At 34.4% G+C, this 127,790-nt stretch overlaps 6 protein-coding genes across 9 annotated transcripts in view; all 6 read left to right on the forward strand.

Annotated features, from left to right (window-relative positions):
- Positions 1–3,419, forward strand: part of LOC137399672 (cubilin-like) — an 8,487-nt gene extending 5,068 nt beyond the window's left edge. Inside the window, exons 11-17 of the mRNA XM_068085858.1 lie at positions 206–259; positions 804–994; positions 1,801–1,945; positions 2,223–2,410; positions 2,542–2,731; positions 2,841–3,028; positions 3,231–3,419. Of these exons, the coding sequence (XP_067941959.1) occupies positions 206–259; positions 804–994; positions 1,801–1,945; positions 2,223–2,410; positions 2,542–2,731; positions 2,841–3,028; positions 3,231–3,419 (1,145 nt within the window). The remainder of the gene's footprint in view (positions 1–205; positions 260–803; positions 995–1,800; positions 1,946–2,222; positions 2,411–2,541; positions 2,732–2,840; positions 3,029–3,230) is intronic.
- A 22,946-nt stretch (positions 3,420–26,365) lies between these two features.
- Positions 26,366–59,140, forward strand: LOC137401225 (MFS-type transporter SLC18B1-like). 3 transcript variants are annotated; one of them, XM_068087627.1, is made up of 12 exons: positions 26,366–26,448; positions 45,604–45,877; positions 46,774–46,847; positions 47,405–47,552; positions 48,004–48,072; positions 48,848–48,935; positions 49,797–49,939; positions 51,679–51,774; positions 55,237–55,346; positions 55,565–55,660; positions 56,407–56,578; positions 57,638–59,140. In XM_068087627.1, exons 2-12 carry the CDS (start codon positions 45,605–45,607, stop codon positions 57,863–57,865), a joined length of 1,497 nt encoding a protein of 498 aa, XP_067943728.1. In that variant the 5' UTR covers positions 26,366–26,448; position 45,604; the 3' UTR covers positions 57,866–59,140. The 3 variants fall into 3 exon arrangements, with proteins under 3 accessions (XP_067943728.1, XP_067943727.1, XP_067943729.1); XM_068087626.1 differs by lacking the exon at positions 26,366–26,448 and adding an exon at positions 44,353–44,412 and having other exon boundaries at positions 45,592–45,877; XM_068087628.1 differs by lacking the exon at positions 26,366–26,448 and having other exon boundaries at positions 45,857–45,877; positions 47,473–47,552.
- LOC137401227 (MFS-type transporter SLC18B1-like) lies at positions 29,032–38,609 on the forward strand. Its single transcript, XM_068087631.1, has 9 exons — positions 29,032–29,159; positions 29,622–29,690; positions 30,327–30,414; positions 31,287–31,429; positions 33,257–33,352; positions 34,241–34,350; positions 34,564–34,659; positions 36,367–36,538; positions 37,842–38,609. The coding sequence occupies exons 1-9, from the start codon at positions 29,094–29,096 to the stop codon at positions 38,037–38,039; spliced, it is 1,038 nt and encodes a 345-aa protein (XP_067943732.1). The 5' UTR covers positions 29,032–29,093; the 3' UTR covers positions 38,040–38,609.
- Positions 59,141–64,175: 5,035 nt separating the features above from the next.
- Positions 64,176–100,975, forward strand: LOC137401223 (MFS-type transporter SLC18B1-like). Of its 2 annotated transcripts, XM_068087624.1 has the most exons (12): positions 83,136–83,256; positions 83,855–84,141; positions 85,040–85,113; positions 86,167–86,314; positions 86,792–86,860; positions 87,344–87,431; positions 88,280–88,422; positions 89,075–89,170; positions 95,677–95,786; positions 97,633–97,728; positions 98,473–98,644; positions 100,560–100,975. In XM_068087624.1, the coding sequence occupies exons 2-12, from the start codon at positions 83,866–83,868 to the stop codon at positions 100,785–100,787; spliced, it is 1,500 nt and encodes a 499-aa protein (XP_067943725.1). In that variant the 5' UTR covers positions 83,136–83,256; positions 83,855–83,865; the 3' UTR covers positions 100,788–100,975. The 2 variants fall into 2 exon arrangements, with proteins under 2 accessions (XP_067943726.1, XP_067943725.1); XM_068087625.1 differs by lacking the exons at positions 83,136–83,256; positions 83,855–84,141 and adding an exon at positions 64,176–64,304.
- On the forward strand, positions 65,197–76,945 carry LOC137401226 (MFS-type transporter SLC18B1-like). The gene is made up of 10 exons (XM_068087630.1): positions 65,197–65,264; positions 65,604–65,751; positions 66,203–66,271; positions 67,139–67,226; positions 68,397–68,539; positions 72,390–72,485; positions 73,375–73,484; positions 73,702–73,797; positions 74,548–74,719; positions 75,912–76,945. Exons 1-10 carry the CDS (start codon positions 65,215–65,217, stop codon positions 76,137–76,139), a joined length of 1,200 nt encoding a protein of 399 aa, XP_067943731.1. The 5' UTR covers positions 65,197–65,214; the 3' UTR covers positions 76,140–76,945.
- A 7,548-nt stretch (positions 100,976–108,523) lies between the features above and the next one.
- Positions 108,524–118,185, forward strand: LOC137400998 (MFS-type transporter SLC18B1-like). The gene is made up of 11 exons (XM_068087339.1): positions 108,524–108,799; positions 110,357–110,430; positions 110,781–110,928; positions 111,406–111,474; positions 112,347–112,434; positions 113,308–113,450; positions 114,976–115,071; positions 115,955–116,064; positions 116,357–116,452; positions 116,923–117,094; positions 117,958–118,185. The coding sequence occupies exons 1-11, from the start codon at positions 108,524–108,526 to the stop codon at positions 118,183–118,185; spliced, it is 1,500 nt and encodes a 499-aa protein (XP_067943440.1).
- Positions 118,186–127,790: the final 9,605 nt, after the last annotated feature.

Here is a 127,790-nt window from a genome sequence, read left to right on the forward strand (position 1 = left end):
TAAACTTTTACATTTGGGTAAAACTACTATTGAATTACTGCATAATTTTACAGGTCAGTTTAATATTTGAACTTAACATTTTTAATGTTGCTGCTGTTAACCATCTGCCTATGCATACATTTTCTGCAATGTTCTTCTCCCTGACAGAGACAACATAATTATACATTATCTAATGACAGCGTATAAAGTTAATCCATACTTTTAGGATACAGAACAACAACACCGGAAATCTCTACTACAACTTTGGTCACTACAACAGGTCGGTTCATCTACTTAAGTTTTATGTTTAAATATAATCAGTATCTACCTCACGGTTCCGAAATATTATACTGAAATCGTAGTTTATTCAAAATGCTGTTAACCTCGATGAAGAAAAAAGTTCCGGTTTTTGTAAAAAGTGTTAAAATGGTGTCTGGTCAATATCACTTCAAAAAATACAAAAGCTTTTGAACAATTCATGCCTTTTTATGTTTTACTGTAATTCTTTGCAGTAACATAACTTTAACATTTTTTATGGCTCAGTAGCTAAAGAGACAATTCAAATAAATTAACGTTTTAAAGAAATACTGTAACAACTGTTGGTGTTATTTTTAACTTTTAGAAGAAAGTCAGCATTGAGCTTGACTTCTACGTTAAATTTTACATGAAGCTTTTCAAATTTTTAGGTAATTCAATTGTTTCATAGATTATCTGTTGCTGTTACCAACATGTACAAACATCTGGGTATTATTTACCTTCTTGACTCAAATTGACAGAACTTTTATACATTTTTATCAATAGTAGAGCCTTGTTGATAATTTCAGAGTTAATTTGTGGAGAGCAACAAAGTGGTCTAGAAGGGATGATCGCTTCACCTAACTACCCACACAGCAACTATTCATTCAATACTGAGTGTGTCTGGACTATTCAAGCGCCAGAAGGAACTAAGATTGGACTCAACTATACAGATTTCGAAGTAGAATACCATCCATACTGTGTATGGGACTATGTTAAGGTTGGTAACCTTGAGTACTTATCTATGTTTCACTCTATCCTCTGCAGATACGAAACAGAGAAAGTTATTTTAAAATAATCTTGGACAAAAATGTAATAAACATGAAGTATACATATCTTTTTGCTAACTCTTTGCTAGTGAGATTATTGCAAATGAATTCATTGCCAAATGCGATTGCTACATATAATCAAATTTTTTAACATTAAGTTGGAAGCCTACTACGGTTTTAATCAAATCACGTAAAACACTTTTTGTAAAACCTCTGTTTGAATGCCATGGTGCTCTATTTTCAAATTATTTTTCTATGGTGGCGGTCAAATAGAAGTAGCGCTCAAATAAAGGTGGCGTTCAAATAGAGGCTGGCGTTGTATTTACCAAATGGCTCATCAGAATTTTGAAAAAATAAAGCTAACCCTTTTTATGAGCAAAGCGAATGTTGCCTATATTATACACTCTCCTTTGAGAGGAGCGACATTCACTCTTTTGAAAGCAATAAATCTGCTAACCTACCTCGAGCTTTTTAAATATTGCTAATCAATATGCATTGGGAAGCTCAGAAATATTTCTACCATTTGATATTTATTGCTGTTAATTCTGTCTTCTGGCTGTTTAATACCCTCCACAATGTTTTCTGACCTCAAGTCTTTTTCTGCACTGCTGAACTAGTCAACATTAATGTCCAAACATTTTTTTTGCAACACATAAATCTTTTCCATACAAGAGGAGATAGTTCAAAATACTTTTCTCAACACACACATCCCTATCATCAACATGCTTTCAAACAGTTTTTTATCATGAATGTGTAGATATCAGATGGAGTGAGCTTGGAAACTTACCATTTGTTCTGTGGAAATGGATCTCGGTTTCTTCTGGTTGACTCTAACCACATCCGCATAACCTTTGTCTCAAATGGTGTCATAAATGCCAGAGGATTTGCTCTTCACTGGAACGGTTGGTGTCATATATGAGCTTTGATATGAAATAGTCTAAACAAACATATTTATTGCCATAAAAAAGCTCAATAATTGAGTTGGCAGAAAATTAATTACGGTACTTTACAGTTTTCAGTGCCATGTTTAATAACGACAACATGAACTTAGCCAAATATATTTTATATTTCCATCATAGAATAAAACAGGTTCATAAACACACTTTGATAATCAAATTTTCAAATGATTGTTGAGATATGGAAGCAGTCTATGATATTTACGTACTTTATGCATTGTAGCGATCAGCTGTGGAAGCAATTTAAACTTACCACAAGGTTCTCTCAGCTCACCAAACTTTCCACAAAACTACGCAGACAACCTCTTTTGTGCTTGGAAGGTTACTATTGTATCAGGAATCATAGACCTTGATGTGACTCACATGGAAATTGAAGGTGGAATTCCATGGTGCTTCTTTGACTCCCTTTCTGTAGGTATCTACGGTGTTTGCTTTTAGTATAATTTAATTGAATAGTAAATAAGCTTGTTTATTTTACTATTAACAGATAAAACATGGAGTTACTAAGATATACAATCTACAGACAGTTTATCACGTTACAGATGTATGACACCTACAATGGTACTGAGTTGGCGATACTCTGTGGAGATGAACCAGTGACTGTGATTGGTCAGTCAAACTCGGTGGTGATTGTATTCAGAACAGACAGTAGCGTATCTTACAGCGGTTGGGAGTTGAGCTGGCCATCTGTTGGACTACCGTCACCGACTCCACCCACCACAACTCCTAAAGGTTTATTTTCGCTGATCACTGTTTCATCTGACATGTACCTTCAAGATTAACTTTCCAAGACAAGAGACAATATGAAACTGTTTTTGATTCAACTGCCACTTTGTTGTAGATGATAGTTGCATCCATGCTATAGAAGGAACATTTGGCATCCTAACATCTCCAGGCTACCCAGAACGATATCCTAGCTATGCTCATTGTGAATGGAATATTACTGTCCCAGATGGTAGTAGGGTTGGCATCAACATCACTGACATGAGAATCCCTTTGCATGAGAACTGTGAGATAGATTCTCTTCAGGTTAGTATCTGTTGTTGTACTGGAAATTTTAGGACCTTTTCAACGCAAGACACTTTAACTTGTTTGAATTAAACTGCAAATATGCAACATACTTTTGACTTTTAACTTGTTAGCAGTTTTTTGAACGGTTTCGGTTTGAAATGTACAACATCTGAACTACATATTTGCATCATACGTTTACTAATGAACATGTATGTTATAGTTTTTTGACCAATCAACTGGTGAGAGAATATCTCAACAATGCGGAGATGGACACAGGTTTGTCATCTCCACTAGCAGATCAGTTAGAATAACATTCAACTCTTCTTCTGAGTTTGATAAGAAGCGTTCAGCTATGAAGTCTCAGTATGGTAAAGAAGCTGGTTGGACTCTTTATTGGAGTGGTAAGTAATGACTTGCCAAATTCAAAATTGAATCTATGACTTAAATTGAACTTAAGTCTTTGTGATTCTCTGCAAAGTTAGGAGTGACGCTCTGTAGTCTTGAATCTAAGATTATTTGGTAAGTAATCAAGGCAATTCCACTTGTAGCTTACGGTTGTGGAGAAGACTTGGAAACAGGAGAGGGCAGCCTGCACTCTCCTAACTATCCTGATCCTTATCCAAACAACCTCCTCTGCTCTTGGAACATCGCTGTTTCACCAAATGAAGTCATTCAAATAGACATTCAAAATGATTTCTTTGTAGAAGGGGATGGAACGTGGTGCTTCTTCGACTTTTTATCGGTTTGTTAGTCATGTTCAATGAAGTTGAAGTTATACTAGTGTTATAATCCTTTAAATAACCAAACTTTAAATTTAACAGAATGTAGTTCATTGCCATTATTAATCCAACAAATGGTCTTTGATCCTTTGCTAGTTAATAGCATAGAGATAATTGGGTAATATATGCATATTATACTATCTTTTCTTTGACTGCACAATATTTTATTTGTTTTACAAGCAGTCAAAACTATTCTTTTAAATTGAGATTCAACTTCTAAATACATTTAACAGAAGCATAATTACAGTAAAACATAAGTCATCACCAAAATTAGGATTGTTTATCTGAAGTTTCAATTTTTGAGTGAAACGTTTTTTGAAGTCGAAATAACTTGTACATGTAGTTCTATGACTCGGCAAGTGGAAGGCTGATTTCTGAACACTGTGGCACTGGTGGACGAGTCATTATTGGCCTATCAAATTCAGTAATTGTTGTATTCAAGACTGATGAGGCAGATGCTTACCGAGGTTTCAACATTTCATGGTACAAATGTAAGTGCATTACAAGCATTTGTTTGTTCAACTGGAAAGCTACAATTTACATGTCAAACTAGCCAATGAGTTTCAAGCTAGACACTCATTTCTTAAGATGAAACCTTTCCATTGTTGTTTGACATTAGATCTAACATAGAATAAAACTTTGTCATCAAGTGACTCACCGTAATGTAAGGCGCATGTTAAAGAGTAAGTGAAGCAGGTTTATAAAACTCAAAAATTTAGTTGAATTATTTCAAAAACAAGATAAAACTATTAGCTTAACTCAAGATAAAATAGATGTTTGAAGACCATTCAATGCTTTTGATACACACGGCACTAAGTTGTCAGTTTGATCAGAAGATTTAGCTTTGATCTAGCAGCTTTGATCATGAAAAATTTAAGTAAAAATTCAATTTACTCTCTCAATAAATCGATTTAATCAGATGTACAGATGTTATCACCTCATGACACATATCTGCAAACTTTTTACAGTTTGTTACTGTATCAAAAAGTCGACTACATTGTAAAAATGTTGAACATAGTTCTAGTTACCTTATGAGATTGTTTAATCAAAGTTTTGAATACAATGTTGTGACTTTATCTTCTCGTTATGTTTTACTTCTACCTTGGCTACTTTCTTTTAGATAGGCATGAAATAGTGAAAATATTTGATAAACTAATTTTTACAAAACTATTGAAGGTGTTCAGTTTTGAAAAGTTGCAAAACTGATACTAAATTCCATTTAAATTTAGGAACATTCGAGGAAAGCTTGTTTATCAAAAAGATTAATATTAAAATTTTATGTTCATATATACTTTCAGCAATTCCTCCTAAACCACAAACTACACAATCGACAACTACCGCTACAACGACTCTTAACCAAGCATCTACTACAACAGAATCAACCACAGAAGAAAAAACTACAACCATAACATTAGAACCAACTAGCACTTCCACATTTCCACCTTTAACAACTTCAACTAGTAACACAAAGCCAACCAGGACTACCACAACACTAGACCCAACAACTACTTCTGAAATACCCAAATCATCAACTACTACAACTTCTGAACAACAAACAACAGCAACCATAACACCTAGATCAACAACTTCTACAACAACACCTGAATCAACAACCACTACCACAACACCTGAACTAACAACCACACCACTTGAACCAACCACCACTACAACAAATTTTGAACCAACAACTACTACAACAACTCTTGGACCACCAACCACTGCAACAACTTTTGAACCAACAACTACTGCAACAACTCCTGAACCAACAACCACTACAACGAAACTTGAGCCAACAACCACTACCACAACACCAGAACCAACAACCACTACAACAACTCTTGGCCAACCAGCCACTACTACAACACCAGAACAAACAACCACTACAACAACTCCTGAACTAACAACCACTACCACAGCTCCTGAACCAACAACTGCCACAACAACTGCTGAGCCAACAACCACAACTACAGCTCCTGAACAAGCAACCACTACAACAACTCCTAAACCAACAATCACTACAACAACTCCTGAACTAACAACCACTACCACAACTCCTGAGCCAACAACTACAACTACAGCTCCTGAACAAACAACCACTACAACAACTCCTAAACCAACAACCACTACAACAACTCCTGAACTAATAACGACTACCACAACTCCTGAACCAACAACCACTACCACAACTCCTGAACCAACAACCACTACCACAACTTCTGAACCAACAACCACTACAACAACTCCTGAACCAACAGCCACTACGACAACTTCTGAACCAATAACAACCACAACAACTGCTGAGCCAACAACCACTACAACAACTCCTGAAGCAACAACCACTACAACAACTCCTGAACCAACAACCACTACAACAACTCTTGAACCAACAACAACTACAACAACTCCTAAACCAACAACCACTACAACAACTCCTGAACCAACAACCACTACAACAACTCCTGAACCAACCACCACTACCACAACTTCTGAACCAATAACCACCACAACAACTGCTGAGCCAACAACCACTACAACAACTCCTGAACCAACAACTACTACAACAACTCCTGAACCAACAACCACTACAACAACTCCTGAACCAACAACCACTACAACAACTCCTGAAACAACAACCACTACAACAACTCCTGAACCAACAACCACTACAACAACTCCTGAACCAACCACCACTACAACAACTCCTGAACCAACAACTACTACAACGTCACTTCAAACCACTACTCTTCCAGTTAACCCAATTTTAACGTTTGGTTTGATTCTGCGAATCGACTTTGATCCCACCATATTTAATTGCTCCGATCCTGCCCTGCAAGACAGAAGCAGTCCACAATATGCTTCTCTTCATGTAAGTCTGACAAGTGTTAAGAGACCTAATGGTTGGTGAAATCGTTGCATAAACTTGCTAATTTAAAAATTCATAAGAGATAAAACGGCTAAATATAAAATTCATAATCTGAATAAGAGATAAAATCCCTAATTGTAGTCGTTGGTAATAAATCCTAGCGTACTAATCTGCATGTGTCTGAGTCTGATAGTCTGTTAGTCTGCTAGTCGGTTAGTCTTATGCATCTACGCAGACAAACAAACATGAGTCTTTCCTGCTTCTATTTTAATAAACTCCACTTTGTCATTGTGTGTGCATGTGTGTGTGTGTGTGTGCATGTGTGTGCGTGCATGGGGTGTGCATGCATGCGTGCTTTCTAGTCGTTGTAAACGCCATGCAATTCTACATTCTTTGGCTGATTTCGTCCAAGCTTCACACGCATATGTTGTATAATTTTATAAAGGTTGTCAAAAAATACTTGGTTTCAAAACTCTGTCTGGTTCCTACAAACCAGACCTATCGCCCACAATACGTGTATTGTGGGCGATAGGTCTTTTACAATTCTATTAACTATTACTTATTATTTTACTATTTTCTAAACTTTTTAAAAGCGTAAGAAGAGTCTGAAAGACACATAGGAACTCTGCAATGTAAAGAATTTAGCCATAATTTGATGGTTTTTCTATTTATTAAACATTTAATTAATGGGCAAATATATCTGATATTACAGGTTGAAATCTGTACTGCTATCATAACCAATGTAGGAAGCGTAATGTTCTGCGCTGATTTTGGAATATCATGCGGAAGTGTTGTTATAAATACAACTGTATCAGTAGAACAAGATCCTACCAATCCAAATGACCCAGCTCCTACAAGCCCAGAAGAGTTTGTTTCTCAAATAGCTAAAATGAACAGCTCGGAAATAGGTAAGTATTATGCTTACTTGTTAGTGCTTGCAGATGTGCAAGATTGTCTGTTTCAAATGCACATTTGTTTATGATATGCAACTAGTGCAGCAACACAGTGAAAACGTGATTTCAGAACTTCAGAAAAACCTAACCTACTAATAATAGTTGTAAATATTTTCAAATATTCTCACAGCACTACGAAACCTAACTTTGCATAACATACTTCATGTGTGCTACAGCAGTGCATTCAGTTTTCTTGTGCTCTCATCTGCAGTGTTAGCTGAACCACCCACAGCTTATGACATTGATGAGTGTGCGGGGATCAACATGTGCAGTCCAAATGCAGAATGCACTAACACTGTTGGTGGATACAACTGCACTTGCACCTCAGGTTAGTGACCTACAATTACCATGCATAACGTTTTAATCAGTGGTTAATGTTAGATAATGCAGTCATTATTTTTTTCTGTTGCAGATTATCCTCTCGATTTGTCACCTTCATCCTTCATGCCTGGCCTTGTTTGTGCCAAGTCATGCGATGGAGTTGTCTGTCCTAAAGAGGGAGAGATATGTGTTCCTCAGGCTAACTCTGAGCCCACTTGTCAATGCCCTGGTAAACTATAATTTTTGTAGAGATAGTATTTGCCGTTAATGGTAGCAGCTGTTGCATGTGCAGTTTTCTCACTAAGCTAATTTGTAAGTCTCCATCATGCTCCCCCTCTCCCACTCATAAAAAATAAGCAATCTATCGTTTTTTGACGTCATCAAGTCGTTTGCGCATGTGCACGTTCACGAAAAAGCCACCATTTTTGTAAAAAACGATCGTTTTTCTTTAATTTATTTGTACTTTTAAGTGTTGTTTTGATACTATAATAAAAAATTGCAAACAAAAACATCGTTTTCAAATTATCATTGCAAAAGCTTCGTGTTTCTAACGAAAAAAAAGTCTATAAAGATGGCCAACAACGATAAAATGACGTCACGAAAAAACGAAGGATAATTAGCAATACCTAAGAAAGCTTTATTTTAAGTTGTATGTAGACTAGTAATATTTGTTGTTGGGTTACATGAAAAAATAGTACCTGCTTGCTCCTGATTTATTTGTCGTAGATATGGTCTTTTTATATTCTTGCAAATGTTTTTGGTAAGTAGAATTAATAGTTACAGAGATTTACACTGAATATAAATGAAATATACTCTGTTGAGCCTGCCTATGAATATATGCATGCCAATCACATCATGCCTAACAAAAACAGGCTAAAATGCTCATAGATTTCTACACTTTTGCAGATGGTATCATATGTGATGTGAATGAATGCAAAGATGCTTCACTCAATGATTGCAGCCCCAATGCTATCTGCTCAAATATTCTTGACTCCTATAACTGCACATGTAGCGCAGGTAAGTTTTGCTGCAGTTTATCAGAATCACAGGAACTTTTTTTAGGGAAAATTCCTTGTTTTGAGGTTATTTGTGAGAGATCACAGCTGAGAGATCTTTAAAATTTGCTGCCTTTATTTATTGACTCGAATTGTGCGTGGTCATTGCATGTTTTAAGGATTTGGAAAACATTGAAATTTGCCTGGTGCAGCTAATATGTTTGTTTTAGAAATTATTTCTGCGAAAAGATTGAAACAATCAAATTGATCTCAAGCTGTAATTAAACACTACTCTAAGTTTTTAAATACCGGTAGTTTGTGCCATATGTAGTTATTGACTATGTTGTATAGCAGAGTCGCCATTTCTTGTTGTTATTGTAGACTACTCAGTCGATCTCTCTCCAAGAGAAGGAGAATATGGGAAAGTCTGTGCTATTTCCTGCAGCAACAAACTCTGCTCTAGTGGACAGCAATGCTTTGAAAGAGCTGAAGATGAACCAGAGTGTATTTGTCCAGGTAATTCTTCAAGTAGCATTCATCACCAAAATGTTAGCAACAACAAATAGCAGATATGCCTAAAACTTATATCTGCAACTGCAAGCAGTCGATAAAACACGAGGGAGGGGGGTTAAATTACTTTGTCTGAAGTGAAACTATCTATATCAAAAGATTAAGTAGTAAAATGTATTAAATGCACTTTTGGACCAAGTTGATCTCATATATACAAGCTTTCAATTGAAAATTCAGTTTACATATATATTACAATCTAGCTATGAGTAAAGTAGCTCAAAATATTTCAAAAATTGCCATCCTGGTATTTAGAGCAGATTTTCAATAATTTCAGAGGCTTTCAAATTTAAAGCTTTTTGAAAATTATGTTTGGGTTTATGTCTGCTATAGTTGTCAAAGTTGAGCTGGTTATTATTAAACAGGAACAGGTTTTCGCTGTAAGCAAACCCTGTCTAATTTCAGCTAAACTGTCTACATTTACTATCTGTCATCTAAACAGGAATAGGTTCCCGCTGTAAGCAAACCTTGTCTAATTTCAGCTAAACTGTCTACATCTACTATCTATTATCTAAACAGGAACAGGTTTCCGCTGTAAGCAAACCCTGTCTAATTTCAGCTAAACTGTCTACATCTACTATCTATCATCTAAACAGGAATAGATTTCTGCTGTAAGCAGACCCTGTCTAATTTCAGCTAAACTGTCTACATCTACTATCTATCATCTAAACAGGAATAGGTTTCTGCTGTAAGCAGACCCTGTCTAATTTCAGCTAAACTGTCTACATTTACTATTTGTCATCTAAACAGAAACAGGTTTCCGCTGTAAGCAAACCCTGTCTAATTTCAGCTAAACTGTCTACATATACTATCTGTCATCTAAACAGGAACAGGTTTTCGCTGTAAGCAAACCCTGTCTAATTTCAGCTAAACTGTCTACATTTACTATCTGTCATCTAAACAGGAATAGGTTTCCGCTGTAAGCAAACCTTGTCTAATTTCAGCTAAACTGTCTACATCTACTATCTATTATCTAAACAGGAACAGGTTTCCGCTGTAAGCAAACCCTGTCTAATTTCAGCTAAACTGTCTACATCTACTATCTATCATCTAAACAGGAATAGATTTCTGCTGTAAGCAGACCCTGTCTAATTTCAGCTAAACTGTCTACATCTACTATCTATCATTTAAACAGGAATAGGTTTCTGCTGTAAGCAGACCCTGTCTAATTTCAGCTAAACTGTCTACATTTACTATTTGTCATCTAAACAGAAACAGGTTTCCGCTGTAAGCAAACCCTGTCTAATTTCAACTAAACTGTCTACATTTACTATCTATCATCTAAACAGGAACAGGTTTCCGCTGTAAGCAAACCCTGTTTAATTTCAGCTAAACTGCTTACATCTACTATCTATCATCTAAACAGGAATAGGTTTCTGCTGTAAGCAAACCCTGTCTAATTTCAGCTAAACTGTCTACATTTACTATCTATCATCTAAACAGGAACAGGTTTCCGCTGTAAGCAAACCCTGTCTAATTTCAGCTAAACTGCTTACATCTACTATCTATCATCTAAACAGGAATAGGTTTCTGCTGTAAGCAAACCCTGTCTAATTTCAGCTAAACTGTCTACATTTACTATCTATCATCTAAACAGGAACAGGTTTCCGCTGTAAGCAGACCCTGTCTAATTTCAGCTAAACTGTCTACATCTACTATTTGTCATCTAAACAGGAACAGGTTTCCGCTGTAAGCAAACCCTGTCTAATTTCAGCTAAACTGTCTACATATACTATCTGTCATCTAAACAGGAACAGGTTTCCGCTGTAAGCAAACCCTATCTAATTTCAGCTAAACTGCTTACATCTACTATCTATCATCTAAACAGGAATAGGTTTCTGCTGTAAGCAAACCCTGTCTAATTTCAGCTAAACTGTCTACATTTACTGTCTATCATCTAAACAGGAACAGGTTTCCGCTGTAAGCAGACCCTGTCTATTTTCAGCTGAACTGCTTACATCTACTATCTATCATCTATACAGGAACAAGTTTCCGCTGTAAGCAAACTCTGTCTAATTTCAGCTAAACTGTCTACATCTACTATCTATCATCTAAACAGGAACAGGTTTCCGCTGTAAGCAAACCCTGTCTAATTTCAGCTAAACTGCCTACATCTACTATCCATCATCTATACAGGAACAAGTTTCCGCTGTAAGCAAACTCTGTCTAATTTCAGCTAAACTGCCTACATCTACTATCTATCATCTATACAGGAACAAGTTTCCGCTGTAAGCAAACTCTGTCTAATTTCAGCTAAACTGCCTACATCTACTATCCATCATCTATACAGGAACAGGTTTCCGCTGTAAGCAAACCCTGTCTAATTTCAGCTAAACTGCTTACATCTACTATCTATCATCTAAACAGGAATAGGTTTCTGATGTAAGCAAACCCTGTCTAATTTCAGCTAAACTGTCTACATCTACTATCTATCATCTAAAAAAACTCTACAGTAGAAAGTAATTATTTCTTTTGAATAACAGTGATTGAGCATATTTAAGTCTTCTTAGTCTAGTATCCAAAAGGCGACCACTAAAAAGGAGAGTTGGATGCTGTCCCGTCGTACAGGAATAAAAACCTTTGAGCAAAAAGAAAAGTGCTAAAAAGTGCATGCTTTCTTAGAGCCATTTAATTCTGTCTTTAGTTGTATTTGTCAAGTGTTTTACTTTAGAATTTGTCTGAGTTGACAAAGTATTAAGTAAAGTGATGAAATTTCTACCTTTATTAAGACATCAACTCATGAAGTCTTACAATTCAACGATAAAGCCTGTTACAATTTATGAAAAACCTACTGTTTAATTGCTTAAACCATTTGTATTGTGCACTATGCATGCTATATACCTGCTGCTAAAGTGTCAAGTAAGGGCCTATATAGTTTGAGTTCAAATTTATGTGTTGCTGTTGTAGAAGGAAAAACGTGCGGAAACTGGGTGTTTGGGGTGATAGGCGCCATATTATTCCTTATCCTGGCTGGTATCGTTGTCACTATGGCAGTGATACTTTTCAAAAGAAGGCAGCCTAAACCAGCAATGTACAATGAAAAGGTACAAGTTCCTCGACCTATATACATGGACAGAAATGTCAGTGGCAGAGCTCCAATGCCGCATGATGCCTTTGATTCTCGACGTCACTACTATAATGAGAGAGTCGCTCCACCAGCAGTCTATATTCCATAGAACAGACATGTGTTACAATAGAATTTGTATAAAACTGGATTTATTTTTGCCGTAGTTGAACATACGCTATCAGCTATTACTGAGAACTTTAAACATTTCTTCGAATCAGCTCAGGGTTTTACTATGGTTTCTTAACCTTATATAATTTTGCAACTTTACGTCAATATTTTTATAAATAAATATTTTCACACATCGCTATGGTAATGAATAAATGAGCGAATAGCTTGCAAAATTCTTAATTAATCTTGTCATGAAAAACCAAAATTTTATTGATAATTTTTTATGGATCACTTTGTCAATCACCTTTCAACGTAACAGGAAGTTATGGATAACTTTAAAAATGTATTGATGTTGAGTATGAAATGATAATCTTAAAAGCTTCTGTTTAAAAGATGACGCTTGAGATTTTACTGCTAGAGATGACTAAAGATTTGATTAGATTGCCCAGTTTGAAAATTGTTGATTCATTGGGTTTAATATCTTTAATGAAACAAGTTACAACAAGTTTGTGCAAGAGGGTCACTATTGGCTCCAAAGTGGCAGGAGCCCATTTTTAGTACACTCTTCATGCGACAGGATTGACAAGTAGATCAGACCAACACAGTTTCTACAAAATCTGAACTAGAATTAGTGCAGCTGACAGTTCCCACTACTTTACTATGATGGTAGTCTAAAACGGTCAGCACACTAGTGAATGTGAAAGTAACACAAACTTACAAGAATAACGAATAAGAACAGAGATTCTCAGTGCAGCTAGTTCACCTATATGGTTTCAGGGTTTATAGTATTGTAATAATAGCAGCTTCATGGTTTTAAAAGCTATCTCGTTGTGCTTTCTGAAAGCTTTCTGCAAACAGCCAGAAAACTAGCAAGCGTACAAAACACATAGATGTGAAATACCACTACGTTCGTGAGGCGATTGAAGCTGGTGATGTCTGTACCGAGTTTTGTTCGACAAATGATAATATCGCTGACATATTCACAAAGCCGTTGCCACGTGATCGATTTGTCAAATTTAGAGACATGTTGGGTTTGAGTTAATTAATTGTCTGACCACTGAACACAAGACTGTTATATTTTTGTCTTTTCGTTGATTACGATCATTGTATTTTTTGTGTGTCACGAACTGGCTGTTGGTGCAACCATGTAACTGAGTGGGAGTATTGTAATAATAGCAGCTTCATGGTTTTAAAAGCTATCTCGTTGTGCTTTCTGAAAGCTTTCTGCCTTTTGTTACAATAGCCTTTTCATAATACCTTCTCTTTTGTTCACAACTGTCAAGATGAACACAGCTAATCAAGTTTCTGTCAATAAACCGAATGTTCAAAGTATCTAAACAACAGGTTATGGGCCCAGTCAACCCATTAAATATTATCAAAGAACTATGGATGAGAAAGGCTGGACTATAGATAAGCTGAACACTGATAACTATGCCACATGGAAGTTCAAACTAAGCTAAGGAGTTATTTCATAGTTCATAGAGTTTTATTCATAGCTAAGGACTTATTTGGATATGTGGATGGAACCATTACTCTAGAAGATGATGCTAACACTGCCGCTAAAGCCGAGTACAAAAAGAAGTCAAGCAAAGCTTTTTCCCACATGGTGCTTTCTGTGAGTGATAGTCTTATTTATCTCATCAGTGAATGTGAGGATCCAGGAGTTGCGTGGAACAAGCTCAGAGCTCACTTTGAACGTGATACACTGGCGAATAAATTATTTTTCAAGAAACGGTACTTTAGGACGGTTATGAGTGAATGTTCATCAATTGAAGACCACCTACGTCACATGAAAGCTATCACTGATAAACTTGTGGCTATTAAGGCTAATATTAATGAGGAAGACCAGGTGGTGACTCTACTTGGAAGCCTCCCGGAAAGCTATTCAACGGTAGTGACTGCACTCGAGGCTCGCGGTGACGATATAACTTTACAGTTCGCCACACAAACACTGCTTAATGAAGAACAAAAAAGGGAACAAAAAGCACTGACTCCAGCCAGCGATTCTGGTGGTGTGAGGTCTAAAGCGAACTCTGACACTGCTCTACTGTCATCAAGTAACCGCTTTAAACATAGTCAGCAACAATCCAAAGGCTGCTATATCTGTGGGTCTTTAAAACATTATCAAAACGGTTGTCCTAAAACAACTATAATCAGAGCCATGAATTGTAAAATGTTATCATGGATATTACAACAGTAACTCAAATCCACACCAGGCCAAAATATCTACATACGATGATAATAGCAAAGATGATGAATTGGCATTTACTGTATTGGAGACAGATGTTGACTCTCAAAAATGGCTGATTGACAGCGGTGCTACCAGTCACATGGCGAAAAAATAAAGCTGTATTTTGTGATTATTTTAAGCTAGATTCACCTGAGTATGTTGTTGTTGCCAATGGGTCTCAAGTTCAAGTAGCCAGAAAAGGTATTGTTCAGCTGCAAATAAAGATTCATGGAAATAAAACTAGACGTGCTACACTTTACAATGTACTACCCATACCTGACCTACACGGAAATCTATTTTCTGTAAAAGCGGCTACACAAAAATGATATATAGTACAGTTTGGACATTCGAGATGCTGGATTAAGAAAAAAAGAAAGATGTTGATAGCATCAGGATCTGTAGTAAACAGACTATATTATCTTGATGTCGAGTTTGCTATTCATACTGCTAATGCTGCCGCATCCTCCTCCCTACTGTGGCATCAACATCTCGCTCATGTAAACGTAAGTAGCCTCAAAAACATGAATCATTGGTGTGAAAATGGTTGTAATGTTACCGGCGAAATAGGTGTCTGTGAAGCTTGCGTGAAAGGTAAAATGTCTCGACGTCCATTTCAAACTGACCGCATTAAATCAAGTAGGGTTCTTGAATTGGTACATACGGATGTGTGTGGCCCTATGCAGAATGAATCTAGGTGGTAGCAAGTATTTTGTTTCATTTATTGATGATTTTAGTAGGCATGTGCAGATATATTTTTTACGTGACAAATCTAGCGTGTTCCAGGCGTTTAGAACTTACGAATCATTAGTGACAAATCAAACTGGTCAGACTATAGGTACACTTAGAAGCGATGGTGGTGGAGAATATACATCTAATGAGTTTGAGAGTTACCTTTAAGCCCAAGGTATACATCACCAAGTCACCACTCGCTATTCTCCACAACAAAACGGCTGTGCTGAGAGATTTAATCGTACTGTTTGTGAGGCCGCTCGCTCGTTAATTTCTGAATCTCACCTTCCAAAGTCATTCTGGGCAGAGGCAATATCGACCGTGGTATACATTCGTAATCGCCTCCCCACACGAGCACTTGAATGGAATACAACTCCTTATGAAAAATGGAACAACAGAAAACCTGATCTTGGACACGTGAAAATTTTTGGATGTTTAGCCTATGCTCACATACCCGATCAGCTGAGACGTAAACTCGATGAGAAAGCAGAATCAATGGTGTTTGTGGGGTATAGCCTTAGGTCTAAAGCCTACAGACTCTACGATCCGATCACTAAAAAAATTAAGGTAAGACGTGATGTCACCTTTGATGAAACCAAGCTCGGTTTACCAAATCAGTCGTCAAAGCCAAGTGTAGACAACTGTGAAGCAATGAATATTGACCTATCAAAAAATGAAAAGGCTTCTCCAACACCGACGGTTACACATAGGCGATCACCACGTTCCACTCAACCCATTGTTCGGTTTGGTATTGACGATTTCACAAACCTTGGTCACTCTGCTCACTCAGCAATCAACATTGTGGAGCCTCTTAGTTTGTCGCAAGCACAGGCTAGCACAAATCGTGATGCCTGGATCAAAGCCAGCAATGATGAGTATCAATCACTGATCTACAATGGTACATAGGAACTAGTTGATCTTCCGCCCGAGTGCAAAGCAATTGGCTCTAAGAGGGTTTTCAAGGCTAAACACTCGTCTGATGGGTCTATAAGTAGATTCAAAGCTCGACTTGTGGCAAAGGGATATGCACAAAAGGCTGGGGTGGATTACAATGAAACATACGCCCCCGTGATTCACAGAACATCTCTGCGAGCACTCTTATCGGATGCTGTTGAGAGAGATATGATGATACACCAAATGGATGTACAAACGGCTTTTTTGAATGGAAAACTGTCAGAAGATGTACAGGTGTATATGGAACAGCCAAAGTGTTTTGTTGTGCCGGGTAAAGAAAATTTAGCCTGCAAACTTAATCGCTCGCTGTATGGACTTAAACAGTCGCCTAAATGTTGGAACATGGTATTAGATGAATTTCTTAAATCATTAGGTTTCATGCAGTCCTCCGCTGACAACTGTGTGTATATTCACTGGAAAAATTACCAGAAAGTGATGATTGGTGTCTACGTAGATGACTTGTGTATAATGTCAGACACTGGTGCTCAGATGACCAAATTAAAATCGGCTCTCTCATCTCGTTTCAAAATGACGGATCTCGGACCGCTTCATCATTGTCTGGGATTACTTATTGAGAGAGGAGAAAAGTCTATGCATCTAAGTCAGAAGCCTTACATTCAACAAATAATTCAAAAGTTCAACATGAAAAACTGTAAGCCTGTCGCAACTCCGGCAGCATATGATGTAAAGCTGAGTCACAAGGATGGAAGCAAATTAGCAGATCCCAATCTCTATCAATCAATGGTAGGAAGTCTACTATATGCTGCCGTATCTACTCGTCCAGATATTGCTGAAGCAGTGGGAGCTTTAGCCAAGTTCAACGCTTGCCCCACCCAGACTCACTTGACCGCAGCCAAACAAATAATATGCTACCTGAAGGGCACCAAGGATTTATGCCTGAATTTTAGAAAGCAAGGTAAACCAATGGTTGGATACACAGATGCAAATTATGCGAGCGACGCTGACCGGCACTCGAAATTGGGTGCAGTCTTCATTAATGCTGGTTGTCCAATCAGCTGGTCCAGCAAGCGTCAGTCAGTCGTTGCTCTCTCTACTACCGAATCAGAATATATTGCGTTGTTTGATGATGTTGTTGAGTGCATGTGGTTACGTCAGCTATTCTCAGATATTGGAACCACGCAACATAATTCTAAAATCATCTTTGTAGATAATCAATCAGCTGCAGCGATCGCAAACAGCCAGAAAACTAGCAAGCGTACAAAACACATAGATGTAAAATACCACTACGTTCGTGAGGCGATTGAAGCTGGTGATGTCTGTACCGAGTTTTGTTCGACAAATGATAATATCGCTGACATATTCACGAAGCCGTTGCCACGTGATCGATTTGTCAAATTTAGAGACATGTTGGGTTTGAGTTAATTAATTGTCTGACCACTGAACACAAGACTGTTATATTTTTGTCTTTTCGTTGATTACGATCATTGTAGTTTTTTTGTGTCACGAACTGGCTGTTGGTGCAACTATGTAACTGAGTGGGAGTATTGTAATAATAGCAGCTTTATGGTTTTAAAAGCTATCTTGTTGTGCTTTCTGAAAGCTTTCTGCCTTTTGTTACAATAGCCTTTTCATAATACCTTCTCTTTTGTTCACAACTGTCAAGATGAACACAGCTAATCAAGTTTCTGTCAATAAACTGAATGTTCAAAGTATCTAAACAACATATAGAACTTTATATGAGACATCTTGACGGTGAAGTTTTGACTGCCAAGACTTGACCATCAAGAATTGACCATCAAGACTTGAACGCAAAAACTTGACAATCAAAACTTGACCGTCAAGACTTGAATGTCAAGACGGGACCGTTAAGACTTTACCATCAATACTTGACCGCCAAAACTTGACCGTCCAAATTTGACTGTCCATACATTACAATCAAGACTTGACTGTCAAGATAGAGAAGGTGGTAGCCTATCTATTCAGTGAGTAAGCAACAAACAATGATTATTTTCAACAAATTGCAAACATAATGCCGTAAAAAAATCACCCTTAATTACACACTTTTGTAATAACACTTACACTCTTCCATATGCACACAAATAGTCTGTCACTCTCACCTTGGATATATTTGAACTGACACAGTAATCATAACAATAATTGCAGCCATATGCAAGAGCAAAAATATGCAGATTCATAAGGAATCAAACAATCAAATAGATATAACAGGTATACACTTAGTGAACTCACACATATACACTCGGGACACTCACACATATACACTCAGTGCACTCACACATATACACTCAGTGCACTAACACATATACACTCAGTGCACTCACACATATACACTCGGTGCACTCACACATATACACTCAGTGCACTCACACATATACACTCAGTACAATCACACATATACACTCAGTGTACTCACACATATACACTCAGTGCACTAACACATATACACTCAGTACACTCACACTTATACACTCAGTACACTCACACATATACACTCAGTACACTCACACATATACACTCAGTACACTCACACATATACACTCAGTACACTCACACATATACACTCAGTGTACTCTCACATACCCACTCAGTGCACTCACATATATACACTCAGTGTACTCACACATATACACTCAGTGTACTCTCACATATACATTCAGTACACTCATACATATACTCACTCAGTGTTCTTGCACATTTACACTCAGAGTACTCACTCACACACTACAAACTCACAGCAAAATTTTATGATCAAGAACTGTTTTATCAGAGAGTGTTTTGAACATCTGAATTCATTGATATGAAACATCAATCGGTCCAAAAACTAAATCAACGCACAACTATGTCATGGTTAAACATTTAATCAGGAGTGTCTCACAATGAGCCAAACTAAAGAAATAAGAACACTGTATTATAGGTCTGAGACAACCAACATTGTATGATTTGAAACTGTTTTACCCAATTATTGTAAGTGATTTATTTTAATCCATGGATGTTTATAGTCTAGGCTTTAGTTAATAACAAGAGACTGCCAAAGTCAGCAGAAGCCGGCTGAAGTCAGCAGGGGTCAAAGGCAGTAAACTAGAGGCTGCTCATAACTAATAATGGTAGGCACTGTATAAAATCAAACTTTAAGCCTCTTTGATCTAGTTTTTAAATATGGTAGTCAGAACAAGTAAACCATGATTCCTTGTAGATCCTTTATGCTGTTCACTAAAAATTGTTTACAGTATACAATGATAAACGCTCACCAAGGGCAGCGTATAAGAGACAATTAAATGCTGACTATGGTTAGTCGGTCAAAGTCAGCAAACTGACTTTGACCGACTTACCATAGTCGGTAAAAGTTTGTTTTGGCTGGAAAACTTTAAAACAGATGATATTTATTGAAAATGCGAAATTTCAATGACAGAAAACCTATATTATATAAAGGCTAATCTAGCCAATGGTTGGTGCTAATTGCACAAGTCTAAAAATATAAGAAGTAACACAAAAGCAGAGTGATACCTAAAAAGTGAGTAAAATATGGAATTCGCATGATTCCTGATTTACGCATGCTCATATATGTTTGCCTAGTCATTATGACATATGTCAGCCAACCGCCATATCTATAGCTCTCAGACGATTGGGCGTTGCGAAACTTCCTAGGCAGTAAGCGAATAAGTAAAATAAGCAAATAATATTTATGCTATGCAGTGAAATAGTATGTGCTAAAAAATTAGAATAACAATCCGACGTGTCAGGCTACCAAGAGTCCAGAATTATGTTTCCTAATTATATCAAAAATGTTTATATAAAAGGGTATGAGTGGTTCTGCAAGAGATGTATAATACTTTTTCAACAGGATTGATAGATATTAATATAAAAGTGGAATAAAATTATGGGTTCCTTTGTCTCAGAATGATACGGTCTTGATGGGCTGTGTAACCAATGATATACAGCCCCCCAAGGATAGGCAACGGCTATCATATGGGAGGGGTTTAATGATTGTGCTCTGTTAGGATTGTGCTAGCCTGGGTTTCGGAGCAAACACAACTCTCGCGATGCGGTCGCGTTGCCTTGTTAGGTTTCGGAAAATATGACTTGTTGTTATCATGTCATTAGCTCATTCAGTCAGTAGGCCCCGCGGTTCACAATAGCTAACCTTGAATTTATACAATATAGGGGTAACACCTAACTAAACAAATGGATTCATGGAAAATAAAACTTTTCAAATTATTTACTTTTACTAATTTTGAACTTAGTAGGCGTCGTAGTATATGCTTAAAGTTAAATATAATTTACCAAAAATCACCCGAACAACAGCCTTTTTTTCCCTAGTTTTTGATTACTATTTTTCCAATCCTAATATAAAATGACAAAGTCTTTCATTGATGTCACATTGTTTGACCTGGCCAATAAGATGGGACAGCAGGAAAAGCTGTGGATTATAGTTTTCATACTCAAAATCTAAATATAAAACCAAATTTGGGCTATTTTACGATTGCGTCTATTAATATCGTGAATGCTTGTGAATGGCAACGGACTGATCATAACGGCGACAATATTGGGCAACTATATTTATTTGACAACAAGATGAAATCAACAGATCAGTAAAATAACCACTTTAGTTCATAATATTTGTAAATTTACAAGGGGCTTTACAAGGGGCTTTATTCAGAATATTTGTTTGTTCGGGTGCCATGTTTGGGTTCATCCCATCAGAGCTCAATCATTAAGCCCTGCCCACATGATGCCCTTCGCCTATTCTTGTGGGGGCTATATATCAGTGGTGTAACCAAAGATTACAAAAGCTGGGCGCTTCACACAATTCTCACAGGGCACCAACTGGTATTTCTTCCTATCAAATTTCAGTGGAGCCATCCAATCAGTAATTTTGTGTATGGCGCTGAGAACTCCTACCAGCATGAGCATAAAGCCTAGTTCCCATACCGATTGCGTGACTCTGGCGGTAACATGCGCAGTAAAACGCTGGCGACGCTAGGCTCCACGGCATCTGTTCACTTAAAAGCCACATCGTTAATAATATCGTAATCATAATTGCGTAATCAAATAAAATGTTCTTTCCGTTTCTATAATGGTGACCTTTAATTGTACAGTGCATTTCGGAAAGGTTTTGCCTGCGGCCGTTTGCGAAATTTGAACAGCGCTAAACTATTGCGATGCCCCAGCAACTATCGGCGGTCCTCGGCGCGCATGTTCCAATTTCACCGCTAATAGCCTGCGGTGCTGTCGCCGGTGCTTTGCGACGTATATGGGAACCAGGCTTAACTTGTACTGTTTTGTCCACATCCAGGTTAGGGCCCGTGCACGCTATCACTCAAATCCACGACTAGCAATGCAATAACCCGCAATGACGGAATGCGATGACATAATTTTGCAATTAGCGGCCAACGCGATTGTTGCTAGCGACGATGCGATGGTCTTTCAACATGTTGAGCTTTAATACCGATGATAGCAACTTTCTGCATCTTGATTGGCTGTTTGTGGATGGCATCGGATCCAATTTCAATAGTTGTGAAGATTGATACCCAGGCCCGTATTCCCTGGGGCGGCTGGGCGGCTGAGCCGTTCCAACTTTTTAGCGGTTGTCGGCGGCTAAGTACTAAAAATTACGTTCTAAGCTCATTCACTTGGAATTTCTAGTTGGAAATTCCAAAACAGGATGGAAATTCCAATAACTAATCTATTAGCTACTAGCGTTCTACTATTATACTGTCTCCGTGGTGATCTCGCCAAATGAGTGATCTTGTAAGACTTTGTTAAGACTTGCAAACTGAACTTTATTGCTTATAGTTGAGGGTGTGGAGAAGACCCCAAACTTGCGTTTTCACTAATTTGCAGGCTTACTAATCTAGTATTGGTTTTGCCTGCCAGTAAGTAATGCAGTGAGTGAGAGATCCTTTTCTGCATTGAAGTGAATCAAAACATCAACGAGGAGCACTATGGAGCAGGCTCGGCTAAATAATCTTCTAATATTACACATAATTTATTATATAAAGATGTTGAAATAGATAAAGAATCAGTTGTGAAAGATTTCTGTTATCGACACATTGACAGAACTAGAGCTATTGCAATAAAACTGTAATAGCTCTTGTTCTGTCAATGTCCCTTACAGAAATCTGTAGTGTCATGAGTCTTATATTGCTCTTTGAATAAATAAAACGTTTTGCCTACTATGAACCATAAACAATATATTTATGTAGATTTTGATGCTTACAATTGATTGCATTTATGTGTACTTTGAGGGTTGTTGATGCTTTAAAGGTCCAGAGCTTCGGGGCCACGCCTCGAACCCTGTTTGGGGCTTACACCGCCCCCAAACCCCTAGATGTCCCTGACTAGTCGCCTAACATTTTCAGCCCCAACTTGCAACCAGGGAATACAGGCTTGGCCTCACATGTAATGAAGATAGTTAAATGATTCATGGAAATTTAAATAATTTATGTATGTTTGATTTTTTTAAATGAGTGGTGTTCATAAGACAGATAAAAATTTCTTCGGTAATTCCTTTGATCTAAAACCAGCTTCATTTGCGATCTGTTTAAGAGGTTTCATAAATTTATTATTAATAAAAGGTGATCTCTCAATCAATACTAAATCTCTCAATCAATACTAAATCTCTCAATCAATACTAAACTGTTAAATATAATAAAGTGCAGTATGGATGCTGCCAAAGCCTTTTATTTTTCTGTCACAATGAAGGAAGTTTTAAATGTGCCAACATCCACGCAATCACAAAATTGTGTCTAAGCGATTAATGAAATTGCTAAAGCTTTGATCAATGTGTAACTCATACCATTCAACTGGTTATACTCCTACTCTAACCATCCGAGATAATTTGCCTTTTAAATGTGGCAATAATTCATTTTTGCACAAAAATGCAAACAGACTCAAAGATGATGTCCAATAGAATCTATAAAAAATCTCTAGTAAGTCTATAAAGCAAATATTCATTCTATGATGTTCATTATGATATACCATGACAATTAATTTTTATACGTAGGCTGATTTTGGAAATGACTTTAGTACGTCTAAGTAGGCCCTTGCTATATTATTGCAATGCATCAATATCTCAATAGTCTATGCTATGTTATTACATTGCATCGGCATCGCATTCTTATCCCCTAGGTTACAATAATTCTTGAATCTTACATAAAGTTTGCAATCAAGTCATTTTATTAACAAATCAGAAACTTTCATAGTTGAGTTACTCAAAGTGCCAAATATAAAGACTATTATTAAAATTTCTCCTCACTAATTCAACCCAACTCCTCCTAACTTTCTTAGACTCATCTCTCTTAACTTTCACTAATCAACAACAACCAGCTTCGGATTGCTTCTATCACTCTACACTTGGTGGCGCTTTATCAGGATTTTATTTTCACTGAGCCGTAGAATATATTTAACAAGGAGTAGGGCACATTTGTTAATTACCTAATAGTTCAGACCACCACATCTGAAGATCTGAAGCTAAATTAAATAAACTTAAAGATTGCTGTTAACCAGTGCCTCCTATTAGTAATTATGATCAGCTGCCAGTAGACTCTAACTCATTTCGACTCTCACTGACTTTCAATGACTCCCAAAGACTTCCACCAACTCTCGTCGACTCCCAAAACCTCCACTTACTCCAGTTGACTTCCAAAGACCCCCACTGACTTTTGTCGACTACTTTTGTTGAGTACTGTCTTGCCAATAAGCACATGTTTATATATATAAAAATAAAAAAGCATTACAATCTTTCATGAAAAGTTTTTCTGCTCATACAGTGTTTCCTGTTTCAAAATTTGTATATAATAGTGATTGATTGTGAGGCGCTTGGTAGATGCTCTACAAATATTTTGTTGTGTGTTTGATTCAAATCTAATCGCTGATTAAAGTTACATATCGCTGAATTCAGAAATTTAACAACGTTTTCTATCACTGTTATGCTTACATCTTTATTCGGTATCAAGTTGTTAATTTCTTTAATAATATTGTTGCGAAAGTCGACCAATCCCCATCTGGGCCAGACATCTGAGGGTTCTTGAACAAGCAGTGTCTACATCAGCCAATTTGGAAACAGCATTTTTGCTCTCGATCTCTGAACAATTTCATGGGAGTTATCAAGCTGATATTTTTCATTCACACTAGGATGAGTTTGGACTAGTGCTGCACGATAAAACGATATAATTCGATGTGACGATATATTTCAGTGGATGACTTTATATTTGGCCAGTTTTCAAATCGATATGAATAACGAAGCCGATGTTTTATCAAAATATCGGCTTATTTAATTTTGCAAAACTGAAGTTGTCTATTCTCCTTATTGTGAAGAGGGGACAACTCCTGTTTTTTAGCTGATGTTAGCCAATATCTTCTCATACCGTTCATGTTAAAGCCTAACACTATATATCGAAAGAAGACAACTCCAATGTTTGATATTTTTCGGTATTCAATATACAGTAGTTAGAGACCAAATAATCAAGTGTACATGCAAATATATCGTGCAGCACTAGTTTGGACCGACAGTGGGTCATTTTGCTACTTGTATATGCTGTTTGGTAGGATTATTTTAGCTGATATAATTTTAGTGAGTCAAAACGTGCATTTTGTTGACTGTTTCCTTATAAGGTTGACTGTTTCTTGTGGACATTATTGACAAGTTTACCAATAATTTATTATCGTGATTTGCTCAGTTTATCATTAAAATAGCAGTTGTTCTCTTATGACATTGGACTGTTTTTCATGGATGTCATGAACAAGTTTACCAATTATCTTGAACTACCCAGTTTGGCACTAAAATGCAAAGAATGATCTTTAAAATTTGGGATAACTATAGGTAAGATGATCTTATGCTAACAGCATCTAGTTTAAATGTTATAGCAATGGCATAATAAATGCTTCAATTATTATCTTGTTGCTATCAACAGAATTATTACTCACGTTCGAAGCTCATGGCAAAAACATCGCAGAAATGTGAAAACCAATATGGTGTTCCCTTTAAATGAAAGTGCTTTCATTGACTACTCAAATTGTAAATCAATCTAGAATCATCAACCAATTGCAAGCAGCCTGATACAATTTCTTTCTAGACAAAATCAATCTTGGACTCATTTGTTTTTTTACACGAGGGCATCATTGGTCAGTAGCCAAATGTGTTCAGAATATCGGCATGAAAGCGGCTCGATTGAACGCAGTTTTAATTAAACAAGCGGATGATTCTGGTAGAGAGGTAAAGGGCCACTATGAATCCTTTTCATTTCAATGAATAAAAAATACTTCGTAGAGTAGGGAGCAAAAGCAAAACTCTGCTAATGGTATATAATCCCAAGTTAAAACAAGAAATACATTGTATGTTTTACAGCACCTATGTCTAGCCAACATCTACATTAACAACAACCTCAGATATGTAATCATTCGACTGTATGGTCAAATTTATGGAGGAGTACAGCCCTATATTAATATACTGCTTGATGTATTCTCACAAACCAATCGGTTTAACATCAACAGCTAATCGTAAGTTACTAATATAAGCCTGACTTACAAATTAAAGTAAAAACTTGCTATTTTTCTTGTATCCCAATCTTATTACACTATGTAAATGAATAGAAACACACTGGATGAGGCTTAAAATACGGTATATATGGTAGTATCAATGTTTCCCCAGCTAAATCTCAGGCTGGCTTTCCTTGAGCCCCTAATAAAGATCAACAAATGACCTAAGATACACTCGACTGCTTAATGGTAATGAATCGTCCTGATTGTTATGGCATGTGAAGCAAGACACCGCGTAGGTGTGTTCTACTAGGGCAATCTTGGATTGATAACTACAAGGTTAAGCTGGGAAGTGTAAGATAAAGCAAGACATTAGAGTCAACTGAAGTGCTTGTAAACTTCGGAATACAAACCAGGTTAGTAGAATGTTTAATAACTCTTTTCTTCAAAAGTTCTCTTTCTGTCCTGTTTAACTTCCTCTGTTATTATTAGCCCATATGTATGTAAATACCTACTAAATATGTTGAAAGTTAGTTTGTAATGAATGTCAGTTAGTATTAATGTTTGAGAATATGTGAAATATTTTTAAAGTGTCAAGTTTCAGGTTTGTTTGGCAGAAATAATAGGTTCCTATTTTGGATGTTTAGTTCTGATGTTAGCAAATGTTTGGGAAACTAACAGACTTTTAGTATTTGTCATTGAATCTGTTGAAACTTCAAGAACTCAATTGATTTATTTTTTAGTCTGACTTGAATGTAAAAAAACTTACTATTGGAAATAGAAAATGCTAATCTGTTGCCAGTGTATAAACTAACAGAATGTTTATGTACAGTTTCATTGCTTGATATGCAGCCTACTGTTAGGATTTTAGTAGTGTAACTAACCTATAGGAACTAGACAACCAATTAAACTACATTTTCTTCACTAATGCTTTAATTTATGACTCTTCAGGCACTCTTGTATTTGATAGAGTTAAGTTCTTACACTGAATATTATTCTAAACTCTGTTTCGTATTTTAGGTTGGTCTATTATAATGGAATCAAGTGATGATGAAGAGACTCAGATGTTATCTGCCAATGTACCTGACATGAAAGACAGTCTATCTGATAAAAATTCTAATAAAAGATATGGAATGCTATTATTTTTGTTGTTTCTACAATGTTTATCCCGAGGGTCAGATACATTAATCTACCCATTCTATCCAGAGGTAGCAAGGGTCAAAGGTGTGACTATGGCTTACATTGGAATCGTCTACTCTGCCTATGACTTTGCCAGATTTATCTCCGCTCCATTTTTTGGCACAATTGTAAGTCAACCTTTATTTAATCTTAAAGAAGTCTATAGTACATATTTACTATGCAGGTCTATTAATCAGAACTATTTTGGATACAAAAAAAATTACATAAAGTAAAAAGTAAGATAATTATCTACAAAGAGGCTGCAGTAACTACATGTATTACAGATTTACCTTGTATCTTTTCAGTTCAAAAGTAGTATAGCTTTTGGGTTTCATTTAGGTTTTGAGTTTTAAAATTAGAGCAAACAGTCATTTTTTCTACAAGCTAGACTGTAGTATATTTTAATATAATAAGTTTTTATGAAAGGTCAAACTAACATTAGCTCATGCATAATTCTATTCGAGTTTAACTGTTTGTATCACGTTGACACAACACTCATATTTTCATGGGTATCATTAGATTTCAAGCTAAAATTAACTAATTATAACTATACCTTTCAAACAAAAGACCTTAAGCAGACCTGCACTCATGTTAAATACTACTTGCTTAGGTCTTAGTTATTCAATAAGTTGAAGGGTATAATAATCATGTCTACTCAATGCAGTTAGAATATAAATACATGTACATTCCCAATAGAGAGAAGAGACAAATCTAACTATTGGGCTTTTGTTTATCATATTCCATAATTAGTATTACTATTTAGAATTAAACCAATTAAGTCAGTTTCTACATTTCGTTTGCTGGACTTAAATATTTTTTCTTTACGAACATAAACTAGTGATTTGCTACTTTGATTAACTTCATATCAAAACATTGTTTTTTTAGATTTAGCAACATTTACTAAATTATTTGACTTGTTGAATTTTTTTAGTTTTAAGTACATGTAGCTACAAATAAAATAAATGGTGTGTCTAAATACACTTGATCTCAAAATCCAAAGAGTAAAATTTATTTGCTGTTTTAGCTAACGAAATGGCCACCTAAAAGTATGTGTATGGTCGGAACTCTTATATCGGGAAGTAGTCCAATACTCTTTGGGTAAGTTCAAATACCTGTAATAAGATTTAAACAACAAATTATAAAATGTAGCAGTTTTATCATCAAAAGCTTTACCAAGTTATCTCTTTTATTTATTAACTTAAAAAAGGTAATCATAATAATAATAATCTTATAATTTCTTTGACCATAAAACATTTCCCTCATAATATAAAGTTTGAAAGTTACAGTTGTTTGTCAACGTTTGAAAACCTTTAAAGTTGTTTATTTTTTTAAAAATTTATTTAAACTGCACAAAACACCTTTCTCATAATATGAAGTCATGTTATATATGTTTACTAAGTTATCTTTTTTATCTATTAGCCTAAATAAGGTAATCATGATAATAACATCAATATTCATGTTATAAATGTTAATAACTCTGCTGTCATCAGCTGCCGTTCTTACTTTAGGTTTCTGTGAAATATATAATAACAGCGCAGATAAATTTAACTTCAAATTTGTAAATAAACCGTAAATAAATTTAAACTTCAAATGTAAATAACTCTGCTGTGATCAGCTGCCGTTCTTACTTAGGTCTCTTTGAAGTCTATAGAAACGGATCAAATAAATTTTACCTCAAATTTTGCTGCAAGCAGCTAGTTATACACTTAAATTAGAATTCTTGAAAAGTTTTTACATCTTGATTAAAAAGTGGCAATATCTGTGCTGTGTGGTGAAAAATGAAAAAAATACTTATTTTAGATATGTCGGAGTAATTTCAAGTGGATGGTGCTTCCTAGCCTTATGTACCATACTACGAGTCTTTGCAGGAGTGGGCTCTGCAATGGTAACCATTTCAACTACAAGTATACTACTAAAAGCTTCAGGATTCCAGTCTACCACTATCATAGTATGTATATTGCTAACACAGCACTATTTTTATACACTTCTGTATCTCAATACATGATGTAAGTGGTTTTCAAAGTCTTTAAATATTTATTTATCAAGATAGTCATATAATAATACATATGTCAACCTTGATAACCCACTTCTACACCTTTCAGTTGGAACCATCTCAGTTATTTATATTCAACTATACATCAGATAGTGTGTAGTGAGAGAAATTATCATTCAAAAATATTGCTTCGAATTTATTTAGCTTAAAAATACCTGTGTATTAGTTTGGTTAAATATACTGATTATTGATGTTACACTTGTTTAGTACATTTCATTGTACTTAAGTAAATTGGATTGTAAAATTTGATAATTAATGAACACTAAGGGTTTCTATCATAGCATGTATCTAACCTGAGTTTGTAATAAGTTTTCTTAATGCTATAGAATATTTTTAAACTCTATTTCCTGTTTACAGGGTATAGTAGAAATAGGAAATGGTTTGGCTTTTGCCTTTGGTACAGCACTAGGAGGCACATTATATGAGGTAAAATTTAATTTCTTACTTATTAATGCATTGCTTGAGAATAAACCTCAGCAAGGCGGGTTACAGGACCAAGTATTGCAGCAGCTTTTAATTTGAAATCTTATATTCATAGACATAACTAGAGAGTTAGCCTTAACAACTCTAGAAATCTTATATTCATAGACATAACTAGAGAGTTAACCTTAACAACTCTAGAAATCTTATATTCATAGACATAACTAGAGAGTTAGCCTTAACAACTCTAGAAATCTTATATTCATAGACATAACTAGAGAGTTAGCCTTAACAACTCTAGGATTCTATCTATGCAGAGAAATGAAACATTTTCAACTTGATAAACATTTGTCTGATTTCCTCTGGCTGAGGACTGTGAATTTAAACTGTTAAGATGTGCAGTAGTTAATATAACCTTAGGGAATTCCGGCTCTATTGCTTTTTCACACACTGCTGATAAACTTCTAGAATACAATGTAATTTTTGAATGCAACTTTTCCATAGCGTTATTGTTCTTACTTAGTATTTGTAACTTTACATTATAAGTAGTCTGATTACACTGTTTTACACACTCAGTCTTCAATCACTTAATTCATATTGGCTACTTGATACTATTTTGTTGTCAACTTTTACCTGTCTCAGTTTGTAGGCTATGTTACAACATTTTGGGTCTCTGGTGGAGCTTTGGTCATCTCAACTCTGCTCGTCGCAGTTTTCATTCCAGCTGTTGGTAAGTCTGTGAGGAAAGCTACATTATCAGAGAGAGATGATAAAACTATAAAGTTGCTTAATAGACATTGCGTAACAGTAAAGACAGCATTACCTAGATACTTATTCTAGCAGTAAATTTTTATTGGTAGACTACTTGGTGCATATTCTTAAAACAATAAATATTTACTACGTAAATTCTTCTATTCAGTTTTTATTTAAGCATATAGATGATATTTTAACACTCTTTCTTTAACATCATTTGGTAACTATCTACTAATTCAATTGCCTCCTTCAATTAAGTGTGTCATTAATAAATGCAATTAGATACTTAACACTAATCAACTAGAATCATAGGATACATTATTTTACCTACAGTGACAATAGAAGCAGGTGCTTGATATGTCAAGAGTTATCAGTTAATAGAACAATTGTTATGATTATAGCAACAAATCTTTGAAATAAATTTTAACCACACTTTATTCTCCAAATATAATTGAAACTTTTAAGCACAGTTTCAATGTCTAAGGGCATTCTTTAAGAGGATTGTATTACAATTTATGGTAAACTCTTATTCTCTGTAGTCTGAGGATTTAAAATCACAAGTCACTCAAAAAGGCTGTATGATCAATAGTTAATCACTGACAGGTACAAACTGCTATGACAAGTTTTCACAGGTACTGACCGGTGCTAATATCAACTAACCAACTAGTTACTTAAGCTATTAACATGTATTAGCAGGTGCTACCTATGCTAGTATTCAATAAGAAGAAATATAATGAACTAACCTATTACTATCAGAGACTGACTAGTTCTAACAGGTAGTAACAAGTACTAACAGGTGCTAACAAGTGATAAGCTCTGAAATTCCATAAATAATGATTTCTATTTCAGTGGAAGAAGAAAAGAAATCCCAGCAAGGATTGTTTCAACTACTGACCATACCCGGATGTGTGCTGTTATGTTTGACTTATATTCTAACAAAAATGCAAGGCACGTGTCGAAACATTGGTCTTACAGAGTTGTACATAGAAGAGGTGAGTATTCCACCTCATGGTAAAACTGACCTAGCCATTCATTCTATAATCTTGTAGTTTCTGTACAAAGACATACAAAATAGTGAGGACTGTCGAGATTGTTAATATTGATTACCAACATAAGATTCATCCTTGATATTACAAACTAATAGGATAATCAATAAATATTGTGTTTTCCTTTAAAAGTTAATAGTGGAGTTATTTATTAGGTGCTTGGTATCTCTTTAAGCTGAGAGCAAAATTACAATAATTTTACATAGCGTGAAAAACTGAGTAACACCGTTTGATACAATAGCTGCTCTAGCTTTTTAGCTAAGGTTTGCTGTTTGTTGAAAATAAACTTCAGGAAATACCAAGAATGCAAATGACTAATGACAATATTTTGGCACGCCATTTTTAAATGATAGCAGATACCCTAATAGGTAAAGGTAATAATATTACCTTTACCATCACACTATATTATAGTGTGATGGTATTTATATTCTACTGATTAGCTGAGGATTCTGGGAATTCTAAAAATCATTTCCTATGGACATGTTGGCTATTGTTATATAAACAATTTGAAGGTGACCTTGATTGATGGACACCACTGAGAGTGTAACATACATGTAATAGGAACTGTTTACTGGAAGGTTTCTGTAGTGTAACTATCTGAAGCCAACCATGTTAAACAGAAACTGTTATATGCTATTGCCTTTTTCTTTATCAAGTAGCTTTTTGGGATAAATGTATGTAATTTTGGTTCCTAATCATTTTGGAAAGAAAATAGTTCCGGTGGACAACAGAAACAGCAAGTCTCATTACTTACATCATTATGATGTCATTCACATGGTTGGTAACAGACAAAGAGTCTGCTAGTTGGTACAATTCCAAGCACTCCATATGACAATAGTAATAGAATGTGATCAATTATAACTATTGGATGAGTGAGTGACTACATGTTTCAGGAATCATTTAAGTTCAATGCGTAAATATTTTTTGCTCTGTCAAACAAAACAACAGCGCCTAGTTTTGTAGTCACATATACATTCCATGTCGTGATAAGTAGTTATGTCTCTCTAGCCAATCTTAGCTGTATTCATCTGTAACTGCTGGCAATGCCAGTGTGTCTGGCAATGTGTCTCGTCATTCACTCTAGAAAATCTTTCCTAAGGCTAAACCTAGAATAGAATCCAGGTTATGAGCAGTTGGCAACATGGCCTGTCGCCCACTCGACGGGGACAACTCTGCAAAAAACAACAGCTTGTCAAGACAGGCTATTGGCAACACTACTGCACTATTTGAAATTTTGTAGAAGAGAAAGAACATTTAAAGGTTTTATAAAAACTTATTTTTACAACTGATCAAAAAAATTATCATCCGTTGATAACTAAGTAACTAAAAGGTATCAAAAATGTTGCACTGAATGGTTGGAGTGAAAAAACGGCTCACAACAGCCACTCATGAAACTCCTCACATAGCGGCGAGATAATGGAATGTTTGTTACGACTGAATACTTAATATATCTATAGTAGTTCGTTCATTGTAGCCGGTTTAACACCTGAACACCAAACCTGAACACTTTGTTACCTTCATTTTTCAAGGCATTTTTCCAAGCCTGTGAATCATCCAAGGCTTGAAATATGGGCATTTACATGTACTTATTTGCCTAGTATGTTAACAACAAGCAACAAGCAATAATAAGCACCTATAAATCGGTTTCTGCTAAAATTCTATAACTCTAAGTTCCTACCTAGCTCACATGCCTCTTATTCCCCTTTAAATACTTTACTTCTGTCCCAACAAGCCTGTATAATTTAATCTGAGTTTACACAAATTTATTTTTAGCTCGGAAGTAATCCAGCTGTTCTTGGACTCCTATATGTCATCTGGACAGTTGTTTACATCGGTTCTTGTGCCATAGCTACAAGGTTACTGAATAAGGTAAGATCTGTACCTTCTGTAAATAATGGAACATATAGAGTAACAGTTTTCAGTCTAACAACTGTATATTCTGCTGATAATTTTTTCTCATATAAAGAAGTTGTAGACAACAGCATATATACAATAGGCTACAAATTACAGACTATATATATAGAGTATAGATAATAAAATATAGTCTTAAAACTAAAGATTATAGACTATAGACTGTAGGCTTCAAACTAAAAACTATAGAAAACAGACTGTGAACCCTAAACTATAACTATAGGCTATTAGCTGTCCCATATAAACTATAGGCTGTCAACTGTTGGCAAGTTATGTAGATTAAGGACTATTGATATTTAGGAGTGCGGATAGTTAACTATAGACTTGACTACCACACAAAGAAAACAAACTGGTAAAGTACTGGTGGTAGATTATAGATAACAGATTACCGACTCTAGACTAGATGACAGATGGTAAACTATGAACTATGGACAGTAAACTATAGACCATAGACTATGAGCTGTACAGATCTTAGACAACACATGTTGCTTGGCAGTTTATGGATGGCAGATGGCAGGTGGGACACCCCAGATCATGAATACTGGATGATGCATGATCTAGTTACTTGTTTACAGTAATTACTTCAAGTCAACTTTGTATTTGTTTATTCTTTGAAAATCCCATCACTGTACAATTTTGATTAATAAAACAAGCAATTTAACCATTTTATCTCAAGTAAGTATTGTGTATAACAGAGTGTAAAATACTGCAAAGTACAAAAAAACTTTTTTTAGCTGTTTACTGTTGAGTAGCTTAATTTTATTTAGCTTTAACATGTTACAAAAAGGTTGTGCAATATTTGCTTTGAATAAATCTTCTTATATACACTAATGGTTTGTTATACAGTTTCCACAGAACAACTACCTTGCTTTGGTAATTTCCTGGATTTGGACAGGTGTCACGGTTCTACTAATAGCTCCTTCACCTTTGTTAGACTTCATCTTTCATGGTAAAAAGTAAGTAAACTTTATATTTACTCGAACCGTTTCAAGATTAACTTGGAGAATTTTGATCGAGAGAAGGTGCTAATATGGTAAGATTTCTAGATTTTTATATATTTGTTACTTTGTTGCATTCATTGTTGTGCATACGTACTATAGTACATTTGTGTAAAGTATGTAACTTTTGATGTGTCTGTTGCCTGTGCATCTATCTCTGTTTCATTGCAGGTACTTTTGGCTCACCACAATTGATATGGCATTTGTGTACATTCCATTATCTGTTCTCTACATAACACCTTTTCAAGCAGCTCTAAATCTTGCAGAGTAAGTATTATCTATTTCTGTCAAAGAACTGATGTTTAAAGTGGTCACCAGATAAAGCAATGATCTGATTGGCTGCTGATGTGAACAATTGACTTACCTCATTTAGAGAAATTAAGTTCTATAATGTGTTGAAGCAGTTTTAGGTATAAATCATTGACAATATGAATGCAGCCATAGATGCCATTGTCAATTACATATATAGGTTCCCACCTACTGGTACAATCTTTTATTTAAATGGCACCACAGCAATACCGCTCTAGTTTTGTACAGACACAGAGTTACCAGTTATTATTAGCATGAGTCACAACTTAATTTTATCTGACAATAAATATAAGACATTCTTTTGGTATTATAGTAAGACAATAAGCTAGCTCAAAGCATGATCTTAATGTTCATTTCTGTTTCGGTGCTAGACACTCTGGCTGATCTATTCTATAGACACTCTGGCTGATCTACTCTATAGACACTCTGGCTGATCTACTCTATAGACACTCTGGCTGATCTAATCTATAGACACTCTGGCTGATCTACTCTATAGACACTCTGGCTGATCTATTCTATAGACACTCTGGCTGATCTACTCTATAGTGCTAGACACTCTGGCTGATCTACTCTATAGACACTCTGGCTGATCTATTCTATAGACACTCTGGCTGATCTACTCTATAGACACTCTGGCTGATCTACTCTATAGACACTCTGGCTGATCTATTCTATAGACACTCTGGCTGATCTACTCTATAGACACTCTGGCTGATCTATTCTATAGACACTCTGGCTGATCTACTCTATAGTGCTAGACACTCTGGCTGATCTACTCTATAGACACTCTGGCTGATTTACTCTATAGACACTCTGGCTGATCTATTCTATAGACACTCTGGCTGATCTACTCTATAGACACTCTGGCTGATCTATTCTATAGACACTCTGGCTGATCTACTCTATAGACACTCTGGCTGATCTATTCTATAGACACTCTGGCTGATCTATTCTATAGACACTCTGGCTGATCTATTCTATAGACACTCTGGCTGATCTATTCTATAGACACTCTGGCTGATCTACTCTATAGACACTCTGGCTGATCTACTCTATAGACACTCTGGCTGATCTATTCTATAGACACTCTGGCTGATCTACTCTATAGACACTCTGGCTGATCTATTCTATAGACACTCTGGCTGATCTACTCTATAGTGCTAGACACTCTGGCTGATCTATTCTATAGACACTCTGGCTGATCTACTCTATAGACACTCTGGCTGATCTACTCTATAGTGCTAAACACTCTGGCTGATCTACTCTATAGTGCTAGACACTCTGGCTGATCTACTCTGTAGTGCTAGGCACTCTGGCTGATCTACTCTATAGTGCTAGACACTCTGGCTGATCTACTCTATAATGCGTGTTAATAAACATCACCTTTTTCTAAAGCTATACAGTTCATGACTTTCGATTTAAGATTTACTTATAAAGATACTTACACTTGACTATTTACTTATTTTTATTTTTCTGAAGTTGATCTACTAACAAGCTGCTGTTTTTAGGGTGTTTTACTTTAAGTGTCACATTCAACTATAATCAAATGCCTCACTCATAGAATTTATATAAAACCAGAACACTGTTTGATTTTCTATGTTTTCTGAGTAATTAGTGAACCACATACAACATACAACATACTTTCATAATTTTCTTATGTTTTAGGGTAAATGGATATAAAAAAGACAGTCTGCACACTTATGGAATGGTAACAGGTCTCGTGAATGGTGCATTGTCGCTTGGTTCTACAATCGGGCCTGTAATATCAGGAGTTATCATTGAGGGTACTGGTTTTGGATGGACCACCACTTATCTAGCGTTTGCCAACTTTATTATGGTTAGTTATGTATATGTCTACAGCTAGTTTTGTTAACAGGAGATAAATTTGGTGTTTTGATAGAGAAAATCTACAAAACCATCTTTTCTCAAATACTCATCCGTGTTTGTTTCATTTTTTATACTATACATACTGTTCATCTGTTGGGTTTTCAACTCATTCAGAATTCTCTACTCAGACTGTGTTATTCCTTCAAAGTGCCACATAGTATTATTTTGTCTAGTAATACCTGTCTTTGACTAGCTTTCAAACAAGTTGAAACTCACATTACATCTTGCTGTAACTTTACATAGACACATAATGTATGTTCATTGGCATTATCTTCAAGTAAACTCTACAGCCAGCATAAAGATTAAAGATTATTCAAAATTGTAAAACTTGGTTATAAAAGGCTAAATGGTTTGTATTATACAGTAACAAGTTTATATTCTTTGAACCAGTTAGCTTGCGATTCATCAGGTGAACAGATGTACATTATAAAGTCTTATCAAAGTTTTGACAGTCTGTAATAGAAAAGTTGAATCTTTTTAGTCTACTCCTACCATATTTAATTATGTTGATTTTTAGTTCACCTAATTGACATGCACTTGTCTTTTATTGGTCTAATGCAATGCTAAGTTGTAAGTGTGCTAAGTCTATTGCTATGCTAAGTCTGCATAGCAAGATTTTTAGAAAATATGAGTTGAAGTGAGTGTATTTTTGGTACAAATAACTTACTGTCTAATCACGAACATCGAGGAGATGATATATTCTTCTGAAGAGTATAGAGATGTATAACAATATATTTCACTATAAACATAGTATTAATTGTCATATTGAATCTGTATAACAGTATAACAGGAAATGAACTGATTGTCCTTAGTATACTCCTATGATATTTGCAGTAATTATGCTGATTTCTCATTTGCCTAATTAACATGTACTTGTCTCTTATTGGTCTATTGCAATGTCTATTGGTAAGTTTGTTTATGCGCACATGAACAATGCTAGAAAAGATGAGTTTATGTAAATAATCCTATTTGTACTTGAACTACCTTACTGATCCTGAATATCAATGATATGCAGTATTATGTGAAGCTTTAAAATACCGCTTAGTCTTTGTTCATAGATTTGCTTTACCACAAAAGAAATATTCTTAAAATTACGTTACTTCAATGTAGTTTATAGTATTCATTACCAGATTTTACATTAACTCTTATTTAAGATACTTAGTACCACCCTGTGTCATAAGCATATCAAAGGTTTTTAGTTATACTCCGTCGGAATCTGTTCAAGCCTTTACTTTCAGCTTTTCTATATGCAGGCCCTATTAATTGGATGCTACTCTATTTATATGAGAGTCACGGGTCAGCCAACAGAAGTAGTAGAGTCTCAGGATAATAAAGAAGTCAAGGAAGAAGCTGCGTACGATACAGAGAAAGTAGACAATGTGAGAGAGGTTAATGAGAAGATAATAGAGAAATACTTGAAACATGAAGACTTGACTAAAGTTTATCTTTAGCAACCAGCCTTTGACTCTAGTACTAAATAATGTAGGGTTGACTTGATGGAGTTGGGTTTGTGATGTTTTACAAACATAAGATTAAAGATTTCTCACTCATTTCTGAATTTTTTCTATGTAGTTATCATGTTGTTCTATTAGCAAATATACTTCTCATTTTTGGCCAGTCTGTCAGTCATTCTTTATCTCTAGGCATATGTTTAAATTAAAGACCATATAAATGTGTAAGTTACTGAGCTGTACACAGCAACTAAATGAGCAGACAATTACTATTGAAAAACAATAAAAAAGAAAATGAACAATTCTGAAACCTCCATATACTTTAATTGGGTGAAAATAAATTATTAGCTTTCTTTTTTCTAGTGTTTGTTATGCTATGCTAAAGTTTATATAGTCTCACATTGTTGTACAGAATGCTTCATTTTCAATTGTCTGTATTCTTTTATAAAGTACAGCAGTTAAAAGAGATATAATTCTATTAGAGGCAGTCAAATGCATAGCTAATAACTTTTAATCTTTTGTTCAGCATAAAACTGTACCACTTTAAATACTTTATTGACTGGGGTTGTTGACAGCATTACTTGGTTGTCAGCAGTTATTTTTGGTTCACCAACAGACTATAGTTTGCTCTATGATTTAAATCTTTAATATGTGGCTGTCTTTTAGAGTTTTTATGTTTGGACAGTAATAAGGACTTCTGTTGAAGGTTGGTTCTTATTACACTGTCAATATAACATAATTATAGCGCATAACTTGATAGATTGTTTCAATAGCAGGTATGTAATAACAATACTAGTTTTTAATAATAATAACAATAATAGTAATAACACAAATAATAATAGTAAAGGTGCTATTATCTAGCCACAGTAGATCAGAGTTTATCAAGTTGACTTGAGGCAAAAAAGGCTGTTGAAATAAAGTTACATTTTCAACAAGATGAATCTTACCTGCTAGTATGTTACAACAGCTATGATTGGCTCGTGAATGGCTGTGGGAGTTACTCTACTAAAACATGAATTCCTGAAAAGGTTTCTTTAGAGCTTTTATGAAAATGATCTATCAAACATCTGATCTTTTTTTACAAACTCTTGAGAAATATTTTGAAGCATTTAGGCTCCTATGAAAGCAGACCATCATGGACTTTGTTTATGTGCACAATATTTAAATATTCAATTTGACGGTAGTCTCAGAGTTTGGCTGACAATGTTGCACATGTAAGTACTCTTTTTCAAAGTAATTATTTGAGTGCCATAAATATTAGGACTTAAATTTTGTACATGAAAACTGTTATTTATACCAGTATTATACATCATGGTATGATTTGCTATATTATGTTCTATTATATTGTTTGACAATATAATGAATTATCTTATATTTTTTGTTAATATTTCATTTCATCATATTATATTACATGTCTATGTTATAGAGTATATTGTTACATATTATATCATAATATGTTGTGTTATCGTATTGTTTTGTATGTTATTATCATAAATTGAAGACTACCTCAAAATAAAAATTTAACCTTAAAATTATTAATTTAAACATAAATCATGTATTTAATTAAAACATTATTTACAGCCAATCTTTAGAAAATGTGTTGATTACAGATATGAAAATGTTCTTTTGCTAACCTACATGTATAATAGTCAAATGAGGTAATAAAAATGGAAGAATAAATTTATTAGAACTGTTGACTGTGAACTGTTTAGGGTGTTACTTCTGCGCTGTGAAAGTTATGTCGAGATTCAAAGTAATCAGGATGCTTGTGAGATCTTTCACTGATATGCCGGTTCACGTATATTGGTCTGGGAAAATGCATGCTTTTGCTGCATAGCTTTGGCTTGCAGTTCCTTTTTGTGAGAATACAGAATAAAACAGCAAAAAAAGGTCAACAAATAGGTCAACAAAAAGACGAACAAAGGACAAACTTTGAGATGTATGTACAGATATAAAATAAAATACTGCCGCAGGAAATAGCAAAGACTCTATTACATTCCCCTTGTAAGGAGGGCGATCAACTAAAAAATATGTAAAATTAACAAGAGATGATAACTCTCTAATATATACTTCTGTTGTTCGAATGTGATATGAATTTTGCAAAAGGAGACTTGTTTCCAACTTTGTTATTCTTTTCAAGTTGAGATATCTTTGTAGATTGTCAAGAATGAGCAGGTGCTTTGTTTATAGATTGCCAAGGATGAGCAAGTGCTCTGTTTGAACTGAAGATATTTGACTCACTTGAAAATTTGTTTATTATTGTTAGTTATTATTTTTAGTTACTGTTAATTTAGATTTATCTCCCCTTACTCTGTATAACTTCAACTTTCATCAGTTCAATGAAGACCTCTTACAATAGGGTTTCTCAGCTCAAATTTTGGAAATGTTCAGATTCAAAGTGATTTTGGCTTTCAGCAAGTTTGTATTAATTTGGGAGACAAAGTGAATATCACTCTAGAAATATTAAAACCATTGGCATTGATAGTAATATTCTCTCTTTTTTGAATAGTCTGAAATCGTCTTTGAATTTTTTCCATTACAACTATTATGATAGCGTTCCCTTTATCAATGCCTACAGCTTTGGCTGAGACCCTATTATTGATCGCGCATAACCCCATTGTCTATAGCAGCCATTTCTATCATTGATGCTAAATATTGAAACATTGAGCAAAAGGTGATGGCTTATCAGAGCTCAATTAATAAATGTCAGTTGTAACCAGTAGCTCTTTACACCATACTACTTTTAAAGACATTCCAGGAGTTAATAGAACTAGTTTAAAATGATTCACACTTATCAGAGAAGTTGTAAAGTGAGTGACTTAAGTTTTAAGTGTTAGTAAATTAAAGCTGCCTGGGGAAACTATAAAAACGGTACAACTCCTTCTCTCCTCAAGTCAGTCAATTACCTCAAGTTCTTGACTATTAAGAAGCGTGGTATATAAAGAGGTGAGCTTGAACTGATTTGTGGTTCCCAGTCTAGTATGTAACCAGAAACTCACCAACTTCCTATGTTAATGTATAGGAAATAATGTAAATATATATAGTGTAGATACATAGCTATATAAGCCTTAATTCCACTTTTCTGCCACATCATATAAATGTCCTTTCAAAGAGGTTTGAGCGGTCTGTTTTTAATCTGTTAAGATATGCATGGCTGTCTCGTGTTTCAAAATTTACAGCGTCTGTTCTGCGCTGGCTGGCCTCACGCTTAATGAAGATATTTAGATGATTTAATGATTTATGTGATTTTAAATTTGTTGTACTCATTTAAAATCTGCACAGCACTCATTTAAACAACAAGTAAACCTTTTAAACTTTTAATCTGTGAAGATATGCATGACTGACTCGTGTTTCAACATGCATAGTACCTGTTTGGCACAGCCTTCCACGGAGAGTATTTCTAAACTGTTTGGCTGGTTTCGCATTTAATGAAGATAGTTAGATGATTAATGCGGTTTTAAATAATTTATGTACATGTATATTTGATTATTTTTAAATGAGTGGTGTGCATTAAACAGATTAAAACTTCTTCTGTAATTTCTTCTATCTAAAGTCAGCTTCATTTGTGATTTGTTTAAAAGGTCTCATGAATTTATTATTAATAAAAGCTGACTTTTAAATCTATATGATATTGCTAAGAACGATAAAGTGCAGTATGGATACTGCAAAATCCTTTTATTTTTTGTTACAATGACGGAAGTTTTAAATGCGTCAACTCCCATGCAATCACAAAATTTTGTACAAGCAGTTAATAAGATTGCTAAAACATTGATCAATTTGTGGTTGAAACTCCCTACAATCAACTTGTTACAATGGTACTCTAACCGTCTGAGCTAATTTGTCTGTTAATTGTGGCAATAATTCATTCTCTGCACTTAGTAAAAAAAGCAAAAAGACTCACAGATGACGCCCAATAAAATCTATAAACAGATCTTTAGTAATTCCATAAAACAAATTTTCATTCTATGATCTTCATCATGGTACACCATACCAGTTCATTTTTATTTATAGACTGATATTTGGGCATTGCTTCAGTAGCTACAGTATACATGTAGGTCCCTGCTATATCATTGCAATGTATCAATATTTCCATAATCTATGATATGTTATTACATTGCATTAACATTACATTCTTATCTGCTAAGTTACAATAATTCTTGAGTCTCACATAAAATCTGCAATCGAGTCATGTATTAACAATTCAGAAACGTTCATAGTTGATTTTAAAAAACGGCCAACTAATATGGATATTATTAAATTGTCTGCTCCCAAATTCATCTAACATTACGGAGGTTAGCAGACGTAAAATCAACCACAACCAGCTGCTGAACTGCTTCATCATTCTACACTTGGTGAGCACTTTATCAAGATTCTATTTCCACTGAGCTGTAGAAAATATTTAACAAGGAGCAAGGCATGTCTGTTAATTGCCTGTTAGTTCAGACTCCATGTCTGAAGCTGAAATAAATAGACCTAAAGATTGTTGTTATCCAGTGCCTCCTATTAGTAATTATAACTATAGCCTCCAATCGACTCTAACTCATTTCAACTCTCACTGACTCCCAAAGACTCTCACTAACTCTCGCTGACTCCCAAAGAGCCCCCACTCTTTTCCGCTGACCCTTGCTGACTCCCGCTGACCCCTGCTAACTCTCGCTGACTGTTGTGGTTGAGTACTGTTTTTTCAGTAAGCAAACGTTTACACATTGAAAAATAAAAAAGCGTTACAATTTTTCATAAAAACATTTTTTGCTCACACAATGCTTTCTGTCTCAGAATTTGTAAATACAGTTTTTATGATAATGGTTCATTGTGAGGCCCTCCCTGGTAGATACTCTACAAATATTTTTTTTTGTGTGTTTGATTCAATCTACTGGCTGATTGAAGCAACAAATCACTAAATTCAGAAGTCTAACAACGTTTTCCTCACTGCCATGTCTGCATCTTTATTAGGTATTAGGTTGATAATTTTTTTGATAGCATTGTGGCGGAAGTCAGCCAACCTCCATCTGGGCCAGGCATCTTAGTGTTCCCCGACAAGCTGTGTTTACATCAGCCAATTGGCAAACAGCATTTTGGCATTCGATTTCCGAACAATTTTATGGGAGTTATCAGGCGGTATCTACTTGTATTTGCAAGATATGATTATTTCAGTTGATATAATTTTAGCGAGTCACAAAGTGCATTTGGTTGACTGTTTCTCGTAGAAGTTATTACTAAGTTTACCAATTATCTTGAACTGCTCAGTTTATCACTAATAATGCAAAGAATGATCATTAAAGTTTGGGATAACTCTAGGTATGATGAACTTTTGCTAACATCATCTAGTTCAAATGTTATAGTAATGTTATAGCAATGGCATGATAATTAAAGCAGATGCTTCAATTGTTATCAGGTTGCTATCCACAGAATTATTACCCGCGTTTGAAACCCATAGCAAAACGTCGCAGGATGTGAAAAAAAATATGGTATTCACCTTAAATGAAAATGTGTGATTCACTGTGAAAAAGTGATTTCATTGACTACTGAAATTGAAAGTCGGTCTAGAATCATACTCAATTGCGAACAGCTCGATACAATTTCTTCCTAGATTAAATTGATCTTAAGCTCATTTGCTCTTTTACACAAGACAGTTCTTGGTCGGTGATTAAAACTGTCCAAACAATCAGCATGAAATCGGTTAGTTTGAATGCAGTATTAATCAAACAAGCGACTGATTCTGGTGGAGAGGTAAAGGGCCACTATGGATCTTTTTAATCTCAATGAACTAAAAATACTATATAGAGTAGATAGCAAGAGCAAAACTCTGCTAATGCTATACAATCCAAGTTGAAAACAAAAAATCATTACGTTTTACAGTAGCTATGATTAGCAACCATTTAAATTAACAACAATCTCAAATATGTAATCATTTCACTGTACGGTCCAATTAGCAATCGAGTATACAACCCTATATCAATTTACTGCTTGAAATATTACCACTAACCAATTGATCTAACATCAGCAGCTAACCGTAAGTCACCAACCTATACCTGACTTATAAATTTAAGTAAAAACTATTTTCATCTCCCTTGTACCGTCATCATATTGCACTGAGTAAATCGATTAAAAACATCAGATGAGGCATAGAGTATGGTATATATGGTAATATTATTGTTTGACCTGCTAAACCTTAGGCTTGCTTTCTTTGAGCTTCCAATTAATAGCAATAATTAATCTTTTTTTATCATGGCAAATGAAGCGAGACACTATGTAAATTAGCTCTACTAGAGCAATCTTAAATTTGTAAGTACAAGATTCAGCTGAAGAGTGTGAGACAAAGCAGGCTACCAGAATCAACTCAAATACTCGTATACTTTGGTATACATACCAGGTTAGTAGAAATTTTAATAACAGCTTGTGTGTCCTCACTATCCTGTGCTGCAAAATGCCTCAGCATCTTAGGATTTTGCATCAGACAGTACCTATGACAAACTGGAGGCTGTGCGGAGGCGAGGCGACCAGTACTGGCTTCCAGCAGAAACTGCTGGTACTGGTCATCATAAAAATTAGTACCAGCAGTTTCCTTCAGTGGTTGCAGCTACTACCATTATCAGAACGCCGATCTTAGAGACGACTTAAGATCTTTAATCGATATCACCACTCAAACTCGGTAGTGGTAGATCGATACATCAAACGTTTCTGCTCGGTGAGTAAGCATCAGCACCAGTACTTCATATCACAGTTCAACACGCTACACCATCAGGGCTTATTATTCATATGTACAGCAAGAGCAAGGAACTTACTAACGTCCAATAGCAATCTTTCAGTACCGCCTGACACCTAGTTTGCGTGCATTGAACTATAATTCCAACTTCGTTGCCGGCTGGAAACGATGTTATTGTTACTGAGACAGCTTTGTTATGAGACTGAATCACAGCTTTTTCTGGTGCTGGAGACTGTAGGAACCCGGATAAACATACAGGAAAAACCTTTTTCTTCATCAGTTCTGTTTCTGTTCTGTTCACCGGCCTCAGTTGTTATTGGTCCTTATGTACGTAAATGTCTGCTAATAATGTTGAAAAATAGATTGTAATGAATATCAGTTAGTATTAATGTTTGGGAACATTTGAAATGTTTTTAAAATGCTAAGTTTAAAGTTTGTTTCACAGAAAGAATAGGTTTCTATTTTAAATGTTCGAGTTCTGATGTTCACAACCATAGTTGTAAAAAAACAGACTTTTGATACTTTCATTAAACCTCTTGAAACTTCAAGAACTCAATTGATTTTTCTAGCATGAAGTAAAAGTAAAAAAAAGTTACTGATGAAAGCGAAAAGTAGATGTATTGCCTGATTATATACTAACAGCATGTTCATGCACAGTTTCACTGATTGTTATGCAGCCTACTGTTAGGATTATAGTAGTATATCTAGCCTATAGGAAGTAGGTAATTAATTAAACTACAATATCTTCACTAATGCTTTAATTTATGACTCTTTAGGCACTCTTGTATTTGATAGAGTTAAGTTCTTACACTGAATGTCATTCTAAACTATGTTTTGCATTTTAAGTTGATTAACTAGGATGGAATCAACTGATGATGATGAGACACAGCTGTTATCCGCTGATGATCCTGACATGAAAGATGGTCTACTTGATACAAATTCTAATAAAAAATATGGAATGCTACTATTTTTGGTGTTTCTACAATGTTTATCACGAGGGTCAGATACATTGATCTACCCATTTTATCCAGAAGTAGCAAGGGTCGAAGGTATCACTATGGCTTACATTGGAATTGTTTACTCTGCCTATGACCTTGCCAGATTTATCTTCGCTCCGTTTTTTGGCACAATTGTAAGTCAACCTTTATCAAATATTAAAAAACTTAATAGTACATATTGACTATACAGCTCTATTTACCAGAAGTATCTTATATACAAAAGAAAGATTACATTAAGTGAAAAGTAAGAGAACTATTTAAAAAGAAGCTACAGTAATTACTACGCACTTGATTTGTATTTCTTCAGTTCAAACATAGCATAGCTTTGGGTTTCAATTAAGTTTTGAATTACAAAATTAGAGCATACAGTCATTTATTCTACAAGCTAAAAGGTTATAAATTTTAATAAAAAAGAGTTTTTATGAAAGGCTAAAACTAACATTGGATGATGCATGAAACTGCTTGAGTTTAACAGTTTTCATTGCGTTAGCACAACTCCCATATTTCCATGAGTATCTTTAGATTTCAAGCTAAGATTAACATATTCTAATTATACATTTTAAACAAAAGACCTTAACCAGGCCTGCACTCATGTTAAGAACTACATAGGTCTTAGTTATTCAGAGAGTTGAAGGTTATAATAATCATGTCTACTTCCCAATGGTAGAATATAAATACATTCCCAATAGAGAGAAGGTAAATCTAACTACACATATTGTGCTCCAGCTTATCATATGCACAAAGCAGTAAAGAATCTTATTACTATTTGAGAGCAAATTAAATGAGTCGATTTCTACATTTTATTCGTTAGACTCTAGTATCTGCTTTTTTATAAACATAAACTAGTGAGTGGTTACTTTGATTAATTTTAATAGTATTAAAACATATATTGTTGGATTGAGCATCATTTACTAAATTATTTGACTTGTTGAATTTCACTTTATTTTCATGTAACTATAGATGACATATATGTGGTGCCTGAATACACTTGATATCAAAATCTACTGAGTGAATTTATTTGTTGTTTTAGCTAACCAGATGGCCACCTAAAAGTATGTGTATAGTTGGAACTCTTATGGCAGGAAGTAGTCCAATACTCTTTGGGTAAGTTCAAATACCTGTAATAAGATTTAAACAACAAATTATAAAATATAGCAGTTTTATCATCAAAAGCTTTACAAAGTTATCTCTTTTATCTATTAACTTAAATAAGGTAATCATGATAATAATAATCTTATAATTTCTTTGACCATAAAACATTTTCCTCATAATATAAAGTTTGAAAGTGACAGTTGTTTGTCAAAGTTTGAAAACCTTTAAAGTGGTTTATTTTTTCTTTCAATTTATTTAAACTGCACAAAACACCTTTCTCATGATATGAAGTCATGTTATATATGTTTACTGAGTTATCTCTCTTATCTATTAACCTAAATAAGGTAATCATGATAATAGCATCATAATCTTGCTATAAATGTTAATAACTCTGCTGTCATTAGCTGCCGTTCTTACGTATATTTCTGTAAAATCTATAATAACAGCGCAAATAAATTTAACCTCAAATTTTGTTGCATGCAGTTAAAAATGCATTTAAATTGGAATGCTTGGATAGTTTTTACATCTTGCTGTGCTGTACAGTGAAAAATAATAAAAAAGTATTTTAGATATGTGGGAGCAATATCAAATGGATGGAGCTTCCTAGCCTTATGTACCATACTGCGAGTTTTTGCAGGAGCGGGCTCCGCAATGGTAACCATTTCCACAACTAGTATACTACTGAAAGCTTCAGGATTCCAGACTACCAGTGTCATAGTATGTATATTGCTAATCCCGCACAATTTTTATACACTTTTGTATCTCAATACTTGGTGTAAGTGTGTTCAATGTCTTTCAACATAATAATACATATGGCTATTTTAATAACCCACATCTACACCTTTCAGTTGGAACCAAGTCAGTTATTTATTATATTCAACTATGATGCATCAGGTAATGTTTAGTGAGAAATTATCACTCAAAAACATTGCTTCGAACTTATTTAGCCTGAAAATACCTGTGTATTAGTTTGGTTAAATATACTGATTATTGACGTTACACTTGTTTTAGTACATCTCCTTGGATTTGAGTAAGTTAAATCATGCCATGTGTAGTGAAATAACGCTAAAAATTTCTATCAATTTGTATATTCTTCTTATATCTTACTTCAATTTAACAAATTTGTTAACGCTATAAAATGTTTTGAAACTCTATTTCCTGTCTACAGGCTGTAGTAGAAGTAGGGAATGGGATGGCTTTTGCTTTTGGTACAGCACTAGGAGGCATACTGTATGAGGTAAAATTTAATTTCTTCTCTGTTAATGCATTGTTTGAGACTAAACCTCTGCAACGCATGTAAAAGTATTAAACATTGTGGCTACTCTCAACAATAACTTGGAGTTCTTAAATTCGTAGACATAACCAGAGAGTTAGCCATGAGCAACCATGACCTTCTGCCTATTCAAAGAAATGGGGTCTCTACAACTTGATAAAAACTTGCCTCATTTTCTCTAACTGAGTACTGTCAATTTGAATTGTTAAGATGTGTAGTAGCTAATTTAGCTTTAGAAAATCAAAACTTTAATGTTTTTAGACATCACTCATGAAGTTTCAGAATGCTATGTAACTTTTGAGCATTGCTTCTCTTTAGTGTTAGGGCTATTAGTATTATATAACTGTAACTGTATATTATTAATATTCTAATTACACTATCTTACACACTCCTAGTCTTCAATTCTCAATCTTCTAGTTTTATAGTCCGGTCGACGACGATTAAACTGACAACCACTTGTAGAAATGGTGAGGGCAAACTAGACACCTTTACAGAACCAAATGTGTACATCTGTAAAATCACTGTGGGCTAAACCAGTGATGCATAATCGCAGCCTTTAGAGGGCAAGGATAAATAAACCTATTCATCAGCCACTGCAACAGGATGTAAATGCTAGCATGTCTCGACCTGTTCTTGTCCGCTGGATACCATTTCCTTCCTGTTGAGATAGTGACATTGGTCTAGCAAAACTTCATTGGCTATTTACTCATACCTTGTTGTCAACTTGTACCTGTCTCAGTTTGTAGGATATACTGCAACATTTTGGGTCTCTGGTGGAACTTTGATCATATTAACTCTGTTCATCGCATTCTTCATTCCAGCTGTTGGTAAGTCTGTGAGGAAGGCAATATTACCAAAGAGAGATGATAAAACTGTAAATTTGGTTAATATATATTGTTTGACAGCAAAGAAAACATTGCTTACATACCTATTCTAGCAGTAATTCTTTAGGGATAGAATACTCGGTGTGCGTTCTTAAAACATTAAATATTTACTACAGAAATTTTTTTATTTAATTTCTATTCAAAAATATAAAATATATTTTTACACTCTTTGTTTAACATTCATCAGTAACTATCCGCCTCCTTTAACTAGGCTTGTCATCAATAAATGTGATTAGCTATTTGACAGTAATCTACTAAAATCATTGGATGGGTTATCTCACCTATAGTGACAATTTAAGCAGGTGCTTGATCTATTGAGAGTTGTAAGCTATTAGTACAACAATTATGGGTACAGCAATAAATCTTTGAAGTACATTTTAACTGCAATTAGTTCTCAAAGTATAATTAAATATTTTATGGTGCCTTTTGTCTAAGTGCATTAGGCTCTACATTCTTTAATGGGAATGCATCACAATCTGTGGTAAACTCTAGCTCTCTGTAGTGTAATGGTTTAAAATCGCAAGTCACTCTAAACGGCTGTATAGCAAAATAGTTAATTACTGACAGGTGCAAACTGTTATAACAAGTTTCAACAGATACTGACAGATGCTAAAATCAACTAGCCAATTAGTTACTAACTGATAAGTACTAGCAAGTGCTAACATAATATTTACTAAAAATAAATATTCCTGAAGTAACCATGTATTTTCAGAGGCTGACTAGTGCTAACAAGTAACAAGTACTCACAGGTGCTAGCCAGTAACAAAAGATAAAATTCTACAATTTTTCCAATTTTTATTTCAGTGGAAGAAGAAAAGAAATCTCAGCAAGGGTTGTTTAGACTTCTGACCATACCAGGATGTGTGCTGTTATGTTTGACTTATATTTTGGCAAGAATGCAAGCCACGTGTCGAAACATTGGTCTTACAGAGCTGTACATAGATGATGTGAGTATTTCACTGGATGTTAAAACTGACCTAGCTATTTATTCTACATTTTAAAGTCTCTGTATGAAAAATTTACAAAATAGTTAGAACTGTCTAGCCTGTTAATATTGAGTACCAACATAAGATTCATCCTTGATCTTACCAACTAATAGGATAACAAATAAATATTTTGTTTTCCTTTAAAAACTAATTGTGCAGTTATTTATTAGAATGTTTATATTTTGAGCTGAGAAAAAAATTAAAATAATTTGAGAAGGGGTGATAAACTAAGTTATACCACAAAATACAAATGCTGATCTAGGTTTTTAGCTAAGGTCTGCTGTTTGTTGAAAATTAACTTTGGGAGATACAAAGAATGTGAATGGCTAATGACAGTATTTTGGCAAGTGAAAGTGTAACATAATAGGAACTGTTTACCGGAAGGTTTCTGAGGTGCAGCCATCTGGAGCACATCAATTTAAACAGAAACACTTTATATGCTGTTGCCTTTTGCTTTATGAAGCTACTTTTTAGATAAATGTATGTAATTTTTGTTCCCAATCATGATGGAAACAAAATAATTTTGGTAGCTAACAGAAACAGCAAGTCTCAATACTTAAATCACTATGATGGTATTCACATAGTTCACTTAAAATTTAATAGTGGCTCAACAAGAAGTCTGATTGCTGGTACAACTCTAAAAACTTTCTACGACAATCATAATTGAATAGGATCGATTGGAACTATTGGGTGAGGTAGCGACTACAAGTTTCAGGAACACATTAGGGCACAAATTTTTCTAAGCTTTAACCAAGAATAGAAGCCATATCATGAGCCTTTGTCAACGCTACTGCAATATTTGGAATTTTATAGTAGAGAAAATACATTTTTAAGGTTTATAAAAACTTATTAGTACAACTTAGAAATGCATTCCTAAGTAATCATTAGTAATGCAGACCAAAAAGATTGTAAGCAGTTGTAAAGGTTCAGTCGGCCTTTACTCAGGCATGATCTAGATTGCAAGATTGCTGCATATATTCTAAGAGAAGTGAGTATCATTTTTCGTTTGTTTTATTCCAAAGGAATTTCCATTAGGTGTGTAGCTGCGACTACTCCGCTCTCCTAGTGAAAGCGCTTTCTATATATTCGTATATATCCTCCGGACCGTATCATGGAACCGGGTAGGAAACTGTATAAAAAATAATGATTAATAGAGTCGCTAACAGAGTATTAGAGTGGCTTATTTAATGCAAAATGCAATATGCAAATTACATATAAGAGCAATTATATGCGAGTATATAAGGATAAAACATCAGAAATAAATTCATTGCTCGGCGTCCGCCACACAGTCCCAACAAATAAAAAGTATCAAAAACGCTGCTTTGAATGATTAAAGGGAAAAATATCTTGCAGCAGCCAATCATTACTCTCCTCTCATAGCATCAGGTAATATATTATAATACTTAGGGTAGTTGGTTCGGTGTAGCAGGTTTATCTCGTAAACACCAACTAACTGTCACCTTCATATTTTAAGGCATCTTTCCAAGCCTGTGAATCCTCCAAGGCTTGTAAAATAGATATTTGCATATATACCTAAAATGTTAATAATATGCACCTACTATGTAACTCTATTTTTTACTAAAAGTTTATAACTCTAAGTTCCAACTTGGCTCACACAACTCTTGTTTCTTTTCAAGTACTTTACTTTTGTCCACTAAGCCAGTATAATCTGATCAAGTTCACATAATTCTATTTTTAAGCTCGAAAGTAATCCGGCAGTTCTTGGACTCCTCTATGCCTTCTGGTCAGCTGTATACATTGGTTCTTGTGCCGTAGTTACAAGGTTACTAAATAAGGTAAGATCTGTCTGTACTTTCTGTAAACAATGGAAGATAGAGAATAACAGTTTTCAGTATATATATTGTATATTCTGCTGATAATTTGTTTTCATTGAGTGATGTCATAGGTAATAGCATATTTACAACTAGCTGCATTACCCGCCTACGGGAACAGATTCACGTACACCATAAGGTTTATTGAGAGTTGGCTTTCATACTGTAAAACAACTCCAAATATGCAGTCTGCTGAAATTGTTGCCCTGATCAGAGTATGCATACACATATACATGTCAATAATGTTGGGAAGAACAATGGAAATCTGCAATGTGTTTTACAGCTAAATGCGTGTAAAATATAGTAAATGTTCAAGATTCTTGCGTCTAGATTCCTGCATCCGTTCATACCCGTCTATATTTGCAGTTGATGATTGCGCACTTTTTCTGCCAAGTCCCCGACTTGTCCGACCAGTCTTTAGCCGCCGAGCAGTTGACAATCGCGCTCTTGCACTTGCTTTGCGATCAATCGCCTCGCACTCGCAATCAATCGCCTTGCAATCAATCGGCTCGCACTCGCCTCACAATCAATTGCCTTGCACTTGCCTTGCAATCAATCGTCTCGCTATCAATCGCCTCGGAATTAATCGTTTCACTATCAATCGTCTCGCAATTAATTGTCTCGCAATTAATTGCCTTGCACTTGCCTTGCAATCACCTCGCACTCAATCGCCTTGCACTTGCCTCGCAATCAATCGCCTAGCAATCAATCGCCTCGTAATCAATCGCTTCTCACTCTCTCACAATCAATCGCCTCGCACTCTATCACTTTGCAATCAATCGCGTCGCACTCGCCTCGCAATCTATCGCCTCGCAACCAATTGCCTCGCACTCGCAATCAATCACCTTGCAATCAATCGCTTAGCACTTAATCGCTTCGCAATCAATCGCCTCGGACTCGCCAGCTCGTTTATCCGGAGCGCCACGCCTGGTGACTCTTGCTGCACTCGGGGCAAACAAGGTCTCACACGCATCCCCCAGTGATGCCACAGCTCCAAACCTGAACCGCTAGCTGCATTACTCGTCCACGGGAACATATTCATGTACAGCAAGAGGTTTATTGAGAGCTGTTTTTCATACTGTAAAACAACTTCAAATATGCAGTCTACTGAAATTTCTTGCCCTGATCAGACTATGCATACAAATATGCATTCATACATATCAATAATGTTGGGGAGAACAATAGAAATGTGCAATATGTTTTACAGCTAGTCTACAATGCATCAGTCTTGAACCAATCAAATCAGAGTTGTCCTATTTGTGTACAGAGAACTGATAATGAAATTGACATTGCAAAGCAAACTGAAGTTCTTCAAACTGGCAGTATTGAAAATTTTTTCATCTTTTAAGAAATTGTAAAAAATATTTTGCTATTGCCAGCATTTATTGAATGGAGACTTCCACATACTTAAAACACTAATCATGGCTCACCAGTTCTTCATCTATTGCCTGTGTTTGACATCGTATATACAAACAGTAATGTGGTTGTGTCAATAAAGTTTATATGTATAACAGCACAGACAGTATGATGTTCAGGCAGATACAGCATCACCACCTTACAATAATAAAACATAGCGCCAACATAATAGCCTTTTTATGAGATACAATAAGGAAAACGAATGCGTGAAAATATATATACACTGTATATATACTGAAAAATATGTTAGAAAATGCTGCATGTGGATAATATGTAGGTATAGCAGAACATGAAGAACATAGCATGACATAACAATAACATAATGTTAATTCAATGCAAGCATGACATAACAATAACACGATGTTAGTTCAACGCAACACTTGCGGATGGACAACATTCTTTGTTTTTCTGTCGGTGTATGAACAAGCAGTTTTCAGCTTGTGCCTACTTTTGAGCAGGTGACGTACAGCTGGTCATGGCTAAAGCAGGGTGACCATAAGTCGATACCAGCTGCTCTTTTTCTTCTCACCATCGCCTATCGCAACGCTCAGAGTACCAGTGCATGTTCTGTAGTAGTAAGTTACAGTACTCGAAGCTGGAAAAAAATTAGTAACTCAGCTGCTGAAGGAAATGAACATGGCCCACTATCACGAACAGTGGCAAATCCAATGTTTTTAAGTAGTGGAGGTGTAGCAATTCATAGACAATACAACATTGAATGAGAAGTACTTTCCTTTTTGAAGTAGAAATTTAGTAGATGAAATGCGAAAACAATTGTTTAGGTGGCCGGAAAAAACAAACGTTCACGCTGACCTTTCTTGTTGGCAGTAAATATTAATTACATGTAAATTACTACTCATTAATTTATTTAATGAGTAGTACATTTGCATAGCTGTATAAGCACCTTTGTATAGGCCGCAGAACTCAGGATAGTTCTTTTTAACACGGTAGCAACTTTGCTGTTTAAAACGGAACAGGCACTGTTTTGTATATACCTACGCTTTTTAACCTAGTGCCTAACAGAACAGTACCGTTAGGCATTGTTTCGTTTTTTCTTTCACCGCTAGAGGCGCACTATCCAGAGATTTCGGTTAATGTGCCCTAGCAGTGAGAGAAAAATCACAGAATAGCTGCACCCTTATATAAGTCGCTTGCCTCAAATCATCATAAAAAGTAGCGGCTAATAATCCAAAAGTATGGTATTTACTACTCATATTAATTCAGTTGGCTTCGTATGACCATAATTTGTACAACGAAAAAAGGAAAGACAACTCTTTAAGGTGGTCAAACACACACACACAGGTTGCCGTTTGTATAGTAGATTGGCTACAAATTACACACTACAGAGTATAGATTATAGAATATAAATTACAGTCCCATATAAACCATTGACTGTCAACTGTTGACAAGACATAAATTAAAGACTATAGATATTTAAACTAAGACTGCAGATAGTTGACTACACACTCAACTACTACACAAAAAATTAAACTGGTAGAGTAATGTTGGTAGATTATAGATAACATTTTACCTACTCCAAACTGTAGATGACAGATGGTAAGCTATGAACTATGGACTGTGGACTGTAAACTATAAACTATCGACTATGAGCTGTACAGATCTTAGACAACAGATGACACTTGACAGTTTATTAATGACAGATGACAGATGGCAGGCCCCAGATCATGAAGACCGAATTTTGCATGGTCTAGTTACTTGTTTACATTAATTACTTCAATTCACTTTTGTATCTGTTTATTATTAAAAATCTAATCACTGTATAGGCTTGTTTAAAGTTAAAGAACAACTGATTGAACCTCAAGTATATAGTATATCTCAAGTATGTATTGTGTACGACAGAGTGTAAATATTGCAAAATTCAAAGACTTTCTTTTTAGCTGTTTACCGTTGAGTAGCGTAAATTTATTTAGTATTAACACACTACAAAAAAGTAGTGCAATAATTTTTTGAATAAATATTTTTTATATACACTGCTGATTTGTAATACAGTTTCCACAGAACAACTACCTTGCTTTGGTAATTTCCTGGATTTTGTCTGGTGTCACGGTTCTACTAATATGTCCTTCACCTTTGTTAGACTTCATCTTTCATGGCAGAAAGTAAGTAAACATATTTACTTAAACCATTTCATGATTCACATTTGAGAATTTTGAACAAAAAAATGTGCTAGTATGGTGAGATTTTTAGGTGTTTACATATCTGTTATTCTGTTACTCTTTGTATGCATCATTGCTCATACATGCTATGCTGCATCTGGATAAAGTGTGTAACTTTTGATGTGTTTGTTGATTGTGCATCTATCCCTGTGTCATTGCAGGTACTTTTGGCTCACCACCATTGATATGGCCTTTGTCTACATTCCATTATCTGTTACATACATAACACCTTTTCAGGCAACTTTAAATCTTGCTGAGTAAGTATTGTCTATCTCTATCACAGTAGGGATGTTTATAGAGGTTACTAAATAAAAAAGTGATACAATTGACTGCAATGTAGGTCACTGTTTTGCCATAATTAGAGAATTGTAGTTCTTTATGGTGTTACAGCATTTGTAGATATAAGTAATCTACAGTGTGAAATCAGTCATAAAGGATTTTATCTAATTACATATATAGGTCCTCACCTACTGGTGCAATTTTTTTATTTCAGCGACACCCCAGCAATACCACTAGTTTTGCACAGATATATAGTTACCAGTTATTATACGTGTCAGCCACAACATAATTATAACTGGCGATAAATCTAAGACATTCCACTAGTAGGCTTACAATGTTAACACAATAAATTAGCTCAAAGCTTAATTTTGATGTTTTTTTATTCTGATGCCAGACAATTTGGCTGATCTATTCCATAGTTCGTATTGATAATGATCATCTTTTTTAAAGTTATATAGAAAATAATTATAGTCAATGAATTTCTATTCAAGATTTACCAATGAAGATACACCTGACTACTTACTTATTTGTTCTAAAATTGTTATAGTAGCGAGGCTGTTGTTTTTAAAATAATTATATCACCTTGATTATCACATTCAACTATAATCAAATACCTCACTCATAGCATTCATATGCAGCCAGAACACAGTTAGACTTTACATGTTTTCTGAGCCTTTAGTAAGCCGCATACAACACGCTTGCATAATTTTATTAAATCTTTCAGGATGAATGGATATAAAAGGGACAGTCTGCACACCTATGGAATAGTAACCGGTCTTGTGAACAGTGCATTGTCGCTTGGCTCTACCGTTGGGCCTGTTATATCAGGAGTTATCATTGAAGGTGCAGGTTTTGGATGGACCACAACTTATCTAGCATTTGCTAACTTTATAATGGTTAGTTGTGTATATCTCTACAGCTAGTTTTGCCAACAGGATGTACATTTGATGTTTTGATAAAGAAAAGCTACAACACCATTTTTTTTCTCACATACTCAACCATGTTTGTTTCTATTATCATGGCTATAGTGGCTTGTAAGTTGGATTTCCAATTCATTCAGAATTCTCTACACAGACAGTGTTATTCCTTCAGAGTGCCACATTGTATTATCGTATTATTTTATTATGAAGTTGTAACTCCCATTACATCCTGCTGTAACTTTACATAGACACATACTGTAAGTTCATTTGTGTTATCTTTTAATAAACTCCACAGCTAGCATAAGGGTTGAAACTTATTCAAATTTGTAAAACTTAGTTAAAAAATGCTAAACGGTTTGTATCACATAATAACAAATTTATATGATCTTAACCAGTCAGCTTGTGATCCATCGGGTAGATAGATATACATTATAAAATCATATCAAAATTATGATAGACTGTTACAGTAGCAGTTAAACTGATTGTCTTTACTCTACTCTTATGATATTTACAGTAACTATGCTGATCTCTCATTTGCCTAATTAACATGTACTTGTTTTTATTGGTCTATTGCAATATCTATTGGTAGGTTTGTTTATGCTGCATAGAAACAATGCTAGAAAAGATTGATATAAGTACGTAATCATATTTATACTTTAATCTACCGACTGATCATAAATATCAATGATATGTTACATTCATGTGAAGGGAGATATAAAGCAGTATTTTTCAAGCCTTTGTTGTAGATTACATACTTCTATAGATTTAGTAACTCGGGCAGTAAAATTTATCGATGCTATGTAAAGCTTCAAAATATTGCTTGGTTTTTGCTCAGTTTAGCTTTACCACAAAAGAAATATTCTTAAAATTATGTTACTACCTTTCAATGTAGTTTATAGTAATCATTAACAAATTTTACATTAACTCTTTTCTAACATACTAAGTACCACCCAGTGTCATAAGCATATCAAAAGTTTTTAGTTATTCTGTTTCGGAATCTGTTTAAGCTTTTTATTTTATCTTTTCTATTTGCAGGCACTTTTAATTGGATGCTACTCTATTTATATGAGAGTCACGGGTCAGCCAACAGAAGTAGTAGAGTCTCAAGATAATGAAGAAGTCAAGGAAGAAGCTGTACACAATACAGAGAAAGTAGACAATGCGAGAGAGGTTAATGAGAAGATAATAGAAAAATACTTGAAACATGAAGACTTGACTAAAGTTTATCTTCAGCAACCAACCTCTGACTCTAGTATCAAATAATGTAGGGTTGACTTGTAGAGTTGAGTTTGTGATAATTTAGAAGCATGAGAATCAGAGATATCTCACCTAACTCTGAATTTATTCTATGTAGTTATCATGTTCTATTAATTGATATACTTTATGTTTGGTCAGTATGAATCAATGTTTAAGTTACCAAGCTTTGTGCAGCAACTAAAATAGCGGACAATAACAATTTAAAAACAATAAAAAAGAAAATGAACAATTTTGAAATTTTTGAAACTACCATATACTTTAAATGCGTAAAAGTGAATTTTAGCTTTCTTTCATTTAGTGTTTATTAGGCTATGTTAAAATTTATGGAGTCTCAAATTGTTGTACAGAATGCTTCATTTTCAACTGTCTGTATTCTTTTAAAAAGTACAGCGGTTACAAAACAAAATTCTATTAAATGCAGTCAAATGTATAGCTGCTATTTTAATTTTTTGTTCAACATAAAACAGTTCCAATTTTTGATACTTTATTGGCTGGGGTTTGTTGACAGCATTACTTGGTTGTCAGCAATTATTTTTGTTCATCAACAGAGTATAGTTTGCTCTATGATTTCAATATTTGATTGTGGCTGTCTTTTAAAGTTTTTATGCATAAACAGTAATAAGGGCTTCTGTTGAAGGTTGGTTCTTATTACACTGTCAATATAACATAATTATAGCGTATAATTTAATACATTGTTTTTATAGCAGGTATATAATAACAATACTAATTTTAATAATACTAACAATAATAGTAATAATACAAATAATAATAGTAAAATTGCTATTATCTAACCACAGTAGATCAGAGATTATCAATTTGACTTGAGACAAAAAAAGGCTGTTGAAATAATATTACAATGTCAACAAGATGAATCTTATCTTTTAATATGTCACAAAGCCTATGATTGGCCTTTTAATATGTCACAAGGCCTATGATCGGCTGGTGAATGGCTGTAGGAGCTATTGTACTAAAACATGAATTCTTTAAAATATTTCTCAAGAGTTTGTATAAAAATAGCTCTATCAGATATCTGATCTTTTTTACAAACTTTTGAGAAACTTTGAAGCATTTAGGCTCCTATAAAAGCAGAGCATCATGGATTTTGTTTATGTATACGATATTTGAAAATACAATTTGACAGAAGTCTCAGACTTTGGCTTGCAATGTTGTACATGTAAGTACTACTTTTTCAAAGTAATCATTTTAGTACTATAAATGTTAGGACTTGAGTTTTGTACATGAAAACTGTTATATACTAATATTTTATATTATATTATGATACGCTAGATTATGTTCTTTTATATTGTTTAAATAATATAGTGAATTAACTAATATTTTCAGTTAACATTCTATTTGATCACATTATATTACATGTAGGCCTATATGCAATATAGTATATTATTGTTACATATTATATCATAATATTGTAAAGGTTTTGTGCCACCCTTATTTTCCTCTACTAGACAAGACTCGGTGCATGAGTTTATACATATATTTTTTGCGTCGTTCATAAGAGTACAAGAATAGTCAAGCACATGCAATGAACAGGCCTAGAACAGCTCTCCTCTCTAGCATAAATGTTCAGGCTTATATAGTGGGTAAAGCCGTGGTCACACGGGCACCGAACCGAACTAAATGACGCAAAACGACGTCGTTTTCAGCTCTAAAAAGTTCGGCTGAGGACATTTCTGGCCGAAACGAACTATTTCGGTACTGCTCGAAATTTCGTGCCGAACCCTTGCTCTTATTGGCTGGTTAAAATTCTAGAATTCTAGCGAGCACGCGTCACATTTCTTCTTACGTGCGTGTGAGTAAAGTTAAAAAAGAAATGAGACGATACTTTTATTTTGTTAAATAAACAACATGAAGCAATTTACGACAAGGTTCACCCGGACTTGTGATTGGGTTGCATAAATGTAAGATGTTGCACTTAAGTTTTGCATAAATGTAAGGGAATGGTTGTGATTTTCTTTCGTGTAGAATATAAGTAATGTGTCATATTCATCCTGATGAACTATCGTTGACTGATTTATTTATGTAAAACCACAGTACTATGATAAAGACTGTTTTTGTTTGTTATGTACTCAGCATAGAAAAACATTCATATGTTAATAAAAAAAATATAATTATGTTGATGGGAAGGGTTAGCAAAATATTTGTATCGAGTGATTTATTTTGAGCAGCCGAACGATCTTCTGATAAATCTGCTGTGTAATTATAATTTATAATTGTTCCTCAAAGTTTTTTTTGTTTACAATAGAAATATTTAACTCAAATACATAACAACTACTAATGAAACCGTGTCCTGTCTCTATACGTATGGTATCTAGGAAGCGAAGTTACTTTGGTGGCCGTGTGACATGTGCCACGAACCGAACCAGCCTCCAAACCGAACCGATCCTACGTCGGTTCGGTGCTCGTGTGACCACGCCTTTAGCCTACCCTCTCGTTCTACTTGGTTGGGCTTGACCCAATTGGCTTGGCTTAGCTCTGACTCATCTCGTTATTCTGCCTGACTGAGCACAGCCCGGCTCGGCTTAGCTCAGCCTTAGGCTTATCTCTCGGTGGATCACATTCCACAACACTCTCCCCTCCATTGGTGACCACAGTCTCCAATCTAGACCTTGGGAGAGAGCTTATGGTAGCCACCCGGCAGACTTCTTCCTCTCCTGTCAGGGTTCTGTCCAGGTCCTCGTCATCCGCTTCGGAGACAGCTTCTCTGGGGCAGCTCGTGCTGGCCTCGGCAGTCGCCTCCTCCCACTCCTGATCTTCCTTGGGTGCCGCCACACCTACCGGCTCCGGTGCACCCAGTGCTTCCTCAACTTCTTTCAAGCTTGTTGTGACCGAAGTCAATAAATCCTGTAGATATGTTACCTTCGCTGTCCATCTTCTCGAGTGCTCTAACGTCATCCAGAGAAAAAGAGTGTTTTAAAAGGAAAGCTTTGGACGCGTCTGTGAGGACCGTTTTACTGCTTTCCTGTTCGACCTCCAGACTGTTTTCCAACAATTCTATGAAGTAACATACCCCTTCTCCGTACCGTTCCGGCTTGCTAGCGGTCCGGGCCGGCCTCGGATTGTGCCGGACTGGAGCTGATGGGATTTCTGGAGTTGCGGTTTTTCTGGCCTCCTTCGGGTTTGATTCTGGTTTTCCTGGAACTTCTTCTAGTGGGACTGGATTGACTTTCACCAAACTCAATCTTTGGTGATCCCCTTCCGTCAGTCCGGCCAGGTTTTCTTCGGCCGGAAAATTTCTACACTGTTTGGCTAGCATCGCATTTAGTGAATATATTTAGATAATTTATTCTGCATTTATTTTATTTATAATATAACTTATGTGTATGTGATCCTTTTAAAAAGAGTGGTCTTAATTTGTTGTGTGTTTGATTTAAGTCTACTGGCTGATTGAAGTTACATATCACTGAATTCAGAAATATAACCACGTTTTCATCTCTGTTATGTTTACATCTTTATCGAATATGAAGTTGATAATTTCTCCGATAATATTGTTGCGGAAGTCGACCAATCTCCATTTTGGCCAGGCATCTGAGTGTCCCTGGACAAAGTGTGTTTAGATCAGTCAATTTGTAATTAGCATTTTTGTATTAATCTTCGAACAATTTTATGGGAGTTATCAGGCCGTTATTTTTCATTCTGACCAGGATGAGTTTGGACGGAGAGTGGGTAATTTTGCCACTTGTATTTGCAAGGTATGATTATTTCAGCTGATATAGTTTAGTGAATCAAAACGTATATTTCGTTGACTATTTCGTTATGAGATTTACTGTTTTTCATGGATGTCATGAACAAGTTTACCAATTATCTTGAACAGCTCAGTTTATCACTAATAATGCAAAGAATGATCATTAAAGTATCTTTTGCTAACATCATCTAGTTCAACTATTATAGCAATGTTATAGCAATGGCATAATAAATGCTTTAATCATTATTACGTAGCTATCAACAGAATCATTTCTCTCGTTTGAAGCCCATGGCAAACGTCGCAGAATCTGAAAACAAATATGGTATTCACTTTAAATGAAAATGTGTGATTCACTATGAAAAGTGATTTCATTGACTACTCAGCTTGAAAGCTGGTCTAGAATTGTACTCAATTGTGAATAGCTCGATACAATTTTTTTCTAGACTAAATCGACCTTGGGCTTGCTTGCTCGTTTTACACGAGGCCATTCTTGGTCAGTGATGAAAACTATCCAAACAATTGGCATGAAATCGGCAAGTTAGTTTGAACACAGTTTTAGTCGAACAGGCAGCTGATTCTGGTCGAGAGGTAAAGGGCTGCTATGGATCTTTTTAATTTTAATGAATTAAAATTACTATATAGAGTAGGTAGCAAGAGCAGAACTCTGCTAATGGTATATAATTTCAACTTAAAAAAATACATCACATGTTTTACAGTAGCTATGATTAGCTTCCGTTTAAGTTAACTACAATCTCAAATATGTGATCATTTCACTGTACAGTAAATTAGCAATAGAGTATACAACCCTATATCAATTTACTGCTTGAAGTATTACCACTAACCAATCGATCTAACATCAGCAGCTAACCGTAAGTCACCAACCTATATCTGACTTACAAATTTCAGTAAAAACTATTGTCGTCTCCTTTGTACCATCATCTTATTGCGCTGAGTAAATTAATTAAAAACATCAGATGAGGCTTAGAGTATAGTATATATGGTAATATTAATGTGTGACCCGCTAAACCTCAGGATGGCTTTCCTTTAGCTCCCAATTAATAGCAATAATTAATCTTCCTTATTAAGGCAAGTGTAACGAGACGCTATGTAAGTTAGCTCTACTAAAGCAATCTTAAATTGCTAAGTACAAGATCGAGCTGGTGAGTGTGAGACAAAGCAGGCCATCAGAATCAACTCAAGTACTAGTGTACTTTGGTATACCAATCAGGTTAGTAGAATGTTTAATAACAGCTTGTGCGTCCTGTGCTGCAATGTGCCTCGGAATGTTGGAGTTCTGCACCAGACAGACCGGACCTATGACAAACAAGAGGCTGTGCAGAGGCGAGCTGTGCATCTAATCTGTGATGTTAGGAAAATTGATAGAAAGATCAGTAACAGCACTTTCCTTCAGCAGCTGCAGCTACTACTACAATCCGAACGCCGATCTTAATGACGACTTAAGATCTTCAGTCAATATCACCACTCAAACTCGGTAGTGTTAGATCGATATATCAAATGTTACTTTTTGTCGAGTAAACATCAGCACCAGTACTTCATATCACAGTTCAACATGCTACACCATCAGGGCTCATTCTTTATATGTACAGCGAAAGCATGGAACTTACTACCATCCAATAGCAATCTTTCAGTACCGCCTGACACCTAGTTTGCGTGCATTGTACTATAATCAACTTTGTTCCCGACCAGCAACAGTGTAATCGTTATTGAGACAATGTTTCCCAAATTCCGGTTTTTTAGTGCTGGAGACTATATGGACACTGGTAAACACGCAGGCAAAAAGTTTTTCTTCATCAGTTTTGTTTTTGTTCTACAGCCTCAGTTTTTATTGGTCCTTATGTACATAAATGCTTGCTAAAGATATTGAAAATTAAATTGTAATGAATATCAGTTAGTATTAATCGTTTGGGAACATTTAAAATATTTTTAAAATGTCAAGTTTAAGGTCTATTTGGCTGAAAAAATAGGCTCTTATTTCAGATGTTTGGGCTGTGATGTTAACAGCCATGGTTGTTAAACAAATTGACTTTTGCTATTTGTCATTAAACCTGTTGAAACCTCAAGAACTCAATTGATTTTTCTTGCCATTTTCCTGATTTTTAGCCTAAATTAAATGTAAGAAAAAGAAAGTAAAAAAGCAGATGTATTGCCAGACTATAAACTAACAGAGTGTTCATGTACAGTTTTACTGGTTGATATGCAGTCTAATGTTAAAACTTTAGTACTATAACTAGCTTAAAGGAGCTAGTCAACCAGTTGGACCACGTATTTATTACTATTATAGAATTTTAATAGTATAACTAACCTATAGGACAAGACAACAAATTAAACTACATTTTCTTCACTAATGCTTTAATTTATGACTCTTCAGGTACTCTTGCGTTTGATAGAGTTACATTCTTACACTGAATCTCATTCTAAACTCTGTTTTGCATTTTAGATTAATTAGCTATGATGGAATCAAGTGATGATGATGAAACTCAGCTGTTATTTGCCAATGATCCTGACATGAAAAACAGTCTACCTGATACAAATTCTAATAAAAAGTATGGAATGATATTATTTTTGGTGTTTCTACAATGTTTATCCCGAGGGTCGGATACATTGATCTACCCATTCTATCCAGAGGTAGCAAGGGTCGAAGGTGTCACAATGGCTTACATTGGAATTGTCTACTCCGCCTATGACCTTGCAAGATTTATCTCCGCTCCATTTTTTGGGACAATTGTAAGTCCACCTTTATTAAATAGTAAAAAGCCTTATAGTACATATTTACTATACAGATCTATTTACTAGAAGTATTTTAGATACAAAAGAAAAAATATATTTAGTGAAAAATGAGAGAACTATTTACAAAGAAGCTGCAGTAATCACTATGCGTTTAATTTGCCTTTCATTAGTCCAAACATAGCGCAGCTTTGGGTTTCATTTAAGTTTTGAATTACAAACTTAGAGCATACAGTCATTTGATCTACCAAAATGTAGTAGATTATAATACAAGAACTTTTCACGGAAAGCTAAAACTGACATTGGATTGTGCATGAAACTGCTTTAGTTTAATAGTTCTCGTCGCGCACATACAACTCCCACATTTCCATGAGTATCTTTAGATTTCAAGCTAAGATTAACTAATGCTAACTGCACCTTTTAAACAAAAGACTTGATGCAGGGCTGCACTCATGTTAAGAACTGCTTAGGTCTTAGTTATTCAGATAGTTAAAGGTTATAATAATCATGTCTACTCAATGCAGTTAGAACATAAATACATTCCCAATAGAGAGAAGATAAATCTAACTACACGTATTGTGCTCCAGCTTATCATATGTGCAAAGCAGTAAAGAATCTTATTATTATTTAATAGTACAATGAGTCCATTTCTACATTTCATTTGTTAAACTTTAGGATCTGCAATTTATGAGCACAAACTAGTAAGTTTTCATTTTGATTAATTTTAATTATACCAAAATATTAATAGTTGGATTGGACTTCATTTACCAATTTATTTGACCCCTTGAATTTCTCTCTACTTTCAAGTAACTATAAATAAAATCAATGTGGTGTCTTAATACACTTGATATCAAAATCCACAGAGAAAATTTATTTATTGTTTTAGCTAACTAGTTGGCCACCTAAAAGTATGTGTATGGTTGGAACTCTTATATCAGGAAGCGGTCCAATACTCTTTGGGTAAGTTCATATACCTGTAATAAGATTTATAACAGCAAATTGTAAAATATAGAAGTTTTATAGTCAAAGTTTATATTTTCAAAAGCTTTACTGAGTTATTGCTTATTTATTTACCTAAAATAGGTGATCATATTAACGACATTAATAATCATGTTATATATGTTAATAACTCTGCTGTGATCAGCTGCCATTTTTCCTTTAGGTTTCTGTGAAATCTATAAGAACAGCTCAAATAAAATATACTGCAAACAATTAGTTATCCATTTAAATTGGAATTCTTAAAGAGTTTGTACATCTGGTTGTGTTATACAGTAAAAAAAACATAAAAAAGTATTTTAGATATGTGGGAGCAATATCAAGCGGATGGAGCTTCCTAGCCTTATGTACCATACTGCGAGTTTTTGCAGGAGCGGGTTCTGCCATGGTAACCATTTCAACTACAAGTATACTACTAAAAGCTTCAGGATTTCAGTCTACCAATGTCATAGTATGTATATTGTTAATACAGCACAATCGTTATACACTTCTGTATTTCAATACTTGATGTAAGTGTGTTCAACGTCTTTCAACATAATAATACATATGGCTATTTTAATAACCCACATCTACACCTTTCAGTTGGAACCAAGTCAGTTATTTATTTTCAAGTATAGTATACATCAGATAGTTTGTAGTGAGACAAATAATCATTCAAATACATCTTTGCAATTTTATTTAACTTGAAAATATCTGTGTATTAGTCTGGTTAATTATACTGATTATTGACGGTTTTTCTGCTTTTTTACATCTCTTTTGACTTCAGTAAGTAAGATCATGCAATTTGTAATGAAAAAACGCTAAGGTTTTCTATCAATGTGTATACTATTCTTATATCTAACTTGAGTTTACCAAAATTTAAAGACCATAGAATGTTTTGAAACTCCACTTCTTGTTTACAGGCTATAATAGAAGTAGGGACTGGGATGGCTTTTGCTTTTGGTACAGCACTAGGAGGCACATTATATGAGGTAAAGTTTCATTTCTTATCTGTTAATGCATTATTTAAGGCTAAACCTCTGAAAGGTGGGTAAAAGTATTAAACATTGTAGCTACTCTCAACAGTAACTTAAAAATCTTATATTCAGAGAGATAACTAGAAGGTTAGTCATTACCAACCGTGACATTTTGCCTATTCAAAGAAATAGGGTCTTTACAACCTGATAAAAATTTACCTGATTTCCTCTGGCTGAGATCTGCTGATTTAAACTGTTAAGATGTGCAGTAGCTAATATAGCCTTAGAGAATTCAAGCTCTTTTGCTTTTTCAGAAATCACCCATGAAGTTTCAGAATGCCATGTAACTTTGGAGCATTGCCTCTCATTAGTGTTATGGTTATAGGTTAACTGTTAACCAAATAGGTAACTGTATGATTGTAACTTTACATTATAAATGTTCTAATTACACTGGTTTACACACTCCTAGTGTTCAATCCTCAATCTTTAGTCTTATAGCCGGGTTGATGACAACTAAACCGACACCCACCCGTACAAAGGGCGAAAGCAAACTAAACACTTTAGAAGACCAAGTTTAAACATCTGTAGCATCATTGTGTGCTACACCAGTGATGCATCATGGCAGCATTTAGAGAAAAAGGATAAACAAACCTATTCATCAGCCACAGCAACAGGATTTAAATGCTGGCATGTCTCGACCTGTTCTTGCCTGCTGGATACCATTACCTTCATATCAAGAGAGTGACTTTGGTCTAGCAAATACCAGAAATTATTTAAACACTTGCATGCAGCTCTAGAGAAAATGGCAAATGTCTTCAATTGTCCATTTAATTCAGATTGGTTATTTAATTATTCCTTGTTGCCAACTTCTACCTGTTTTAGTTTGTAGGATATACTGCAACATTTTGGATCTCTGGTGGAGCTTTGGTCATCTCAACTCTGTTCACTGCAGTTTTCATTCCAGCTGTTGGTAAGTTTGTGAGGAAGGCAATATTACCAGAGAGAAATGATAAAACTGTATAACTCGTAAATAATCTTTGTTTGACAGCAAAGACAACATTACTTACATCCTTATTATAGCAGTAAATATTTAGTGATAGAATACTTGGTATAGGTTCTTGAAACATCAAATTTTTCCTACAAAGATTTTTCCGTTCACTTTCTATTTAAGCATAGAAATGATATTTTTACATTCTCTGCTTAACATTCATTGGTAACTGTTCTAGTATCTGGTTAGGATGTATGAATGGCCACAATGAATGTAGTTCTCGTCAGTTGATTGTCACTTTATTCGTTTAATTATGCCAATAGTTAGGAGATATTCTTCAAACACTAGTACCACATGTCCCAGTTTAAGTAAGTGAGATATTAATGACTAGCTGTTGTGAATCATAAAGCATTTGTTAATTTGGAGGTTCCTTTTGTTGAAAAGTTGAAAATTTGCACACTCTCAAGTGATCCTTTGAGGTGGACTCAAAAACCAGCTAATGAACATTGTTAGAAAATAAACTGTTTATATTAGCTAAAGTCATAAATAATTTAAATGCTTGGTATGAAAGGCTAAGCTTGTTATTTTAATGAAAGATAATAACATTGCTTGCAGCAGATGTGAAACATAACTATAGACCTTTGTTAACTAGACGTGTCATCAATAAGTGCAATTAGCTATTTGACACTAGTCTGCTAAAATCATGGGATGATAGGATTTTAACCAAAATTTATTCTCAAAGTATAGTTAAATATTTTATGGTGTCTTTTTGTCCAAGCATCTTAAGCTCAACATCCTTTTAAGGCAATGCATCACAATCTGTAGTTAAATAAAGATTTCTGTAGTGAAAGGGTTTAAAATCACAAGTCACTCAAAATGACTGTATAGTGAAATAGTCAATTACTGACAGGTACAAACTGTTATAACAAGTTTCAACAGGTACTGACGGATGCTAACATCAACTAGCCATCTAGTTACTTAAGCTATTGACAGATACTAGCAAGGGATAACCTAATCTTTACTAAAAAGAAATATCATGAACTATGCCAGTATTATCAGAGGCTGACTAGTGCTAACAGGTAGCAACAAGTACTCACAAGTGCTAACGAGTAGTACAAGACAAAGTTCCACAATTGTTGATTTTTATTTCAGTGGAAGAAGAAAATAAATCTCAACAAGGATTTTTCCAACTACTGACCATACCAGGATGTGTGCTGTTATGTTTGACTTATGTTCTGGCAAGAATGCAAGCCATGTGTCGAAACATTGGTCTAACAGAGCTGTACATAGAAGAGGTGAGTATTCCGCTGAATTTTAAAACTGGCCTAGCTATTTATTCAATATTCTGAAAGTCTCTGTACAGAATTGTACAAAATAGTGAGAACTGTCCAGACTGTAGATATTAAGTACCAACATAAGATTCATCCTTGATTTTATCAACTAATAGGGTAATAAATAAATACTGTGTTTTCCTTTGATAATCGATAGTGCAGTTATTTATTAAGAGCTTTGTGTCTCGTCAAGCTGAGAGCAAAATTAAAATAATTTGACAAAAGGTGATAAACTAAGTAATACCATAAGATACAAATGCTGATTTAGCTTTTTAGCTAAGGTCTGTCGCTTTGTTGAAAATGAACTTTGGGAGATAAAAGGAATTTCAAAGACCACTGACAGTATCTTGGTTATAGACAGATTATCTAACAGATAATCTTACAGTAATCTTACAAATGCCTGTTGTAAAATGTAAAATTAATTACGAGTTACGAATTGGTTAGACTTAGAAGGAAAGATGTGTAAGCTAATACACAAAGCAATCACTGGTAGGAACTTTTGTGAAACGCATGTTTAACGAACTTCGTTTTATTGGTCTGTTGAAAAACGGAAACTGCGCTTGTTAATTTACTCTATCGCTATTAAAATAAATGTTAAAAAACAAATTGAAAAATATTTATTTAAGCAGAGATTGTTTTAATTTAAAATAAAAAAATAACGTAAAATATTTTTTAAACGAACGAAGATTTTGTTCATATTTAATAATTGTGGAACGCAAGGTACTAAATCAGAATCCCAAAAAACATAATGTAGCTGGGAAAAGTCTTCCCAGCTGGAATAAATTATTAGTGAACTAAATGTAGATGTAAAATAAATAGCAAGTATGTAAACTACAAAATGTTAATGCAGCGTATATATTTTGGTTACATACATAATCAGTACACGAGAAATTCCACTGTCATACAGCCCACGACCAAAGTGATATTGGAAAAAAGAAAGGCTACTGATGGTTGAGAAATGCAATATTAACAGTCAAATGGCACTGCTGTGCAATAGGATAACTGCAATGATAGCTGTAATGTACTGGGTGTTATTATGTACAACAAACAGCAATAATGAAAGGAAAAGATTATATGTTTATATCTCTTCCCTGCAATAGGAGAAGCGCAATATTAGAAGTGAAGTGGCAAGCTGCTGTGTAATATACACAGGCTGGGGGACTGTATATCATTGGTCATAGCAACCAATATCAAGAAGTTGTAATATTTATCTATATTTTTGTATTTATATCTAAAACAATATGCTGAATTTAAAAATTTAAACAGATTTTAGCTGGTTGTCATAGAAATAGATGTATGTCTATAAGAAAATGTAGGCTTATTACTTAATTTTACAAATATTAAAAACGGCTTGGAAGTACCGCGATATTGGGCACAGCCATAATACCATCAACAAAATCTTTAGAAAAACAATAACAGTAACATATTGCACACCGTCGATCACTATATAGTTCAATCTTGTAAATTCGAATAATTATTCTTATAACTAAATCTTATAATAATCTTATAAAATTGAATAATTATTCTTACAATTAAATATTGTAATAATCTTATAAGATATGTTGGAAAAATATCATCGTCATTTCCTTTACTTTCACTGCTTTGGACATTAGTTGGCATACCAAAGTATTCAGTATAAGTGTTCGAAATGTCAGAGTCTGACAGAATCGGCAAAAAAGAAACGATTACTTTTCAGTACTTCTACATTTATTACAGAAACCTTCGGCAATTGGACAGTGCCATAGACTGGTGAAATGTGCACATTTTTCTCGTGAAATGTGCTCAGCTTAATAGTTTTACTATCTGTCACATGGCTTTTTTGGCGTTTTGTTTGCCGGTCTTAATTTTGATTAAAAAAGGCTTTTCAGGTTTTACTGGCGATTTTAGGTCAACTTAATCTGTCTAGTTATGTTTTATCCGATCAGATGGGTAAGTTTTAGAATATTGTCTCAACTTTTCAAAGACTTGGTAGCATATTTAAATAGATTTATATGTGTTTGTATCATTATTATACTTAAGCGACTACACAAAAATGGTTAAGTTTTTGATGGGATTTCGGTACAAGGTTTTGGTTACGGCTGTTGACGGATAATTTTTTGGGAGTTGTGTGCGCATATGCATTTATCATAAAACTCCTAAACAATCGCTTCGCTCGTGTTAGGTCATAAAAAAATTCGCCAAATTTGAAGTTCGAGATACAGTAAAATATTAGCTTTATCGAAAAAAAAGATGAAGAAACATCGCGTTGCATATACTTAGGTCCTAAAATATTTCTGAGCAGGAGCATCAAAAATCGTGGAGGCAAGACTAAAATAATTACCACCCACATGGTGTATTCGGTATATGAAAACATATAATACCAGTATGTTGTTGTAGCTCAGCGGTAGAGTATCCAGATAAGAAACTTGTGGATGAATTTGTTGTGAGTTCAAATCCATAAGAATGCACAATTTCAAAATGAAGATTTTAATAGCTATTGCCAGAATGCAGACAGACATAGGACATAAAACATACTTTAAGAAATACAGTATATAGCAGCTGGTATTAAAAGATATATGTTGCTGAAAAATATGAAATTTTAAATTTACAGTGCTTTGAAAACCTTTGCAGTTGTTTTTATTTTCTCTTTTAAATTATTTTAACTACAGGAAACAGTTCTCTCATGATATGTAGTTTGAAAGTTAGAATGGCAAATGTTGTTATATGTAAAATACAAATCAATTTTCTGTCCCAAAATTTGTTTATTACTCGGGCAACTCCGGGTAGCACAGCTAGTGCTGCCTGCTATATAGCAGTTGTTGCTTTGTGAAGCAGCTTTTTGGATAAATGTATGTAATTTTGGTTCTTGATAACGATGGAAAGAAAATAATTCCGGTAGCCAACAGAAACAGAAAAAGTATTAATACCCACATCATTATGATGTTATTCACATGGTTCTTTTAAATTTAATAGTGGCTCAACAAAGAGTCTGATAGTTGGCACAGCTTTAAAAACTTCATACGGTAATTGTAATAAGAATGTGATCAATTGGAACTATTTGGTGAGTTAGCGACTACAACTTTCAGGAACACATGAACTTTCCGGAGCTCTAGTTTTTCTAAGCTTAAACTAAAAATAGAAGCCATTTTATGAGCATTTTTCAACACTACTTGGAGTATTTGGAGTTTTATAAAGAGAAAAGGCATTTCAAGTTTTATAAAACTTCATTAGTAAAACAGATCAAAGAAATTATAAGCAGTCACAGTAACTAAAAAGTATCAAAAATGTTGCTCTGAATGATTGAAGTAAAAAAATGTCGTGCAGCATCCAATCATTACTCTTTTCTAGTAGCAGCGAGTAATAGAATTAGTGTTACAACTAAAAACTAAAATTATCCAGGGTAATTAGTTCTGTATAGGAGGTTTATCAAATAAACATTCGATATATCTAAGGTAGTAGTTTCAGCGAAGAAATTTGAACTACTAAACACTCAGTCATATCCATGGTAGCTGATTTGGTACAGCAGGTGTATTTCCTATGCACTCAATATCTTTAGAGTGGTTTGTTCAGTGTAGCAGGTTTGTCACCTAAGTATCAACTCATTGCTGCCTTCATATTTCTTCCGAGCCTGTGAATCATCCAATGCTTGTAAAAAAGGTATTTACATATTTACTTGATATGCTGATAATAATCACCTACAACTCTATTTTTGCTAAAAGTCTATAACTTTAAGTTCCAACTTGGGTCACCTAACTCTTTTATCTCTTCAAGTACTTTAATTTTGTCCCAACCAGACTGTATAATCTGATCAAGTTTACATAACTCTATTTTTAAGCTCGGAAGTAATCCAGCTGTTCTTGGACTCCTCTATGCCGTGTGGTCAGCCATTTACATTGGTTCTTGTGCCGTAGCTACAAGGTTACTAAATAAGGTAAGACCTGTACCTTCTGTAAATAATGGAACACCGAGAGTAACAGTTTTCAGTCTAACAACTGTATATTCTGCAAATTTGTTCTTATAGAGAAAAGTCATAGGTAATAGCATAGTGTATATACAATTGGCTACAAATTACACATTATAGAGTATAGATTAAAAATAGGAGCTATAGTCTTTAAACTAATGATTATAGACTATAGACTGTAGGCTTCAAACAAAAAATATAAAAAGCTATAAACCCTTAACTAGAACTATAGGCAATTAGCTGTCAGTTATAAACTATTGACTATCAACTGTTGGCATGTCATATAAATTAAGGACTATTGATATTTAGGATTGCAGATAGTTAACTATAGACTTGACTACCACACAAAAAAACAAGCTGGTAGAGTACCATGATAGATTATAGATGATAGATTACCAACTTCAAACTGTAGATTACAGATTGAAAACTATGAACTAGTCATTGTAGACAATAGATTATAAACTATAAAATATGAACTGCATAAATCTTAGACAGCACATGACACTTGGCAGCTTATGGATAACAGATAAGAAATGGCAGACTTCAGATTATGAACACTAGATGGCGCACGATCTAGTTACTTGTTAATAGTAATTACTTTTAGTCATTTTTGTATTTGTTTATTCTTAAAGACCTAGTCATCATACGAGTTTGTTTAACAGAACAATAGATTAAACTCAAGTATCTCAAGTAAGTATTGCATATGACATAGTGTAAATACTGCAAAATACAAAAAAAATTGTTCTTAACTGTTCACCATTGAATAGCGTAATTTTATTTAGTTTTATTATGCCACAAAAAGTTGTGCAATAATTTGTTGAATAAATCTTTTTATATACACTAATGGTTTGTTATACAGTTTCCACAGAATAACTACCGTGCTTTGGTAGTTTCCTGGATTTTGTCTGGTGTCACGGTTCTACTAATATGTCCTTCACCTTTATTAGACTTCATCTTTCATGGCAAAAAGTAAGTAAACACATCTACGTAATTCATTTCAAGATTAACATTTGAGAGTTTTGATCAAAAAAGGTGCTAATTTGGTAAGATTTTTTGGTGTTTACATATCTGTTATTCTGTTACTTTTTGCATGCATTGCTGCTCATACATACTATAGTGCATCTGGATAAAATATGTAACTTTTAATGTGTCTGTTGCTTGTGCGTTTATCCCTGTCTCATTTCAGGTACTTTTGGCTCACCACCATTGATATGGCTTTTGTCTACATTCCATTATCGGTTACCTATATAACACCTTTTCAGGCAGCTTTAAATCTTGCTGAGTAAGTATTGTCTATCTCTGTCAGAGTAGAGATATTTATAGAGCTTGCTAGATAAAGAAATGACACAGTTGACTGCAGTGTAGGTCGCTGTCTTGCCACCATTAGAGAATTGTAGTTCTAAATGGTGTTACAGCAGTTGTAGATACGTCATCAATAACATGAAATCAGTCATAGATGACATCGTCCAATTATTTATATAAGTCTCCAAATACTGGTGCAATCTTTTTTATTTAATTGACACCCCAACAATACCGTAAGTTTCGCTCGGACATAGAGTTACCAAAGACATAGAGTTACCAGTTGTTAAACGTGTAAGCTATAACATAATAATAACAGACGATAAATCTAAGACATTCTAGTGGTACAATATTAACACAATAAATTAGCTCAAGGCATGATCTTGATGCTCTTTTTTGTTCTGATGCCCGACACTTTAACTGATCTTTTCTATACTGCGTATTGATAATGATAAACTTTTTAAAGTTGTATAGAAAATATAGTCAAAGACTTTTTAATCAAGATTTACCATACTTACACCTAACTATTTACTTATTTGTGCTAAAATTGTTCTACTAACAAGGCTGCTGTTTTTTTTAAAATATATCACCTTGATTGTCACATTCAACTATAGTCAAATACTTCACTCATAGCATTCATATGCAATCAGAACTCAGCTGGGTTTTACATGTTTTCTGAGTAATTGGTAAGTCACATACAAAATATTTGCTTATATTTTATTAAATGTTTCAGGATGAATGGATATAAAAAAGACAATCTGCACACCTATGGAATGGTAACAGGTCTTGTGAATGGTGCAATGTCACTTGGTTCTACAGTTGGGCCTGTTATTTCAGGAGTTATCATTGAGAGCACAGGTTTTGGATGGACCACAACTTATCTAGCATTTACCAACTTTGTATTGGTTAGTTGTGAATATGTCTGCAGCTAGTTTTGACAACATAAATTTGGTGTTTTGAAAGAGAAAATCTAGAAAATTGTTCTTTATCTCACATTCTCAACCATGCTTGTTTCCGTTCTCCTGACTTCTCATGGTTCTCATGGTTCTCATGGCTTCTCATGGCTTCTCATGGCTTCTCATGGCTTCTCATGGCTTCTCATGGCTTCTCATGGCTTCTCATGGCTTCTCATGGCTTCAGAATTCTCTACACAGACTGCGTTATTCCTTTAAAGTGACACATAGTTTTATTTTGTTTAGTAATATTGGTCTTCGACTAGCTTTCAAAGAAGTTGTAACTCACAACATATTATGCTGTACTTTTACAAAGACAACTACTGTAAGTTTACTTGCATTATCTTCAAGTAAACTTTAAAATTAGCAAAACGATTAAAAAGTATTCACATTTGTAAAACTTAGTTACAAAAGACTAAATGGTTGGTATCGCATAATAACAAATTCATATTTTTTTAACCAATTAGCTTGTGATCCATCAGGTAAACAGATGCACACTATAAAGTCATATCAAAGTTATGACAGTCTGTACTAGATGAACTGATTGTCTTTAGTCTACTCCTATAATATTTGCAGTAATTATGCTGATCTCTCATTTGACTTATCAACATGCACTTGTCTCTTATTGGTCTATTGCAATGTCCGCTGGTAAGATTGTTTATTCCGCATACAAACAATGCTAAAAAGATAGGTTTAAGTAAATTATAGTATTTATACTTTAATCAACTGACTGTTCATAAATATCAATGATCTGTTATATTCATGTGAAAGGAGATATAAAGCAGTATTTTTCAAGCCTTTGTTGTAGATTACATACTTCTACAGAATTAATAATATAGAAGGTAAAATTTATCAATGCTACGTGAAGTTTTAAAATACCGCTTAACTTTTGTTCATAGATTTGTTTTACCACAACAGAATTATTCTTGAAATATTGTTTATCAACTTTCAATGTAGTTTATAGTATTCATTACCAACTTTTACATTATCTTTTACTTAACATACTTAGTACCATCCATTGTTAACATACCAGCTGTTACAATGTTAACAATCATCCAATGTTAACTTATACCATATCAAAGGTTTTTAGTTATACCGCGTTTGAATCTGTTTAAGCTTTTTGTTTTATCTTTTCTATTTGCAGGCACTATTTATTGGATGCTACTCTATTTATATGAGAATCACGGGTCAGCCAACAGAAGTAGTAGAGTCTCAAGATAATGAAGAAGTCACGGAAGAAGCTGTGTACGATACAGAGAAAGTAGACAATGTGAGAGAGGTTAATGAGAAGATAATAGAGAAATACTTGAAACATGAAGACTTGACTAAAGTTTATCTTCAGCAACCAGCCTCTGACTCTAGTACTAAATGATGTAGGGTTGACTTGATGGAGTTGAGTTTGTAGTGTTTTACAAACCTAAGATTAGAGATATCTCACCCATCTCTAAATTTATTTTACAGATTGTAGTTATTATGTTCTATTAATCGATATATTTCATTTATGCCCATTCTGTCAGTCATTTTCTATCTCTAGGCATATGTTTACATTAGAGACTACATCAATATGTAAGGTAATGAGCTGTACACAGCAATTAATTAAATAAGCAAACAATTTACAATTGGAAAACTATAAGAAAGCAAGAAAATGAATAATTTTGAAATTGTTGAAACTACAATATACTTTAATTGTGTAAACCTAAATTTCAGCTTTCTTCTGTTTAGTGTTTGTTATGTTATGCTAAAATTTATGTAGTCTCAAATTGGGGTACATAATGCTTCATTTTTAACTGGCTGTATTATTTTATAAAGTACAGTAGTTAATAAAAGTAAAATTCTATCAAATGCAGTCAAATGTATAGCTGATAACTTAAGTTTTTTGTTCAACATAAATCGGTTCCACTTTTTGATACTCTATTCGCTGTGGTTTGTTGGCAGCACTATTTGGTTGTCAGCAGTTCTTTTTGATTCATCAACAGAGTATAGTTTTCTATATTCATGTATGATTTCACACCTTGATATGTGACTATCTTCTAGAGTTTTTATGCCTGTAGAGTAAGGAAGGCTTCTGTTGGAGGTTTGTTCTTATTGCACAGCCAATATATTATAGCTACAGGCCATAATTTGTTACATGGTTTTACTAGCATATATATATAATAATAATAAAATTACCATTATCTAGCCACAAGTGAAAGCTGCAATTAAAATAATATGACAATTTCAACAAGATTAATCTGACCTTTTGATATGGTACAAGGCCTATGATTGGCTGGTGAAAGCCTGTTGGAGCTAATGTACTAAAACATGAAGTCTTAAGAGATTCCTAAAGTTTTTGTAAGAAATAGATCTATCAAACATCTGATCTTTTTTTACATACTCTTGAGAATTATTTTAAAGCGTTTATACCTCTATGAGAGCAGAACGTCATGGATTTTGTTTGTTTTACACACATGCTAGTTAAATGAATTAATAAAGATTGTAAAATAAATTTATTAGAAATGTCAACTGCAAACTCGTTTGGCGTGTTAATTCTGTGTTGTAAAGATTGTCAATATTCAAAGTCATCGTGGTGCCTATGAGGTCTTTTACTGATATGCCTGTTCTTGTATGTTGGTTTGAAAATGAATGCTTTTGCTGCGTAGCTTTGGTTGGTGCATCTTTCTTTGTGAGAATAAAGAATAAGACAGCACTTATCACTCCAAATAATCAGTCTGCACACGCTTTTTCTTCTACAGCGATAGCAGGGCGACTCAAACAAAAATTAGAACCAAAAAGTCTCTATTTAGCAGCTAAACAGTGTCAATTTAAAGGAGGAATACATAGAACATTGTTGAGTAATGCAGAGACAGCATTAGAAACATCGCTCTGTATCTTATTTGTAGACTAGATGAACGTCTGGCATTGCTCGGGTAATAAAAAAGTCTTTGAACTGTAAACTTATTTTTATTTAACATATACAACATCTACCATTCCAACTTTCAAACTACATATCATGAGAAAAGTGCTTTGTGTATTTGAAATACATTAGGAGAGAAAATAAAAAAACTGTAAAGGTTTTCAAACCTTGTCAAAAAACTGTAACTTTCAAACTTCTTATCATGAAGAAAATTTTTTGTGCAGGTCAAATGAACCTCACAAAAATAAGACAACTATAAAAGGGTTTAAAGGTAAATGTGAAATAATTATCGACTAATAGCTAAATTAAGTCTGTTTTACTAAGATTACAACAAAACATGATTCGGGAATGATACAAATAATACCAACTGAAAAAACCAAAATAAAAATCCCTAATATGTAGATTTAATAATAACAATTCTCGCATAGAAGTGCATGTGTATAACAAAAGGTTACTGTTCCACCAGAAGCTATCCATCAAAACCTTGAATACGACGATACTGGTACCTTTTGGTCCTGATACAAATTTAAAACTGAGATATCATACTGTCTTTGTCTGACCAAATGGAGAGAGACTGTAGAGGCTCATTTCAATGAGATAATACAATTATCCGCGTGAAAAGAAATAGCCTTGACCGCGATACAGCAATTGAACCTTACAAAAAAAACAAATAAGTCTAAGAAAACACAAAAAACTAGCGTGTTTAATAGAACTAATAGAATTCATAGAGTTTCAAATATTACATCATTCATCAAATGCTTACGCTATACGGTTTCTAAAAAAATCTCTGATCAAAATGCTTTGTATAGCTCAGTAGTCGAGGGTGTGGATTTAAAACTTGTGGTTGCAATTTCTATGAGTTCAAATCCATCAAAGTGCGACATTTTAATTTCAAGATTTTAATAGTTATATCTAGACATACCGAAGGACCAGCAATGAACAGTTGAAAAAATATAGATTAGTGTATATATAAATATAGTTATTTCTCAAACAACTTGTAGAGATATATTTAGAGATTACCAAGAGATGATAACTCTCTCATATATACTTCTGTTAATTAACTGTGATACAACTTTTACAAAAAAGCTTGTTTCCACTGTTATTATTCTTTTCAAGTTGAGCTGTATTTATAGATTGCGAAGAATGAGCATGCATTCTGTTTATAGATTGACAAGGATGAGCAGGGGCTCTGTTAATAGATTGTCAAGGATGAGCAAGTGCTCTGTTTGTAAATATTCAATTCACTCGGAAACCCATTGAGTATTGTTAGTTATTATTGTTAAAGGTTGAATTGCAACAAAATTCAAATTACAGTTATTTGGTATCAAAAGGTTCACCATGTCTTACTCTGCTGTGTTGTAGGTGCAAAATATGTGGAAATGTAATTACAAGCTCCTAAAAGCTCAAAAACAAACAGTTAATCGCCGCCATCACAAAACCGCCGTAGATTAGAATCTCTTTCTAAAACGGCTCAAATGGGATGCAGTTGTACAAGATGGCTTGTGCTTACACTTTCGCGCAATCTCATTTGTCGAAATATTTTCACAAATATGCTTCAGGCATTCAATAAAACCATGTCTATTGTTCTTATGCGTCTATTTTTTCATCATTGTGATGCTGTCACTTTCAGCACTGATATCTTATAACTTACCGTAAAAATTCGTTTAATTTCTTAACCTTAGCTCGCAGGAGTGCATATCATTGTCTGATAATCATGATGAGCCTGTTGGTCACCTGTGATAATCGAAAAATGCTGCAGAAATTATTCACGCTGTTTGGCAGGAGGTATTGGTCACATGATCAGATTACGACTAGAGGATTAGACCAAGTTGAAACAAAACTGTAAAGTAGCGAGCATCTATATTTGATACCGGGTCTTCGGTAAAACCCAAAGTATTCGTCATAAACTAGGGCTACGATAAGTTTTATATTGAGCCTTTTATTGGCCTTTCAATTCACGTGAGACCACCATGTGACAAAAGAATAACCAAAAGTAATGACAACGTCAGAGAAATAAACTGATTCCAATCTATGGCGGCTTTTCGTTTTTGAGCTTTTAAAAGCTTGTATTCACATTTCAAAATATTTTGCACCTACCACACAGCAGAGTAAGATATGGTGAATCTTTTGATAACAAATAAGCGTAATGTGAATTTTGTTGCAAGTCAACCTTTAATATATTTATTGGTAATTCAGATTTATCTCCCGTACTCTGTATAACTTTAATCTTAATCAGTTTAATAAATACCTCATAGAAAATAATTTCTCAGCTCAAATCCTGAAAATTTTCAGATTCAAAATGATCTGGGCTTTTAGCATATTTTTGTTGATTGGGGATACAAAATGAATATCACTCTAGAAGTATTACAACCATTTGTGCTGATGGTAATATTCCCTTTTTTGAAAGTGTCAAATCTTCCTTGGACTCCTGCTATTCAAACTATTATGATAACTTGCTCCATTATTAATGAATGCCTAGAGCTTTGGTTGATACTTTATTATTGGTTTCAAATAACCCCATTGTCTATAGTTGTCAAATAGTGGCTATTTGTATTATTGTAGTTTTAACATTTTTTAACGGCAGAGCTTAGCGACTGGGACTGTAATACCAATAATAAACTTCTCAGCCACCACGGTTACCGGACCAAACCTGCGACAGAGCGAGGCAGGCCCGGCCACCAGGAAGAGCCTGTGCGATTGAGAGCAAATTGAGGGACCGAGAGAGGAGACCACGGGACCGGGAAAGCGCCATGTAGATAAACAAAAGAAAAGGAACGGATACCAAGCTGTGACTAAAAATATAAAAGGCATAAAATATCGTTTAAAAGTTAGAGTCGCAGCGCACGCGCTCTCTGCACGTATGCTCCTTGATTGTCATGCATGTATATTTATATATTTATTTAATAGATATATATCTCACTGTCACTTAACACGAGGTGTTGTTATTTGACTGTCTTGAGGAAGGTAAAGGGAACTGGTCGTTTCCTTTACACATTGAAACATTCAGCAAAGTGTGATGGTTCATTTGAGCTTGATTAGTAATTGAGCTCAATAGTTGTTGTAACGTTGTAACAAACAGTTCATTACATCGTGCTGCCTTTTAAAACATTCCAAACGTTTAAAATCATTCACACTCATCAGAGAAGTCCTCAAGTGAGTTGGACTTAAGTTTTCAGTTTTAGTAAGTTAAAGCTGTTTGTAAAATTGTTAGAGAACTGTCTGCCACTGCTTATCTCTTGCAGTCCGTCAAATACTCAAGTTCTAGACTGTTACGAAGTGTGGCATATAAAGAGGTGATCTTGAACTGAGTATTGGTTTCCAGTCTAATAAGTAACTAGAGATTCACCTACTACATTACTATATATACATATGAGATTGAATTTCATTTATTCGGCTCCTCTTACTAATGTTCTACCAGACAAGATTAATCTATGTATTCCCAATCTATCAAGATATGCATGACTGACTCATGTTTCAACAGTCTCTGCTTAGTGCAAAATTCTGTAGTGGAAAGCCCTATATTTGGTGGCTAGCCTCAGATATAACCACCAAAGATATTTATATGACTTATGGTGCTTTAGAATGTCACTTGCTGGTTGCACAACAATGCACTCTGTATCATAGCAAGAGTTACTGGTTTCAAGGTCTTTTACAGGTTTTATCTTAGCCTGCTACCAACTTTTTATTTTCACCCAAACTTTAAAAAGTTTCCATGATATCTCTTACCATTAAAATAAACAAGAAAGTCGTGTTTAACAGCTGAGTTGCACCGATAATAAAAAGATTTAGCATAGCAAATATATTTGAATCAACATTCTTTCTTCTTTGCTACACATTTGTTCAAGATTTAAAACAACCTATAAGCAGTGGCAGATAATGTAGTTGCCGATTGCTAAGTTTTTTTTACTTGATGAATTAGAGTAACTTAAGCTAGTAAACTAAGCTAGTTGAAATCTTGGCTATAATAAGAAGTATGAGCATCTGAAGCCAGCATGATGCTCTCTCGTGCAATCATGATCGTCAACCATGCTAGCTCAAATGTGAATCTGTTAAATATTGATAATTAAAGATTGGCAGGTATATTAAGTGCAACCACAATTATTCTATTGCATTGTCAGGTAGACCCGTGTGATAATGAACAGCCAGCCTGTTTGTAGAGCCCTTGTTTCCAAGTTTATTTCTAGTGTAAAGCGGGCTTTTTTTCTTAGATTTTAATTGTTGTAGCTAGACATACTGAGGATAAACAGACCAACAAACTAACAAAAACTGAGGTTTTCATACATAGATAGGCTTTTTGGAATTTCTTGAGTATGTATGCTTATACCATACCATTACACAGCATCGGAATCACATTCATATGTGCTAATTACAATAAATCCTAAAACTCACATCAAACTGCAATCTAATCATTCAGTCATAATCAGAGTCACTGAACTCAGAGGTTTACCAATGTTTTGTTTCACTGTCATGTGAAGTCAGAAGTTGACCGACCTCTATCTCGGCCGAGCATCCGAGACACCGGCTATAGCCACAGCCCTATGCGGCTTGACATAAAATGGCCCATCTTTACCATATTGAGAGAAAGACAACTCAGTCCCAACAAACCGGAACAGAGAACAAATTGGCTAAAGGAGCAACAGGCTAGACACCGGCTGACTTAAAAGGGACCACATAGACACCCAATCTGTGTAGGCGGAGCCTACGCTATATAAGGAAAAAGCCAGGCCAAGATAAAAGTTCAAGGAGAAACTCCAAAGAAAACCATACTTATTATTTGAATGCATTATCGGTGCTTTATATATTCAGACACAAATATTATAATTTATTAAGCTGCGTTCACAGCCAATTTGTCAACAGCTACCAATGTTTTGTTTCATTGTTATAGAAATATCTTGATTTAAATCTAAGTGTATGCCTTTGATAGCTTAACGAATAGACAAGACTGTTGAATACATAGAGAGCCAAAACAGAGAGCTGCTAACGGAATATAACTCAAACAGAAAACAAGACATTTGATCTCTACAACGACCCCATGTCCAGCCACCTAGAGCCTATTTATAATAACAACAACCTCAAGTATGTAATCATTTTTCCTATGTTCAACTTAGCGATGAAGAACAACCCTGTATCAATAAACTGCTTGAAGTATTTTCAGTAACTAACCAGTCTTTGATTAGCGGCTAATCGTAAGTCACCAACATATACCTGGTCTACAAATGTAAGTAAAAACTATTGCCAACTCTTTTGTGGATCATCTGATTAAACAGAATCAAACGGTAGAAACACGTCAGATGAGGCTTAAATTTTGGTATATGTTGTAATATAATCTTAGGCTTATAATCTTAGGCTTGCTTCGTTTAGCTCTTAATAAAGATTTGTAGATGTTTAAGTTACACTCCACTGTTAGATAGAAATAAATCATCGTAATTATCATGGCAAGTGAAGCAAAACGAAGTTTGCTAAGGTTGTTACTACGTTAGTAAGTTTTACTAGAGAGATCGTGGATTATTCAGTACAAGATTGAGCTGGGGAGTGTGATACAAAGCAGACCATCAGAATCAACTGAAGTACTGGTATACTTTGGTATACCAACCAGGTCAGTAGAATGCTTAATAACTCTTTTCTTTACCAGTACAGTTTCTATTTAACTTCCTCAGTTATCATATGTCCTTATATATGTTAATACCTACCAAAGATGTTGAAAATTAGACTGTAATAAATATCAATTAGTAGTAATGTTTGAGAATAATTGAAATATTTTTAAAGTGTTAAGTTTCAGGTTTGTTTGGCAGAAATAATAGGTTCTTATTTTGGATGTTTGAGTTCTGATGTTAACAACCATAGCAAGGAAATTAACAGGCTTCTGCTATTTGTCGTTAAACCTGTTGAAACTTTGATAACTCAAATGATTTTTCTAACCTGGAGTGAATGTAAAATAAGTTATCGATGGACGTAGAAAAATCAGATATATTGCCTGCGTATAAACTAACAGAGTGTTTGTGTACAGTTTCACTGATTAAAATGCAGTGTGATATTAGGGTTTCAATACTACAACTAACATACAGGAGCCAGTCGACAAATTAAACTACATGTTTTTTACTTGTGTTTAATTTATGACTCTTCAGGTACTCTTGCGTTTGATAGAGTTAAGTTCTTACACTGAATATTATTCTAAACTCTGTTTTGTATTTCAGGTTGGTGTATTATGATGGATTCAAGTGATGATGATGAGACACAGCTGTTATCTGCTGGTGATCCTGACATGGAAGACAGTCTACCCGATAAAAATTCTAATAAAAAATATGGAATGCTACTATTTTTGGTGTTTCTACAATGTTTATCACGAGGGTCAGATACATTGATTTTTCCATTCTATCCAGAAGTAGCTAAAGTCAAAGGTGTGACTATGGCTTATATTGGAATTGTCTACGCTGCCTATGACTTTGCCAGATTTATCTCCGCTCCGTTTTTTGGCACGATTGTAAGTAATCTTTTATCAAATATTAAATGACTTCATAATATATATATTTACTATACAGCTCTATTTATCAGAATTATTTTAGATACAAAAGAAAAGGTAGATGAAGGGAAGAGTAAAAACATTATTTACGATGAAGCTTCAAGAACTATTGCGCGCTTTCATCTCTTTAGTCCAAACATAGCATAGCTTTCGCTTTCATTTAAGTTTTGAATTACAAAATTAGAGCATACAGTTTATTCTACAAGATAAATTGTAGTAAATTTTAATAAAAGGAGTTTTCACGAAAGTTTTTATGGAAGGCTAAAACGAACATTAGATCATGCATGAAACTGCTTGAGCTTAATAGTTTTCATCATGTTGGCGCAACTCCCATATTTCCATGAGTATTTTTAGATTTCAAGCTAAGATTAACTCATGCTAACTATACATTTTAAACAAAAGACCTTAAGCAGGCCTGCACTCATGTTAAGAACTACTTAGGTCTTAGTTATTCAGATAGTCGAAGGTTATAATAATCGTGTCTACTCAATGCAGTTAGAATATAAATACATTTCCAATAGAGAGAAGGTAAATCTAACTACACATATTGTGTTCCAGCTTATCATATGCACAAAGCAGTAAAGAATCTTATTACTATTTGAGAGCAAATTAAATGAGTCCATTTCTACATTTTATTCGTTAGACTCTAGTATCTGCTTCTTATAAACATAAACTAGTGGTTTGTTACTTTGATAATTTTAAATATACCAAAACACCCATTTTTAGATTGCGCATTGATTACTAAATTATTTAAATTGGTGAATTTTTTTTATTTTCAAATAACTGTAAATAAAATTAATGTAGTAACTGTATACACTTAATCTAAAAATCCACAGAGTAAATTTATCTGTCATTTTAGCTAACAAGATGGCCACCTAAAAGTATGTGTATGGTTGGAACTCTTATATCAGGAATTAGTCCAATATTCTTTGGGTAAGTTCAAATACCTGTAATGAGATTTAAAACAACGCATTATAAAATATAGCAGTTTTGTCATCAAAAGCTTTACCAAGTTATTTATCTTATCTATTCACTTAAATAAGGTGACCATGTTCATAACATTAATGATATATATATATATATATATATATATATATATATATATATATATATATATATATATATCTCGAGCTCTATGAACTCTATTACCTCTATGAAACTCAATGCTGTTTCGTGGTTTCATGAACTTTTATTTTTTTGTAAGGTTTAATTGTTAAATCACGATCCAGGCTAATACTTTTTACACAGACAGTTATACTATCTTGAGTAAGAATAGCCACTACATTCCCTCTTTATTAGGTCAAACAAAGACAGTCCACTATCTCATTTTCACATTTGTACCAGTATCGAGAGGTTCCATTGTCGTCGTATTCAAAGTTTCTGCTGGAACAGTAATCGTTGTTGTACAATCGCACTTCTATGCACGAATTGTTATTATTAATTCAACATATTCAAGATTTTTAATTTGCTTTTTCAGCTCGTATTACATGTAATTGTATCATTACTAAATCATATTTTATTGTAATCGTAGCATAGAATACTTAATTTATCTATTACTTGCTAATTATTTCACGTTTACAGTTTAACCCTTTTATAGTTGTTTTATTGTATTTCTTACTTCCTTTGACCTGCATAACACATTCTCCTCATAATATAAAGTTTGAAAGTGAAAGTTGTTTGTCAACGTTTGAAAACCTTTACAGTTGTTTATTTTTTCTTTTAGTTTATTTAAACGGCACAAAACACCTTTCTCATGATATGAAGTCATGTTATGTATGTAAATAACTCTGCTGTGATCAGTCGCCATTCTCACTTTAGGTTTCTGTGAAATCTATAAAAACAGCTCAGATAAATTTCACCTCAAATTTTGTTGCATGCAATTCAAAATGCATTTAAATTAGAATTCTTGGAGAGTTTTCACATCTTGGTTAAAAAATTTTAATATCTGTGCTGTACGGCAGAAAATTAAAAAAAAAGTTGTTTTAGATATGTTGGAATCATATCAAGTGGATGGTGCTTCCTAGCCTTATGTACCATACTGCGAGTCTTTGCAGGAGTGGGCTCTGCAATGGTAACCATTTCAAGTACTAGCATACTGCTAAAAGCTTCAGGATTCCAGTCTACCAATGTCATAGTATGTATATTACTAACAGAGCACGACTTTTATACATTTCTGTATCTCTATATGTTATGTAGGTGTGTTTCAAAGTCTTTCATTTTCTATTTATCAAGATAGCCATATAACAATACATATGTCAACCTTGATAGCCCATTTCTACACTTTTCAGCTGGAACCATGTCACTTATTTATTATATTCAATTATAATGCATCAGATAATGTTTAGTGAGAGAAATTATCACACAAAAAACATTGCTTCGAACTTATTTACCCTGAAAATACCTGTGTATTAGTTTGTTTAAATATACTGATTATTGACGTTACACTTGTTTTAGTACATCTCCTTAGATTTGAGTAAATTAAATCATGCCATGTGTAGTGAAATAACGCTAAGAACTTCTATAAACTTGTATATTCTTCTTATATCTTGCTTCCGTTTAACAAATTTGTTAACGCTATAAAATGTTTTGAAACTCTACTTCCTGTTTACAGGCTATAGTAGAAGTAGGGAATGGGATGTCTTTTGCCTTTGGTACAGCACTAGGAGGCATACTATATGAGGTAAAATTTAATTTCTTAACAATCCATTGCTTAAAACTAAACCTCTGCAAGGCAGGTAAAAATATTAAACATTGTGGCTACTTTCAACAATAATTTGGAGATCTTATATTCATAGACATAACCAGAGTTCATAGACATAGACATACCGATTAACAATCTTGATATTCTCTTTATTCAAAGATATAAGACCTCTACAGCTTGATTGAAACTTGCCTTATTTCCTCTGTCTGAGTACCAGCAATTTGAATTGTTAAGATGTGTAGTAGTTAATTTAGCTTTAGAAAATTCAAACTTTGTGCTTTTTTCACACACCGCTGATGAAATTCTAGAATGCCATGTAACTTTTGAATGCAGCTTCTTTATAGCGTTATGGCTATTACTTAGTAATTGTAACTTTACACTGTAAATCATCTAATTACACTGCTTTAAACACTCCTAGTGTTCAATCATTTCAATCTTGTTGTCAAATTCTACCTGGCTCAGTTTGTAGGCTATGTTACAACTTTTTGGATCTCTGGTGGAGCTTTGGTCATTTCAACTCTGCTCGTTGCAGTTTTCATTCCAGCTGTTGGTAAGTCTGTGAAAGAGGCAATATTACTAGAGAGAAATGATACAACTATAGAATTGGCTAATACTTATTGCGTAACAGTAAAGTAAAATACCTACATGCTTATTCTTACAGTATATATTTTGTCATATAATAATTGGTGCATATTCTTAAAACATTACATATTTACTACAATTATTTACTACGTAGTTTTTTCCATTCAATTTCTATATAAGCATATAAATGGTATTCTTACATTCTCTGTTTTATTTTCTTCAATAACTATCTACCTGCTTAAACTAAACGTGTCATCAATAAAAGCATTTAGCTACTTGACACTATTCTCCTAGAATGATGAATTCTCTTACCTATACTGACAATAGAACGGGATGCTGGATTTTTTGAGAGTTATCAGTCATTAGGACAACCATTATTGTAAAAGGAATAAATCTTTCGAATACATTTTAATTGCAAGTTATTTCAAAGTATAATTAAATATTTTATGAGGCTTTTTGTCTAAGCGCATTAGGCTCTACTGTGTGTAGTAAACTCTAATTATCTGTAGTGTAATGGTTTAAAGTCACACGTCACTGGAAAAAACTGTAAGATCAAAGAGTTAATTACTGACAGGTACAAACTGTTACAACAAGTTTTAACAGGTAATGGCGGAGGCTAACATTACCTAGCCAACTAGTTCCTTAAGGTGCTGGCAAGTACTATCAGGTGCTACCTACACTAGTATTCACTAAAAAAACCATGAGCTAACCAAGTACTATTAAAGACTAACTAGCGCTAACAGGTAGCAATAAGTACTAACAGGTGCTAACAAGTAATAACAGATGAAATTCCGTAAATCTTGATTTCTATTTCAGTGGAAGAAGAAAAGAAATCTCAGCAAGGGTTTTTCCAACTACTGACCATACCAGGATGCGTGCTATTATGTTTGACTTATGTTTTGGCAAGAATGCAAGCCACGTGTCGAAACATTGGTCTGACAGGGCTGTACATAGATGAGGTGAGTATTTCACTGGATGTTAAAAGTGACCTAGCTATTCATATAATAGTCTTAAAGTATTGTAAAATATAGAAGCCATATTATGAGCAATTTGTCAACACTACTGCAATATTTGGAATTTTATAGAAGAGAAAAGGAATTTTAAAGTTTTTTAAAAGCTCATGAATACAACTGTTCAAAGAAATTATAATATCATAATATAATAATATATAATATACATAATATATCAAAATAAGTAAAAGATATCAAAAATGTTGCGCTGAATGATTGGATGGAAACATGGTTCACAGCAGCCAATCATGAAGCTCTTCACATACCGACAGGAAATAGAAGTCTGTCATGACTAAACACTCAATGCATCTAGACTAGTGAGTTCATTGAAGCTGGTTTGTTAGGTAAATACCAACTCAGCGTTATCTTCATATTTCAAGGCATTCTTCCAAGCCTGTGAATCCTCCGAGGCTTATAAAATATATATTTACATATTTACCTAGTATGCTGATAATGAGCACCTATAACTATGTTTCTACTAAACTTTTATAATTTTAACTACCTACTTGGCTCACATAACGCTTTGTCTTTTTAAGTACTTTACTTTTGTCCCAACAAGCCTGTATAATTTGATCAAATTTTGAATAACTCTATTTTTAAGCTCGGAAGTAATCCAGCTATTCTTGGACTCCTCTGTGCCGTCTGGTCAGCTGTTTACATTGCTTCTTGCGCCGTAGCTACAAGGTTACTAAATAAGGTAAGATCTGCGCCTTCCGTAAATAATGGAGCATATAGAGTAACAGTTTTTAGTCTAACAATAATATATTTTGCCGACGATTTGTTTTTATAGAGAGAAGTTGTAGATAACAGCATATAATCAATAAGCTAAAAATTACAGACTATAGTATATAGATTATAAAATATAAACTATAGTCTTGAAACAAAAGGTTATAGATTATAGATTGTAGGCCTCAAATTAAAAACTAGAAAACAGGCTATGAACCCTAAACTATAACTATAGTCTATCGGCTGTCATATATAAACTATTGACTGTCAACTGTTGACATGACTTAAATTAAAGACTATAGGTATTTAAACTGTTAACTACACCCTCAACTACCACACAAAAAACTAAACTGGTAGAGTACTGATAGACTGGTAGAGTACTGATAAACTGGTAGAGTCTGTTACCTGTTGTTCAGGTGAAATAACAAGTGACAGGCTACCGACTCCAGACTGTTGATTGCAGATGAAAAACTATGAACTATAGATTACCAGATGTTAACCAGCGTTATAATGCTGACTAGAAAAGTTTTGTACAAAAAATTATAATTTTATTTAACACATATAAGATTTAGTATTTTACCTTCTATATGAGGCTGTTTATTTATAGATTTGAATATTTGTAGACATATGTCATTGCCACACCCCCAAGCGCTGAACGATTGCAGGTTTTGTCCTTCGGAGGCAAAAGATTATGTGTAACTTTTTAGAATGCATGTATTTCATTGAACAATTTAAAATAAAAACTTCAACTGAATATGGAAGTATTTTGTAATTAAAATTTTGCTAGAACATTGTCTGAAAAAAATCGTTGGCTGGTAAATTAATATTAATACTAAAGAAAGACTGAATAACAATTAAGGGATAATAACAGTAGGCTAAGAGAAAAATTAACAATGTTTAAATTTGAAACACTGTATTCAAATTATGTTTAAAAACACAACTCTAAAATACTATTAAAACAAACTTTACAAACGTATACTATAGACTTTTAATTTCATAAAAAACTTTATAAGCGTAATAATAAATTATTGAATATAAAAAGTGAGGAATAACTAATACTTATAAACTTACACAAAAGTACCTACAGTAAAATAGTTCTGTAACTTTGTTTGTTCTAGAATGTGAAATTAAATACAAATCAGCAAATCATTGGGTTTAAAAGAAAAATGTGTAAACTAATACACAAATCACGCAATGTAATGAACTTTTGTAAAACACATACAGATATATAACAAACTCAGTATTCGCCTGTTGAGGAAAAGAAATTGTGCAAATTAATATACTATTTACATATTGAAATAAACATTTCGTTGAAAAATCAGTATTTATACAAATTAAGATGTTTTAAATAGTTGTGATTGAATATTTAACTTCAATAAAAAGAATTAACATAAAACTCGCAAAGAAAGAAAAGAAACAGCTTTTGTTTGTATTCATGGTTGTGGAACGCAAAGTGAAAGCCAATAACTCTCTATAAATTAATGTGTTATAATCAGAATCAAGGAAAACATAGTGTAGTTAAAAAATGCTTTTGAGCAGTTTAAATAAATTAAGAGAACAAATAAAACGAAATGCGAAATAAATAGCAATTATGTAAACTACAGTGCTACGGTGAAAACCTTTTTATTGTAATTGAAGCAAAACAAATAATTTGGTAATGGTACAATTAATAAACTGAGAAAGCCACATAAAAATCATGAATTTGATAAATTAATAATAACAATTAGATCATAGAAGTGTGTCTATAAAAGGTTCACTGTACAGTAACTTTAGTGTATTTTATGGTTGTGATCTGTAAGAAAACGTAACACTACAATGTACTACGGGCAGTCCTATACACCACAGAGCGCTCTTAGCTTTGAGACAAACTTATAACATAAAATTGAATTTTACCCAAGTGGATTTAGCTTACAAAACACATGCTTAAAGCTAAGTTTAGCACACATTTTCTGAAACTAAACTTCAAATTTGCCATCGAATAAAATTTTATCAACTGCCTGTATCTGTTTCCAATTTTATTTTCACTGTAAATTACACAGACTAATGCTGAAAATCTCTTTAAGCGTTGTGTGAGGGATTGTGACGAATAGCACATCGGCAAACTCATCTTAATCAGTACAACCACTGGTCATTTTTAACTTTAAAAAAATGTTATTAATACCATATAGTAAAAAACAAATTCACCCTTGGACGGTAATGAGGAAAAAGCATTGTATTTCATAGAGCTAGGGAAAAACTGTTTTATAACAGGAGAATCGTAGATTGTGGGCATACTGTAATATTTAATACGTAATCTAGCTTGTGCAGTCGGGTACGAGTGTATAGTATACAGTAATAGCAATTGAGTAGTAAGAACTGTGTAGCTTTGTGGTTAGATGCGAGTGTATAGTACACAGTGAAAGTGCGAGTAGTTTACAAACCTTTCGTTTGGTTTGCAATCCTCGGAAGTGCAAATCAAACGTTAAACGAATTTTTCATTCCTAAATTTTAATAACCATATATAGACAGACAAGGAATGACAGACAACAAACTTTATGATATGTATATGTATATGTATATATATATATATATATATATATATATATATATATATATATATATATATATATAGGACAGATAGCGCAGTTGGTAAGGTGTTGGGACAGTGATCATTAGGTCCTAGGTTCAAACCCCAACAACTGCACCCTTCTGGTGGTCCTTAGACAAGACCCTTGCTTGTATAATGTCTACAACCTCTATGATGAGTGCAATAACCAAAGCTATGCCAGCTCGTCCGTCGCCCGGTCAGACAAGGTCCGCACTGCCTGTAGCTGAATCAGGACAAAGCAGTGAAAAATGGGCTACTGGTTCAAAACAGATGAAATGGACTTGGACTGATAACACGGACTTCATGCAGTGCTACTTTATGAGTGAGCCTCAAAAGTGGGGCTATATGGGAAGGATGCGTCAACTGTGGATAAACATGCGCCCTGAATTGCCACTAACCGCTAAGCAACTTGTAGCTCAGATGAGTAACATAATCAAGCGGCACTTCACTTCATATCAGAACTTGAGGTAGATGAAATTAGTGAACAGTTCACCCAAGTAACCTCAACCAACGAGGAGTGCATATCATCACACACCGTTGCACATACACGATCTTGTGTTGACTCATAAGTTGAAGAAGACATGCACTTTGACCTTGACCCAAGGGTGAAGGAGCTTGCGGAAAATATCATCAACAAGATGCCAGCTGCTAATGATTATGGAAGCAGGGTACCACTATGGAGAGTTAGCAAAACTATACCCAAGAAGCTGTTAGAAGACATTAACTTGGCACTGGAGTCGATTTCAACTGGATCGATTAGTGATACTATTGCCTTAATCTACAGTACGGCAACCGCCATCTTGGAGGAGATGGGTATCAAGCCACTGTCAAAAAGGCTTCATTCCATCTTGGCAGCTGAAGCTACAAAATGAGATCAAAGACTTGCGCAAGAAAGTTAGTAGGCTCAGTGAGAGATCTAACCACAGTTTGGAGTGTCCAAAATGGGAAGCCACAATAGAAGCTCTAGAATCTGCCAAACAGCAGCCAGTAGCACTCTCGGCACGACTGAAGCGGTACACCAAAGAGCGGGATAACAAGAGAATGAACAAACTGTTCATTAATAATCCATCTAAAGTGTATTCTCAGTTCAAAGGTGAACTGCGGAGGCCAATGTCAGATCCTCCCTGATTCAGCACCTCAAAGTTCTGGAAGGACATCTGGGAGAAAGAGACTACTCACAACACCACTGCAAGGTGGCTGAAGAAGCTTAAAGAGAGCCACCAACACACTGTGGCTCAGCAAGGAATCACCATCAGCGAAGTGGACATCAAGTGCAGAGTGCAGCGTATGAAGAACTGGGCAGCACCTGGCCATGACATGATTCAAGCCTTCTGGTTGAAGAAATTGACATCACTTCACACTAGAATGGCTAAGCAGATGGAATGCCTAATAGAAGAAGGCGACCATCTAGAATGGCTGATCGAAGGACGAACTGTGCATCTGATAAAAGATGCAAAGCAGGGGCTGATTCCCAAGAATTATCGACCAATAACGTGCTTGCCCACCACCTGGAAACTGCTCTCAGGATTAGTTGCAGACATACTGAAAGAGCACATGAGTCACTATATGACCAGTGCTCAGAAAAGAATTGGGCGCAACACCCGAGGAGCCAAACATCAGTTACTGGTGGATCAGACAATCTGTCAAGACAGCAGGAGAAAACATACCAATCTTGCCATGGCTGGGATCGACTACAAAAAGGCCTATGACTCAATTCTCCATAGTTGGATACTTGAGTGCCTCAGTATGTACAATGTTCACCCTGCTCTTGTGGCATTCATCAAGATGTCAATGACCAAATGGAAGACGGAACTGGAGGCTAATGGCAAAAAGCTGGCGAGTGTAAAAATTAAGCGAGGCATCTATCAAGGTGACTCCTTATCACCGCTGCTCATCGGCATATGCCTAAACCTTCTAAGCAATATGCTGAAGAAGACTCAATATGGGTACCAGTTTAAGAGTGGCACCAAAATAAACCACCTCTTCTACATGAATGACATAAAGCTGTACGCTAACAAAGAAAGGGACATTGATTCACTAATACACCTCACTCAGATATACAGCAAGGACATCGGAATGACCTTCGGTATTGAGAAATGTGGCAGGCTAATTCTTAAGAAAGACCATTCTATGCTCACAGATGGCCTAAGAATGCCAAATGGTATCATCAAAGATATCGAAGAAGGGTACAAGTACTTGGGGATCATGCAAAGCAACATCAACCACAAAGCCAAGGTATATCACAAAGCCATTACTGAATACAAGAAACGCCTTCGGCAGGTCCTACGGAGCCAGCTCAATGCCAAGAACCAAGTCATGGCAATAAATACCTACGCACTGTCAGAATTAAGATATACAGCAGGCATAATAAAGTGGACTGAGGAAGCCATCAAGGAAACAAATATAGCAACTCGTAAACTGCTGACCATGTATGGAGCACTCCACCCAAAATCTGATACTACTAGATTGTATCTCGATAGGAAAGATGGTAGTAGGGGACTCAAAAGTGTACAGCAGACAGTGAAAGCGGAAGAGCAAAGCATCAAAGCCTATGCAGCCTCCATGGCCACTTCAGAGGAGTTGCTAGCTGAATTTCAGTCGGCTGCTCTTCCAATGGACCTTCGCCCTGATGATGAGAAAATTGACTGGCACAGGAAACCTTTTCATGGCGCTTACCACCAAAAAATATCTAAGGTTGGCAATCTTCGCCAGACATATATGTGGCTGAACAAAGGAAACCTAACGGCCAATACAGAGTCGCTAATCATGGCAGCCCAGGAGCAAGTGCTCCCAACAAGGCAACTCCAAACAAAAATCTATCACACTAGAGACGATCCTAGATGCAGACTGTGCAAAGAAGCACCTGAGTCCATCCATCACATCTTCAGTGGATGCAAGCAGCTAGCAGGAAACGCATACACTGAGCGGCATAATCATGTTGCAGGTGTTGTGTATAGAAGTCTATGTGACGAGTATGGCCTTAATGAACCACAACACTGGTGGAAAGCTCCTGGTAAGGTCAATGAATATGACTGCGCTAAGATTCTCTGGGACTTCTACATTCGGACTGACAAGCATGTCCTGGCAAACCAACCAGATATAATGGTGGTGGACAAGGAGAACAAGAGAGCTACTATAATATATATAGCAGTACCCAATAACTACAATATAGCCAGCAAGGAAAAAGAAAAGGTAGAGAAATATCTCCCTCATGGAGAAAAGATTGAAACACGCTGGGATGTAAGAACAACTGTAATCCCAGTAGTCATTGAGGCACTGGGCGCAATAACACCGGCGCATAAAATGTGGCTTGCCCAGATACCAACAGCAGTCAACTCAGGTGAGTTGCAGAAAAGTGCGCTACTGGGAACAGCTAAGATCTTGAGGCGAGTGCCCAAACTCCCAGGTCTCTGGTAAGAGACCCGAGTTAGAGCAAAAACTACCACCCATGCGGGTAACCGGGGTGAAGAAACAATTTTTTCTTATATATATATAGATAGACTATGAACTGCATGAATCTTAGACCCAGCATGACACTTGACAGCTTATGGATAACAGATAAGATTTGGCAGACTCCAGATTATGTACACTGGTTGGTGCACAATCAAGTTACTTGCTTACAGTAACTACTTTTAGTCATTTTTGTATTTGTTTATCCTTCGAAGATCTCATCACTGTACAAGTTTGTTCAAAAAAACAATAGATAAAACTATTGTATTTCAAGTAAGTATTGTGTATGACAGTGTGAAACATTGCCAAAAACAAAAACTTCCTTTTTAGCTGTTTAACTCAATAAGCTTAATTTTATTTAGTTTTAACAGGTTACAAAAAAGTTGTGCAATATTTTTTTGGATAGGTATTCCTATATACACTGCTGGTTTGTTATACAGTTTCCTCAGAATAACTACCGTGCTTTGGTAATTTCCTGGATTTTGTCTGGTGCCACAGTTCTACTAATATGTCCTTCACCTTTGTTAGACTTCATATTTCATGGAAAAAAGTAAGTAAACATCATATTTACTTAAATCATTTCAAGATTAACTTTTGAAAATTTTCAAAAAAGGTGCTAGTATAGTAATGTTTTTAAATTTTTATATATATCGTAAAACCTCTAATTGAACGCCGCCTCTATTTGAATGCCACCTCCAATTGACCGCCACCCTGAGACAACGGTTGAAAAATAGACTACCACTCTTCAATTGAGCGCCACCTCCATTTGATCGCCAATTTGAGATTATTTGATCTTTACGAGCCCATAATATCAACTGATTAGTAGAAAAGTGTCTACAAAGTCGTATTAATGATAAATTGTTTATGTCAATAACAATTAATTCTCTAATTGTCCAATTCCAAAGCTTTTCATTTTTTGTTGTTAAATTTTTGAAAGCACCATCATAGCAATAATCAATAACGGTCTCAGGCTAGTAATAGTTCTCTGTTTAACGTGGTATTTTTACTCCAAAGTAGCTTACATCTGAAAAATGGATTAAATTTACGATGGTAGATGAACTTTCAAAGCAACGCTATAAAAATAATTACTGTCTCAGACTAATAGTGGTTCCTTGTTTGACGTGGTTCTCATATTGCAAAGTACATGTACATACATGTAGGTATATTAAAATCTGATTTAAATTTATGATGGTAGATGGAATTTGAAAGCAAAGCCATAGAAATAATTACTAACATATCAGGCTAATAGTAGTTTCTTGTTTAACTCGGTCCTAATACTCTGAAGGACACACATATAAAAACTGGTTCGCAAGTTTTGGACCAAAGGTTACGTTTACTAAGCAAACTTTTTTGCGTTGCATTAGTGCTGAATGCAGCGCGTGAAAGTTTTGCTCTGCTTAAAAATTGTTTGAATGCTAATATCAACTAGTTCAGCACTGCAGAAAAAAAGTTGGGTCCAGAAGATATTGTGGAGGTATTGGACAATTAGAATATGTTCATTCCATTGATAGCAGCAATTTAAACACAGCTATCCGAGCAAACGATGGAAATATTTTTGTTTTGAAAAAGGTTAATTTCTGTTTTTGCATGTAATATAACTATGATTCGTTTGTGTCACTTGTTCATAAATATATATTTGTATCATTTGATAGATTATTATTGTATTACTTACAAGTATGCAGATTTGTAGCATGTAATTTAATAGCATTCTTGCTGCTATCTTAACACAGCTCACAATGGATTGATGCTCATAACTTCACTTCTATTGCACTATAAGAAGCTAGTTTTAGCTGAAAACTGTAGCAAACATATCAAATAGTGCAATGAACTTTTATTCAACAATGTTAAATATAACGTAAAAATATGTCTTCAAATTTAGAATGACGTATAAGTTAAAAATTCCAACAAATTGCACAGAAGGAGACAAGTGGTAACATCATCGCCAACCAATTGCAAGCAAGAGATATAAACTTGTAGATATAATTATATCTCGGTTTCTCGATGCGCATTCATTAGGAGATCTTTGAGAAGTTAGAGGAAAGTTAGCAGATTTATTGCATCCGAATGGTTTAATATCACTCCACTGAAAAAATAAGGCAAAATATAGCTGAAATTCGCTTCACCCGTAATGGGCTAAATTTATCTTCCAAAAATTCTGACAAACAATTTGAAAAATACACCGCCAGCATCTATTTGAATGCCGCCTCTAATTGACTGCCATCATAGAAGAAAGGTTGAAAAATAGAGCGCCATGGCGTTCAATTAGAGGTTTTATGGTATGTTACTCTGTAAGATTGCATTGTGGCGCATACATGCATGTCCTATAGTACATCCAAGTAAAGTATGTAACTTTTGATGTTTCGGTTGCCTGTACACCTATATCTGTTTCATTGCAGGTACTTTTGGCTAACCACAATTGATATGGTATTTGTGTACATGCCATTATCTGTTACCTACATAACACCTTTTCAGGCAGCTCTAAATCTTGCTGAGTAAGTATAGTCTATCTCTGTCAGAATAGAGATATTTGTAGAGGTCGCGTAGAGGCTGCTAGATATAGAAGTGACACAATTGGCTGCAATGTAGACAACTGTCTTGCAACAATTAGAAAACTGTAGTTCTATATGGTGTTACAGCAGTTTTAGATGAATCCTCAACAATGTGGAACCAATCATAGATGCCATTGTCAAATTACTTACATAGGTTCCTCCCTCCTACTACAATTTTATATTTAAATGACACCCAAGCAATACCGCTAGTTTTGCACAGATATTAAGTTACCAGTTATTATAAGTATCATTCACAAAATAACTACATCTGCCCATAATTCTAAGACATTCTAGTAGTACAATGTTAACACAATAAATTAGCTCAAGGCATGATCTTGATGTTCCTTTCTATTCTGATGCCAGACACTTAGGTTGATCTACTCTATAGTGCGTATTGATAATGATCATCTTTTTAAAGCTATATAGAAAATATAGTCAATGACTTTTCTACATAAGATTTACCATACTTACACCTAACTACTTACTTATTTGTTCTAAAATTGTCCACTAACCAACTGTTGTTTTTAAAATACATGTATATTACCTTGATTGCCACATTCAACTATATTCAAATGCCTCACTCATAGCATTCATATGTAATCAGAACCTAATTGGATGTGAGATGCTTTTTCAGTAATAAGTAAGCCACATGCAACATACTATCATAATCTTTATCAAATGTTTCAGGGTAAATGGATATAAAAAAGACAATCTGCATACCTATGGAATGGTAACAGGTCTTGTGAATGGTGCATTGTCACTTGGTTCTACAATTGGGCCTGTTATGTCAGGAGTTATCATTGAGGAGTCAGGTTTTGGATGGACCACAACTTATCTAGCGCTTTCCAACTTTATAATGGTTAGTTGTGTATATGTTTACAGCTAGTTTTGCTAACAGAATATACTTTTGGTGTTTTGATGGAGAGATTCTACAAAACCATTTTCTTTTCTCTTATATTCAACCATGTTTGTTTCCATTCTCATGGCTATAGTGATCCTAAGCTGGGTTTCAACTTATTCAGAATTCTCTACGCAGACTGTGTTATTCCTTTAAAGTGACACACAACATTATTTTGTCTAGTAATCCCTGTAACTTACATTACATCGTGCTGTAACTTACCATAGAAACATATACTGTGAGTCCATTTGCATTATCTTCATGTAAACTCTACAGCATAAAGAGTAAAAATTATTCAAATTTGTAAAACTTGGTTATAAAAGGCTAAATAGTTTGTATCATATAATAAAAAGTTTATATTCTTTAACCCAGTTAGCTTGTGATCCATCAGGTGAACAGATGTACATTATTGAGTCTGATCAAAATTATGATAGTCTGTAGCAGATAACTGATTGCCTTTAGTCTACACCTATGATACTTTTACTTGTCGTGTTCAACATGTCTTTGTCTTGTATTGTTCTATTGCAATGTCTGTTGGTGAGTTTGGTTATTCTACACATGGAAAATGCAAAAAATGAGTATACGTAAATAATAAAATTTCTGCTTGAATTAGCCTACTGACTGATGATGAATATTAATTATTTGCTATATTCTTGTAAAGATAGAAGTATCGCAATATTTTTAAGCCTTTGCTGTAGATTACATACTTTTATAAAAATAGTATTATGAACAGTAAACTTCATCAATTATATGTAAAGCTTCAAATTGCTGCTTGGTATTTGTGTGCAAATATGCTAAACCACAAGAGGAACATTCTAATACTCAAATTTACTACATTCAAATGTAGTTTTCAGTATCTATTAACAACTTCTACATTAAAAATTTATTGAGCATAGTTATTACCACTCGATGCAAACAAGAAGCATATCAAAGGTTTTTATTTATTATGTGTTAGTTTAGTTTGTTTTAGTTACACTGTGCTGAAATCGGTTAAAGGTTGACTTGCAGCAAAATTCACATTACAGTTATTTGGTATCAAAAGATTCACCACGTCTTACTCTGTTGTGTTGTAAGTGTCAAATATGTAGAAATGTGATTAAAAGCTTATAAAAGTTCGAAAATGAAAAGCCGCCATAGATTGGAATCTCACTATTTCGATGACGTAACCACGAAATTTGGTTATCATCTTGTCACATATGTTCTCACGTGAATTGAAAGGCCAATACAAAGCTCAATATAAAACTTATCGTAGTACTAGTTTATGACAAACACTTCGGGTTTTACCGAAGACCCCGTATCAAATATAGATTCTCGCTACTTTACAGTTTTGTTTCGGCCTGGTCTAATCGGCAAGTCGTAATCTGATCATGTGACCCAATACTTCGCAAATAATTTTTGCAACACTTTTCGATTATCACAAGTGACCAATAGGCTCGTCATGATTATCAGACAATGATATATACTCCTTCAAGCTAAGGCTAAAAAATTATACAAATTTTTACGGTAAGTTATAAGATATCACTGTTAAAACTGACAGCATTACGATGACGATAAAACAGACACATAAGAACAATAGACATAGTTTTATTGGATGCGTGAAGTATATTTGTAAAAATATTTTGATGAATAAGGTTGCAAGAAAGTGTAAACAGAAACCATCTCTTACAACTACATCACGTTAAAGCTGTTTTGGAAAGGAATCCAAACTACGGTGGTCTCGTGTGAGCTTTTAGGAGCTTGTAATCACCTTTCCACATATTTTGCACCTACAACACAACAGAGTAAGACATGGTGAATCTTGTCATATCAAATAACGGTAATGTGAATTTTGTTGCAAGTCAACCTGTAAGCTTTTGTTTTCAATTTTTGTTTGCAGGCACTATTTATTGGATGCTACGCTATTTATATGAGAATCACGGGTCAGCCAACAGAAGTAGTAAAGTCTCAAGATAATGAAGAAGTCCCGGAAGAAGCTGTGTACGATACAGAGAAAGTAGACAATGTGAGAGAAGTTAATGAGAAGATAATAGAAAAATACTTGAAACATGAAGACTGGACTAAAGTTTATCTTCAACAACCAGTCTCTGACTCTAGTACTAAATGATGTAGGGTTGACTTGGTGTAGCTAATTTTTTAATGTTTTACAAGCATATATAGGAACCAGAGATCTCTCACTCTTCTCTGAAATTATTAATGTAGTTATCATTATGTTCTATTAAAAAATATACTTCATTTATGCCCAGTCTGTCAGTCACTTTCTATTTCTAGTCATTTGTTTAGATTCGCGGCCAAATCAATGTGTAAGTTATTGATATGTACCCAGCAACTCAATTAGTAAACCCTTACAATTTAGGAACATTATAAAAGTAAGAAAATGAACAGTTTTGAATCTTTTAAACTACAATCTACTTTAAATGCGTAAAAAAATTTTGGTTTTCTTCTTGTCAATGCTCATCATACTATGCTAAAACTTAAATAGTTTTAAATTGTTATACTGAATGCTTCATTTTGATTTGTCTGTAATATTTTATTAAGTATATTAGTTAAAACAAGTACAGCTCCATCAAACGCAGTCAAATGTATAGCTAATAACTTAAATTTTTTGTTTAACATAAAACTGTTTCACTTTTTGATACTCTAATGGCTGTGGTTTGTTGACAGCATTCTTTGGCTGTCAGCCGTTCTATTTGGTTCACCACAGAATATAGTTTTCTCTATATGATATTACTATTCGGTATGTGCCTGTTTTTAAAGTCTTCGGATCTGTACAGTAAGGAGGGCTTCTATTTAAAGTTACCTTTTATTACAGTGCCAATGTAATATAGTTATTGGGTGGCAGGGTAGCTTAGGGGTAGCGCCTTTAGTTATCAACCATGAAGTTGGTAGTTCGAGTCTTGCTTAACACTGATCTGACAACAAACTCTCAGCAAGTTTTTAACCTCAGCTGGGTTTTAACCATAACTGGAGGTCCTATGTACCACATTGTGTTAAATATACACCTCTGTCCTTTGCACATTGGGCAATTGAAATGGTTACCTGGCTCTGTCAGACTGGATGTGTTGTATCCCTTCAGGTTCATCTGACACTTCCGGAAGCGGTAGATACTGAGAGCTGGGTCCCTTTCTCTCTACCGTACTGCTCGACCCAAGTATGCATCGCTAGGATGGCAAGTCATTGTCAATTTTCTCCAGAAAACCATATAGATTACAGAGTGTAATTTGATACATCATTTTACTAGCAGCTATATATTTATTATAATGAAATTACTATTATCTAAAACCACAATAAATCAGAGTTAATCGATATGACTTGAGCTAAGAAAAGTCATATTGATTAACTATTGATCATATTGACTTGTAGGCAATGTAATAATATTACGTTAAAGGTTGACTTGCAACAAAATTCACATTACAGTTATTTGGTACCAAAAGATTCACCATATTTTACTTTGTTGTGCTGTAAGTGCCAAATATGTAGAAATATGATTAACAGCTCTTAAAAGCTCAAAAACGAAAACCCGCCGTAGATTGAAATCTCTTTATTTCGATGATGTAACCACGAAATTTGGTTATCGTCTTGTCACGTATGTTCTCACATGAATTGAAAAGCAAATACAAAGCTCAATATTAAACTTATCATAGTACTAGTTTATGACAAACACTTCGGGTCTTACCGAAGACCCGGTATCAAATATAGATGCTCGCTACTTTACAGTTTTGTTTCGGCATTATTCAATTGTCAAGTCGTTCTCTGATCATGTGACCCAATACTTCGCAAATAATTTTTGCAGCACCTTTCCATTATCACAGGTGACCAACAGGCTCGTCATGATTATCAGACAATGATATGTACTCCTTCGAGCTAAGGTTAAAAAGTTTAACGATTTTTTACGGTAAGTTATAAGATATCTGTGCTAAAAGTTATAGCATTACAATGACGATAAAACAGACGCGTATGAACAATAGACATAGTTTTATTGAATGTGTGAAGTATATTTGTAAAAATATTTCGACGAATAAGGTTGCAGGAAAGTGTAAACAGAAACCATCCTTCACAACTACATCGCATTTGAGCCGTTTTGGAAAGGGAATCCAAACTACGGCGGTCTCGTGTGGCTGCGATTTTCTGTTCGTTTTTGAGCCTTTAAGAGCTTTTAATCACCTTTCCACATATTTTGCACCTACAACACAACAGAGTAAGACATGATGAATCTTTTCATATCAAATAACTGTAATGTGAATTTTGTTGCAAGTCAACCTGCAAGAACCAGATTGTTCTGACCTTTTTAATTAATACATTACATTGCCTATGGCTGTAGGAGCTACTCTACTAAAACATGAATTCTTTAAGATATTTCTCAAAAGTTTATAAGAAATAAACGATGAGATTTCTCAAAAGTTTGTAAAAAAAAAAGATCACCCATCTGTGTTCCATCACCTATCTTTGTTACAAACACTTGAGAAATGTTTTGAAGCATTTAGACTCCGCTAAAAACAGACCATTATAGATTGTCTTTATGTCTACGGTATTCAAAAATACAATTTGGTAAAAGTTTCAAAGTTCGGCTGACGATGTTGTACATGCAGGTACCATTTTCTCAAGTAATTATTTTAGTGCTATGAGTGTTAGGATTTGGTCTTTGTAAAAAAAACTTTTTATGCATAGTAATTTCATACATTATATTATATTATTATTTTTAATACATGATTTGATAATATATTGAATATACTGTAGATACAAGCTGTTCATCAAAGCATAAAATATTGCTGTTGGAAATAGCACAGAATCTATCACATTCTCCTTATAAGGAAAGAGGTCAACTAAATAATAGATCAAATTAACAAGAGATGGTAACTCTCTAATATATATAATTTTGGTAATTGAAACTGATATGAATTTTACAAAAAGGAGACTCGTTTCCACCATTGTTATTCTTTTCAAGCTGAGCTGCCTTTGTAGATTGTCAAGAATGATCGGGCATTCATTTTATGGACTGTCAAGGATGAGCAGTTGCTCTATTTGTAGATATTCAACTAAATTAAAAATATATTTAGTATTATTAGTTATTATTGTTAACTATTAGTATTTCAGATTTATTTTCCCTTACTCTATTACTTAGCTCTTTAAGATCTGTATAACTTTGACCTTATTCAGTTTGATAAAGACCCATACAAGAAAATGTCTCAGCTAAAATTCTGTGAAGTTTCGGATTCAAATGATCTGGTCTTTTTGTAAGTATGAGAAACGCAAAATGAATATCACTCTTGAAATATTAAAACCATTGGTGTTTATTGTTATATTTTCTCTTTTCTGCAGTCATCATTAGATTTTGGCTATTAAAACGCTCATGATGGCGTTCCTCATTATCAATGCTTGGAGCTTTGGCTAAAACTTTATTATTGACCTCTCATAACCCCGTTGTCAATAGCAGCCATTTCTACAATTGTAGTTTTAACATTGAAGATTGAGCAAAAGGTGATGACTTATCCGAGCTCAATTAATCAATAGCAGTTGTAACTGGTAGCTCATTACATCATGCTCCCTCCAGAAGCCTTCCAGGAGTTGAGAAAAGTAGTTTAAGATGATTCACCCTTATCAGATAAGTCATTGAGTGAGTGACTTAAGTTTTAAGTGTTAGTAAATTAAAGCTGTCTGGGGAAACTTTATAAAACATGGCTGCTACTCCTATTTTTCTGCAGTCAGTCATCTACTCAAATTCTTGACTGTCAAGAAGTGTGGTATATGAACTTGACCTGATTAGTGGTTTTCAGTCTGATACGTAACCAGAGACTCACAAGCCTTCTACATTAATATGTAGAAATTAATGTAAATATAAACATGTAGTTAATTAGCTATATAGGCCCTAATTTCACTTTCCTGTCTCATCTTATAAATGTATCTCAGAGAGGGTTGAACAGTCTATTCTCAATCTGTTAAGATATGCATGACTGACTCATGGTTCAACATTTACAGTGTCTGTTCCACACAGCCTTTCACGATGGAAAGTTCTACCCTGTCTGGCTGGCCTCACAATTAATGAAGATATTTAGATAATTTATGCTGTATTTATGTGATTTATAATATAATTTATGTATGTGTGATCCGAGTGATATGAGTGGTCTTAAATAGTTTTTAATTTATGTGTTTGATTAATTTTAAATGAGTATTTTTCATTAGATAGATTCAATTTTTTGTATGTAATTCCTTCTATCTAAAATCTGTTTCATGTGAGAATCATCTAATAGATCTCATGAATTTATTATTAATAAAAGCTGACTTTTAAATCTATATGAAATTGCTAAAAATGATAAAGTGCAGTATGGATACTGCAAAATCCTTTTATTTTTGTGTTCCATGGCGGACGTTTTAAACGTACCAGCTTCACAAACCCCAAAATATGACAAATCAATGAATTCTTAGATCTAAAAATGTTTTCCTCACTGATATGTGAACAAGCTTGTTGGGTATCAAGTTGATAAGTTTGTTGACAATATATATTTTGTAAATCAAAACTTGCCTTTTGTTGCATGTTACCTTGTGAGATTGACCGTTTCTTATTAATGTTATTAATAAGTTTACCAACTATCTTGAGCTGCCCAGTTTATCACTAAATATGCAAAAAAGAATCTTTAAAATTTGAGATAAAATGTAGCCATAAGTAGAACGATCTTTTGCTAACAACAACAGGTTTAATAATTATCGCTTCCCGCCATTTTTCTTGGTGAAGTAAATTGTCTAGGTGACTTGATTCCCATAACTAAACCATAATTTGGATAGTTTAACAAATTGGAGTATAGCCAAGGTAGCTGAGCTGACTCCTTTGCCTATAACATCTGAGGCAGCACTGACCGACTTGATTTTGATAGTCTGGCTATTACTCAATATTGGGCTTATGATGGTGTCACTACTTGGTGACCTTGCATCCCATATGCTCAGTGTGTGTGTCTGAGTGACTGCCACTACAATACTCCATAGAGTAGGTAGCAAGAGCTTCGCTTCGCTAATAGTACATGTATATAATCTAAGTTGAAAACAAGAAATACACTACATGTTTTACAGTAGCTATGTATGTCTAGCCAACATTGACATTACCAACAACCTCAGATATGTAATCATTCCACTGTATGGTCAACTTAAGGATCAGTACAACCCTTATATTCTGCTTGAAGTAGTTAGGGTTGTACGCACTAACTTATCAGTCTAACATCAGCAGATAACAGTAAGTCACCAATCTATACCCGGGTTAGATACTTTAGTAAAAACTGTTGCCTTCTCTCTTGCATCCTCATCTTAGTACACTCAGTAAATCAATAGAAACATACTAGATGAGGCTTAAATTATGGTATATATTTGTTAATTGGCGAATAGTTCAGACTAGCATATCCAAAGCTAAAATAAGTAGATTTGGAGGTCGACTCCCGCCGTCTCCTCCTTATGACCCCGACACTCCCTCAACTTTCCTCGACAGTAATATGTAATCATTCCACTGTATAGTCAACATAAAGATATAGTACACACTTATATTGTTATTTTGCTTGAAGTATTCTCACTCATTTATTAATCTAACATCAGCAGCTAACCATAAGCAATGTGATATACAGCCCCCAAGGATAGGTAACGGCTATCATATGGGTGGGGCTTAATGATCGAGCTTTGTTGACACGAACCCAAACACGGCACCCGAACATACAAATATGCTGAATAAAGCCCTTTGTAAATTTACAAATATTATGAACTGTAGTGGCTATTTTGCTGATCTATTGAATTCATTTTGTTGCCAAATAAATAAAGTATCTCAATATTGTCACCGTTGTGATCAGTCAGTTGCCATTCACAAGCATTCGTGATACTGTATTAATAGTCGCAATTGTAAAATAGCCCAAAATCGGCTTTATATTTAGATTTTGAGGTTGAAAACTAAGCTGCACAGCTTTGCCTGCTGCCCCATCTTATTGGCCAGTTAAAACAATGTGACAACGATGAAAGACTTTGCCATTTTATTAGGGGTGGCAAAATATTAATCAAAAACTAGGGAAAAAAGGCCGTTGCTCGGGTGATTTCGGGTATATTATATTCAACTTTAAGCATATACTACGACCCCTACCAATTTCAAAACTAGTAAAAGTAGGTAATTTAAAATGTTTTATTTTCCATGGATCCATTATTTTGGTGGGGTGTTTATCCCTACATTGTAGAAATTCAAGGTTTGCTATTGTGACCTGTGGGGTCTACTGACTGAATGAGCTAATGAAACGATAACAACGAGTGGTGTTTTCCAAAACCTAACAAGGTAACGCGACCGCCTGCTAGAATTGTGTTAGCTCAGAAAATCAGGCTAGCACAATCTCAACAGAGCTAAATCATTAAACCCTGTCCATATGATAGCCATTGCTTATCCTTGGGCGGCTGTATATCATTGGTGTAAGTCACCAATCTATACCTGACTTGGAAACTTAAGTAAAAGCTGTTGTCATCCCTCTTGTATTCTCATCTTAATCTGATGTGGTTTGAAATGACACCTGCTAAACCTAATATAGGCTGGCTTTCCTTAAGCCCCTAATAGTGATTTGTGAATGACCTATGATGCACTACACCTCTGTAGTGAATTTTTGCTCTTGCCTCTCTATATGCCAAATATAGCGACTTGCAATAACCACCAAGTAGGTTCTGGTTACAAGTTGTCTTATACTGAATTAGTATTAGCTCTCATGCACAACTATAATTGTTGCAAGCAAGAATACTGGAATAATGAGTATAGTGAAGAATAGTGAGCTAAAGCTGCACAGAGATGAGTTATGTTCAAATAATCCACAAATGTCCATATATAGTTTCGTCGTTTGTAGACAGTATCTGGTCCTCTGTGCTCTCTGTTCTTCTGTCTTACTAGCGTATTTTCCTTCGCGACTTATTCTTACCCATCCTGTTCTACACTGCTTTACATATCCTTATATTTAGTGTTATGTGATAGTCCATTGGCTTTCCGTGAAAGCTGACTTGCATATTACTATGCTAATACCTGAAAAGCCTGATGCATAATATGCCATTAGAAATAGTCGAGTTTAGCAAATCCATCACGCCTCTTCATGGAAATAAATCATTTTATTTATTACAGCGATTTAAGCAAGACACGGTGAACATTAGTTCCACAGGAGTGATCTTGCATTAATAAGCCCAACATTGAGCAGGGGAGAGGTGAATAAAGAAGGCCATCAATTTCAACTATACTTTGGTATACTTTGGTATACAAACCAGGTTAGTAGAATGTTTAATAACTCTTTTCTTCAAAAGTTCTCTTTCTGTCCTGTTTAACTTCCTCTGTTATTATTGGCCTTATGTATCCTTATTTTATTGGTCTTTATGTATGTAAATACCCACTAAAGATGTTGAAAATTAGATTATAATGAATGTCAGTTAGTATTAATGTTTGGGAATATTTGAAATATGTGCAGAGAGTTAAGTTTCAGGTTTGTTCGCCAAAAAAGAATATAGGTTTTTATGTTTTGTTTCTGGTGTTAACAAAGATAATTGTAAAACACACTTTTGCTATTTGCAATTGAACCTGTTGAAACATCAAAAACTCAATTGATTTTTTTTTCTTGAATTAATTGTACAATAAGCTGCGATGGAAGTAAAGAGAGACGATATATGTATAAACTAAAGTGTATAAACTAACACAATGTTTATGTTCAGTTTTACTGATTGATATGTAGGCTACTTTTAGTACTGCAACTAAGCCAAAAGAACTAGACAAGTTAAATTACATGTCTCTCACCAGTGTTCAAATTTGGGACTTTTCAGTTTCCCGTGGAGTTTGATGTTGTTATTTTAGGTTGATTAACTATGAAAGAATCAAGTGATGATGATGGGACGGAGCCGTTATTTGCCAATGAGCCTGACATGAAAAACAGTCTACCTGATACAAATTCTAATAAAAAATATGGAATGCTCCTGTTTTTGATGTTTCTACAATGTTTATCACGAGGGTCGGATACATTGCTCTACCCATTCTATCCAGAGGTAGCAAGGGCTGAAGGTGTCACTATGGCTTACATTGGACTGATCTACTCTGCCTATGACCTTGCTAGATTTATCTTCTCCCCATTTTTCGGCACAATTGTAAGCCAACCTTTATTAACTATTAAGGGACTTTGTAGTACATATTTGCTATACAAATATATTTATCGGAATTATTTTAGATACAAAAAATAACATAAGGTGAAGAGTAAGAGATGTATTTACAAAACAGCTGCCATAACTATTACGAACTTAACTTGGGTCTCTTTAGTCCAAGCATAGCCTTAGGTTTCATTTAAGTTTTGAATAACAAAGTTTGAGTACATAGCCATTCATTTTGAAAGCTATATTGTAGTAGATCTTAATGAAAAGGTTTTCACTAGAGGCTAAAACTAACATTAGATCATGGATGGAACTGCTTGAGTTAAACATTTTTCATCATGTTGGCACAACTCCCATATTTCCATGGGTATCATTAAATTTCAAGCTAAGATTTACGAATGCATACTATACCTTTTAAACAAAAGACCTGATTGCAGACCTGCACTCATGTTAAGAACACTTACTTAGGTCTTAGTTATTCAGAGAGTTGAAGGTTATAATTATCATGTCTACTTACCAATGTTAGAATATAAATATTCTCAATAGAGAGGAGGCAACTCCAACTATCGTGCCGCTGCTTATTATATGCACAAAACAGTAAGAATGTTATAACTGTTCAGAAGTAAATAATCGAGTCCATTTGTAAATTTTATTGGTTTGACTTGAATAGATATTTTTTTTATGATTTTTTTTATATTTATGAGTTCCTATGATCTTAGTTTTATTAATTATTCCCATTAGAATTAATGTATGTAAATTTCAACCTGGTCCAAGCAGAGAAAACAACTTCGGTAAAGTATTTGGTAAACATTTTAAACCATAAGCTGTACTGTATACTACATACCATAAATAAAAATGGGTAGATATAGATGTTTATTTTTAATAAAAGCTCTTTTCACTACGATGATGAAAACAGAAAACAGAAAGTAAACATTTCGTATATTTGGCTCTTTAAACATCAAAAACATTCTAGGTTAGGATACAATACCAAAAAGTGCAGAAATTGATCATGTGACAGCATAGAATGCATCAGATCAGTTACATGTACATCAAAAATGGTGTGAAAAAGTAAACATAAACAGTAATGGCTCGTTTACTTGACATATTTGAATAAGAATCCTCCTCCAAAGCGATTTAGAGTTACTCAACTAGAGGAGTTGTCTCCCTAGCAAATATCTTCGGTAGAGGGACGCCGTCTCCGATGGTTCCTTTCTTTTTGTAAAGAATTTATGTAGCGTAACTTGCTTCTTCGTTTGTTTCTATGCTGTTTCCGGAGCCGTTCCAATTGTTTAGTTCTAATACGCATGCTCCGGTTTGGACGAAAACCGAATTTATGTTCAAATTGCAATTTTGTTGGTCGAAAACCGAAGCGTTCGAGAACCAAGGCTCCACTGTATACCAAAACATTATTTTTTACATGTAGATTGAGCATCATTTACTAAATTATTTGACTTATTGAACTTATTTTTATTTTTAAATATCTACAAACAAAATTAATGGAATTTTTTGATACAATTGATCTCAAAATTACCAGAGTAAATTTATTTGTTGTTTTAGCTAACAAAATGGCCACCTAAAAGTATGTGTATGGTTGGAACTCTTATATCAGGAAGTAGCCTAATACTCTTTGGGTAAGTTCAAATACATGTAATAAGATTTAAAAGAAAGAATTATGAAAAATATATGTTTTATCATCAAAACAGGTATTTTCAAAAGCTTCCTCAAGTTATCACCCTTATCTGTTCACTTAAATAAAGCAATCATGTTACATATGTTTTTAACTCTGCTGTGATCAGCTGCCACTGTCACTTGAGGTTTCTGTGAAATGTATAATAATGACTCAGATAAACTTTACTTCAAATTTTGCTGCAAACAGTTAATCTTGCATTTAAATTGGAATTCTTGGGAGTCATTTCATCTTGCTTGAAAAATGGCAATTTCTGTGCTGTCCAATAAAAAATGAAAAAGCTAATTATTTTAGATATGTCAGAGTCATATCAAGTGGATGGTGCTTCCTAGCCTTATGTACTACACTGCGAGTCTTTACAGGAGTAGGCTCTGCAATGGTAACCATTTCAAGTACTAGCATACTACTGAAAGCTTCAGGATTCCAGTCTAGCAATGTCATAGTATGTATATTGCTAATACAGCAAGACTTTTAAACATTTTTGTATCTCTATACTTTATGTAAGAGTGTTCAACGCCTACTTAATGTGTTTATGTGTATAAACTATCATTGTAGTGATCCATGTCGCTATTTTTATAACATACTTCTATATCTTTCAGCTTGTAACCATATCAGCTATTTATGTTCAATTATGCAGCGTGTAGTTTAGAGTGACAGAAAAGTCCTTGTTTAAATTTTAAACCTTGTTTAAATTTATTTAGCCTGAAAACACTGTATTAGTTAAAGAAAATATACTGACTATTGATGTTACACCTGTTTTAGTAAGTCTCATTAGACTTGATTAAGTTAGATAACAAAATTTGTAATTAATAAACACCAAGGGCTTCTATCTTTATATATTATTTTTGTATCTAAATTGAGTTTATAACCCAATTTTTAACAAAATGAAATATTTTTAAACTCTACTTCCTGTTTTCAGGCTATAATAGAAATAGGGACTGGGATGGCTTTTGCTTTTGGTACAGCATTAGGAGGCACATTATATGAGGTAAAATTTAATTTATTTTTTATCATCGCATTGTTTGAGACTAAACCTCTGCAAGGCAGGTTACAGTATTAAACAATGTAGCAGCTCTCAACACTAACTTCAAAGTCTTATATTTATAGACACAACCAGAAAGTTAATCGTAAACAACCTTGACATTTTTGTATGCAAGGAAAAGGGACTTTTTCAACTTGATAGAAATTTGCCTGATTTTCTCTGGCTGAGATTCGTTGATTAGAATTGTTAAGATGTGTAGTAGCTAATATAGCCTTAGGGAATTCAAACTCTATTGTTTTTTAGACACCACTGATGAAGTTTCAAAATGCCATGTAACTTTTGAGCATTGCTTCTTTTTAGTGTTATGGTTATAGGTTAACTATTAACCGTAAAGGTAACTGTATGATTGTAACTTTACATTATAAATGTTCTGATTACACTGGTTTACACAATCCTAGTATTCTATAATTAATCTTTTGGTCTTTTAGCCGGGCCGACGGCGACTAAACCGTCAACATCCTGTACAAATTGTGAGGGAAAACTAGACACTTTTAGAGAACTCGAAATATGTGTGTGTAAAAGCACTGTGTTCTACATCAGTGATGCACCCGAACAGCATCTAGAAGGCCGAGAATAAACAAACCTATTCATCAGCCACTTCAAAAGGATTTAAATACTAGCATGTCTCGACTGTTCTTGCCCACGAATACCATTTCCTTCCTGTTGAGATAGTGACTTTGGTCAAGAAAATACCATAAATCATTTAAACTATCACACACAGTTCTTTGGAAATTGGCAAATGCCTTCAAAAGCCTATTTAAATGCACTTCAGATTAGCTATTTGATCATACCTTGTTGTCAACTTTTATCCGTCTCAGTTTGTAGGATACGTTACAACATTTTGGGTCTATGGTGGAGCTTTGGTCATCTCAACTCTGTTCATTGTAGTCTTCATTCCAGCTGTTGGTAAGTCTTGGAGGAAGGCAATATTACCAAAGTAAATACCAAAGAAATAGTAAAACTGTAAAATCGGTTAATATTCATTGTGTGACAATAAAGAAAACACTACCTACGTACTTATTGTGGCAGTAAATTTTGAGTGTTAAATACTTGGTGCGTATTTTGAAAACGTTAAATACATACTACGGAAAATTTTCTGTTCAATTTCTATTTAAGCATCTAAAAGATATTTTTACAATTTTTGTTTAACATTTTTGGCAATGATTCACCTTCTTTAACGTGTCACCAATAAATGTGATTAGCTATTTGACAGTAATTTACTACAGTAGAATCATGGGATGGATTATCTCACCTATAGTGACAATATAAGCAGGTGCTTGATCTATTGAGAGTTGCAAACTATTAGTGCAACAATTATGGGTACAGCAATAAATCTTTGAATTAAATTTTATTCACAATTTATTCTCAAAGCATAGTTAATTATTTTATGGGGCTTTTTGTTCAAGCGCATTGGGCTTTACTGTAACAATCCTCAAAGGGAATGTATCACAATTTGCGGTAATGGTTTTAAAATAGTGTAATGGTTTAAAATCGCAAGTCACCCAAAACGATTGTATAGTAAAATAGTTTATTACTGACATTTACAAGCTGTTATAACAAGTTTCAACAGGTACTGAAGAATTCTAACATCAACTAGCCAACTAGTTACCTAAGCTACTGACAAGTACTAGCAAGTGCTAACCCATACTAATATCCACTAAGAAGAATAATCATGAATTAATTAAGTACTATCAGGGACTAGCAAATAGGTAACAAGTACTAACAGGTGCTAACAAGTAATAACATATGAAATTCTATAATTCTTAATTTCTATTTCAGTGGAAGAAGAAAAGAAATCACAGCAAGGATTGTTCCAACTACTGACCATACCAGGATGTGGGTTGTTATGTTTGACTTATGTTCTGGCAAGAATGCAAACCGCGAATCGCACCATTGGTCTTGCAGCGCTGTATATAGAAGAGGTAAGTATTCCACTGCATGCTAAAACTCCCTTAGCCATTTATTCCATAGTCTTAAAGTCTTAAATTGGGAGTTAGAAGGAATTCGAATAACTAACGAAAGTTTTTGGAAAGCTATTAATTTTTTAAACATTAGCAGATACCCTAAGATGTGAAGGCAATTATAACGAGATGGTATTTATACTCTACAGACTAGCTGAAAGTTCTGGGAGTTCTATAAATCACTGCCTATCGACAGGTTTGCCATTGTTATGTATACAACTCAGAGGTGATCTCGATTGGTGGGCACCACTGAGACTGTAACATAATAAGAACTGTTCATTATAAGGTTTTTTGAGATCCAGCAGCCATCTGGAGCACACAATGTTTAACCAAAGCGTTTGTATGCTGTCGCTATTTGCTTTATGTAGTAGCGTATTGGATAACTGTATGTACATGTAATTTTGGTTCCTAATCGTGATTGGAAGAAAATAATTTCTGTAATCGATAAAAATAGCAAAATTATTGGTATTTACATCATCATGTTGTTATTCACATGGTTCACTTATAATTTAGTAGTGGCTCAACATGGAGTCTGCTAGTTGGTACAATTCCAAATACTCCATATGGCATTCATATTTAAATGTAGACAATTAGAACTATTGGGTGAGAGAGCGACTACAAGTTTCAGAAAAACAATAAAGTTTATTGTTTAGATATATTTTGCTCGGTCTAACAAAACAACCGCGTTTATTTTAATAGTCACATATACATTTCATGCCATGATAAGTGGTTCTGTCCCTCCAACCAATCTGAGCTGTACTCATCTGCAAATTTTGGCTATAGCAGTGTCTCATCTTTAACTGTAAGAAGTCTTTCTGAGGCTAAACCAAGTATAGAAGCCATATTATGAGCATTTGTCAACACTACTGTGATATTTGGATGATTATAGAAAACAAAGAGTATTTTAAAGGTGTATAATAACTTATAAGTAAAATTGAGAAAGAATTTATAAATCCTGGAAACCACTAAGAAGTGTCAAAAATGTTTCACTGAAAAGTTAAGATGAAAAATGTTCACAGCAGCCAATCATGAAGCTCTTACATAGCGGCGGGTAAGAAAATGAGTGTTACAACTAAGCACTCAATATATTTAGGGTAGCTGCTTCAGTGTAGAAAGTTTATCACATAAATGCTCAATATATCCAATATATTTAGTTCAGTGGAGATGTTCTAACAACAAACTCAAAATATCTAAGGTACGCAATTGGTTCAGTGTAGCAGGTTTATCACCTAAATATCAACTCATTGTTACCTTCATATTTCAAGACAACCTTTCAAGCCTGTGAACCATCCAAGGGTAGTAATATTGGTATTTACTTATTTATCTAGTATGTTGGTAATAAGGAACTATGAATCCGTTTCTGCTAACATTCTATAGCTCTAAGTTCTCACTTGGCTCACATAACTCTATTTTCTCTTCAAATACTTTAATTTTGTCCCACTAAGCCTGTATAATCTGATCAAGTTTACATAACTCTATTTTCAAGCTCGGAAGTAATCCAGCTGTTCTTGGACTCCTCTTTGCCGTCTGGTCAGCCTTTTACGTTGGCTCTTGTGCCGTAGCTACAAGGTTACTGATTAAGGTGAGATCTGTACTTTTTGTAAATAATTGAACATATATAGTAATAGTTTACCATCCAACTATTGCATATGTAGCCAATAACTTGTTCTTATAGCGAGAAGTCATAGGTAACAGCGTATATACAATAAACTACAAACTACACACTATAGAGTATAGATTATAGAATATAAACTATAGTCTTTAAACTAAAGATCATAGACTATAGACTGTAGGCATCAGACTAAAAACTATAGATGAAGGAATATGAACCCTAAACTAGAACTATAGGCTATCGGGTATCCCATATAAACTATTGACTGTCAACTGTTGACTAGACATAAATTAAAGACTATAGATATTTAAACTAGGATTGTAGATAGTTGACTATAGACTCAACTAACACTCAAAGAGAACAGACTAGAAGAGTGCTTTAATAGATTATATATGATAGACTATCGACTCTAAACTGTAGACTAAAGTTAGTAAACTATGAAGTGCGAACTATAAACTATAGACTATGAGCCGTACAGATCTCAGACAACACATGACCATTGACAGTTTAGGGGTAGCAGATGAAAGATGGAACATACCAGATTATGGAAACTGAATGAAAATGGTCAAGTTGCTCATTTACACTAATCATTTCAAGTCTTTTTTGTATGTGTTTATTCTCAAAGATCTAATCACTGTAAAAATTTGTTAAAAAACAATAGATGAAACCGTTTTATCTCAAGTAAGTATTGCGTATGACAGAGTGAAATATTGCAAAACACAAAAACTTCTCTTCTAGCTATTTAACTCAAGTAGCTTACTCTAATTTTATTTAGTTTTAATATTTCATAAAAAAGTTATGCATTAGGTTTTTTGATAAATCTTTCTAATTATACTAATGGTCTGTTATACAGTTCCCACAGAGTAATTACCGTGCTTTGGTAATTTGCTGGATTTGGTCTGGTGTCACAGTTCTACTAATGTGTCCTTCACCTTTGCTAGACTTTATATTTCATGGCAAAAAGTAAGTAAACATAATATATGCTTAAATCATTTTAAGATTAACTTTCAAGAAGTCTGATCACAAAAGTTACTAGTATAGTGAGATTTCTAGGTTTTGATGTAGCCGTAACAACTATATAAAACCTAGCAATCTCACCATACTAGCAACTTTTTTGATAAAGTTGCTAGTACCTTTTTGATACTGGCACCTTATTTGGATGAATTGTTGCTCATACGTACTATCGTACATCTCAATAAAGTCTCTAACTTTAGATGTTTCTGTTGCCTGAGCATTTATTTCCGTTTCATTGCAGGTACTTTTGGCTCACCACTATTGATACGGTATTTGTGGTGATTCCGACCTCTGTTATCTACATAACACCTTTCCAAGCGGCTTTAAATCTTGTTGAGTAAGTATTATCTACCTCTGTTAGAGAAGTAAGTATTATCTACCTCTGGTAGAGAATTAAGTATTATCTACCTCTGGTAAAGAAGTGATAAAGTTGTGACACATATGGCTGCAATGCAGGCCACTGTTTTGGAACAATTAGAGAACTGTAGTTTTATACTGTGTTACAGCAGTTGTGGGTGAGTCATCAACGATGCGAAATCAGTTATATACGACATATATGGCTCGTTGACATATATGGCTCAGTTATATACATCATATATGGCTCGTATGCCATTGTAAAATTATTTATATAGGTCCCTACCTACTGATACTGGTATATATGTTACCTTAGGTATCACATTCAGCTATAATCAAATAGTCAGTTGCAACATTCATATGCGACCAGAACACAGTTGGGTTTTAGATTTTTTCTGAGCCTTTAGTAAGCCAGATACAACATACATCTATATTTTTTGTTATACATTTCAGGGTAAATGGATATAAAAGAGACAGTCTGCATACCTATGGAATGGTAGCAGGTCTTGTAAATGGTGCAATGTCACTTGGTTCTACTATCGGGCCTGTTATATCAGGAGCTATCATTGAGAGCTCGGGTTTCGGATGGACCACAACTTACCTAGCATTCGCCAACTTTATTATGGTTAGTTATGTATGGGTCTACAGCTAGTTTTGTTAAAAGGATACACATTTGGTGTTTTTATACAGGAAATCTAAAGAAACCATCTTTTATCTCACATATTCAACCATGTTTGTTTTCCCTCTCATGGCTATAGTGCTTATAAGTTGGGTTTTCAACTCATTAAGAACTCTCAACTCAGACTGTGTTATTCCTTTAAAGTGACACATTGTATTATTCTGTCTAGTGATCTCTGTCCCTGATCAGCTTTCAAAAAATCTGTAACTCTTATTGCATTCTGAAGTAATTTTACAAAGACAAATAATGCGAGTTCATTTGTTTTATCTTCAAATAAACTCTGCAGTCAGCATAAAAAAATTATTCAAACTTGTAAAATATGGATAAAAAAGGCTAAACGGTTTTTACTATAGAATAACAAGTTTATATTCTTAGTATATACCTAGTTATCTGGTGATGAAATAACCTACTGACTGACTGACTATGAATACCAAATAATATGCTGTATCCTTGTGAACAGGTTTTTATAGATTTTATGTTTATAGCAGTATTTTTAAGTTTTTGTTGTAGATTACATACTTCTAAAGAAATAGTGATTTCGACGGTAAAGTTCACCAATTCCCTGTGAAGCTTCAACATAGTGCTTTGTCTTGATTCATAAATGTGTTTTACCACAAAATTATTCCACAACAGAAAATATTGTTTATCAACTTTCAATGTAGTTTATAGTATTTATTACCAACTTTTACATCAAATTTTATTTAACATACTTAGTACCATCCATTGTTAGCATATACCATATCAAAGGTTTTCAGTTATACTGTGTTGAAATTTGTTTAAGCTTTTTGTTTTATCATTTCCATTTGCAGGCCCTATTAATTGGATGCTACTCTATTTATATGAGAGTCACGGGTCAGCCAACAGAAGTAGTAGAGTCTCAAGATAATGAACAGATAACGGAAGAAGCTGTGTACAATACAGAGAAAGTAGACAATGTGAGAGAGGTTAATGAGAAGATAATAGAAAAATACTTGAAGCATGAAGACTTGACTAAAGTTTATCTTCAACAACCAGCCTCTGACTCTAGTAATAAATGATGTAGCTTAATTTGATGAAGTTTAGTTTGTTATGTTTACAAACATAAGATTAGAGATATCTCACCCATCTCTGAATTTATTCTACAGTATGTAGTTATCATGTTCTATTAATCGATATACTTCATTTATGCCCATTCTGTCAGTCATTCTCTATCTCTAGGCATATGTTTACATTAGAGACTACTTCAAGATGTAAGTTAATGAGCTGTACACAGCAATTAAATAAGCAGACAGTTTTCAATTAAAAAACTATAAGAAAGCAAAAAAATGAACAATTTTGAAATTGTTGAAACCACAATATACTTTATTTGTTTAAAACTAAATTTCAGCTTTCTTTTGTTTAGTGTTTGTTATGCTATGCTAAAATTTATATAGTCTCAAGTTGTTGTACAGAATGCTTCATTTTCATTGGTCTGTAATATTTTATTAATTATATTAGTTAAAAGAAGTACAGTCTACCAAACGCAGTTAAATGTATAGCTAATAACTTAAATTTTTTGTTTAACATAAAACTGTTTCACTTTTTGATACTCTATTGGCTGAGGTTTGTTGACAGCATTATTTGGCTGTCAGCCGTTTTTTTGTTCACTACAGAATATAGTTTTCTCTGTATGATTTTATTCTTTGATATGTTGCTGTATTTTAGAGTTTCAAGTCTGTACAGTATGGAGGGTTTGTGTTGGTGGTTGGCTCTTATTACACTGCTAATACAATATAGTTATCAATTAACTCAACACATTTTTCATTAGATTTTGCAACTGTTGCGAGTTTAATAAAACCGCAATGTAAGTTTGTTATTGTTAAGATTTAATCGCTATAACAGGGCGCAGCAAATATCAACAAAAACACAAACAAAAATACAAACAAAAACAAACTTTGAGATGTAATGTATCTTGTATCGACATTAAATCAAATACTGCTTCAAGAAATAGCAAAGACTCTATCACACTCCGCTTGAAAAAAGAGAGATCAACTAGATAGTACTGTAAAGGAATTGGCCTAGGGATCTAGACTATTTCATGAAGAGATAAAATGCGCGTGATTTCGTTCCAGTTTTTATTATAGAAGGAAGTCCCACTAGCCGAGGAGCGTACGGCTATCTGCTCTGCTCAACTAAGTGAGCGTGCTCATTTACTGTATATATAATATCACCCAATCCGGCTAACGGCTAACGGTAAGAATACCGGCTAACAAGGTGAATAAGTAGGATTGTTAGTGCGTTGGTATGATAACAATTTAAGTGACGATAAGTGGTAGCGTAACGAGTAAAACAAGGATATAATAAAAAGGACAACACATACAATAAAATAAGACAACAATATGAGTGACGATAAGTGATAGCATAACGAGTGCAACAATGATATAATAAAAAGGACAACACATACTATAAAATAAGAAATTTTATGCAACGCCATGGCCCGGTGTCTACCACAATACACAAGATTAAAAAGAGATGGTAATTCTCTCACATATACTTTTTTTAATTGCTTTAATTTTAATTAAAAATTTCTTTATTTCAATTCTAACAATAATTCCTTAGATTTTGGCCATTAGAGCTATTATGATAACATGCCCATTTATCAATGCCTAGACATTTGGCTGAAACTCTATTATTGACCTCACATAACCCCACTGTCTATAGTGGCCTTTTCTATCATAGTAGTTCCAACAATGAAACATTGAGTAAAAGGCTATGGCTTATCGGACCTCAATTAATAATAGTGGTTTTAACAAACAGCTCAATACATCATGCTGCTTTTAAAGGCATTCCAGGAGTTAATAAAACTAGTTTAGGTTTGTCCATATTCATCAGATAAGTCATCAAGTGAGTGACTTAAGCTTTAAGTCTTAGTAAATTAAAGCTGTCTGGTAAAACTTTATAAAAATGGCTGCCACTCTTATTCTCCTGCTGTCAGTCAATTACTCAAGTTGTTGCCTGCTAAGCAGCATGACATATAAATAGATGACCTTGCACTAATTGGTGGTTTCCAGTATAATTTGCAACCAGAGACTCACCAGCCTTCTACATTAATATGTAGATAATAATGTAAATATATACATATAGGTACATACATGTAGCTATATAGGCCCTAATTTCACTTTCCTGTCGTATGAATGTCCGTATGAATGTCCCTCAGAGAGGGTTGAACAGTCTATTCTCAATATGTTAAGATATGCATGACTGGCTCATGGTTCAACATTTACAGTGTCTGTTCCACACAGCCTTCCACAGTGAAAACTTCTACCCTGTCTGGCTGGCCTCACATTTAATGAAGGTATTTAGATAATTTATGCTGTATTTATGTTATTTATAATACAATTCATGTATGTGTGATCTATTTGATATGAATGATCTTAGTTAGATAGATTAAAATTTCTTCTGTAATTCCTTCTATTTAAAATTAGCTTCATGTGAGAATCATCTAATAGATCTCATGAATACATTATTAATAAAAGGTGAGTTTTAAATTAATATGAAATTGCTAAAAATGATAAAGTGCAGTGAGGATTGGGCAAACTCCTTTTACTTTTGTGTTCCATGGCGGACGTTTTAAACGTGCCAATTTGAAAAACCAGATAATATGAAAAATCGCTGAATTCGGAGATCTAAAAATGTTTTCCTCACTGTTATATGAAAAAGTTTGTTGAGTATCAAGTTGATAAGTTCGTTAACAATATAGGGGCAGAAGTTGGTTAAACTTTATCTTGGCCGAGCATCCGAAACACAGGCTAGCCGCAGCCTTATCCGGCTTGACAGAAAACCATCATTGCCATATTGAGAGAGACGGTTCGGTCCCACCAAATGGGAAGGAAAAACAAATTGGCTGGAGTGACAGGCTGGACACCGGGTGCCTCAGCAATCACATAAGCCCCCAATCTGCGTAGATAGAGCCTATGCTATATAAAGAGAGATCCAAGCCAAAATAAAAGTTCAAGGAGAGGCGTCAAAGCAAACTATCTTTATTATTTGAATGCATTATCTGTGCTTTATATATTCAGATGAATACTTTAATTTTTTAAGCTGCGCTCACAGCCATTTTGTCAACAGCGTTTTGCACTTTATCTTGGACCAGTTTTATGGCAGTTATCGGGTCTGTACTTCACGTTCACACCAGGGCGAGTTTGGATCAAAAGTGGGTGATTTTGCAACTTTTATTTGCAGGGTCAAATTATTTTAGCTGATATATTTTTGTAAATCAAAACTTGCATTTTGTTGCCTGTTTCCTTGTGAGATTGACTGTTTCTCATGAATATTATTAATAAGTTTACAAATTATCTTGAACTGCTCAGTTTATTACTAAATATGCAAAAAATATACTTTAAATATTGAGATAAAATGTAGCCATAAGTAGAACGATATTTTGCTAACAACAACAGGTTCAATAATTATTATAGCAGCGGCATAATAATTAAAGCAGATATTTTGATTATCATCAGGTTAACATCCACAGATTTATTACTCGTATTATTACTGGCAGAGATGTGCACAAATGTGGAAGAAATATGGTGTTCACTTTAAATCAAAATGTGTGATTCACTGTGAAGAGCGATTTCATTGACTACTGAAATTGTAGATCAGTCTAAAATCATCAACCAATCGTGAGCAGCCTGGTACAATTTATTTCTAGACAAAATCGATCTTGGACTCATTTGTTCTTTTTAGTTGCATGTAATTTTTGGTCATTGACCAAACTGTCCAGACAATCGGCATTAAATTAGCTTATGTAAAGCAACTTTACTTAAAGGGAAACTGAACACAGTTTACTGATGAAAGCCAACTTTTACCCTATTCGTTTTGTGTAATTTACTACGCTTAACAACATATAAATTATTTCTTACAGCAGATAAATACTCAGAATAATATTTTAAAAACAAAAAATGCCTGTGCATTCACATATAATTGAGTACAGAGTCTTTTTTTAACTGCATGTTTTGCAAAAAACATATAGATAACGAAATTGCGAAAATGAATGTGAAACGGACTCGTCACTGGGAACTCTGATTCTCAATCCATCATCCAATCACGAGACACGTAGCGTTTGACTTGATTCGTTATTATCTAATGTAAGGAGACCGCACGTACCCCGCAAATGTGACAGCCCGGAAATAAGTGAACCTATCAAACACATTCTATGATCATCATTGCTAATACGTATCGCTAAAAAATTTCAACTATAATCGATGTCCATCATTCTTCTATTACGCTTACAACACAAAGGCTAAACTACTCACTGCTAAAACAACTAATCCTTAATCCTCTACGGGTGCCTTGAAAGAAAAAACCAAAAATTTATTCCTTCATGCCTTGTTTCCTACATAATGTTGCCTGATCCAAACAGGAGTTATGTAGGCTTCAAAAATGTAGAATCAGAAAATGATCAGAATGACGCAGATGAAGTGGAGCTTTTTGTTATGGATGAAGGAAATTAATGTAAATTCAGTTGTGAGTCAAGGAAAATATAATTTTGAGAAATATTTCAACTGAATTAGACAGCATCTTTACTTAGCTGATGTTAATGTCTTGTACAATGAGTAAGTGATTTTAACAAAATAATAAAATCATAATTTATGGTTTGACAAGTAATTATATTCAAATCATTTGACTTGGGCCATGACATAAAAACATCACATTTTACAGCTTACGTTACATCAATCTAAATAATGTTATACAAAGAACAGCATAATATGTTTGGTATTGCGCATATGTGTCTTTGTACCACTCGTTTCATTCACCAAGTCGTACGTGTTATTGTGGTTTTGTTTCCCATCGCTATCTTTAATAAATAATTTATAATAATTAAAATTTAATGCCAGTTATCAATTGTGTTAATACAACTTCTGCATAAATTTATCTTTAATGTTGTTCAAGATGTAAAATTGGTACCCTTGCTGAAGAGTAGTATAATCCATATATAATTTTATAGTAGATACAGCTTACCAGTCAGAACTTCTCTTCCAACATTTGTGTTGTGATCTATCACTGCTAGTTTGATTCTCATAAAATATTCTGGGGGATCAAAGGCTATTCGCTTTGGAGCATAACTTATTATGAAGCTGTGGAGGTTTTCTAAAGCAACAGTGGGTTGACCATGGTTCAACAGACACAATGTGTTTAGCAGTCTCGCTTGCCCTAACGCATCACAAAGGACTTTGTGCCCTGCACTTCCTGGAATTAGCCATTTCACTTTTCTTTCCATTTCTCTGTATACATCAATTTTTTCGTTGTTATTCTCCAATATATTATAAATCTGCAAAGTTTGTGATTATTCAAATGTTAACCAGCTGCAGAATATATACCATTTGTACAATTTCTGTTTAGTATTATGAAATAGATGACTACATCTTTTTATATCACAAACCAAAGGCATTCTAAGTGATATATAAAATATTATATCACACATTTGCCTGTGCTTTGTTATTTCTGAATATATTATTAGATTCAACATACAGCTTTCATGCCAACATTGGGTGTAAATAATATATTTTTTCATCACTCACCAATTAATTGGTTCATGAGAGCAGTGGATGAACTTGTCGTGTCCTGGAAAGCTCCTATGAATATTAGTGACGTAGTATCTTATGCTAAGCACTATCTCAACCAATATCTCAGCATCGCCTTTACATACACAGAATACTACACATGGTTCTTTATTTCCTTTATCCAAGGGAGCAACTCGTTTTGATCTTTGCGAACACATGTTCTATTCAGATTTTTGGTCAGACTCTTGATCCAATGCCATACATCCTATCAAGAGATTACAAATAAGTAACACTAAAGTTAGCATGTTTAAATTACTTCTAAACCATTACCTACAGTATTACCACCACTACCACAAGCACTATCACCATAACCGCTACCTACCACCATCACCAGCACTATCACCATAACCGCTATCTACCACCATCACCAGCACTATCACCATAACCGCTACCTACCACCATCACCAGCACTATCACCATAACCGCTATCTACCACCATCACCAGCACTATCACCATAACCGCTATCTACCACCACCACCAGCCCTATCACCATAACCGCTATCTACCACCACCACCAGCACTATCACCATAACCGCTATCTACCACCACCACCAGCACTACACAATCAGTTAAAGTAGTTAAAGTCATAGTTAAAGCACATAAATTACATAATTTTTTTATTGTTTATTTCAATACATCAGAGTCTTGGCTTTCGAATGAACTATTGTTTGCCATGGTGAGACAGACATTGGTTGGTGTTTATAGGATTTACCCAGAGTTCTACCTCAGAAATGTTTACTGGCATAGGCTCGGAAATTGTGACGTCGCAATTTTCATATGCGATGTTGTGTGCTCTTACCGCATATCTTATCGCTTATATTTATCCACTATGATAATGACGGTAGTGTCAGGCGAAGATAGGACAACTCCAGAGAATCAATGAAGATGGCAAAGGAATCAGTGTCATTAGTTTTCCATGTACAGATTATTTCTATGATAAATAACTCAGATTTGAAGCACCATACTATGTTTTCCCGATGATATTATGCACTAGCTCTCTCATTCTATTGTGATGTTGAGGGTCACGACTGAGACTATTTAGTTTCAAGCATCGCGTGATCTCGCCGAAAGTGCAATTGACATATAGTCCTAGGGCCACGCAACCGCAGGTCACAATTTAATCAATGTGATTTCAAAACCTTTATCAACGTCAGTACATTTATTGAGGCATAATTAATTAACCCAGAACATGTGTTTGTATTGGTCGGGCGTTAGCACTATACTGGGCATTGTTGATTATCTAGAATCCTGGCTTATATTAGCGCTCTCTGGGTTTAACAGCACCGATTGTCCCAGAAAAGTGCAGTCTCAATGTCAGCGAAAGGTATCAACTACCGAATGCTAAATAATAACTGTGACATCACATATTGAGAATCTGTACCAAGTGGTTTTTTTGCAGGACATACTTTTGACACCCTGTTTTTCATAGTTATAATTTTCTTTGTGTATTGAATATAGGCTCATTCGAAAGCCAAGACTTTGATGTATTGCAATATATAATAAAAACATTATGTAATTTATGTGCTTTAAATGGTTATACCTGATTGTGAGTATAGGCTAATCGCTTCAAGTGATCTGTAAAGCCTATATTAGTAATGGCAGCATGAATATAAAAATAGTAATGCAATCCAAATTTTATCATTATATTAGTCATATATTTAATGAACAATTAGAACATTTCTGACAATCCAGACTGAGCAAAAAACTTAAATTCCCTGACTAACTTTTACTCAGTTAGCCAAGTTAATTCAAGGGAATCAGGTTAAAATCAAACGTATGAAACTCCGCCTGAGTCTCATTGTCACCCAGTTTTATTAAATCATTGCTTTGTACTCATGTACAGTAATAAATATTTCTAATTATTATATTTATTAATTTATATTAAAAAATTACTCTATTTGCTATTAACTATTTATAAATTACTTACAGTTGAGGTTTTCCTGTTTGATGATGCCTTCTTGCTGTATGGTACAACACCATTAGGAAATGGAACTTTTCCCTTTTTCACTCTTAATCTTGTGGTTGTCCCAAATTTCTCTGAATAAACTTGGCTCTCATGGAAATGCCTAATGCGCATGACCGCACTAGCAGATAGTATGCAAAAATTAATATCGGAACGCTTTGCCTTAGACAGCCATAATTTTGCAAAATTTGACGACTGAGATACAGGCACTCTAAAAAATGTTATGCCACGAACTTTAGTGTCAGATTCGCACCTAGCAAAAAGACATCTACCCATTGTAACTAACTGATTGGGGCTAAAAAAAAATTTAAATGCGTCGGACGTTATCTCACTAAGGAATAAGTAAAGAAACAGTTACCGGAAACGGCTGAATTGAGAATCAGTGATGTCCCGAAGAAAAGGCCCCAAAGTATATTTTCAACTTTGAACTTGCTAAACTAGTAGAATTATCGGCTTAAAAATTGTTTTCTCATTCAATTAACCTAGTATCATGTATTAGCAATCCTATATAAGCATTCTTAAAATTATGTGTTTGCTTTCACATTAAAGAAGCAACTGATACTGGTTGAGAGGTGAATACGAAAATCAATATGAAATCGCCAAAAATGATAACGTGCAGTATGGATACTGCAAGTCCTTTTATTTTTGTGTCCCATGGCGGAGGTTTTGAACATGCCAACTTCTCAAACCACAAAATATGAAAAATCGCTGAATTCGGAGATCTAAAAATGTTTTCCTCACTGTTATGTGAACAAGTTTGTTGGGTATCAAGTTGATTAGTTTGTTGACAATATATTTTTGTAAATCAAAACTTGCATTTTGTTGCCTGTTTCCATGAGAGATTGGCCGTTTCTCATGAACGTTATTAATAAGTTTAACAACTGTCTTGAGCTGCCCAGTTTATCACTAAAGATGCAAAAAAAATTCTTTTCAGATTTGAGATAAAATGTAGCCCTAAACAGAACAATCTTTTGTTAACAACAACTGGTTCAATAATTATTGCAGCGGCATAATAACTAAATCAGATAACTTAATTATCATGGTGTTCACTTTAAATGAAAATGTGTGATTCACTGGGAAAAATGATTTCATTGACTACTAAAATTGTAAATCAGTCTAGAATCATCAACCGATTGTGAGCAGCCTGGTACAATTTCTTTCTAGTCAAAATCGATCTTGGCCTACTTGTTCTTTTTGTATGTGGTAATTTTTGGTCATGAGCTAAAACTGTCCAGACAATCGGCATTAAATTAGCTTGTGTAAAGCAACTGTACGTAAAGAAGCGATTGATACTGGTTGAGAGGTGAAGGGTCGCTCGAGATCATTTGCAATCTAATGAATTGAAAATACTGTAAAGGAAACTACCCGTTCTTTTACCCTCTACAAAACAAGCAAGGCAAACAAACCCACCGAGTGTTCAACCACATATATTTAATAATAGATATATAATTGGTTCATAAGTGTCATCACAGTAAACAGACAAGCAGAGAGCCTGTGCGCAGTACAACTCTTTTCTAATGATCTTAACAGGTTCCTTTCACATGATCTTTCTCAAGATAGGCTTCGCCTCATGATTATCACTTCCCGCCATTTTTCTTGGTGAAGTAAATTGTCTAGGTGACTTTATTCTCATAACCAAACCATAATATGGTGGTTTAGCAGAGTGGAGTATAGCCAAGGGAGCTGAGCTGACTTCTTTGCCTATAACAACTGAGGCAGCCCTGACCACTTGATTCTGATAGCCTGGCTAATACTCAATTACTGAGCCTATGATGGTGTCACTATTTTGTGACATTGCATCTGAAATGCTGGTGTTAGTGTCTGGCTGGCCGCCACTACACTACTCCGTAGAGTAGGTAGCAAGAGCTGAGCACTGCTAATGGTATTTAATCCAAGTTGAAAACAAGAAGTAGGCCCACATTACATGTTTTACAGTAGGTATGTCTAGCCAAATTTTACATTAACCACTGTATAGTCAACTTAGCGATGGAGTACAACCCAATATCAATATACTGCTTGAAGTATTCTTACTAACCAATCGGACTGACATCAACAGCTAACTGTAAGTCACCAATCTATACCTAACTTAGAAATTTAAGT

Source organism: Watersipora subatra, chromosome 7 (assembly GCF_963576615.1).
Source record: "Watersipora subatra chromosome 7, tzWatSuba1.1, whole genome shotgun sequence".
NCBI lineage: Eukaryota > Metazoa > Bryozoa > Gymnolaemata > Cheilostomatida > Watersiporidae > Watersipora > Watersipora subatra.

Bases quoted from the DNA above. Each gene is read 5' to 3' on its own strand.
- LOC137401227 (XM_068087631.1), top strand. From the start codon at position 29,094: ATGGTAACCATTTCAACTACAAGTATACTACTAAAAGCTTCAGGATTC. The intron at 29,160-29,621 runs GTATGTATATTG...TCCTGTTTACAG, and splicing joins TCCAGTCTACCACTATCATA to GGTATAGTAGAAATAGGAAA. The intron at 36,539-37,841 runs GTTAGTTATGTA...TTCTATATGCAG, and splicing joins CGTTTGCCAACTTTATTATG to GCCCTATTAATTGGATGCTA.
- LOC137401225 (XM_068087627.1), top strand. From the start codon at position 45,605: ATGGAATCAACTGATGATGATGAGACACAGCTGTTATCCGCTGATGAT. The intron at 48,073-48,847 runs GTAAAATTTAAT...TACCTGTCTCAG, and splicing joins TAGGAGGCATACTGTATGAG to TTTGTAGGATATACTGCAAC. The intron at 48,936-49,796 runs GTAAGTCTGTGA...TTTTTATTTCAG, and splicing joins ATTCTTCATTCCAGCTGTTG to TGGAAGAAGAAAAGAAATCT.
- LOC137401226 (XM_068087630.1), top strand. From the start codon at position 65,215: ATGTGTATGGTTGGAACTCTTATATCAGGAAGCGGTCCAATACTCTTT. The intron at 65,265-65,603 runs GTAAGTTCATAT...AAAGTATTTTAG, and splicing joins AGCGGTCCAATACTCTTTGG to ATATGTGGGAGCAATATCAA. The intron at 72,486-73,374 runs GTAAGACCTGTA...TTTGTTATACAG, and splicing joins CTACAAGGTTACTAAATAAG to TTTCCACAGAATAACTACCG.
- LOC137401223 (XM_068087624.1), top strand. From the start codon at position 83,866: ATGATGGATTCAAGTGATGATGATGAGACACAGCTGTTATCTGCTGGT. The intron at 84,142-85,039 runs GTAAGTAATCTT...CTGTCATTTTAG, and splicing joins CTCCGTTTTTTGGCACGATT to CTAACAAGATGGCCACCTAA. The intron at 87,432-88,279 runs GTAAGTCTGTGA...TTTCTATTTCAG, and splicing joins AGTTTTCATTCCAGCTGTTG to TGGAAGAAGAAAAGAAATCT.
- LOC137400998 (XM_068087339.1), top strand. From the start codon at position 108,524: ATGAAAGAATCAAGTGATGATGATGGGACGGAGCCGTTATTTGCCAAT. The intron at 108,800-110,356 runs GTAAGCCAACCT...TTGTTGTTTTAG, and splicing joins CCCCATTTTTCGGCACAATT to CTAACAAAATGGCCACCTAA. The intron at 110,431-110,780 runs GTAAGTTCAAAT...TAATTATTTTAG, and splicing joins AGTAGCCTAATACTCTTTGG to ATATGTCAGAGTCATATCAA.